At 34.3% G+C, this 144179-nt stretch overlaps 7 protein-coding genes across 10 annotated transcripts; 2 read left to right on the top strand and 5 right to left on the bottom strand.

The window, feature by feature from the left end:
• Nucleotides 1-20114: 20114 nt before the first annotated feature.
• LOC120331621 (uncharacterized) lies at nt 20115-29270 on the top strand. 2 transcript variants are annotated; one of them, XM_039398720.2, is made up of 18 exons: nt 20115-20279; nt 21337-21731; nt 21981-22256; nt 22361-22519; nt 22626-22716; nt 23158-23294; nt 23411-23598; nt 23928-24080; nt 24234-25004; nt 25090-25228; nt 25373-25496; nt 25603-25734; nt 26023-26196; nt 26357-26419; nt 26779-27060; nt 27331-27487; nt 27847-27927; nt 28767-29270. In XM_039398720.2, exons 1-18 carry the CDS (start codon nt 20215-20217, stop codon nt 28908-28910), a joined length of 3531 nt encoding a protein of 1176 aa, XP_039254654.2. In that variant the 5' UTR covers nt 20115-20214; the 3' UTR covers nt 28911-29270. The 2 variants fall into 2 exon arrangements, with proteins under 2 accessions (XP_039254654.2, XP_039254653.2); XM_039398719.2 differs by having other exon boundaries at nt 23053-23294.
• Nucleotides 29271-49245: 19975 nt separating this feature from the next.
• LOC120331624 (protein unc-93 homolog A-like) lies at nt 49246-69702 on the top strand. Its single transcript, XM_078113893.1, has 12 exons — nt 49246-50265; nt 50653-53693; nt 53948-54033; nt 62362-62567; nt 63851-63926; nt 64238-64311; nt 64499-64680; nt 65905-66360; nt 67397-67567; nt 67990-68224; nt 68824-69092; nt 69486-69702. Exons 2-11 carry the CDS (start codon nt 53682-53684, stop codon nt 68892-68894), a joined length of 1569 nt encoding a protein of 522 aa, XP_077970019.1. The 5' UTR covers nt 49246-50265; nt 50653-53681; the 3' UTR covers nt 68895-69092; nt 69486-69702.
• Nucleotides 69703-74509: 4807 nt separating this feature from the next.
• LOC120330815 (uncharacterized) lies at nt 74510-84006 on the bottom strand. 2 transcript variants are annotated; one of them, XR_005567890.2, is made up of 3 exons: nt 83229-84005; nt 76824-76930; nt 74510-76412 (listed from the first exon to the last, which is right to left on the bottom strand). XR_005567890.2 is itself a non-coding variant. In XM_039397758.2 (2 exons), exons 1-2 carry the CDS (start codon nt 83707-83709, stop codon nt 76887-76889), a joined length of 525 nt encoding a protein of 174 aa, XP_039253692.2. In that variant the 5' UTR covers nt 83710-84006; the 3' UTR covers nt 74510-76886. The 2 variants fall into 2 exon arrangements, 1 of the variants encoding a protein (XP_039253692.2); XM_039397758.2 differs by having other exon boundaries at nt 74510-76930; nt 83229-84006.
• Nucleotides 84007-86075: 2069 nt separating this feature from the next.
• On the bottom strand, nt 86076-110696 carry LOC120330952 (pumilio homolog 1-like). Of its 2 annotated transcripts, XM_039397943.2 has the most exons (22): nt 110539-110696; nt 110245-110381; nt 108759-108866; nt 107335-107533; nt 106739-106881; nt 105957-106078; nt 105665-105879; nt 104838-105031; nt 101775-101895; nt 101244-101567; nt 100789-100932; nt 100086-100238; nt 95057-95296; nt 94268-94388; nt 93811-93954; nt 93359-93500; nt 92656-92772; nt 92330-92467; nt 91657-91761; nt 91062-91204; nt 89003-89168; nt 86076-88651 (listed from the first exon to the last, which is right to left on the bottom strand). In XM_039397943.2, the coding sequence occupies exons 2-22, from the start codon at nt 110359-110361 to the stop codon at nt 88442-88444; spliced, it is 3366 nt and encodes a 1121-aa protein (XP_039253877.2). In that variant the 5' UTR covers nt 110362-110381; nt 110539-110696; the 3' UTR covers nt 86076-88441. The 2 variants fall into 2 exon arrangements, with proteins under 2 accessions (XP_039253877.2, XP_039253879.2); XM_039397945.2 differs by lacking the exon at nt 108759-108866.
• Nucleotides 110697-112500: 1804 nt separating this feature from the next.
• LOC120330953 (polypeptide N-acetylgalactosaminyltransferase 11-like) lies at nt 112501-121472 on the bottom strand. The gene is made up of 13 exons (XM_039397947.2): nt 121336-121472; nt 120791-120930; nt 120130-120256; nt 119352-119518; nt 118590-118718; nt 117536-117620; nt 116656-116788; nt 115365-115476; nt 114513-114628; nt 114239-114402; nt 113793-114022; nt 113471-113589; nt 112501-112956 (listed from the first exon to the last, which is right to left on the bottom strand). Exons 1-13 carry the CDS (start codon nt 121467-121469, stop codon nt 112795-112797), a joined length of 1818 nt encoding a protein of 605 aa, XP_039253881.2. The 5' UTR covers nt 121470-121472; the 3' UTR covers nt 112501-112794.
• Nucleotides 121473-121497: 25 nt separating this feature from the next.
• LOC120330954 (vacuolar protein sorting-associated protein 28 homolog) lies at nt 121498-123685 on the bottom strand. The gene has a single exon (XM_039397948.2). It carries the CDS (start codon nt 123535-123537, stop codon nt 122908-122910), a length of 630 nt encoding a protein of 209 aa, XP_039253882.1. The 5' UTR covers nt 123538-123685; the 3' UTR covers nt 121498-122907.
• Nucleotides 123686-131875: 8190 nt separating this feature from the next.
• LOC120330687 (ras-related protein R-Ras2-like) lies at nt 131876-139565 on the bottom strand. The gene is made up of 6 exons (XM_039397574.2): nt 139322-139565; nt 138964-139051; nt 136774-136876; nt 135927-136035; nt 135568-135686; nt 131876-134716 (listed from the first exon to the last, which is right to left on the bottom strand). Exons 1-6 carry the CDS (start codon nt 139415-139417, stop codon nt 134641-134643), a joined length of 591 nt encoding a protein of 196 aa, XP_039253508.1. The 5' UTR covers nt 139418-139565; the 3' UTR covers nt 131876-134640.
• Between the last annotated feature and the right edge of the window lie 4614 nt (nt 139566-144179).

The raw sequence follows: 144179 nt of genomic DNA, 5'->3' as shown, positions 1-144179 counted from the left end.
TTCGAAATTTGCTGGGACTTGACTCGAACGACCTGTGACTCGAGACTCGAGATATGAGGACTTGAACCCAATAACTGCTATTCATCGTTCAAGATTTTTAACTGAGTGTTAGACGTATGTAGCGATAGTACAGCACGAGTTCTATGAGCCCTTGTGCAGCGATTCCTCATGGGATCCGGAACCACAAAATCCGGGAAGTTACACCGAACTGCTGAACCAAAACGGTTATTTGATTCAAAATTTTGCTCTCATTATTTAAAACAAGAAAAAAAAAATTAGAGCTTAAAAACAGTGTTAGAACTACGGATAATTTTTTTGGTTATATAACTCAAGATCATTATTCAAATGATTGCTAAAAGCTAATTTAAACACTCCTTACATTAACAAACATACACACCACCCACCACTGAGATAATTATTCTCCATGTCACGTAAAAGAATATATGAAGACTACGAATTATTGTAAAAAGCATCGGACACATTAGAGCAGATACCAAGATGAACAGTTATTTATACAATAGTACCTACCTTTCTTGAGAGAGCAATTTCACATAGCCTACCAAATTTACTAACATTATGATTAAATGTGCATTCAGGCTGAGATTCTATAATTTTTTAACTTGTAATTATAAGACACGTGCAATCAGAACAATAAACACTGGTCCATTCTTAACGAGAAAAAAAAATTAAAGAGAACAAGAGAGAAATACTCAAACATATAAACATGGCGATAGTACCGGTAACCCTGACACTTTGTCATCGAAATCAATCAAGCTTAACATTCATGTGATCTCCAAAACCCCCGCGTGGTGGTACAAATTTTCAACATAAGCCAAATTTGGTGTAAAATAAAATATCTCACGGAGCTCAGAAAAAAAGTCTAAATCAAACAAAAGTAAAATATTTCTACGAGATACTGCCACCTTTAATACTTTAATTTTTAATGCGTTTGGTCCAGCAGAGTGAATCAATTTTTGGTTACAAAAATAAAAACATCAACAACCACAACTTAGCAACATGCTCCTAAATCTAATTTGTTCTAAAATATGAGAATTTACATCAAATTGTTACTTAATTTCATGATGTTTGTAGCATGTATGGTGGCAGCCTAAAAAAATGATTTTTCTTTATATTTTTGGAACGGAAATTGAATTTTAAGCTCATTCAATCTACTGACTGTAATAATTCTTAGAATCTAATATTTTAATTTCCAGCAATTATATCTAATAAAGTTATGTTTTGTTATCTATGCTCCACTTCAATATTGAAAACACGACAAGTAAATTAAAATAAGTTAAAACACTCCTTACATTAATAAATAGCATTTCGAAGTAAATTAGGAAATGGAAATCCGATCAATGAAGAATCGTTGAAAACTTGCGTTGCAAATTTACTGGGTGAAAACAACTTCGCTAAAATACGATCTTACGCTATCAAAATTTTGGTACTCTCAAAGCATGTGAACCAAGATTGCGGACACCGGAACGTAGTATGTGTACCAAGTTAGGGTTAGGCCATACTTTCATTCCAATCTTTTTTAATTTAGTTCTATTACGATTTCGGGGACTAGCCAGGTGACTCCCATGGTATTTGTACCTGAAATTATGGCCTGGCCCTAACCTGGACACATACTACGTTCCGGTGTCCGACATCTTAGTTCACATACTCCGGAAGTACAGTTTTTTTTAGAGAATCCGGACTCTAGTGAATAGAATTAATATATATATGAGTATTTTTAAGCTTGATGATTGACAAAGAATTTTCTTGGAAAATTTCTTGCCTGCCGAATGTAATTCTAACATTCTAAAAAGTAGAATTAGATTAATTTATCAAGCAATCGGTTAAATAACGGTTTTAAGCATATGTGCTGATTTAAATTGTGATTAAGCAACAATCAATAAGTATATAATGCATGTAAAATGTGCAATTAATATTTTTTCAATTATTTAGCAAGAAAATGAGATATCTGACTGTAATAAAATATTACTTTTTGAATCCTGGAGGTATCTCATTGAAAATAATAATGTTTCTTATTCTATTTTTTTTTGCATATCAGAGTGGCCTCTGTGAACCCTTGATCGAAGTGGTGGCGTTTAATTTTTGTATTATATAAACCATTATTAAGAATGCAAAATTATTTTAAATTAACGTTATTGGTACCAATGCATTATATAACTTGATTATTTTAATAAACATCGATATTCAATCCCGCAGCAGATAAGTTAGAAGACTCCTTGCATTATTAAAAATCATGACCAACGATCATAATTGGGTCACATATTCGAGTCCGAGAGTCTGATATTATTTTTCTGTTAATTCCTATCAGACTTCCGGGATTCAGTGATGAGAACAAATCAATATTCAAAAATTCTTGTTACTGCTGAATGTCTTGAAAATTAAAGATGGTGTTATAGTTAAATCGGCTATGCTGGTTCCAGTTTGGTGGCCTTTGTGGTTTAGTTTAGGATAAAAAAAGTTTTTCCTGAAAACCTACCTACCTTTCTTGAGAGAGCAATTTCACATAGCCTACCAAATTTACTAACATTATGATTAAATGTGCATTCAGGCTGAGATTCTATAATTTTTTAACTTGTAATTATAAGACATGTGCAATCAGAACAATAAACACTGGTCCATTCTTAACGAGAAAAAAAAATCAAAGAGAACAAGAGAGAAATACTCAAACATATAAACATGGCGATAGTACCGGTAACCCTGACACTTTGTCATCGAAATCAATCAAGCTTAACATTCATGTGATCTACAAAACCCCCGCGTGGTGGTACAAATTTTCAACATAAGCCAAATTTGGTGTAAAATAAAATATCTCACGGAGCTCAGAAAAAAAGTCTAAATCAAACAAAAGTAAAATATTTCTACGAGATACTGCCACCTTTAATACTTTAATTTTTAATGCGTTTGGTCCAGCAGAGTGAATCAATTTTTGGTTACAAAAATAAAAACATCAACAACCACAACTTAGCAACATGCTCCTAAATCTAATTTGTTCTAAAATATGAGAATTTACATCAAATTGTTACTTAATTTCATGATGTTTGTAGCATGTATGGTGGCAGCCTAAAAAAATGATTTTTCTTTATATTTTTGGAACGGAAATTGAATTTTAAGCTCATTCAATCTACTGACTGTAATAATTCTTAGAATCTAATATTTTAATTTCCAGCAATTATATCTAATAAAGTTATGTTTTGTTATCTATGCTCCACTTCAATATTGAAAACACGACAAGTAAATTAAAATAAGTTAAAACACTCCTTACATTAATAAATAGCATTTCGAAGTAAATTAGGAAATGGAAATCCGATCAATGAAGAATCGTTGAAAACTTGCGTTGCAAATTTACTGGGTGAAAACAACTTCGCTAAAATACGATCTTACGCTATCAAAATTTTGGTACTCTCAAAGCATGTGAACCAAGATTGCGGACACCGGAACGTAGTATGTGTACCAAGTTAGGGTTAGGCCATAATTTCATTCCAATCTTTTTTAATTTAGTTCTATTACGATTTCGGGGACTAGCCAGGTGACTCCCATGGTATTTGTACCTGAAATTATGGCCTGGCCCTAACCTGGACACATACTACGTTCCGGTGTCCGACATCTTAGTTCACATACTCCGGAAGTACAGTTTTTTTTAGAGAATCCGGACTCTAGTGAATAGAATTAATATATATATGAGTATTTTTAAGCTTGATGATTGACAAAGAATTTTCTTGGAAAATTTCTTGCCTGCCGAATGTAATTCTAACATTCTAAAACGTAGAATTAGATTAATTTATCAAGCAATCGGTTAAATAACGGTTTTAAGCATATGTGCTGATTTAAATTGTGATTAAGCAACAATCAATAAGTATATAATGCATGTAAAATGTGCAATTAATATTTTTTCAATTATTTAGCAAGAAAATGAGATATCTGACTGTAATAAAATATTACTTTTTGAATCCTGGAGGTATCTCATTGAAAATAATAATGTTTCTTATTCTATTTTTTTTTGCATATCAGAGTGGCCTCTGTGAACCCTTGATCGAAGTGGTGGCGTTTAATTTTTGTATTATATAAACCATTATTAAGAATGCAAAATTATTTTAAATTAACGTTATTGGTACCAATGCATTATATAACTTGATTATTTTAATAAACATCGATATTCAATCCCGCAGCAGATAAGTTAGAAGACTCCTTGCATTATTAAAAATCATGACCAACGATCATAATTGGGTCACATATTCGAGTCCGAGAGTCTGATATTATTTTTCTGTTAATTCCTATCAGACTTCCGGGATTCAGTGATGAGAACAAAACAATATTCAAAAATTCTTGTTACTGCTGAATGTCTTGAAAATTAAAGATGGTGTTATAGTTAAATCGGCTATGCTGGTTCCAGTTTGGTGGCCTTTGTGGTTTAGTTTAAGAAAAAAAGTTTTTCCTGAAAAATTATTCATATATATATCAGGATGGCCCAAACTCAGGCCCGCTTCATTATCTGTGGCCCGCGTCGCATTCAGAGAGAAATCGAAAAATCGCATTTAGTGTTGTTTCGTCATAAAATGAACCAGAAAAATCTTTTGACATATTGTTACATCACTAATGTCACTGAATTGACTAATATTATGGGCAGCTGGGGCAACTTGCGTAAAATTGAATGATGTCCTTGGCAGTTCTAATTGTTATCTGGCTTTCTATCTTTTTGGTCGGGAATATATGGTAACAATTTTGGCATCGTAGATAACTGAAAATTGAATACGCATTCTATTTGCCTAGATTGACTATGCTTGATAACTTATTCTTGAATGTTATGGTTTAACAATATAATTTATGTCGGTTGTTTTTTGCAACCAGCCTAAACAGAATTACAAAAAAATGCTGCCTATAATAGTAATTACACTCGTTGTTCAGAAGCACTTACATTTGCGGAAGCACTTTGTACGTTGAAAGATTTTGAAATCTTACACTAAATATAAATATAGAGAGGCTTTTGCATGTTTTAGTAAGTTTTTGATGTGTTTTTCATGTTTTAGTTTAGTAAATGACAAACACTAATCAATGTGTTTCCACAATAAAAGTGTTTGTTTTGTATTGAACTATTTACTTATTCCTAGCACTATTTTGGCCCGCGAAGAATACAAAAATAATATTTTGGCCCCCGGTGCCGACAACCTTGGACCACCTTGATATATATATATTAAAGTGGTGAGGGTTGTTTGTTCTAATTCATAAATACATATTTCATACCCCGTTTCATTTATTCACACATATCTCTGTAATAAATAGAAACATTCGGATTCGAAGTCATTAATTCGGGCCGCGTTGGGTCATAGAGTACGATAAAATATGTAATGTAATATGCATGAACGCTACAGGTATGACACAATTAAAACTTATATACGGACTTTTATTTTCAACCAAAATGCTCGTTAAAAAGCCCTGTATTTTATATTGAAATCCAAGTACAAAATATATACTATTCCAAGTGTAGTTTACTGATGGCCACACTGCATAAGTGCGCTTGTTCTATGGCACACGATCGCATGTTAAGAAATACAATAAATAATGTTCCGAGCAGGCATAATGATTGTTAAATATTATTTGTAATGAAAGTTAAAAAATGGGGCATCAGCACTGGGCAAGATTATTTTTAATAGGTTCAAAATAACAAATATGTTGGGTTACAAAGGTTAAGAAAACTATCGACGTCTTTTTGCAGGCGGGGGCAACAAGGAAAAGTATGTTCCTGTTACCAAGCGTAAATTATTTCTACACGCATAACAGTACATTCCAAAACAATAGGAAGTAATCATCATCCGAAGCATATTGAATGAACTATCCCTTATATCCTCCATGAAAATTATATCAAACCCATGGCGTAAATAGATTAAGAACGGAATAAAAAAAGGTCGCTTCTTGGTCATATTGACAATGCAACAATCCGTTCCATTGTTTTTGTAAATATTGAACCTTGTTCTATATGGCGATATTGAAACTCCAGAATATTTTCGATCGTTGACTCAGAGCAAAACTATATAATTTACCTAATCATAGATTTTGCTGACATTTGAGTGGACTAGTATTTTCTAATTTGTATCTGTACCCGTGTCCTGTCTCTATTTATTTATTATACCGGAGTTGTTAAATTTTGTGGCAAATAAACATGTTTATGAACCGAGCACATTTGAAAGTTTTCGTGATCACACTTTTGTTATTCAGATGTCAAAGGGATCAGAAAACAAGGAAATCTGGAGTTGTATTCGGAATTCTACTTAACCAGGAATCGGATTTACTCTATCTCTGGTACAGTCGGGTTACTCTATCTCAGATTTGGAGAGTCTTGTTCAAATTAAAAATCGGAAAAGTATTTTTTTTTTATAACCAGGTTAGGGTTCGAACGAAGTCACTCGAGTACAAATATTGAAAATGTACAATTTGTTAATAAGTATCCCATTTATATTTCCGCCATACAACATAACAAGACGAACCATGTCGGATGCTGGGTTCTTAATATTAATACCACAGGGAGACAAAATGTAACTTGAGCATCATTATCGGAGGAAGTTGTTAATTAGTTAAAGATGAATAACATGATGATAAAATTATGGTTACGGCAATCGATTACAAAATACTTTATCGTTTGATGAATTTTACAGCACTTTATTTCGAGAAAGCACGTTGGTAAAATAATTAAATTCATATTTAGAAGTGAAAATGGATGGCGGCAACAACGGATGGTTTGTAAAAATGTGTATTGTCTGGTTACAACTATAGCAAGAAAGGTTTTTGAACGCCTCTACCCACTGTCGAAGTACATGAGGTCAAAATATGAGCGAAATATGCTCTGCGACAAATCCAAATGTATTTGAAAATTTGCGCTCGTTTCGACATGGAAAAACTTGCTGTAGTATTGTATATACATTCCCGTCGCTCACTAAAAAATCTTTAAATCAGCTATACTTGGTCGGAATCGCCTTGTGGAAATCAGTTTGAGAATTTTCATACAAACAGGATTCTAAGTTTTCAATTGGTAGAAAACATTACACGGTTTGTCGAAGATGATAGATATCAAATTCAATAACCGAAAGCTTACATTAATTTACAATTTTCCACCAAACTTGATCTTTCGGGTATAGAGTGGCTCAGTAGTCAATCACAGCCAGCTAGATTGCAAAGGGTCTTGGAAAATATTCTGAATCATAGCGGAAAGTTTTGAAATCGCAAATTTTTTTAGTTCTCGCAACCTGCATTATTTTTGTAATATGAGTTGAATCAGTACAATGAAGCAAGCTGAATAATGCCACGCAAATCTTCAGACTTCCGATTTAAAACTGGAGATAACTGGAGCTCTATTCATTCGAATAAATGACAATTTTTCAAAATAAGTTGATTTGAATCAGAGGAAATATGAGCCCACATCTTGCCTCCATATTATACATCTCAGATTTCAATAGAAAAGTTTCGATGCGAAGCTTGCTGATGCAAGCCGTACCGATAAATGGAATAAGATGGCGTTAAATTTCTCAGTACCTTATCTCAATACGAGTAATTAAATGCTTGTATGGTAAAGTAATCGGGCTGTTATACTTACTATGCCATACGTAATAAAATATTGAAATTAAAAATTTCTGTGGTAATATAAATTAAAAATTCTTAATCTAGATAATGTTTGGCTCACACTTTTAGTGGTTAGTGCATTGAACCCAATTATGTTTAATGTGAAGGATAAAAATTTCTCAATAATATTGTGACTTCACTTTGGGTTTAACTCTGGCCGCGAGATGGAAAAGATTTTTATTGTATTTTTTAAAAACGTAACAAGACATTTTCCATAAAGGCGTAATTGCCAAGGCCCACGTACCACGTAAAGCACTTCTTGAATTAATGAAAAAATTTGCGTTTTGACAACGTGGCAGAACAATTCATTAGCGCAGAAATGTGAACCCGCTTACCACTGTAAACCAGTAATACATGAATGCATAACAAGATTAATAAAGTAATCCAACTCTGTAGATTGCTGGTAAAGCTGAGCAGTTGAAACAATTGTTAATTTTCAGCGTTACTACGCTGTATCTTCATTCTATCCTGGCTAAAAAAACATTTTTGAGTGTTGCTTTTGCTTACTAAATTGCCACGTCACAATCACTTTGGTTTTGCCCAAACAAAAAAGTTTTCCAATGACATAGTTTTGCTTCGGCATAATTCTAGAGTCCTAGACCAATAATTGACCGTTCGTCCAGTCAAAACCCTTTTATAGGAAAGTCATAAAATACTAGGTTTAAGTACGACCAAATCAGAAGTATATTTTAACAACAAAGTAACAATTTTTAGTTTGGTTTTATTTAAATTCGGAAAGTCGTAAATTTGAAGTAAGAGACGTCTTGATATTTACAATCGGACACGTTGGCGACGTCGAGAAAATTAAAGTTTGTTTGAGTAGTCTGTGCGTGATATTAACAATATACCAACGTGTGTTTAATGTTTATTGACATAAGAGATTTCATAGACAGAACTTAAAAACTTAAATCAACCTAACTTGCGTAATGTTTACGTAGGTGTAGAGCACACTTCTGTATATAGTAAAAGTGTTCATGTATGAGAATAACGGCTCTATGTGTCTACGCACCTTTATTTCAAAACTTGGTAATTCGCCAGTAACCCTGGCTCCCCCGCGCAGAGGGGAAAACGATATTTGTGAAAATAAATACATATGTAAATTAAAAACGTCAATAAAGAAATAAATTGAACATTTATTGTGCTAAGATGTCTCATAGACTTGATTGTTTTTGTTTCTGTTAACTCGGATTTTAGAATTAGTCATGATTTATATTAGATCAAGTATAAAGCAGAGCGGAAACTCGCAAGTGAAGAGTGTACCATACTTATCCCATTGTGACTTTACACATGCATAACCATAGAGTACGGCAAAATACTAGTACAAATTGCCTAAATGTAGTTTTTCTTATGTTGTATAAAAATTACAATATTCTACTATCTATTTCTCATTTGAGAAAGCTTTGTTCCATGGTTCTGGTACCGCAGTATCGTAATGTGGCCTGCGTAGTATGCTTTCTAAAGATCATATTAATAGGTTGGAGAGAAAAAGTGGGAATTGCCTATCATTTAAGTTATTTTAAAAATATATCTAAAGCCATACATGATTTTATGGATGCCAAATTTTAATATTTTTTTTAAATGTCTTGCAGAAATCTAAATCCAATAACAAAAGCTTTGTCGCTCACTTACCCGTTTGATGACGAAAAATATCTAAACGGACTTTTCGAAACTACTTTATAGTTGCCAAAAAAATAATGGCACCGCCAACAAGTCTCTACTTTCCGAAATGGTTGAATAGTTTTATGGACACGTCCAATCACTCCAACCCCCCTAAACCAAACATGTTCTTAATAGGAAACCAATGACTCCAATAAAGTTTTACTTAAACAAGAATGATATAAAATTATTTTAGAAACGAATCCTGATCGTAAAAAGTATCGTCTGTGTCGAATGTACACACTACCAGACGCCAACTTTTCGTTTCAATCAATTCACTTCATTTAAGTTTCATTTAAAATCTACCTCCGTTAGCCATTTTTGTAACTTAGATTAAAAAAAAATCAGTTAATAAAGTGATGTTGTACAGTAACTAATACAGTGGCTTCAAACTATTCGAATCATTATAATGGTGACAAATTGTAACATTAACTGAGAGTGAAGATTCAATTATCATGAAATAAGAGCCTATTTTGAGCATTTTTTTCTGCAGTTCGATATTTCCCGAATACCGGTGCGCGTCACTCAAGTTAATATACCGCCCGGGACATGTATGAACGGCACATAGGTTAATTGTTGATATTTTGAAATAAAAATAATGAGAAAATGACCAGCATAGACGGACGACGTAGGGTTATATAGCAAATTGGAAACAATGTTGGAATTTGGGTTCGTTGTAAATTTGAGATTTTAAAATGGTCGCTAATTTGGATCTGGAAACAAGCTTTTCCGTACAAGTTCATAATAAATTCATTTTATGTCATTTCAGTCACAATGACCACTCGTTCTGAATATACGATCTTAAAAATAATTTTGTAAATGAAATAAAAATTATAAAAGTGTTAAATTGAATTGTTTCTATGACAAGTGATATTTTCTGTCATCCTCGGCACAATACGTTAAAGCGATGAAAAGCGCTTAGATCGTCAAAAATAGCTTGCAACCTTTCTTTACCCACTTCCAGTTGAGAGATCGGAACTTCTTTGGCAAACTTGTAATTAACAATTTGTTTCTGGAAAAAGGACACAAAAAGTATGAACGACAAAAGCTCTAAAATCTAAATTGAAAATGAGTTGATGTGTGTTCAATAAAAACGGCGTCTGAAGGATTATATCATTCTTGCTGTACGTTCTTAATCCATACCTTTGAAGAATATATCTTCAGTTACCCGGGAGATAAAATGCAATTAATCGACGTATTCATTTATTAATCTATATTAAAATGTTTTAATCGACTCTGGCATTTGTAAATTTTCAAACTGAATTTGGATTTTCTACAACATTACTTCTAATTCGAAGAAGATTTAGAAAATCTTTCAAGAACCGGCGTCATGAAAGAGTAAAAAATCAATGATATATTTCATTTTGTAACTTATTCCATTGGACGAAAAGGATATTAATCGTTTTAAATCTATTTGCTTCTAAATCAATAGTTTTTTCTTTGTGAATCTCCAATAAATGCTTATTTTCAATTTTAAAGTCATATGAGTTTGCACTATTGAAATTAAAAGAGAATAAAAATACGAGGCCTTGTTCGAGGCGTTCAAGTGGTAATGAAAGTAATGGATACAATGCTGTTCAATTTAATTTCATTGGCACAAATGCAATGTATTCTACCCGAATAAATATTGTTGGAATACTGGACACCCAGTGTACCTATGGATCATTTCAATTAATCATTGTTGTTATCCTTGTTTAGTGCAAGAAATCACCGTTCCCGGTAACTGCGGGACCAATCTGTTTCAGTATCTAAATATAAAAAAAGTCGCAAGAAGGCCATTACTTTAATTTCTGTTTTTTGATTTTTTTTCGTGTTGTACGGGAACCGATATTTCATCACAAATGCTGCCGCTGCATTTGTTTTATTTTATCACTTCCACCAAAAAAATAGAAACACAAACGCCAAACCTATATATTTATGAACCTATATTATATATGAATATATTTGAGATTAGTCTGTAAACTTGAAAATATTTGACCATACATTTGACGTTCCCGTGAAATTTTTCATTTCCTTTCCGTTTTTTCCCAGTTGGGTCCTAAGTTACCAAAACATGTTCCAAAAAGCGGCGATCCAAACGAGATAATAATATTACTTAATTCAGATGTACATATTGATTTCATCTAATTTATAATATTCTTCCTATATCGATATTCCTTCCTAAGATATCTTTGATGTTCTATTGATTATGCTGTTTTAAGAGGACTCGCGTAAAACTTACAAGTTACCGAGCCTGATTCATATAGTAATTTTGCCTACAATGCACGCCCCATGCTTGGTAACATACAATTCGGTTAGCGTTCTCACTGGAGAACATATCCGATGTTAAGCGAATAGCATGTTATGTCTTGTGGCTTTCCCCAAAGGAATGGTGTATGACATTGACTATCCGATCACCATAATGTGTCAATAACATTGTATTTTTATTTATTAAAGTAAGTGCAGTTATTGATGTCGTTGCTTAAAAGCAAAGGAAATTGACATATCAATATGCCGAATCCTTGATCTACCGAGTGATTAAAACGAAAAGAACGGAAATTTGAAAAATTAAAATGAAAATACTTAAAAGTATTGACATGCATTATTTTGCATTCCAAACAAGAATAAAATTTGTCAAATTATCATTACCACTTCAAAATCTTCTTATTCAAGAGCCGCTATCTGACCCGGAGAATATATTTACTATTCGTAGCTCTGAAGCTGTCCCGAAGGTTGAAATAAATTCGATGTTGATTGCAATTTTGGGGAACGAGATTGACTATTTGTCATCAAAAAGAGTATCAAAATACTGTTTATACGACTATTTGTTTCGTTGATTTATATGGGACCTTAACTGGAAAGTTTAGATGTGTAAAGTTATAGAAGAATGCAATGTTGTTGATGTTCGTTCATTTGGGCAGAATTATCCTCAATGTAAACTATTTCTTTCCCTTATAGTTATACATATTACCTATAGTTCCCAACTTCAACGAATAGGAATTGATTTGAACCGCTTACGTAATCGCATTGAGCTTTAACTTGAGCGTACAATGGTCAAAAACCTCTTTGATTCCAACGTAACTTCAATTCATCAGTTTTGTCAAACAGATTTCACATTACAGAAAATAGTGATTTGATCGGTGATTCCAACGTAACTTCAATTCATCAGTTTTCTCAAATAAATTCCACATTCTAGAAAATAGTGATTTGATCGGGTGATTCTAATTTACCTGCAAGTCGTATTACACAGGGCGTTAAATTTAATCTTTTTTTTACACTAATTAGACAAGTAGACTATGCGTTAAATTTGAGCTTGGTTTAGAAAACAAACTCACATGCAACTCAGCTTTGGCGTTCTCCGAACTGAATATAACCTTAATTTTCACTATTCTACGTGGGATGGTTCATTAGTACAGAGGGAGAGCAATAGCCGAATACATGTTTATACAACCGTTCGCCAACCCTTTCTATACCTTGTTTTTAACCGACAAAACGGGTCAACAATTTGCAATGTAGTCCTATGAAAATATTTGTACCATAAGTAAAAATTCATAACCGCGTGGAACTAATTATTTTTGTAATCGCCCACACTTTTTATTGTAATAGTTTCCTCAATACGTGCACTCTTCTGTCATTTTTTTTATTTGTTTAAACTTAATAAGAAGAATCTTTCGATTAGCAGATGGCGTTTTGTTGACCTTAGTCAAGTGACGTCAGCATGGACTATCGACCCGAAATTTCATAACAGTTCATTGCTGAGTGAAAGATAGTGAGTTATCATCACTATAGGAAGTAGTGAATGAGCTCACTTGTTGGACATAATCTTGTAGAAACACAAGAAACGGAAAACTTCCTTTTATATATTTAAAGCTTTCAATTGGACTCAAATTTGCATTTTGTAATAAGCTGAATAATTACAGTTGAACACTTGTTGACAATGTCCGACCTAAAATTAGTTTTGATGATAGAATATCTGTAATCTCATCTTATTCACAAATCGAACCCCATTGACTGCCTGACTGTGCAGTGCATAACAAAAGTGAGTTTCGTGTGAAAAATATAGAATCATTATTTCTATGCTATGAATTGGGTTCCTGTGAACCTACTACTCATCCTTATAATCTCATCGCATATAATGCGTATAAAATAAGAATACTATAGCAAAACAGGAAGACAACTATTCTTAGTGATTCAAAAGACTTGCAGCAAGATAACACAAATGACATCTTGTTTATAAGTGGATGCAATCGCCTTTCTTTGCTTATGTTTTGTCTGAGGAAGTCTGACTTTGGCTACAGGAAATGTAGTGTGCAGTAAAACTTTTAAATTACAGATGAATTCTTTTTTTTTCATTTACCTATTTATTATTTTTCAGTATTCAATATTCAAATATCTTCTTTATGCTTGGAACAAACAATAGCAGATGTACATGACATTTCAATTTAATCTGAATTGATTTTGAGTGTTTAAACGACTTTCACAAACGTACTTTGTCATCCTATTTCATCTCAGTTGGTGGTATTGGATAATAATTAAAAGTTACTTAACCCTTATTACTCGCCAGTGCTCTAATTCGAAATACATTAATGCGGTCAAAATAGTGCAAAAAGACGAGGGTTAATAGTATTAACTCGTTTAAAGCAACTGTGACAGATCCCACTGGTAATACTGTCATAATCCAATCCGTCTTGCATTATTCAGTCTTTAAAGAGCCAACGTATGTATGTACATATTTAACCCATAATGACACCTGCAGTAGCTTGTGATGTATTAATAAATTCAGTTCAGTGGCTTCAAAAAGGATAAGTGAAATAACTGTAAATTTCAATGTAATCGACCACGCTTTTATTTTAAAGATTTCTTTCCAGAGTAATTGGCAATTTTTGCCGATTTCAAAATACCTTGTTGTACGTTGTACCAAACTTGAAAATGTTCATACCAGGTCATTTTGTGTTATTTAAAAAGATTTTAGAAGTATATTTTTTCGTTTCCGAAATTTAGGGCTCCATATTTGATGAAACATCAATAATTTGGAATATGACTACAATTATTCATATTATGAGTCGTGAAATTAAACCAAATACAAGTCAGTATTTTTAGATTCGACGAGGACTTTTTTGTTTTCAAAAAAGTGGGCACACCTACTATACAACACTGAGAAAGAAGCTCTATTGAATTCTTAACTAGCAATAATGATGAGTCAACGAGCATATTGTTAGCTAGAACATGCGTTGTTACTAATTGGCGTATGCTCTAATCGGATTAAAGCACATTGCGCCGTGAAATATCTCACTAATGTTTTAAAACACCTGTGGTTAGACTTACTGCATAAATGATTCATTAAAAACGCATGGGAACAAAAATTGGACTTTTAAGGGTATTTAAATAGATGATTTAAATTTTAATGAATTCGACGATTTTCAGTTAAAAAGCCTGAAAAATCAGTATTAATTGCACAATATTCAGGGGTCGAAGTCGATATCCGACGGGAAAATACTCAAAATACACCATAAACAGTATGGAAGTATTTTCTTATAACAACAAAACATTGACATCCAACAAAAATGAGAAAAAATTTAATTTTAATGAAAAAAAGAATAGATATTCTAATTTGCTCGTAAGTCTCGTAACTGTATTTCTAAATTCAAGGAAGTTACCATTCAATTCAGTCATTTCTAGCACGATGATATATATTAAACGTTTCATGAAACATTTATAAAATTACATAAATTGAAGATCTTAATTTTTCACAAACTTGAAAACGTGAACTCATTGTTATTTCAGATAGGAAAGAACAAAGATATTCTTGTTTATTGGGGGATTGTTTATTTTTTCAAGTGACTTCTGACCGGACTGTATAATGTTAAAAAAAACTCGTGAAATTAGTTTCACGGGAACACAAAGCAAGCTTCTTCAATTAAATCAAATCTTATTTTTCGAACGGTTTTTATAAATTAGTCATGATTGCCTAAAAAATTCCTACTTTTTTAAAAATATTGGAAATTTATTTAAGATTTGGGAAATGTATTTACTCCCACATTCCAGATATTTTACCTATATATATAATAGCCTAATAACCGTTCTGTCATCGCAAAGTCGCGCCGATTAAAACACTTAAGTGAAAATGGCTTCTTTTGTCAAACTTTGGTGGCAATTGCGTCCCAATTTCATAAAATATTAATTTTGATCCAAAAACAAATTAAATCGCCTCGTCCGAAATGGTCTGAAAGTACGTCAAAAGTGTGCGACATTAAAGATAACATCAAACTTGTCACTTTGTTCAAACTTGAAATAGAATTTATATTTGTCATTCAATTCGGGCAAAAGGATAAACTCTTTTGGAGGTGTTATAATTAGGAACTGATGCAAGATATTAGGGAAACCGTTTATTGCTTAAATAATCGACTTAGAAAATAGACGCTAAAATTTGTACTCCTTTTCGAACACTGTCATATACTTCGACAAAGTCCACAACGGACATAAAAGTGTTTTGTTATTGTTGATGTTTTAACCATTTGTATTCAAGCCGATTTCCAAAGATAGAACAGACGCATAAACATGCAAAATCGTGCGTGGGTCGGTTGAGAGAAGCCCTACTGTCATACCAATAAGCATATGATGAAAATCCAATTCTCAAGTTACCAGGTGCAACAGACAAACAGTTTCAATCCTCATCGATTTTTCATATTTTAACGAGTTTTCTATATTCTTTTGTCCTCCAATTGAAAGGCGATTAGTAATTTCATCAACCCTTTACACGGCGAGTTGATCTAACATGCATGAAGTGAGAGCGAAAAATAAAATTTGAAGTCAACAGGTTAACGAATTATCATTTTTTTACTCGCATATGAGCAAACCTACTTGTAATTTCAAGATAATCCACTTCAGCACTTAGTTCGTAATGTTTGTTGCAGATGACAAAATATATTGTTACTGTGCATGTGCGAGATCGTGATGCCACCTGCTTGTGTCACATAGTTCCTCATCCTGAAATCGCTCGGTCTTACTTTTATTTTGAACTAATATACCAATATATTACATTGGTACTGAAAAGTTGGATGATTTCAAGGAACATACAGATGAATCAGATCTGTATTAACTGCAATAACTGTATAAAGTCACAATCTTAATAGCGAAAGAGTAAGGCTCAGATAGTTTATGAACACAAAACTAGGATCCAAAAATTAAGACAATGTTAAGGAAAACTCAAACATTTTATAATTCTTCATTCTGTATAATTCTTAGTGTATAATATTCACATTTGAACACAAAATTTAATCCATAATATTATTTATTCAATAATTATTTTATGAAATAAATTTTTCAATTCAAATATGTAGGATTGGAATATTGATTTCTCAGTCCAAAGTTGATCATGCGACTCATTTAAAAGAATGTTAGTTTAAAAACTGTTTTCAAAAAAATATTTATTTTCTGTTACGTTGATGTTATTATAGACAGATAGAAGAATAATTTTGTAATAATAAAAATATCAAATATTTTCTTTTTAAGACTTGTAATAATTTTCAAGAGTTGTCTCAATATAAAATGAGATTTTAGTAATTTCCATTTTAGTGACATAACCATAATTATGATAATAAAAATAAACGTTTTATAGAATCATAGTTTGTCAACTTTTGTTAAACATAAAAGCACTCCTGCTGACGTTGACGCGGATTGATAACAATATGCATATAAGCATATACACATGAATAAATCCATGATACTTTTTCGAGTTACACGATTGAAACTTCAAAATTGGGAGCAATCGTTTGAAAATTGTTTACATTAATATATTGTCTTTTTCTTCATTATTTTGTATATTGTATTTCAAATTTGTTTATTGACTTTCTCATTATGCATACAAATTACGCATCCGTTACGTAACGTAGATTGTTTGAAACAAGTACCTTGTATATTGCGTTAACGAACATCAATATTGGTGGAAATTATTGCAAAAATATTTAAATACTATAAACTAATAATAAATCATGCATGCTGTAAACAGAGCCAGGTGGCAGATAATCCAGAACAAATAGAGAGTATAAATTTCACGCTATGCATCAACAAAAGCGATTACTACACACGGTTAGACGGGTGGCATGACGCTGTTTTGTCAATACATAAGTATAATAAGCAAATAATGAACATCCCGTTGTTCCTTATGAACAAACATATGCGTATAGGTTTTGATTATCATCTTTTATTGTCTTTTGAAATTATTTTTGTATATTCGACACACGTAAAGATTTTCTTCCTAAACACATTTCATGCAATCAACAATACAATAATGTATAATTTATTACGTAATAAAAGATTGAACAAATCTCGAATGTGGTATAGTAAATTGCTCATAATTCTGCTTTCATTTTTTCTATGTATATTGCAATTAAGAAACTACACCGTAATTTAATTTAATATTATTTCTTAAATTTTATTTAAATAAATTATATCCTAAAAAATAAGCTTGAAATCCATGCCCAGATCCATCCGGGCAGAATTCCTTGCCAGAGGGGGAATTTGATATTCTTGGGAAGGGGATATTACTTTGTATTTGGTTTAGTTTCACAAATTTTATTTTGGTTGTTAGTATTATTGAAATACCCATTTATGGATTTATTGTAAACTTTCAAACTGTGCAAAAGCAGTAGTTTTTCGTATAGTGAAGGAGGACAATAAAGATGTCCAAAATAGGCAAAAGGGGAATTTATCGAAAAGGTTGGCAACTACTGCTTAATTTAATGTAAAAGCCCATGTAGATGCTAGATATGATTCGAAATTATCTCCGTACATTCTAAGATCTGCCCTATATTTGTAATATTCATTCCATCACACTTAAATGATGTAATCATCCATTTCCTAATTAGACTTCCGTCATGTATAACGTTACTAACATGTTATAGAGATATTAGGTCACTAATCACCTAATTTGCATCATCAGAAGGTGGTCGTTCCAAGTCGGAAATGTGATACGAGGTTCAGGTGGCTTTGTTCGCCGGAAATGCAACAGAACATCTATGTATTTGTTGGATATAAGTTTAAACGAATACTATCCTATGACAATAAGTGTATTTTACTGTAATTAAGTAGAAGTAATTGGAAATTTTTCTCAAAATATCGTACGGAATGCAAACTCACAAATAAGTTTTCAGTTACTCGGCTTAAATTTTATTTTAACAAAATCATATCTATCTAGCGAAGTAAGCAAAGTACACTAAAACACAAATGGCAGTTTTAGTTTTTAATATTTTTAATCTTCTTAGTTTCATCAAAAATTTCCAGGTGGTGTCCTGAAATTTGGCTGAAATGTAGAAAGGATTTATAAGCTTAAACTACTTGCATCCAACTTCAACAATGAATGTCCTGTCTTAAATCAAAGGATGCAAAGTATTTGCATAGCTGGTAAATTATCTCAGCATCCGTAAAAATAATCTTTAATTATTTAACAATGCGTGTGTCTCAATTAGACTAATTACCTAATTATGGTAGGTGTTGCAACGATTATGTTTTAAAAAGTAAAAGTAACTTGGCAATGGCATGGGGATCGTAAGATCGACTGTGCTTTTTTTAAATTAATAGCATATTGATAAAATTTCAGTAAGAATATATTATCCACGACTAGAAAAGTCCTGAAAATTCAAACTCGAAATATGAAACAACTATTTAAATGTTGTGGCTTTACATTATTCTTCCTTAGTAAACGCGACAACATGCAGCAATTGTACACGTACCCAAAAGTGTTAATACAAATAATATGGACAATTGATCAAAATTCAAAAAACATTTCCGCCATTTTGAAATACTAATATTTATATGACAATATTTTATTGGCCCCAATCGTGGGACATGAATGGACAGCGTCCTTGTGTCTTACTGCAACTATTCGCCATGTTTGGTTGTAAAAAAACGAATCATTGTTTTCTTATTGGGATACTCACTATTTCCTGCCTCCCGTGTGAAATATATACTCATTGCCAATAATATATTCTCCAAAATGGGTCAAAATAATTGTCATATTATATTGTTATTTTCCTCTAGTTGTTATGTGTCTGTGTATTATATTTCACATCAAAGGTATTTCATGTAATGAATAGAATAAACAATAAATTTTACAGTTATTCTACGTACCGCCATAATGATAGATGTGTTAATTGGTGTTTGTATATTTTCATTGAAGTTATTTTAAACAACAAACTCACAAATTTTTATATAGCTCTGTACGAGGGCAAGTATGATCATGGACGGCCGTAAATGATATTGAATTATACCAAGAGCACCAATTATCTCAAATTTTCAATAATAAAATGAATTTTCAGTATTAATCAAATATTCTCAAGATGTATGTTTCGTTTTTTCGTGTGTTTTGGAAACATATATTTTCGTTGATTTGGTCGGTTAATCTAAAAACGAGCGATGAAATATGATTCGCTAATTATTGCTTTCGTTTGAACATCAAGAAAGAGAGGAAAAGCCCGATCGACAATCGTTAATCACGTCAATGTTTGTTCTCTCATTTTGTATTCTTGCAAAGCTTAAAACGAGAGAGAATGTTCTTACTTCACTACTTCTCTCACACTGGCTCTTCATCAAAAAGAAAAAGGGAACTTGAACAGCATAGTTTTATTGTTCTGTGATGGGTCTTCGTTCTTTAAATCTGGCGACTAACCAAAGAAAAGTCAGTCGGCGAGTTTAGTTGGGTTGATAAACAACCTCAGCCTAGCTTGGCTAAGTTATCCCTTTTCAACTTTTCTTTTTCGAAGGGTTGCAAAAAAAGAATTCTGCGAAGCGAGATTCCACAGCAGTGTCCGAGAATATTTTATTTATTATTTTGGCTCTAAATTTTTCTTCTTTCAATAATACATTGCTATTATTTCAGTTTTAGCTTGATACACCTTTTGATTACGAAAATATATAAATATTGTTTGGGCAAGAAGCCTTAAGGGCAGCTTACCAATGTCTGCAATCATGGTCAGTACGACAGTCGACAAAGAGGGAGCTGTGTATAATAGTTTCGGAAGGTTAGTAAAATATTTGTATTGAAATTCTGATATTAGCAAATATCGCTGACGTACAAAGTATAGTAACTGTTTCATTTGTATCCTATTTTAAAACTTGGCCTCGCGGTCGAGGGTAATTTTATGTAATAAAAGCTCGGCAAAGTTTCCATCAGAATGGTATAGATTTAAGCTACGGATGCAGTAAGATATCAAGGTTCAAATTGCATAGAAAAGGAAATACGTCTTCCGAAATATGATATGATTTTCTCGACCCGCCATTGTTTTTCATTTGTGAAGTTTGGCAGCTAGAATTTTTCCATATACTGTAATACAATGAAACACGTTGGGACATTACCTCTTTTGAAGTGCATGCATAATAATAATAATAACTAAAAATGAAAGAGGGAACTTTCTGTGGAATTTTTTTTTCAAACAAACAGCGTTGTCTTAGACCGTGGTTTGATATGCATTTTCATGCAATTTAGCATACATTTATAAGATTCAATATTTCAAAAACAATTCAAAGTACTTTTGTCGTCAACCCATAATATTTTGTCGCCGAACTATAATAAATTCGAAGAATCATCACGATTACTCGGCAGCTGGTTAGCGCTGTGTGCTTCTTCATGTGTGCTTGATATGTATACATCATGAACAATCTATGCCTGATAAAGCATATTTCATTTTTTACATTTACTAAAGTCGACGTCATCAAAACAATCATTAGATCTAAAACCAAAAAATAAAAAGTACCGCGTGATTGCCATATGTAAAGAAGTTAACTTTCGATTTTTTCTTACCAAGCTTTCGACCACTTTCAAATTACATAATGGCGTAACTCCTGCAAAAGATATTATATATTAATTACCGGCACATAACTACTTTCTTATGGGAATACAACGCTATCGATGAAAATTCTATGGGAGCTTTGGGAATATTAAGGAGTGCGATTAACTTAATCGTTAAATGTCCTGATAAATTTGTAGCGACAAACGTTTAGATATAAGTAAGATAGATCAGATTTAATAAATGTTTGATAATTTTAATTAAAATAAATATTCTGTTTTTATTCTTAAAGAAATGACATCGGTGCATACCGAAGAGATGGCCGCCCCATCGACGATTGCCTTTCTGATGACGACTTCCAAGAAGGATTGAAATTCATGCCACGATCCAATGTAGAAGTAAATACAGATGCTAGAAATGATTCGAAATTATCGCCGCACGAGACCAGTTACGACACGGATTCCTCCAATGAATGCAACAGAAAACTTTCACCCACAGAAAATAACTGGGAAGACAATACGTCATCGCAGAAAATCATTGATGAGCGTGATCGATTCGAAGAGGAAAAAACATTTGACAATGCAAATGTTCATAAATTTCAACCGATCAGTAAGCCAAGCGATTCACCGACATATTCTCCTACATATGTTGCCATAAAAGACTCTGAAAGCGGAACGACAGAAAGAGGTAAGCAGTCGTAAATATAATAAATAAAAATTTTAGAGACTTCATTTTTGCTATATGGATGTTAAAAACCAATTTGAATAATATGTCTTCATATAATTCTTTTTCAAAATGAGCTTTAATTGTGTGACCCTAAATGGTGAGTGAATATAGAACCCTAAATTGCAGCGATACTTCACTCAAAGTGAAACGAACATACGAATTTTCCTGTTATGATGAACGTTTGCATTAAACATATTTTTACTCCTATAGGGGAATCGTCAAATTCAGAAAGTCCAGTTTCGCCATTTGTCCGTCGACCAGCTTCTATTGAAGATCCCCAAGAACCTCGTTCCTCGCCGCCACCTTTGTTACCTCGTGAAATGTCAATTCCGTTTGCACTAAATAGCCGATCACATCTGTATCAAGAACGGGAAAGTGCGAGAAGCCCGCCGGAAATTGTACCGTGCTCTTTCGCCAACGCCGATGTTTTGAGCCGGCGCTCAATGGAAGAAGAAGATGCGACTCGTGGTTTAAACCCACTTATGGGTAATACAAATTTAATATTTAAAAAAATGCATATTCTGTATCTAACATAATGGAATATATCAAATATTATTCCTATTTTATCGATTTTTTCTTTTTCTCCTCAGGACCTCCATTTTGTTTTCCGCATGGGGGTTCAAACAATTATAGCAAAGAAAGTAAATGTCCAACTCCCGGATGCGATGGAACAGGTCATACAACAGGCAATTATACACATCACAGAAGTTTATCCGGATGCCCACACAAAGACAAAGTACCCAAACAAAGTATGTGTTCACTCAATTTGAATAAAAATGATAAATCAAATAGAAAAAATGAAAATAGAAAAACTAGCTTTACGCTATTGAAGTAATGAGTATTTTTTTTATATAGTCCAGGCACTCCATGACCGCTCTCCAAAATGTCCAACTGATGGTTGTACCGGCAAAGGACATATTAATGGAAACAGACAAACTCACAGAAGGTAAAATAAATTATTTTGTAATACGAACATCAAGAAAATTGAAAATATATTTAATTTAATCAAATCGTGTTTGTTACATACAGCGATATGCTAAAAATCAATTCTGAATGATATCAAAAAATGCTCAATTTTAAAAAATTTAAATAGTAGTCCATGCCGCGTATAGTACTTCGTTAGAAAGCGATTGGTCAGATACACAAGTTATTTACATCAACAAAGCACAGCCAATTGATTATACATAAATAGATACGTTTGTTTCACATTTTTGTACATTGCTAATAATACATGAAATTGAATCCTGGCAAAAATAAAAACAAACGTATATTCTGTTTTCAGTTTATCAGGATGTCCATTGGCAGCCCCAAGCAAACTGAAATTTCCTTCGTCCGAAGGAAAAACTCCTTCAAGCGAATATCTTTTCAACCCCATTCAACATTTCAGTGAAGTTTTTCCGACGTCTGTTCCGACAACTTTGTTATCAAAATCTCAACTAAGAATGGATAGAAATCATGTTCAACCAAGAAGTATTCGATTGACTCCGCCTATTTATTCCCACTCGGATGAAAGAAATAATTCAGGTTTGTTAATACTTAATACAAACGAGTCGATTGCTATTTAAATTTTAGTTATTTATTTGGTACTTATACTTGATAATACTTATGTTATATTGAACATATTATGTTATCATTTATAGAAAAGATAAGGATCGATTCGAGTGAATCAGACTACCAGAGACAAACGTCTTCCAACAGATCTTCTCCTGATGTTGACCCAAGTATGCGAAAAAAGGAGCAGACATCGCCAGCAAATTCCACGCGCAGAAACATGGGGCTCCCTTTGCCGAAAAGTCACCCAAATGGTGAACATCTTACAAATGAGGAGGTCAGTCGTTATTAAGCTGAGAGACTTTTAAAATATCAGTAATATTAATATAATTTTAAAATGCAACTGTAATTTATTCAAATGAAATTTTCGACTCTGATTTTGAATATAACTTCATATCGGGCAATTTTGAGTCATATGGTATATTTAGACAAACAGAATATAGTATGTCACTAGTAAAATATTCTGTGCTATTCTCCCTTTGATTTTCTTTCCAAACTTATAGCACTTTGTAACTTTGTACAGAAATTTAAAAACATAGCCCATTTACTAATAAACAGTGTAAAACTATTTCTTTATTAAATTGTTTTCTCTATTATTTACATCAGGTTCATAGATTAATGGGAAATCGAATGGCGCCTCCACCATATAATGCGTTTGCAGCAAATTTTGGTCTGCTAAACCCAAGACTTGTATGGGAACAAGAGGCAGCAAAATTAGCAGCTCTTCAACTCATGGCAACCCAACCTGCCCTAAGTCAAGTGAGTTTAAGACAATTGTTATCGTATTTCTATTTTTTATACGCAGTAATCACTGATCGCCCAAATTGAATTTGGAAACAATTAATTACCAAAATTCCAATTTCAATAATCTCCTATATTTAACAGTAATATGCTATAATGATTTTGTTTTAGATGTATCCTGCACTTTTTCTGAACCCCCTTTTTTCCGCTTCGATACCACAAGCGAAGAATCCGCTTAAACGCGCCTTCGACAGCGCTTTTGAATCGATTTCTAAAAGAAGAAACATTGATGAGAAGTTTCTAACAATAGCAAACGAAAAGCAAGAGTTTGCTTCAAAACTCAAATCACTGAATGCTGGACCACCTGAGCTCATAAAGCCCAATATTGGTCCATTTGGATTTTCTACACCTCCCGCGTTTTCCAGACTTCACGATTATCATCGGTCAGTTTTATCAAATACTGCTGTATCACCGGTTTATTCCGACTCCAGTGACAATTCCAGAAGATCATCCGGAGTGGATGGGAACGAAAAAGACTCCGGTATTTTCTTTGGAAACCAAGATCAATCTAAAAGTTGGAGCGAAAATTCGGTCAAAAGCCTATTGTCTGAGAAGAACGGGTCACCGTCAACCCCAGCCGAATCCGATAACTCTGTCGAAGAAGCATTAGATTTGAGAGTAAAGTCCAACACAAAAGAGAAAGTTTCTCAAAACAAATTCAAACTCGGGAATGAAAGTGATTCCAACGACCACCGTCAACCATACATAGCACGTGATAATATAAGAAAATATATGACTGAGCACATAAAAAAAGATTTCAATGCTACACAACCAATCATATCAAATATGCTTAAACTGAATGAGTCGCCAAATTTACCCGTGCCACTGAGAGAGATATTTTTGAAATGCAACAAATCCCACCTGGATGAAACCAATAAAAAGGTAAGATATATATAATACTGTTATTGAAATATTAAAATTTAAAAACTATTTTAAATACACAAATTATTTTATTTTTTATTTTCAGGGTATCCGCAATACTCCCGGAGGCTTGGAATTGTTACCGATGGCAGCCTTGTCAGCTGAACAGAAACCTGATATGTTCTCTGGATCTAGAATAGATCAAATATTAAACCATCAAAGACAAAGTCTAGCCTACGCTTCAAGTAAGTGAATTAATTCAACAGGTTCAACTTATCGTTATTTCTCGTTCGTAATGTCGAAGAAAACCCTAATAATATGATATGTTTATTGAGCGCGAAAATAAAAAAAAATCAGGGTTTTATTAAATACTTATTTTCCTCGTTTAGAACCTTCTTTGATTCACGGATCTCCAGATGCATGGTTTTCAAGATCTCGTCTTCAACCATTTCATCGAATGTCAACACCAGTGAAGCAAAAAGAAAATTCTTATTCCAAAGGATTGAAGTCGAGGTAACTATTGACGACATTGAAAGATAAATGGTCAACTTACGTAAAATGTTTTACCGAATCACGATATAAAAATTAAACTAAATTAAAAAAAAAAAATCATTTTTAGTCCTGAAATGAAAACGCCTTCGATGATGGTGAATCCGGTCGGACACAGAAATCTGCTATCGGTACCTCTGATGACGCCACAACATATGACGTCACCTTTGCAAAATATGGATCTCAAAGCGCTTCTGGCATCGTAAGTACATTGAGCATTTGAATAAATACCTCCCCATATAAAACTCCCCGTAAAGTAACTTTCTAAACCATGTAATTACCAGTACTTATTAATAAAAGAATATTAAGAAGAGCAATCAACGGTTGTTAATGATTTGCCCTAAAAACAAATAGTTACAAATCTTTAGTAGATTTTACAGATTTGAAAATATATTTACATCCGTCAGTCGTTGCCTCCAAAAAAATTATCATCAACATCAAAAAAATACGTAAATTTAAATAAAAATACTATTCCTCTACTTTGTTTTAGAAATCCCAACAGCCAATTAGCACAAGACTGTAATAAAAAAGGACGACAAACCTGCCCAATGCCAGGATGCGATGGATCTGGACATTCTACTGGAAATTACACTTCACACCGAAGTTTATCTGGATGTCCACTAGCACCAAGATCTCTAGTATCGCAGTTTTCGACCGAGAAAAAGTAATTTTTTTTTCATTATATAAGCTTACATATTTACACTAGGAATTCCTGGGAATATTACGGCATTATTTGAAATGCGATTGCCCAATAATACATAAACTAAGTTGACATTCATACTTTCACTGTAATCACAATATTTTCTATTTCGAATAATTTACAGATGTCCGACTGAAAATTGTGATGGCTCAGGACACGTGACAGGAAACTACACTTCACATCGGAGGTAATAATTTTGTTTCAAATATATTTTATTATAAATAACGCGCTCGCTTTAGTTTTTTGGTGTGTTTTAATGTCACAAAGCGTAACTTATCTCACGTCAAAATATCTTGTCAAAATATTCATGTAAAGAAAAGTGACCCTATAATTTATTCATGTTTTTCCTGTCTCTTGCAAATGGCATGATACAAATTGAAGCACATTAAAATATTTTGTCGCAACTTTTATAAAACTAGTAGAACCTAAATACTTATACTTGGATACTAGTAAATGAACAAATATGCATATCGGAAAAAACATTAACTGTTAGAAATGATGAAAATTTTATAATTTATCTTGTATTTGTAATATTTTATTCTACAGCTTGTCAGGTTGTCCAAGGGCGAAAAGATCACGAATTTCTGAACATCGGAGTGAAATATCAGCCACTGTAAACCTTATCAATAAAGAGGCTTCTAATATAAAGCATCAATCCATGCAAAATTACCAAAATAACAAGGTAACTGATACGGAAATATCTCGGGAAACGGAAGAATATGATCTCCACGTAAAGGAAAGACAGCAACAGCCTGAAACTCCGACTCAGAATAATGAAAGTTTAGATAGATCGTTGGATAACGCAGAGGAACGACAGAGAAGAGTGAGGTAATATATATTTCGAAAATTATGCTCCAACTTTTGCACACTCGAGCATGAACCATATCTATACGATTATAGTTTTACCAGAGGTGCAACCTTGGACAATCCGACAAATTTCTTTAGAGTAAAGTATTTTTGAAAGACACTTTAAACTTTTTAATTACCTTAATATGAACCCCTAAATATTACTACGAAATTGTCAAAGAATGTGTCATTTTTTCAACTATATAAAATACGTTACTGAATATTAAAATTATTATTTTTTCTATTTTTCAGTCCATCGCCTATTCACGTTAAAATGGAAGCAACCGATTGCCCCGAACAGCCGTTTTGCGCACGCGAGTCGGAACAACCAACTTCTCAAGAATCAAATATTGGTGAAAGTCGAGAGGAATTAATCAAGATCATTTTCAATACTGTAAACGCTCGAAAAGTAAGAAATAGAAAAAAACTAATAATATTATTTGTGTGTTTATGACAGTTTAAACACAACTGACGGAAGTATTTTTATAAAATGTCTCGCTATTGAGAAAAAAAGCTTAGAAATTCATTTCATTTTATTTTGAATGCATTCTGCGCACTATACAAAAAAATTATTACAACAAATAATCGTTAAAGTAATACTGACCATTTGATAAACAATGATATATTTGTAACATTCATTTCTCGAAACTAGTATCAAGTGTTTTTCAATATAACATTACCAATACATTTGAAAAAATAGTTTTCATGCTTTTATTCTATAAAAGAATTTCTGTGGTTGATTTCCTATTTTTTTTTTCAATTTTGCAGGAATTGAGTTTGTACGAAAATGACGTCAACACACAAAATCTGATCAACAAGCTCGCCGGCATTGCTCTCCCTCATACCAGAGTAAGTTTTCATATAAATACTTTTAATACATCATGAGTGAGTGATCCAATTCAACACTTCCGTAAAATTTTCCTAAAACAATTTATAACCAATGTTTCTTTGCAGGAAAATGTCCACAAAAGTTCTTTGTCTAAGTAGATCCATGCCATATTGCATGATATCCAATTATTTGCTTCAACAATTAGATAATAGTTTATATCTTCCCACAAACGCAATCAGATCGTATGGGTCATTGATTTTCCCAGAAGTAAATGAGTAATAGTCTATACATATAAAGGAGACTGTGGGTGGGTCTTCCCTTGATGCACGTTTCATGTAACGCCATAAACCGTATATTATTACGTTTCACGCTAGTTAGGGAGGTTTTACTTTTTCACTTAAGCAACTTAGTTCAAGGACTAATGGAGGGAATCATCTTATTAGCCATGTTTATTCCATCTCTCACTTTGCTGGAGCATTTCCCCATAAGTTCATTTTTCGCCTCGAAGTACTTGGAATCTAATTAATTACTACCCATGCGCTCGCGCCATATGTTGAGAAGTCGTATGTTTAGCCCAGTGTGACTTGACTTTGATAAAATTTAAGTAATTTTCACCACTAAAAAATTTCATTTGCGTTTTTAAATTAAGCATTTGCAAATTAAGTACAGTTTACATAAAACGTCTTAAAGAATTGGTGCGTTAAAAGTAATAATTATTTTTTGATTCCACAAAAAATTATAACGAGATTACAGGTTTCTAACCAAACTTATTCTATGACTTCGAGTGAGAAATCGCTCCGCTTTGTGACGTAAACGTCAAGCGTCAGTATATTTATACAGTTATATTTATCTACTATAGGAATTTCCAACGGACGAAAATTTTACTTCGTATCTTTTTCAACTACGGCAACATTTGATGGATCAAACAAATGACGAAAACCGTGCGCTGCTGGCAGTCGTAAAAGAAGCTTTCTCTGGCGTTGAACGCCATTTTCATTCATAAACTAGAATTGTAATAATATAATCTGAATTTGCAATAAAATATGACTTCAAAATTTCAATCATATACGCATATTTATGCTTTCGCTGCCCAATGTCATTAGATATTATTTTATAAGTTTTTTTATGGATGAGTTATACCTGCAAGCTGAATTTTGATGTTATATGTTATACAACTTATAAATAAGCGCTCAACTAAAGCAGAAAGGGCTTCGTTTATGAGAATTACTGACGTACTGTGAAATATTCTTCATTTTATAGAAATGCACACTTGGCCAGTTTACTGATCATATTATATTTCTTTTGTAGTTCCGTATTTTTTTTCTTCTTTTTTTTTCAATCGTTTGCTTAATAAATATACAGATATCACACAATTTTGCTTGAACTTAAAAAGAGACAAGTTCCTGTCTCTCAGCTTTCAGCTAATATGAAACACGTATTCATAGATTATCACAAACGTGGTTAAGCAAGGCATAACTAGGCTAATTCTGCCAATTGACCAATTGAGAAAGGGATAGATATGAGGGCATAGTCCAAAAACAGTCTTTTGGTATAAAAATTCTCGGAAAGTCGGAATTGGCTTGTATCTAGCAGACGAGAATACCTCGAATTAACGTTTACATTTAGTCATTAAAATGGCTGAAAAACAAACAATTAAAAAATCAGCATCCATCTGTTGTTTGGTTGAAGAAAGCAAACAAAACGAAATTTAGTTTTTGAACGTTTATACTTGAGACTTTTTTGATTTCGTCAGATGATAATATTTGGAAGCTATTGTATGGGCTGTGTTGTAAATGTGTAATACACGGCCAGAAATAAGCCAGATATAAATTATAACTTTAGTTGGACACGCATGCTTGGATCAAACACGATCTGATATAGAATGTGAAAATTTATAAGGCGCGATAGCTATCGCTTTTTCAACATATCGCGACTAGTCGAGACGTAACTGTGTTACAAAAGATAAAAGTCGGAGGCTACCGTTCAATTAAGTCGTTTATTGGTAAGGTAGTATAATTTGCAGAGAAACACATATTGTCTGCGTGAACCGTCCGTATGGAAGCCATTAACTTCTGCCACTAATTTGCTAAATAAATTTCTTTCTAAACGCGTACTTCATATCTATTTAAAACGATACATAGTCAACTATGCTGAGTATGTATCATCGTCAAAACGCGATATCAACGCATACTTTATTCACCACCCATACGTGATAAAACTTGACTTCATTCGATCAACTTCATTAGACTGCGGTGTCGCGTGAATCCACCATGTTGACGCGAAACATATGTTTCTTAAAGCCTGCTGTGCGGTGACAAATTGATTCGTTTTAGCTGGTTCAAGTTCGTTCCCCAGACGGGTTATAATCTCAAAGTATAGAGTTCTTGACTTCGTGCTATCAGACATTATTTAAAATTATATGCAGGTGAACTCACTCATCATGGCATATAGTAGGAAAAATGAAAATAAAAAAGATATCCGCGACATCATCCATGCTAGAAAGAAATCAGTCAGAACTACTGAAAGTACGTTATTGCTGAGTGAACCATATACATCAAATTGCACGTAAAAATGAATTTCAAACTTTAAAAGTATTATTCATATTGATGTATATTAGTAAAACCGGGCAAAACTATTAGTTTTGAGTTTTCTTATGAATAGTATGCATTTTATTTATCTGTTATTTAAACATCAATACATTGACTGGAACGCTAAATACTTTAAATGAGGCCACAAATTTAACATTGTGGGAAAATGCGCCGTTAGGGAATTTTAAAATTGGTTTAAATCAAAATAAAAGTAAATGAAAGTTCAAAAGGTATACTAATTGAACTCCACGCCGAATTTTTGTACAAAAAACCTCAAAAAGTTGTGGTTTTTTATGTGGCCGTATGATTCGCCGCACGACAGATGGTCGGTACGTAGACTTTTAATAAGCGTGATCTACTATTTCAATCCACATTAAAACTTGGTATTGAAAACGACCTTTTTGTGAAAATTTAACTACCAAGCGTCCCGAGGAAGAAAAATGTAATATCGACAAGATGTGTGATAAATAAGATGAGCATGAGAATAGAATATATTTCAATCGATTTCGGGTACACTATACGTTGTTGGGTTCCAATATGTTAATATGTAAATAAAAACCTCATTGTAGGTGTACTTCTATGTAACGTTCTGGGTAAGATTATCCCTTAGATCGAACATAACATGCATACGTTTAAAAAAGAAATATTGCTCATTACAAAATCGTCAAAAGGCATCCATTGCATGGTACTTCTTCAAATCGGAATGACATAAGAAAAAAGTCTACGTTTGACATAGACTATCCAATTTCTTAAATCTCTGGGTGAGGTGCTGAGCCCGTGTTTACCCCTCAATAGGTAGAAGTCTAATCCGCAGTTTTGTATTCCTAGGTTCCACTTCACATTAACAATTTTTAAAAATTGTTATGCTATGCCGAAACCAAGATGTAGATTGCTATGTCAGTGGCGTGAATCACGTTACCAGTCATTTAATGACGTCAATTACAAAATGGCGTAACAAACTTTAGGTACGTTAAACGAGAATTAAATTCCAAATTCATTTTCAAGAAGCCAGATGCCCTGTTACGCAAAATACATTTTACCACAGGTAGACTGCGGCATTACGGGCCAAAGTTACTACTATTGTCAAAGTTGAAAATTATGTTTATTTGACAATGAATCTTTTTAAAGTCCGACAAAGTTAAAATTTCGTCGCTACAATATCCACTTTCCACTTTTTATCTGACACATCTATACGCTTGTTTGCGCCAAGTCTTTTCTCAGTAATTCTTTTGTGACATATGTCTTGCATAATTTAGCATGCAAAAGGATTGGTATATTCAACTATAGGACTGTCTGTCCAGGCCAACTTTTTAACCCCGATTGTAGAAGATAACTTATTCTTAAGGTGAATCTTTGTTTAGTATTATATAAGTATGGGACGGTGATACACCACTCTATAAGGTCGGGATTAAACTGTATCCCATATATGATTCGATAATAAATTTGAATAAGATGTCAACTTTCATAACTGACATTAAACAATAATTCTTCGACCCTTCAAACTTCCGAATGAGTTTAAAGCACTTTCCGGGATGATAACATCGCTTTCAAAACTTAAATTCGCTGAATTTTACATAAAATAAGCGAAGGTTGTGATTTCATTCGTAATTATACATTATTGAAAATAGCCTGCAAATGTTGAAAGATGATATATTTTACATTGAAAAATGACATTTTATTTTCTGTATGGAATGATATCAATATTGATTTGTAAGCACATGATACTTTTTGAACGTTATAGGTATTCCTTAGAAGTGAGATACACGGTTTCAATTCGTAGGGGCCCATGCAGCCACGCCGAAACCAGAATTTATTAAATGGTATACGCTATGATAAACGAAATAGCTAGCGTTTTGTATTGTATATTTTTCATAAATGTCGGAATATTGTGTTGAGTAAATTGTGTAGATTTAACCTCTAAAATTAGTGACATTGTGACATTAGGGACTTATCGAAGTAAAAGCATATGCCCTGGGTGCACGAAATATTATGATAATCGAAACGGGGAAATCTTCCTATAATGTTAACGCGGTAATAACATGAAATAAGAAATGTTTTTACGCGTCATCCTATTGACAATACAATTGATTTGATGAAGAGTTTTTATTTTCAACACAAATTTTTCTGTATTTCTCACCTTTCTTTTTGTTGATATTTCCGATAATTAAATATTAAAATCTAAAATTTTACGGTAGCTTCTGATAAGATAAACAAAAGTGACCCATGGTCATTAGCAGGATTGAAAAGAGTTTCGGACAATCATTTATCTTAGGCTGTGCACAAGCATGGGTTAAGTATGAAACAAGATAACTTGAACCTGTCTAATTATGGCTCACGATCGATTGTGTATAATGTATAAGAATTGTATTATTTGAGAATGAAATTTATATGAGACATAAAAAATGTAGCAATGTTGTTCTCTTGTACGGATCCTTATCTTTGCCAGTGTCACACATTCAAAATGACGATGATCCAATTAAGCAGGCTTTGGAGGGAAAGGTTTGAGGCCAAATCATGCTGACAAAGTCATCTTATTCAAGCGGTAACATGTATATAAAGCTAAGTTTGAGAATTCTTTCATATAGGTAAAATCGGTCACTTTTTACTCTTTTTCTCCTGCCTATAAAGATTGGTATATTCTTAGTTATACACACCCAAACAATGGAATGGAATTTCACTACAATTAATTTTAACGTAAACGCTGTCATTTCTTTACCGAATTTATCTGAGTTAAAAATGCGTAAGCTCAAACTTATGAAAGTGAGACTCAACGAAATATTTTCTTCGAAAACCTGCAAAACAATCCACCATAAATGATGCTTTTATGCAATGTAAAAATTGAATTACCACAATTTTAGCATGGACTCAATCACAGAGTCACAAAACTGTGAATGTATTCTGGGATTGTCACCTGCAACAGGCCATCGCAGGTTTTAAACCTTTTTACTAACTCGTTTGTCGCTATAATGTCGAAGTGTACAAAATATGATGAAATCGATACTTCAGCCTTCACAAAATAGTGTTTGAATCAAGTCTACTTTTCTGCAGTGGCATTTCGACTCCACCACTAACACTAAAATTCATTCAAACTCCGCCTATCGAATGAACCTCATCCTAATTGGTGTGTGCCGGCACTGATATTTTTGCCAAATTAGGTTGACGACAAATTATACTACAATGAAACTCCAAATTCCCAGTTAACTTAATAGCATTGTAACAGTTTTACTACAAAATTTAAAAACTAAAATGTCAGTTACTTGTACATTTTAAATAAAAAAGAAACATTCTAACCAAATAAAAGTAGGCCGACGATAAAGTTCACGGACACAACAGTCCGCCAATTTCTCATTTCTACCGGTAGTAAACCTTGCTAGATTAATGCATGTGAAATGGAACAAAAAAAAGTTCAGAAATTAAATAAAAAAATGTTTTAATAAATCGAATTTTTAAACTATACTAGATACTATACTAATGTGTGTTTAACTGCGAATTTGATAATTTTGGTCGGGACAAACAGATCTGAACTTGGTCATAAAATGGTATCCTCGTAAGTGATATCAATGACAGGGTCACCACGAGCATATTTCTTTCATATTTATTCAATGCTCCCTCCAATACTTCTTCGCCAAATTGAGTCCTTTTGTGTTAAGTAGAAATCTGGTAAGTGTTTTTAGGGGCATCTGGTTTGTGGGAAGCTACATTAAGTTTTATGATATTTTCAAATCTTGTTTTCCTAGGACAGCAGGTGCAGATATATTAGTGTTTTTAGTTGATCTTCTGGGTGTACTTGAAATTTTGATTCAAACAAAATCTGACGAACGAAAAAATCGAAATGAGCAAATAGCGTAAAGTCAACGAGTCGTACATTCATTTTAGCAGATAGTTATTCCATAATGTCTTCACATTTTTCATATATTGAACTTCAATAATCCTGTTTTTTAAATCCAAAATTTGTTTCAAAATATCGTTTTTCTAAAATAATATGAGCAGGAAATATGATGTCAAACCTATAAAAAATATTTTTATAACAAATTTACCCTAAAAACTCTAGAAATAAGATGGATTTTTGTTGAATATTCTACAAAAATTGCGAGCTAAATCACCAAATGAAGTAAAAACGACATCTTGTTGCATGCTAGGTTATTTATATTGATCGACGACGCCATGGTCTAATAATGTAAACAAAACGCCATCTGCAGAATGGTAAAACCTCCACTAATAAGTTTAAACAAACATACAACACAATCAGAGCCACGTTGGTAGACCAAGAATCATTTCGTATCTCACTTGACAAATGTGTTTAGAGTGGCCATTGATAAATTTTAAATCAGGCTTTAAATAGAAAGGAGCGAACGAACAGATAGACGATTTCAATTTAATAACAAATGCGGTTTAAGTATGGTACATATTCCAAAAAATATCATTTTGAATTGATCATTTATAAAACTTTATAGCGAATATAATAAAAATAAACCTCATTAGATCTTTTCATTTGTGCATGTTTTTCATGTTGCTCAGTATATATCTAACATGGTCAAAACGCACATCGAAATACCTCTCACAAATATTCTTTTCAAATTAGCTGCTCATGCATTTTGTCAAATGGCAAAAAAATATTTTGATAAATATGAAAAGTTCATGATATAAACAAAATTTAAAAAATAGCAAAAAGCGTATGATTTTCAGCGTATTTAACGCGAAGAATGGCATTTTCAGGATTCTGCCCTTTCCTACTAACAACTCTACTTGCAATAAGACATATAATTGTTTATTTCTGTTAATTGTCTTATACACAAAATACACAAAATTTTTAAAGACCTTCAAAACTTTTTGTCGACTGAAGAAAGATATTGTGTTGCGAATATTGTGTCAAATTAATTTGACGAGAAAAAAATACAGTACATTGGCAAAGTTACGAATCAAGATAAATATGCCGTTTTATCTGCTGGGGTAAACATTGAGTTATGTGTGTATTGCATAGATGACTACAATGCGAAGTGTAATAGTTGCGTGTGAGAGACACCATGTGATAAAAGTTATGTTTTGATATAAAGATAACAACGCAATTTGTCTCGTACAACACATGGCGTTTTACCCATCGGAACCTTGAAAGCTGATGCTGTTTTATTAAACAAAGATTGGAGAATCTGAATGAGTTTTTATAAAGAACAAAAGAGTGACGTCGTGACCCTTTTAAAATACAGTATGACAAGATTTATTTTGATGACCTGCCCTCAATTTTGATTTACGTCTATATTTAGTCTCATTTTTTCTTTCAATTAGACAAACACAAAATAAATGGTAATGTTAAAAAAGGGGGGAAGGGGCAATGGATATAGAATTGAATTGTGCCATATCCATTGGAGTTTCAATGGCGCTTCCGTGAAATCGATAAAATCTAATGCAGTTAGGGCAAAAACCGTGTTCGTGTCGAAGACACTCGCCACACTGTGAACACTCTTTAGAAATGTGCTATAGCAACCCTCCCAATATACAACACTTTTGAAATTTCCTAACAAGTGACATAAAATATATGATAACCGCATACCAACTGAAAACAAGATATAATTCAATTTCCAAAATTGAATTGAATGACACATAAACGAGGGAAAACGATTCTAAGGAATGGTGTACATACTTGTTTCAAATGTCAATTTAGTGCGGTTTTATATATTCTTTAGCATTCGCATAGAAATTGAGCCAAACTACAAAACAGTCCTCAAAGCAAAACATATAACTCGGAAATGTACTGTTACAAATTCCTTGTTATCAAACAAAAATTTGTTTATGACCTAGAATTGACGCAATTTTATTCCAAAAATGGAATCTGTCATTGCGACTTGAGCACATTTCTTTTGTTAAGTTCTTGATATGGTTTACAGTAAAATGCATATGTAATTTTGAAATACTGTGTTGTCAGTCAACACCAATATAGAATAATATGAGTAAAGTTGATTTTTTGACTAAATATTATGTGCATATTCTAAAATTTGGTTGAAGAAAAAAAAGAATTATAAAGAGCCGTCATAACGATACAAAAATCCCAAACCACACAGACGTAACACAACATATATATTGAATTGATTTTTATATTGCTATGAATATTGTGTGAAGATGCCCCAAACCGCAAACGGCGGACGAGGTTTTGAAATTTGAATTGAATAGAAAAATTTTCACCACAAAATCAATGTTGTTGCAAATAGACCAGCCTATCAAAAATGATGGTAAATTAAATACGATCTTCAGTTTGCTTACTTCAGAAGTGAGTAAAATATTGGAACAATTCAGTTTTCGTCTGTATCGTACGAGAAGAGATCCTTTTTTTTGAGGAGATAACTTTGTAATCACGAGTATGTTTCGTTTCTCAGCTAAATCTGAGCGGCATAAAACATATCGAAATGATCTTTGTGCACCGGGATTAATTTATCAATCAAAACTGATATCTTAATCTTGTAGAAGTCGATTCGAGGCAGTTCCTGGGGGGTTGATTTTGATGTCAAAATATTTTTGTGAACATTTATGTTAGTATGATATTGTTGAGAACATCCCCCAAAATTTCGTATTTTCTTTTTGTCTTGTATCAAATAGATTTCGAATTTCAAGAGATATACAGGAATGAAAGACCGTTGCGGGTTGTAGTGGATTGTAAAGAAATGTGATCCGATGCTGACTTGCAAATACATTTTTGGTATAACTAGAACGATTAGTTTTATAAATATATGTATTATATCGCCGTTATATTCCCACAGACTTTAACCGATTTGTTCTGGGTCTGTTCGGAGTTGATGTTTCTTCGTAAATTCATGTTTTCTCACGATGTTATTACGTGTTTGTTAGTACTTTGGCGGAAATTGGTAAGATTACTGGGCCGTGAGATCGATCGCTTTAATAGAATAATGCTACCGATAGCAAATTATGATCTGGTTAAGTACACTCAAGCATGTTCTATATATGCCAGACGATAACACGACATGGTCCATGTATATACCTCTGCTTGGCAAAAAAAATTATGAAGTTGAACCAAATTCGCTTTCAAATATATATTAGCAATCTACCCGAATTATTGTCGGAGTTTCTTGTGTATTACAAAAGCATTGTATATTGATAGTGATGATCAAAATTCCTGAATTCACACAGTCGTTGACATTTTTCGTATCTAGCGACAACAAAAAATGAAATAACCATATTTCCATTGTTTGTTTCGATCGTGTATAGTGTATACTATACATTAAAAGTATCATATCAACTATGAATATGTCTCGTTCTAGAAATATTTTTGGTGGCTTCCCTAATTTACACAAACAAGTTACCTCTGTCAGCTAATTGGGTTTTGGTATTCACACGATTCTCAAGCAATAAAATAGTGAGGACAGAATTGATATATAAATAAGCTTGGGGCACAAACTCATGAAATTTACTACAACCTGATAAAATGCGTTCATTTAACTGCGAGTGCTTTTTAAGTGGTGGTACATGTTGGTGTTCAATGCTGGAAATAACAGCTCAGTTGTGTATGGTGGACAAAATTGTCTATCACTTTTCATTTTGATTTCATGAAAAATGAACGATCAATCAAATTAACATTAATCTAGGATAAGTAAACTCTCCAAATTATTAATCATCAACCAATCAATAACCGTGACATTTTTCAATATTACGATTGGAATATGCCTCGTTTAGATGTCGCTATTACTAAACAATAAATACGTAACCCACTAAGGTCTGAAATTATTTTGAATCTCACAAATAACACATTTTAGTTTATATCAATGGCGCACTGCTCACAGTGACGTAATGGAAAACGTGTTCACATAAAGCTGGTCACGTTGTGAGGTCCGGCGAGTACGATATCGAGAAGGTAAAATACGGTGAGCGTTCATAACATTGTGTATATACGAATGATGGATGTATTACATTTGTCACAAATTGCTTGAAGTAAAATTAAAACGCCTGACAAAGTGCAATTTGAATTATACATAAATGTCTTCAAATGTTGTTCAAATTTGCCACACCCATATAACTACCTTAAAGTTGTTTACTTTATTTAATCCATTGCCATATATAATTTTTCCTTTCCTGAGTCGATGGTTCGCGACCCTCAATTGTAACTTTCTGATTGTATTATTGTTATGTGGTTTTGATATGATATAAAGATCCCCGACAATCCAAAGAACTATGATAGCTGTTTAATTTACGGGACTCGTGATCGTGACAAGATGTCGTAACTGTATTAATATGTCAAAAAAAAAATATGGCCACTGACAAAGAAGATCAAATTCAAATGATAAACTTCAGAGTTCAATTAAGATAATGAGGATTAAAAAGAGAAATGCTTGGCAATCATTGTAGTGTTGTGTTTTGCATTTAAATTTAAAAAATACCTATTGAATTTTATTCACCTAATATTTTAGAATAGAAATTTCAACCATCAAATTTTTATACATACACTTTCAGCGGGATCTTATTTTAAGTGAAAGGAAAACAAAAATCATTTGAAAGGAGCAATAAAACCGGACACCCGTGTTATATGTCAATAAAACAGACGCCAACTTTCTGCATATCAATCACGTATCGCCTTTTTGTTATTACCATTAAACCCACGCAAAACATATTTGCGAGTTAGACAAACTAGAAATGATACATAGCTAAATTTCCCATTCATAGGGAAATCGCACCATGGTCGTAAATCTATAAATTTATCAAGCGATATGGCCTGGCCCACGATCAGGTTTATATATTTGAACACGTAAGAACGGGAAACCAAGGTTCTAATGACGTCGTTTTTCATTTAACCACTCTTATGTTAGGTTTTCGATAAAGCAGCATGTGGAATGGATTAATTGGGGACCCCTATCCCAATTTGTAAACAAAGTAATACTTTCGTCCCCATGAAGTATTTAAAAGAAAGTAGAATTTTTATAAAGCCGGTCTTATTCACACAAAAAATAGTATAATTTTGTTGACTTTCCTTATATATCTGTGACCACACGCTGCGATAACCTAACAAGTCATAAAATTCGCACGAACGCCCAACGGTACAAGTTTTGGTCGAAGTCGTGAGTGGATAACTTCGTACAGTGATCAAATTTCCATACGAGTGGATTTATGGCTCCAATTAAGAGGAAATTTTATTTTAAAATGGTGAATCAAAGACCTAAAAACTCGAATAAAATACGACGTTTTTTTGTTATTTTTAAATTTCTCTCAATTAAGATACTCCGGGGTGTTTATACCACACAATTATAAAAAAAAGACAAATATATATATATGCTTAATATATATATTAGTATAAGTTTGTTTTTTAATCTGAAATAAATACGTTAAAAAAATCACCTGAAACGGCTTTTATATCATATTGGTATGCTGGTGTCATTGCGTCGCTGTGAATAGATGTTCAACAACTGTGGATTATTCTCTCAAAAAATGTGGATTATTCCTTCAAAAACGTGACGGCATTCTGAAATTTCAATTTTCGCTAATAAGTCATAGTTAAACTATCCCGATTTGATTTGTCGGCTGAACGTAGGTAGGTATCGAAAAACAACATTTGAATTACACAAATTGTGCAATATTTGAGTATATAGCAAACGCGAAACAATCTTTGTTTCCGCATCAACTCACCGAAAAGAGAAAATAGGTTGCATAAGCGGATTTGAGTTTCTATAGCAAGGGAAATCGGAATTAAGTTGGGTATGTACCAGATTCGAAGTTGACTATACCTGTACAATCGTTTTCTTCCATTAATCTTGAAAATATGTTTATATATAAAGTACATTTTTTATACGTTGTTACTTCTGAAAACAGTTTTCCCGTGATAATAGTGAAACTATTTTACCAAGCGCTATACTTCTGTCACTTTGTTTGAGCCATAGATATTTATCATGTATCTTCAAGTTTTTAGACGGGCCATATTACTTAACAAATATTAGAAAGGTGTTCTCATTGAAAACAGAAACGGTAAAACGCGTCATTAATATTTGCATGTGTCTTTGATAATTTTAAATGCATTATGAGTGTAACTAGACCCCCCCTATTTGTGAAATAAACTCTGTATAAAAATCCGCTATCACAAAGACGTGGTGACGAATTTTTCACTATCAGCAACAACAAAAATATATCCAAAAACAAGTCCCGAAATGCAAATTCCAAAACATAGTGTGCATATACGTATCAATAATTCGAAAATTAAACCAGAAAACATAAATATCGCATAATATCTCTGCACATTGCTGACGAGTCAATGTTAATGAACCCATCAATGCCCCTTTTTTTCGTATTTATACGTTTTGTGCACTTGTATTTTTATTAAGAATAACAAATTAAAGTTCCAAAATACAAAAGAGGATAGAATTAACGATTTTGACCCCGATGTAAACCCGGATCTTAATTTTACGATATCTATTGAAAACTTTAATAATCGTGATTCGCGCGGTTAATCAACTATCAGGCTTTGTCAGAAATTTGCAATTATATTTTGTCAATTATTATATAGAGACGTTGCTTTAGCTTCCTAATACCTGACAAATTTTGTGACGTGCACATGAATATAATGCGCGTTTCAAGCAAGTGTAATTTTCCGTTGTTAATTCCAAGTTCGAATGTATTTATTTACCTTTTATGGCCGCCGAGAGACACCTAACGGTCAGGGCTTTTCCGTAGTTACCTTTGTGATTTAGAGCAGTGCTCCGCAACCTTTTTTACCTTGCGGCACACTCAGTGGCGTAGCAAGACTCTCGTGGGCCCCCCCGCAAAAATATTTTGTCAAAAAGCATAACATGTCGCTATAAAAAGGCTATGGTGACCTAAATATTGCGCTTTCGTGCTAGCAAACTCCTCCACCATCTTCGTCATATCAATTTTTTCAATTTGCTTCAAAAATCAGTAGCTTAACTGTGATAATTGTCGTGTAAGTTTTGGAGGAAAATTCATTTACGACGGCGCCATCACTTTTTGAGATTGAACACGCATCTGGTTTTCTTCCGATACCACCGGTGCTAGGCTTAATTCCTCCTCAGTTACGTTCGGTATTCCCAAGTCTAATTGTTTCGATTTTGGTTTAAATATTTCGTTTATCTTGGTTACTTAAATAATTTTTTTCATACGTTCTTCCCCTTCTGCCCTTTTTCTTCGTTGCTGTGAGCCACTGAGAGTTTTTGCTTTCGACATCATTCTGACAGCCTTTGTAATATTCCGGTGCGATCAAACCATAACTATGATCAAACCACACGACGCTGAAAATCGACGACTCCGGCATTGTTACGTAACAAAACGATTTGAGCAGAACTAACATCAAATAAGACGTGCATTAATACTTTTGCAATGCAGCTTTTGGTTTTGCGGCCTAAATTTCTAAATTTTAACCGCTTGGGGCCCCTTTTTGCTGTGGGCCCCCTCCACGACCGCGGGGGTTGCGGGGGTGGATGCTACGCCACTGGGCACACTTATAATAAAACTTGCCAAATTCGACGGCACACCACAACAAACGAGAAAAACGAAGTGTAACTTTGTTTTATGTTCATATTTCAATGAGAGATTTGTGGTTGTATATAGAGCACAATCGCTCTATATTAGGATCAATACGTAAAAGAGCAACTCGAAGTTCGCCGTCAACATCTATTATGTAGGATCGTTCATCGTTTTTGATCAGTAATAAAGAGGAAAAGCTTTGTTCGCACACATAAATAGTGCAAAAATAGAGCAATACTTCAATAGCTGCATGGGAAATGTGCGTTTATATTCTTCTTTTATTGAAATCCAAAACACATCAAGTGGAATTTCACTGTATTTCGTATTTAAGTGGCGCATCAGTTTACTCGGAGCCATTGCTCCATTTGAAAGTTGCTCCCCACAAATAACGCAGACTGAATTTGGAGCATCTCCGTTACCACAGCAAGAAAATCCATATTTTATGTAATCTTTCCTGTATTTCCTTTTAATAAGTTTTTTTTATAACGTTGCTTGTGCTAGGTACAATATGTTGCTCAGTATCAGATGTTTTGGATGTTCTTTTTAAAAATTTATCCATTTTGCTAAACTTTAACGTTCTTTGACATTCTTAATCAAATACCACAATGCAATATATCTGCTTGACATATGGGCCTATTCCTTGTTACGTCACAAATGCACAGTGGGGGGAGTCAGGAATTTGAATTGGTGTCGCTCAAGCTAACGTAAAAACAGGTTCTCTTCAGTAGAGTAGTAGACTAACGTAAAATTAACAAAAGATAAAAAAAAAATTTGAAAAAGAAAAGAAAAGTTGCTGTGCGGCACACCTGGCATCGTCTCGCGGCACACCGGTGCGCCGCGGCACACCGGTTGCGGAGCACTGATTTAGAGAGGAATTCGTGACAAGGTTAAATACAAATATGTTGCAATATTACTTCAATCTTTTCTATAGTGTGGCATGAAATTTAGAAACTATCAAGCAATCCATCCCCGGCCTACACAAAATCAAAATACTTGATACCAGAGATTCGGATAGTTCAATTTTACACTGTAGAAATATAGATAACGACTTATGCATGTCTACTCATTACTGTTTAACATAAATTATCATATATATATATTATCATCGAGCAACTCGAAATCAATCGTTGAAAACAACAAAAATGAGATTGAAACATTAAAAGTTTGGTTGGGATTCTGGAACACCGAATTCAAGCAAAAAATGTCAGTAAGATGGATAAGAGTATATTAAAACAGAGCACATTTTCAATATTATAAAAATCCTTTTAATATGGCGATGCTCTATAAATGGTCGATGAATTTAGTTTGAAAATCGTTATTAGGCGTTTTTATCAGTCGAAGAACAAATATATAACTGTGATATATTTTTAAGATACATTCTCCCGAGACTGTCATAGTTGGCAACTCTTCATTAATAAACCATGCTTTTTCAAATAATTTTGCTTATTGCTTCATTATGAATCTTGTGCAATCAGTTGTCAATAAATATCATGGACGATGCGTTGGATATACCCAGTGTAATGTCCATGAAATACTGCTATATTCTATGTCTTATATTTGGTCTATGACGTAATAATATGAGGACATCTAGTGATCTAGTTTAGGCCACATGATAGAACATTCTAGAACTACTCTATGTGAGCGACGGACGTATGTTGTATTTCTATTTACTTTCATGCAATATTATATATTCTGTGAGCAATTGAAGCCTGTGTTACTTGGATTCAAGCGCTTGAATATTACACCCAGTGGTGGGATTCAGCCGGTTCGCACCGGTTCTATAAAACCGTCTCACGGAATTTTATGAGATAAGCGAATCGGTTAGCATTACTGGTTACTGTCTATGTTTTGTTTGTAACAGAACCGGCTAAAAAATATGATTTTTTTGATAGAACCGGTTGAAAAAAAAATTAAATCCCACCACTGGATATACCTTTCAGATATCACGGAGATACGAGTCATTCCTAGCGCCAATTGAAAGAGATAATATCGTAAAGACGAATAAAAGTCTGTTGGTGTTAATTGCAATATATTAAATAATAGCACTAATAAAATTGCCAAACGGGGTTACGACCCCCGTATATCATATGCATATACATGCAGCCAAATTAATATACATATACCGCCAATCGAGTAATGTGCATACACAGCCAATGCAATATGCTCATATATATGGATTACGCATTATACTTATACAGCCACTCAAGTAATGTACACAACCAGCCATTCTCATATGCATATATATGCTACAAATTTAATATACATATGAAGCCATTCATGTAATGTACATATACAACGAATGTCATATGTACTTATAATCAACTCGATATACATAATTATACAGGTATTCATACAGGGATGTACATACACCGCCAATTTATTTCATATCCAAGCACCTACTGTATATTATGTATCAATGCGGTTTCATCTACAAGTAGCGGCTTGCAAATCATATTGATATAATGAGTGTGTTAAAAATGACTCTCAAACTCTCCAAAACGGATTTTGATGGTAGCATCATTTAGGGACAAGTTTCTACATGTTATTTGTGCGTAACGATGCGTACGATCTCAGTCGCATACATAACATAGGTCACAATCTATGATGTCATAAGATAAAGCCCCACAACAGCTTATTGTGATAACATGAGAATTGTGTTGCTGCCAAAGACGACATTGAAAATCTTTTTTCAGTGAACTATTCTTTGGCTATTGGCAATAAACTGTCGACAAACCAATCAGGTTGAAGTTTGGTGCAAACTTTCATTACTCACGTTACATATTGATTAATCAAGAAAGCATTGCCAGATTATTTTTATAGGATGAGGCCATGTTCGTTGACGAATTGGGATAGTGTGATTACGCTTACAAAACGCCAAAACAGCTATTGATATAAATATGAAAAACGACTTGCAACTATCGTAAAGTAGATGTAACAAAATGTCATGATATCAGCATCATTCAGTGGTGCCGGTGCACGTGGTTAAGAAAGAAATGAAATTAAGAAATTAATGTTAATCTATCGGTAAACGATTCAACTGAAAATGTCATTTTCTATGCAATGGCCATTGTAACAGAAAAACGTGGAAATGCAAATGTACGGTGCCCGTACATTTGAACCCACGTACATTCGAACCCACGACAATTGCACCTGCATACTATTGCACCTATGGAAATTTTTTTGTTTTGCGGATATTTGAACCCATACTAACCCTAAACCATGGGTTTCAGCACCATCATATAGATTCAACCCGCGGATATACACATGGGTTAAATGTATGTGGGTTCAAATGTACGGTCACCGCCATTTACTTGAGAATAACACAATAGTAATGCTGAAATAGGTTTATATACACCAATCCTTGCAACTAAAAACATGAAAATTTGGATGTCGTAAATCAATGATTCTCAAATTTTTGTGTTAAGACGCCTTTGCTCTATGGGCATGCCTCTCTCTGGGCATGCCACACGCCGGGGAAAATATTATGAAAACAAAATGATCGAGACACTGAAAACCAAGTTTGGTAAGCTTTATGGCAGTGGTTGTCCAAACAGCGCCAACATTGATCAATAAAACTTTCATGTGGTACTTAACCTTTCTGGTCGGCATGTATCAGTATTAGTCAATGTAATTCAGTGGCAGTGTTACGAGCGCCAATAATATTTTCCTTTTTACAGTTTTTTTTTTATCATGTTACATCCAAGTAGTTGAACCGCTGGTACGCGAATCGGATTTTTGGCCAAGATGCGAGAAATTATGTTGGTTTGTTATTTTGTGCTGGTGTAACCGGTTTGTTATCGAATATACAAAGCAAAGTTGCTTTATTCTGCGATTGGCCTTCAACTTGGTGTTTGACAAGTATGGTATTGATTGCCTGTTGGTGTCTTGGCCGAGTAATTCGATTCGATCAGTTGTGAAAGCGTATTGTTAATTCGCGCACGTGTCTAAAATCTGCGAGTAGGCTACTTGTTTTGTCCACATCGCCCCCACATAAAAGTGAACATTTTCGTATTGCAATGTTATCGTATTTAGATGTTTTTATATAATTTCGAAGCGTCCCGAGCAGTCAAACACAAAACCACAACAAGATCAAGCATAGTAAATATTTTCCTATTTTACTTTCATGCTCTGTTTTACTTCTGGACAGTTCTGGGATATACCGAATAAAATTTTAAATTTATATATATTTAGAAGCAATCCTAATATTTCCGAAGTACCTTAAACTTCCTTGCAATCTACTAAATTTTATCAAGGGCGTCTTTGTTTCGCCAATGAACCGTTATAATTTTGGTCTAAAATATTTTTATACCATGGTTTTCATACGATGTCATGTGTTTTTAAATATTCTCAGGTTTCCCCGTTTTCCGGCGTATTGCCGGACTTGTTTGTATATTTTTTTGCGGCAATGTTCACCGTCAACGTCCACTTGCAGTCGATATACAAACATTGGTACAGGTAAATTGTGACTGATATACTGATTTTTTGAGATTACTGAGCGTTTCTAGTCGCGGGGTCGCGAGTATTCGTAGGCTTTGAATTTATGAAAATTGGGGTCGTGAAAAAAACGTTTGGGAACCACTGCTTTATGGGACGTGAGGGCTTAGCACAGTGGTTCTCAAACGGGGGCCGAGGACCCCCAAAGAGGGCCACGTAGCAGTTCAAGGGGGGCCACGACACAAGGTTGATAATTGATAATAAAGCGACCTCATTTGCATACTTTCCCTTTAAAATAAAATTTTCCGTTTAGCGTTCACCGCTGTTTCATTTCACCGCTGCCTGAATAGGTTATTTGAAATCGCACAGTGTATTCACTTTCTTGTGCATGAATTGTTTGATCATAATGCAATTTGAAATCTACCAATTAAATAGTTCGCCGGTAGGCCGTCTAACCTGTAGTTTCACTAGACTGAGAGATAACCTTCGCTATCGTATTATAGACGCAAAAATCCATTTGTAAATTCCTGGTGCCCAAAATACGAAAATAAAACGACAATCACGTTGGTTTTGGCCTTACCAAAGTAAATCGATATGACAAAGAATTTGCTCAATGCCTGCATTGCTTGTATGTAAACCACCGTGCTAGTTCAATTTTCGCAACTTATCTGTGTGAATCTTGTTCTTCTGATCTTGTTACCATCCAGTCCGACAGTCCCACCAAAGATTCTCCTTGATTGTATACTAAAAAGCTTTCACTTTCTTGTCCGGGGTTGGCTTTTGCATTCCATTAAAACATAATACAATCCAACACGTTTAGTTTTTTGGGGTGGAGGCCAAGAAATTCGTTGTGTTTGGTGTTGTATTAGGTTTTCTTTCGGCACAATTCAAAATATATTCTGGAATTTTTTTTTTATTCTAGAAAAAGGTTCACAGGGTATTCAAAAGAGTAAATTATTTGCTTTCGGTCTAAATTGGACATTTTACTTGTTAAATATATAAATGTGGATTTTGTTGAACATTAATTTCAAAATTAATGAATTAATAAGTTCCACAGTTCGTTAGATGGTGATGCTGACTCGTTGCCAATTTTAAAGGCATATTTTGTTGAATTTATTCGAAGTCCCCATTGTGTACTAGGCTGTGTTCGAGTGCACCCCACCAACGCGGTGGAACTGAAGAGAGATTTTTAGCCAGCACTTTTTTCCTGTTATCCAAGATGAGCTGTTGTGGGGTATTATAACATCATAGATTAGTGTCTATTGTACATTTATCAAGAACTGCGCGCTGCGGCAGTTTTATATTTTTCACCAAGCGTTAATTTGATTATTTTGTGGACAGTTTATTGCCAATAGCCAAAGAATAGTTCTCCCAAAAGAGATTTTCAGCCAGCACATTTTTCGTGTTATCAACGATCGGCTGTTGTGGGGTATTATGACATCATAGATTGGGACCTATTATATAGCAATCGTGTACTACGAAAACTGGTAGTTTTATGTCTTTTTGTGCGCAATCAACATGTAAGTAAAGCTTAATCCTGTATGCTAATACCTTATCGATCACTAGCCGCTTTGGAGTTTCATACGTTTTCTTAATGCGCTAATTATATGAACGACCCGTTATGTGCATGTAATTCGTAGATGCAACCGCATATACATAAGTTGTATATTCTTATGAAATGATCTGGCAGTATTTGTACATCAACTCAATGGTTGTATTTGTATATTGAGTTGGCAATATATGCATATGACTTGGCAGTATTTGTACATCACCTTAATGGCTGTATTTGTATATTGAGTTGTCTATATATGCATATGACTTGACAGTATATGTATATTTGGTTGGCTGAATATGAGTTGGCGGTATATGCATATTCTTAGCAGTATATGTGTGGCACGTTACCAACCCTATCGTATTACGCTCGAGTATTGTAAAATAAGTCCTCGAAATTTAAACTGGTTTATTTCACCATAAAAGGCGTTACCTTCAATACACTGCAAAAACTAAATCCACACCCAACCAAAAAGCAACAAAATCAGCAATATGTGGATCGCATTTCCTCCAAGGTCTGATGGTACATAGCCTACGTGACGCCAATCGTGCAGTATTGGCGTTGTGTCCAGTCCCGAACCAAATCACACCTGCATTTCAAATCCGAATCCCAAAGGCAAAAACAGCTACAGCAAAAAATAGTCATCATTAAAATCGTCATCTAACAGACTGCCCCATCCTCACCCTTCAAAACTTTTCAACTGAATTTGTTTACAGCATTGATATAATATATATATATACTTCAATATATATATATATATATATCCCTACTAACATTATAGAGCAAATGCAATCTTCTATTACATTATAATCACATTTGTTTTGCGTATTTTGTGATGTGACAGTGAAATCCATTCCAGTATTTTACGGATGGCTAAGAAGTGTGAATGAAAAGTGGAATTATGTGCTCTGAGGGATGTCAGCCGCCACTTAACAAAAAATATCAAAATCAATAATGAGAATATGCATTATTCATGTTACTTAACCGTCAATAATATTCGGACATCAGATAGCAAAATATCTCTCGATTAAACAAATATCCGGAAACAGTTATAAATTTCCGGCACGGTGACGAGTCAGACATTTCAACCTGTGATGATGAAGATATACTCACGGTATGGTGAGTTACAACCATGTAACGGCGTCCTATTTTTATTATTTTCTTTGTTACTGCTGCAGAAGCTTATAATATTCATTTTATCGTAATAAACAGACTTCAAGTGAGGAAGGTGAGTACATGTTTAACATGGCAATTACAAAAAATGAAAAATAAAGGGGTCTATAATAAGATGCGGTACCATGTGCTTAAATTTGGGATTTCATTAAGATGTAGTTTCTAAAATTAGCTTTGCAGTCATTAACCACTAAAACTAAAGTTACTTATTGTTAGATGGGGATATCCAAACTAGGCATACAATTACCAAGTGGAATGACGACAGTTTCTATTAGTTCATCACAGTGGACAGTACAGGATTGTTGTATAAGCTCCAGCCTACCTTGCCTAATGGTAAATCTGAAACTGATTGGCATATATATACTGTATTTTCATGTGACGAACTTCTTTCGGTTAATTAAAGTTTCACCCAGCAAGCAACAGGAGTTCCCTCGTATTCAGTTAGGCCAATGCTTAACCTAGAAGTCACGAATAAATAACAAAATCACCAGCCTTTTAATTGTTGTATTGTAAACGAGTAGACGACACACAGGAAAATTGAATATTACGAAAAACGAAGTTAATTATATGATCGACAAAGTTGATTATAACACACAATATCTCACGAAGTTTCGCGTTACATAAATGATAATTTTGCTAGAGCTAGACCTATTAGTACGAATGTGTGATTACCTTATTTACGATGACCTGTTACATAACTGATTTTTGGAATTAAAAGAAGTTTTTGACTACTCTGGTATTTCACAATCATTACCTTTATTTAATTGTTCCAAAAATGTTGTCCAAATAACCAACAGTTTCTACATCGTAACAATTAGTAGATACGAAATGTATATATGGATCGTTTGAAAAAATCGTTATTGTTGCTGTGGAGAGTCTTTTCCATCAATTTCAAATTTTCAGTACTTCAGTACAAGAAGAAGCCATTACTTTTATTTTTTATTTACTTTTTCAGAAATCTTATAAAATTCTAGAATTCAGAGTCAGTTTTTGCCACTTTATTTTGTTTCTCAACCGTGTAATATATTATTCAGTCAAGGTACGTTGCTATCGAGTCTCACTGTGAACTGATATAAGTTAGGCATTTCATGCTTTCATCAACCACAGAATTGGGTTCCGTTTAGTATTTGAGAACTGTGTGTAAGGTAAGAATGAGTAGCTGTGAATATTAAATTAGTAACGACGAAGGCGAGATGCTATTGATTAAATAATGATTGAATTTGAATATAATGCTGAAGATCTAACAACACTGGAGATCAGAAAAACATTCATTATAAAAATTGCAACTCGAACGGCTGGGCAGTACAAATTGGTTAGTTTACCAAGTGAATGATAATACCAGGTAAACGTGGAATTCCTGTAATGGTTCGGTGTATTGACGAAGTAGCCTTACAAAATTGTATTCATTTACCATTTTTATGCAACAAGACGGTATGGGATGCTGATCATTACTTATGTCTGTCGATATCATCCTGAACTCGCGTATGCCAATTTTCTCAATTCAATTTGTATATATACTATATCTTTTCCAGCTCACATTTCTATTAGGCGGGGGCGTAGCCATGTTGGGGGCGGAGCAATTTCTCGTAGCTTGAAACGCTTTCTGATACCTCAAGACTCTTGAAAACCCACGTTTTTCGTCGTCAGTCCAGCAGCTGTCATCAACTGTTACACCTCGAACTGGTCATTTGTGGAATGATGCTGGAGTATGAATAAAAAGTAGATAAAAATCCCAATGTGTAATTTTCCGGACAAGAGAGGCGTTTGGATGCTATCTCGCCGGGATTCGAAACTCCACCACTGCATCCGAAACTTTTCAGTTCATACGAAAAATAAAGTTGGTTCTTGTATATTGGTGGATACTCATACAGAGCCCTGTTTGAAAATGAAATGCCTGGAATGACAAAATATTTATAATACAAGGCATCCAACAATGGAGATTCACGAGGAACGTAGTTACAGAATCAAAAAGGCAGACAAAACCCACATAAAGTATATAAAAAGTTCTATATGATTTCAGACAAAAGAAATAGCTAACTTACAAATATGTCGAAACCTCAGTTTGCTACGTTACAGTCATTTATAATATTTCAACGATATTTTTGAAGATATTAGTCCCTTCGCAAACGTACCACAGCGTTTGCCTAATATAACGCCCAGTAGAACTAGCATATTATATTGAAAAAGTGATGAACACAGAACGCTAAAAATGCCTTCGGCCTCATGCTAAATCACGGCGATGAGTCTCAGTTTTACGTCATCAAAGCGACCATACTAATTATAATTATCGGACGATTTCTGCAGTGTTGACTTCTAAAAATTCGAGTTTCGCTAACGAAGTCCACTGAATGTAAGCGGTAAAAGCCAAAATTCCTAAAAAATTATATATTATTAAAATGCGGTTGTGTCGTAATCTTCGACGATTTCGTGGTAAAGTGGATGAAAGCGCCCGTGTCTCTTCGACAAAAGAGAGGAATGCACATTGATTCATAACATGTTTGATTGAAGCGTTATGAATCGTAGTTTGCAAGTTATTATTGTCTTGAAATAACGAAGACGAAATGAGAGCTGCATGAAACTGGCGCAAGAGCGAGCCGCGGGTTGGCCACCCATGCATTATTAAAGCGTACAATGCACATTGTTAAACAATATATGTATTATGTTCTAGGCAAGTTTTATTTCCATTTTATACATTCATTTTAGGATATAATAGGTTACCATGGCGTCAACCAGTGATACCTGCGTTCGTACTAAGAAGCATATCTTTGCGGATCATTTTCACGCCAGTCAAAAAATGCAAATTTATATATCAACGTGTTTCCGCATAAAATAAAAACAATTCCCACTTTACACGAATACTTTAAAGATAGATTGGATATTTTATCTAACATTTTCAAATATTTAGAAACAGACCAAAATATACTAATTACAAAATTCTTCAAATCGGGATTTAGATCGACGTTTTGCCCGTTTTTGAAACAAGCTTGAATTAGAATCAATCGCTCAACTCATATACAATTCATTATAACTCTCAATATAAAATAATGGTCTCTGAGGACAAATTTATGGCAGCACAAACGTATATAAGCGTTGATTTCTTGTATTTCGTGGGAGAGTATCGTCCGAATCAATGTCGTGATCGCCTTGCGTGTAACTAGTAGCTATACTATACCAACAATGAATATATATAATATTAGCTATAAATTTGTGATACGGCAGCTGATAGCACCTTCTGATTGGAGTCAAGATTTTCAACGGTTTAGACTTCAACAACGATAACTGAACAGCATCAACAAGAAAGATGATAAATCAATGAAGAATATCAAAAGAAGATAGAACAAGGGTACGAATACCAGACAATCAACGACATGAACTTTTTTGAAATTTAAGATATAAGATGAAAAATCTATTTTAAATCAGTCAAATTGATGATATAAGAATATCGAACTGTTTATAAATGAAACGAAAGAAGCGCGCGCTTTTACCAACGAAGCATAAATGTATGACCCAGAAAGTCGATAAATGTAAAATTATTATTCATCTGTTTGTTTTATTTAGTTACGCACAGATTTTTATATTTTCTGCTGGGTATTCTTCGTACTACCTCTGTTACTAAGGTATAGTTCTTCTTTCCTTCTTTGTCGATATTAATTCGACTCTTAGTTTTTAAGAATTGCTTATAATAAGACTTTGAATGTTTACTCGAATCGCAAATTGCAACTAATCTTTATGGTAAATTAATTATGCGACAAAGGTGAATATTAAGTTTCAAATTTTGTTCGGTTCATAATAATTGAAAATGGAAGGAGACAAACTATTTCGTTTAGATAGATTTTATTAATTAACATTGAAATACCTTAAAAAAAGATTCAAATGAGACACTCGTTCAAACATTTATATTTTATAGTATGTATCGTCATCAGCCAGCGCGATTCATGAATGAGCTCATCAATATAGTCGTTGAACACGAGTTCGCGATAAATATTTTGTACTAAACAAATGCTATTTTTTACTTTTTGAATCCCAAAGATGGCATTCTCAACCCATCGCAACAAGCGAACTTATAAAGCGCTTTTTTATACTTATACCCGACGAGGGAGATTCAAAATAGGCCAACACACATTCTCAACAACATAGGTAACATGACCGATGAGTAAGGTTCAGTGTGACGAAGTATATTGCATTGAAAGATCAGTTTTAGCCGTCGAAATCAAATTTCAAAATAACAAAACGCCGATTTTTTACTAAATATACTCTTATCCTAATGCTTCCCATTCTTTATATCATTTCGTCCCATATTTTCGAATTTCATTATATCTTGACATGTATATTTTTCATTTGTGGTTTGTGTCAGTTCACAATTTTCAACGTCTTTTTCCCGATCTCCGATCGTAATCGGCGTAGATATTTCAAGGATAGATTGGTTATTTACCTAATATTTTTAAATATTTAGAAAAGGACTAAGACTTTCTAATACTAAAATTCCTCAAATGGGAATTTAGATCGATGAAAAGCCTGTTTTTTATTTGGAAGAATATGTCAACCAAAAATATTTACATCGATGAAGCAAAACGTATGTTATTTAGCAAACAAGTCCATGATAATGAAATATCTAACTCACCAAATGAGAATGGTTTTTGCGAATTTTTGAGGTTCGAAAATTGTCATTTTGTAGAACTTGAAATGTTTGGTTGGATAATCGTATTATTACAAACTTTTTCGTTCATGAGAGTCAAAATTTGAATTAACCTATAAAAAAACGATTATCATAAGATTATTGCAATTAAAAATTGTGGTGACATATCTGCATGCTTTCTTCATTTACAGACAAGGAAGATAGATACCTACAGAATCTCGGATGGAGAGAGTGCATTCGTAATCAAGCGTAGCAAGCCAACCATGACAAAACTGAGGTTAAGTACACTCGATCAATGGTTTAACTTTACTAACGGCTTATTCTCGGATGGGAAATGATACAAGCCGAAGTTGATTAACTTGCGAAATAACGTGGAAGGCCAGCTATTGTGAAAAAGTGATTTGCGGGGACAGCTGGGTACTAACATCAGACTTATATGGTGACAGCACATTTGAACCTACGTACATTTGAACCCGTACATCTGAACCCGTAATTTGAACCCAGGACAATTGCACCTGTATACTATTGCACCTATGGACATTTGCACCTACGGACATTTGAACCCATACATTTCCACCCATGGATTTTAGCACCCGCATATAGATTGAACCCGCGGACATTTGAACCCGTGTACGTTTGCACCCGCGTACATTTGAACCCATGTACATTTGCACCCGCGGACATTTGAACCCGTGGACGTTTGCACCCGCGTACATTTGAACCCATGTACATTTGCACCCGCGGACATTTGAACCCATGTACATTTGAACCCACGAACATTTGCACCCGCGGACATTTGAACCCATATACAATTGCACCCACGGACATTTGAACCCACGTACATTTGAACCCGCGTACATTTGAACCTACATACATTTACACCCGCGTACAATTGTACCCACAGACATTTGCACCCATGAACATCTACACCCATGGGCATTTGCATTTACGGATATATGCGTCTTTACATATACACCCTTATCCTTCCATGCTATATACTATAGTATATAGGATTGGAAGGTACACTTAGGATTTTTTGTCCAAATGCATACGTTGCGAAAACACCATGGAATTCTCGGTTATATACTCGAAGGCTTTATTACAACTATTTTCTATATATTTAAATTATATTATATATTTATATTATACTCCGTCTGTCATTGACATCGCAATTGTCGATATCATAAGACTCAATGGACAAAATGTTCCGCTGTAGAATGCGAGCCAAAATTGGGGAGTATGATTTGTGCTTTGAACGGTCGACGACTCTTGAAGAGCGCGAGCAAGGATTTTAATTGATGTGTTAGTTCGATCCCGCGCAAAGTTTTTCCTCGCATCAATGCCCTTTTCCCCTCGCAGACAATTCCAAACTGTTTCTTTAGGACGTTGCAGCTGCGAAGATGACAAGTCCCTTTGCGAAAATAAGTTGGAAACATGGCGCCTACATTTTCCAAGACCACAAGAGGAAACGACTTACTGATTTACAAAGGCCACGAATATTGTAAGCGAAATGATCGGGTTTCAGATGCTACTCATTGGCGCTGCCGTCAGTTTAGGAAATTTCGATGTAAATCGACTGTTGTTACAATCGGTGAAAATGTAATAAAAGAACTAGGATATCACAGTCATTCTGGCGACAGCATTAAGACTGAAGTTGGGATCATCCGTGCAACATTAAAAGAAGCAGCATCAACACCATCAAATACATCGACAAGATATATTTTAGGTGAAGTATTGAATAATAGATCAACAGATGTAGTAATGCGCTTGCCAGGCAAGTCGACTCTGGAGGCCAATATACGCAGAGTAAGGCGACAGAAAAATTGTTCACGTACGAATCCTACAAGTGCAAGCTTTGATATTCCGAGCGAATATTTAGATATCATTTTGCATGACACTGGCTCGGAGGATCGTCATCGGATAATGGCCATTGGAGATCGATCACTACTTGCACATCTAGATAGTGACCCATATCTTGGCGACGGTACATTTGATGTGGTGCCCGATATTTTCTTCCAGTTGTATACAATTCACTGTAAAGTGGGCGCATCCTATCCACCATGCGTATATTTCCTATTACGAGACAAGCGACAAGAAACATACGTTCAGAAGTTGGAAGCGTTGAAAATCATTTTCCCAAATGCTAACCCCACCAAAATCATTGTTGATTTTGAAATAGCAGCTATCAATGCATTCCATGCACATTTTCCTCTGGCCGATTTTAAAGAATGTTATTTTCACCTGTCACAAGCTATTTCGAAAAGTTGGTTCTATCGGATTAAAAGAGAAGTTTGAATGTTTACCTTCTTTCAATCTGAAAATTAGAAGTTTGGCAGCTCTGGCTTTTGTTCCCATTAACGAGGTTGCCGAAGTCTTCCCCTTGCTTTGCGACACCTTTGAAGATTTGCCCGAATGCAATCAACTTTTGCAATATTTTGAATCTACCTACATTCGTGGACCTCAAGTGGGTTCACGTCCAAGAGAAACAAGATTTCCCCCTCGATTGTGGAACTATGCCAAAGAGATTGAAATGGTGCCTTCGGCCCCAAGAACAACAAACGCTGTAGAAGGATTTCACAACGCCTTACAAGGAATGTTCCGATGCAAACATCCGAGTATATATATGGGGTTTGCTGAATGGCCTACGAAAAGACATTGCGGTCCACAAACTGACTGCGGCAAATGCTCATGTAGGAGTTACGGCCCACCAAAGATCAAAGTATGTACAACTTGCCGTTAGGTTGACAGTTAAGTTTTTTCATATGGAACTGAAACCGACAAGCTGAGGTATCTCCACTCAATAGCTCAAATGCAGTCTATTTGATTTTGATCGTGATATCGTAAAATTTCGTTTATCGTCATTACTTTGATTTGTTGTTTAACTATTGTATCATAATTGATAAATTCCTATTTTGTAAAACGTCCATAGCTACTCTATCTCAAAATTGATCGCCCATTCGACACAAATTTGTGAGTGATAACTTTATTGAGATATTAAAATAAATGTAATCCGTAACCTATGACGTCGTTTGTAAATTGCAATATCATATTTAACAGACCCTATATGCTGAATATGTTCGATTCACTCTAAATAGTGTAAACAGCAAAAAACATTTTTGGCCACGATAATGATTTTAAAACTTCTTCACTTTCGAATATTCAACATATTTACATGACTTACGATTTCTATGTATAGTTTTGTTCTGACATTCTAATGAAACAATACTTCAATAAAACTGGCATTTGGCTATGAACATGTTGTTACAAAAATGGCATAGTTTCATTATCTTAATTTCATATTTTCTTAGAAACGAAGAATCTGTGAGTTTATTTATTTATATACAGACAATAGTATTCAATTTATAGATTGATTTTAGGGAAAATGTCAAAACCTGATTTGAGACAACACTCATTTTCAACAGTAAAGCGTGGTCGTGTATGCATACATATAACAATTTTGTAAACATGCTAGCAAGAAAACATGAAGTGGCCACAGAGCTCCCAAATCTCATGCTGGGCGGGATATCATAGTAGGCGTTTTCGGTGCAATAATTTCAGAACAAATTTATAGGAGTTGACCACTAAAAATATTACTGTAAAGCTAGTTTTAGTAAGACCCTCATTTAAGACTTCATTGGTCTGTGAGATATTTGTTCCGTATTAGCCCTGGTTTCAGGTATTTCAACGAAATACCGCTTTCTAGGTCATCGTCTGTTTTGGAGATCGCGGCTAACGAATGAAATAAGGTTTTACAAATGTCAATGTAAAAAAACAGCAAAAGAAAAAAGACTTTGGCAGAACAATGTTGTTTAAATCGTTAAGAGACGTTTATCCCTCGGACTACAATGACACTCAAAAATGCTTGCTTCGTAGAAGCGGATAAATGCATATACACCAAAACTAACTACAAGTGAAACAGTGTTGAAATTTAGAATATTGCGCCTGTAACATGAAAATTATTTGCGACTGGAAATTGCCGTTGGGGCAAACATTTTTTGTGAAAATGTACGTGGGTTCAAATGTACGCGGGTTCAAATTAAGCGAGTTCAAATATAATATACGTTGGTTCAAATATACGCGGGTTCAAATGTCCGTGGGTTCAAATGTACGCGGGTTCAAATATACGTGGGTTCAAATGTCTGTGGGTGGAAATATACATGGGTTCAAATGTCCGCGGGTGCAAATGTTCGTGGGTTCAAATGTCCGCGGGTGCAAATGTACATGGGTTCAAATGTACGCGGGTGCAAACGTACACGGGTTCAAATGTCCGCGGGTGCAAATGTACATGGGTTCAAATGTACGCGGGTGCAAACGTACACGGGTTCAAATGTCCGCGGGTTCAATCTATATGCGGGTGCTAAAATCCATGGGTGGAAATGTATGGGTTCAAATGTCCGTAGGTGCAAATGTCCATAGGTGCAATAGTATACAGGTGCAATTGTCCTGGGTTCAAATTACGGGTTCAGATGTACGGGTTCAAATGTACGCGGGTTCAAAGATAATGGAACCGACTTATATATATAACGTAGTTTGATGTGTTAATTTTATTAGTTTTTATGCTGCTTGTGCTGACAGTCAGTCAGATCCCTATTTTAGTTTAAATTAAAAATGTCGGGTTGACAGTGGCAAAAATAAAACAAGCAAAATTAGGTATTTGTATAGAAGGATGGGAAAAGTGCGAAGAGGTATTGAAGATAAGCCATGGATCACGAACCAAGTTTGAAAACCACTGGTATACAATTTTTTTTATTAATGTTTCAGTCTATTTAGGTTCTTTAATAAAACTGTCATATCAATGCCAATTAATTGACTACACACAGCGCTTTCTGATACCGCCTCCATTCTCGTGATCGATTCATTATTGCTGTGAAAATGATCTCTCACACGAACAGTAAAGTTACTATTGTCGAAATACTATTTTTCTTCCGGCAAAACGGTATTTACAAAACATACCTTGACGAAACATCGTGTTCTTACCTGCGCGTGTTTTATAAATAACAACTAACATAATACCATTGAACTCAATAAAGCACAGTCTTTATAAGTTATGGCTGGAATTAATCTATTTTTCAGCTTCCTAACGAAAGGTGAAAGTCTGAGAAATAAAAGCTTAAATACGCTCGAATACGAAGTGATTATGAAGGTTGTTCAACTTGTTTCAGCATACCGTTTGATGTTGATAGACTCTCGTATAATAGATCAGTCAAGTGATTAGGAGTCCTGTCAAGTGGATCAGGCGTCTGATTTGTAACAATATTTCATTGGTGAAGTTTACTTTGAGTGTCCTCTTAGCGGTTTTTTGTCTTTGCACCCACGTACATTTGCACCAATAAATCACACCCAGGACATTTGCCATGTATACTTTTGTACGCTCGGACATTTGCACCCACGGACATTTGCACACACGTGTATTTGCACCCGCGGACAATTGCACCCGCGTACATTTGCATTCAAATACATTTGAATCCACGTACATTGCACCTACGCGTGTTTGCACCCGCGGACATTTGCACCCACGGATTATGTCGTGTAATAAGCGAAATATTAATTAAATGTATATATATATATATATATATTATGTTTTTGGTTTTTTTGTTGCGGAAGATCGATAAGTCGACGGTCTCCGATCGCTATCTCGTTTATCTATTATTACTACTCGACGCGCGGCTTTCTTGTCTTGTGTTATTGATTAAACGCTGATGGATGAATTCATTGACACCATATATATAATATATACCTATACTTAGTGAATTGAAGTTTGTCAGAAACACAGGTATTCGCGAGCTAACATGTCTGTGCCCCCCTTCATTCAGGTTCAAATATCCACGGGAAAAGATGTTCATGGGGCAAATGCATATGCATGAAAATGTCATGGGTACAAATGTACCTAGGTGCAAATGTGTTGTCATTACTTTGTCAACTACTAACAACCTATCTCTAACAAGTAAGTTTAAAATTTTCAGCAAGAAAGTTTAGTAAACAAACTATAATTGGTATTTTAGAATTTAGCCTTTATAGGTTAATTGCCACATTGAACAAAGTGCAAATCGTACACAAAGTATACGAGCATGAATATTTATACGAATACTCCCTGATACATTCTATTACAGCCAGCGTTCCTCGAATTCCACTTAGAACGACCAATGTAATTAGTGTAATTTTCTCAAGGATTCAGATTTATGAATACCAGAGCCAGATTAAACCTTTTCAATATAATCTTTAGTAGAGAGTTAGACCTGCATTTCGTTTAGGTCAGGGTGGTCCAAACTTAGGCCCGCGGGCCACAAGTGGTCCGCCGACTCATTATCTGTGGCCCGCGTCGCAATATTCGGGGAAACAAAAAATCAAATTTGGTGTTGTTTCGTCATAAAAAGAACCAGAAAAATATTTTTCCATATTGCTACATTACTAATGTTACTAAATTGACTTGTGTTATGGCTAGATGAGACTACTAGCGCAGTTGTATAGTTTGCTTGGCCAGTCTAAATTGTAGACTGGCTTCCTTTTCTTGTCGGGAATATATGCTAACAAAATAGGCTTCATAAAACACTAAATATCGAATGAGGAACCTATTAGCCTAGTTTGGTTATGTCTGATAACTAAATATTAATGTAATGGCCGATCAATATAATTTCTGCCGGGTGTTTTTTTGCAACCTGTCTAAACAGTATTACAAAAAATGCTGCCTATATGTCAAAAAATTTAGTAATTACCCTTCTGTACCTCACATTTGGTAATCAATCAATCTGCAGTTATTTGTAGGTTATTTTGTAAACATGAGTTTAAAAAGAAAGCTGACTAATTCAAACAAATTTTTGACTAGATATGGGCGGGGAAATACCACAATGCTTGCTTTAATATGTCTGCAAGTTGTGTCGGTGGCAATCTAAACATTTTCGCTTTATTACCCTTTCTCCCTTATGAAGAGTTTGAAGTCCTACGCTAGATATAGTATAGTAAGATTTTTGCACGTTTCAGAGAGTTTTTTGGTGTGGTTTGCGTTTCTTAGTTTGATGAATATTGATCAATGTGTTTAAACAATAAAAGTGTTCGTTTTCTATTACACTGTTTACATATTCTTGGCAATACAAAAATAATAGTGTGGCCCGCGATGCCGACAACCTTGGACCACCCTGGTTTAGGTCATTGACTTATTTATTTATCCCGGTAGCCGATTAACGACGTGAATTATATATTTTAACGTATTATGCGATCTTCAGAAAGCACCTGTAGCAGTACTAGATTTACCCACTTCGGATTATTTTAAAGTAAATTACTGAAAGTTTGTCGTTACCGCGTGTAAATTCTCCATGCCTGACAATTGTTTTAAATCAAGTTTTTCTACCTATTTTGCCTTCCTATGTTTCTTTGGTAATAAATAGACTTAAAGCAAGAAAATGGATGTAAAAACTTGCCCAATCGTACTTGTTGAAAATACCCTTCAAAGCGTCACAGGTATCGATGACTTTGCCCGTAGACGCCCTCTAGAGCTGTAGCACAACGTGCAACAAACGTGGTTGATAAACGCAGTCGACTGCGTGCTGCGGAAACGCACTGTTTGGCCTTAGTTTCGGCGATGCAGGGGCTTTTTCGAAAGAAAATACGAAAGATAGAGAAAAAATTGATTTAGAACAAGCCCTCGGGATGCTTTTTACAATTGATAAAAACAAAACCAAAACCAATGGGAGGTTTAGCAAGACGCAAAAGACAGATTTATTTTATATAAGAATTTGAAATATAAATTGCAAAATGAACAAACATATTTCGCAATGTTTAAATTAATAACTGAAATTATTGTTTAATTAAAAGCGATGTCGTAGGAGATTTTTCAGCGTGGTAATACGCACACAGAGGCTAAAAGCTTGCGTTGTGATTGGGACTATCGCCGACACAACAGACATTGTATTTAGAAATAGTCATTGTGAATGAGAATGTATGATTAAATTGAAAAACGAGTGTAAAAATATATCAAAACGATTGGCTTCGGCAATGGAATGAAATTATATATATAGTTTTGGAGTATCAACTTACATGCATCCTGCTGGAACTGTCAGAAATGACTGTTGTTGCAAGGACGACACAAACCTCCATCGATAATTCAGTTGGCCAATGCAAGAGCTACACTTCCGCAAATAAAAGCAGTAGAGTTTGATTGCAGAGAAGCCAATTGCGTTTTATTTATTCATTCGGCCTACATCATGAGTTCATGTGATTAAAAGTTAGGACAGCTTATCTGATAAAGTGGAATCTATCATGCTCAGCAGTTAGTTTATTTTAAATGAAAAGGCTTTAGTTCTAAAATATTGGAACATATTATGGAAAACATAAATTTTGTGCGAAACGTCCTAGATTACTTAAACCTTTGGGTACAATCACGCACAAACATAAGTTAAAGTGTAGAATTTTCTTCATTTTTGTAGAAATACTTCAGAAATCTATGGTTTCTGTTTTTTGTCACCCCATATATATACATAATTTATGAAATAGTGAACGTTTGCTCATAGAGTTTAGACGAATTAGTCCCGTAATGATTGTAATTTCTCCTGTTGTTGATAAGCTCCGATGTTATTGACAGTATTATTATTTGCTCTTATATCTACGACAGGGCTGTAAACTCAATCTACAAGCGAACGAACGAATGTGTTTTAATCAGTTGGGTAGCAGAGGTCATGAAGATGTCAGAAAAGCACGTGAATATACGGAAAAATTCTGTTGCATTTTATATATATGCATTGGGATATTTCCTTCGAATTGGACCATTTGTGTCAGTTGTCGGGTTGCAAAGTAGTATTAACATTGAAAAAAGCATCGGTAAGTAGACACTGAATGAATATCTTTAGTCGTTTTGTTATGATTTCAAATTTTTTTTAATAACTTCCACCAATCGGAAAATATATATACACTTGAAATAGTAACAAGAAAATTTCGTGTTTAATATAAATCAGAATTTTCAGTTTCAAATTCTTTTGATTTCTTCAGTTGAATACATTCAACACCGGTATAAACCAATCTAGAAGTATATTTTAATTATTATATATACATGTCCTGTTTAAGAGAGCAAAATGATTAGTCAAAGTGAAATTTATTGCTTTATTCTTGTTATGGGAAGAGTTTTTGTGATAACGATTTCATTATGAGTCACATTTCATTATGAGTTACAGACCTTGTCCTCCACAAGGTCTGTAACTAAATATCGCTATATCCTATCGCTTTCCTCGTTTCTTCATGTACAGGCTGTGTGTACAGTTATTGTTTAACATGATATTAGGTACATTATATCATTATACTATGAATTAAGTATGTTCATATAGTTGCATTCCTTCGCAACCTAAACAAAGACGCAATAAATCACGTAGCATAGCAGTACTGTTAACAGAATAGTCCCCTTTTCTCAGTAGAACCCATCATTGGTAACTCAGAATATTAGGAGTCAGGTTGGGCGAAACCTTGTGAAAACTTTATGAAATGTGAATTGTAATTTCAATCCAAGACGTTGCTTGCATAAGTACCACAAGTACAGATCTCGCTGTGAAAGTGATTTAAAACTCTTTTATTTTGGTATCTCCCCTACGTTTCAAATCCAATATATATATATGGTATCAATGATTCTCGAAAGTCATGAAATAACAGAGGTAGCAAAACTTTGCAGCGCAGTAAAAAATATGAAAATTATGAAAAAGCAATCGATCTCATGCTGGCCGCCTGACTATGGATGTATCATATTCGGGGAGCTATAATATATATACCGAGCCGAACGGTTCTTGCTCTAAAATAGTACATATCATTGCTTTTCACGTTTAATAGGCTCCTTTTATGGGACATTGTTCCAAGCGAAGGTATGAAAACAAATGAAAAAGGTAAGCTGCGTCAGCTGCGCTAGCTTCTAAAAGGTTCCTACAGATTTATCTATTATATATTTAAAAGCAGTTATTTGAAAATAAGCAATTGTCGTCCCAACAATAACAACGTTAACACCTCAAACAGAAAATATGTAACAAAAACGACCAATGGGTTCACAACGCAGTCAAAGTATTTTATACAAAACATTCGTAACGTATGAATCATACAAGTTTAGAAATATGTAAATTTTTCAGGTACTATCACCCTTGGCGTAGGCTACGTTGTATCGGTATTAACAGCTTTGTTCGTGACACCTGTCGTTATACGAAGGTACGTGTTTTCTATATAACTATACAAAATTTGACAGCAATCAGATAATTCAGAAATACCACCATAAGTAACTAATATAAACATTTACCATTTACCCATAAATGTTTGCAAGTTTTAAAGGGTATGGGAACGAGGGAATGTTTTTGAATAGTAATGGTTGGCTCATCGGGTTGGGCTATGTGAGTAGGATGTTAGGCATCTGGATTCAAAAATCAATTTCAGATTTTGAAACTTATGAATTATATATAATTGGGCATTGTGTTACCTAGATTGCTTATTTTTTGAAAATATATATCAATCATTCATTCCAGATTTGGATGTAAATGGGCGATCGTGGCCGGTGAAGTCGCTAATCTGTTGTACATTGCCGCGAATTTTTATCCCGGTAGGTAATTTTAAAATTTGACATATTACGTTATGATCGAAATGCTGTTAACTTTGTCGAGTTATGGAGGCATTTTTGGATGCCTATACAATCCGAAAAAGTTCGTTAATCAAAAACCAATAAAGTTGAATTAGTACATATATATTCGAGGTTCTTGTAACATTTTACGTTATTTTGTTTTATCTAGTCAAATTTATCATGATACTTGCCGGCGCTGTCGTTGGATTGGGCGAAGGATTAATATGGACTACATTACCTATATTCAGCACATACTTCGGAATAGAGCATGGTCATCATGGAGGGAAACACCGTGCTGAATATATTAAAAAATACACTGGAATATTTTTTGGATTCCATTACGCTGGACTAGTGAGTGAATTTTTATTTTAAATGCAATTCAAGCCAGAATTTCGAACACATATTTCAACTTTCATAAAACTATTGAAAAACAAAACAACAATGCTATAATATATGAACACCGGTAGCTGAGCACCAAGTTTACAAAAAAGGGGGTTTGATTTAGTTGCATGGACGGTAAGAAGTATTCTGGGGAGGGTGACCGTACAGTTGAACCCATGTGTATATCCGCGGGTTCAATCTATATGCGGGTGCTAAAACCTGTGGGTTAGGGTCAGTATGAGTTCAAATATCCGTAAAACAAAAAAAATTCCATAGCTGCAATAGTATGCAGATGTATAACTTTCATAAAACTATTGAAAAACAAAACAACAATGCTGTAATATATGAACACCGGTAGCTGAGCACCTAGTTTGCAAAAAAGACCCGCGGAAGAGGAATGAAGTTTTTCCATCTTTCATAAAACGCCACCCCACGAATTAAAATTAAACACCAAAATTTGGGCTGCAATATCGAACCGCACGACGATCAAACAAAATTAAAAAAAGTAATAGCATTTATTAGTGAAAATTTGAAATCGATCGGTACATTAGAAGAAAAGCGCTTATTACACAACAATAACAACCCCAATCACTCCAAGTAGACAAACAACAACAACGAGAATATCGGTTGGAAACCGAAGACTTATCGATCGATAGTTAGGGGATCCCCCAAAACAGAAACTGCAGTTTCGATTCATCCGCTCTTGTAACTTGCGCACTGCGCATCGCACACACACACTCGGCGGGTTTCTTGCGCATCGCACACACACACTCGGCGGGTTTCAAAATTCTCTCGCTTTACAAAAATCTAGATCACTATATCAATAATTGATTGATAACTCGCTAATTATACGACATAATTCGCCCAAAATCAATAGGCTTCTGGTCCGAGATAAGATGAATGCACATGCAAAATCTGGAGCAGATTCAATCTCGCTTTCGTGAGATATCGCGTGCATCTAACAGACAGACACACAGACAGACATACATACAGACAAATACCTATCAATATACTTACCGATCTTAAGATCGATAAGTAACAATTACGATTTAGCAAAACGATCCATAGGACTTCGTATCCAATGTCTGTTTTAATGGTATATATACCTTAAATAAGATGGGGATTCAATATTCTAAATTTAATAAAGTAATTCAATTTATGATAGATATCTAGTTGAAACTTGTATTTTTACAGGTATTCGGTACAGCTGTTAGTTATGGCTTTCTCTATGGTGGAAAACATGGCATGGTAATCACAAGTGATGCAATCAATGTAACCTCACAAGACAATATTTCTCAAGCTGCAATATATGACACGTCGTTTTTAAACAATTACACGCAAATTAATTCAACTGCTTCATTCACAAATATGAATATTACGTTCTCAGCTACAAGAAATATTACTGACAATAGCGTATACCAAAACTGTGGATCAGACTGCCAGCAACCCGAAGTTACAGAGATGTTTATTAATAATTACGTGCCTGCAGATAAAACATACCTGCACATATTATTGTCGTTATTTTGTGCTCTTACAATATTTGGAATATTTTTGCATATTAAATTCCTCCCTGCTGCTAGACCGCAAGTGAAGTATGAAAATTCTACTCACGAGATGGATGTTATTGTCGGAGATGGGGACGGTCATCAGGTGAATAAAAATTCGATGTTTATTTAAATCCTGATCGTCAATGATTCATTGTTAATTTACATATCGCCACGCTAATAACCGAATTGCGTAAGTCATTTTTAGCAGTTTTGAGAAAACCGTAAAAAACTTCCTAATGATATTGCTATGCCATTGAGAGTCAATAATTTGCCATAGTTCAATTTTTTGATCGAAGTCGGATTTAAGTTAATTTGTATGACGCAGTCATATGACGTCATAATGGCGCACTGTGACTTAGGCAGAAATGTGTCTATGACTTGGGGACATACGAATTTTTGCAACTTGACTATATGTACCAGTCCTGAAAACCAAACAATCTAAAAACGAATGTAATTCTTAGTATCTACGATGTCTAATCCCCAAAATTGCTAATCTGATTTAATCACATTATTTTTTTATGTTTAAAAATATATATTTCATTACTATAACACGCTCTGCACACCCATCGAAATAAGATTAAGATTAAATATAAAGAATAAAACAGCAATGTACCCTTATATAGTAGCCAACCAAGGTGAATTGGACGCAGACAGTGAATATCAGCCTTCCTATACTGTAGTATAAATTCAAATTTATAAGCGCTAAACTAGAATCTGAGATGCAAAAACTCGAAAATCCTTCGCCGAGATTATTTTGCACTTGTGACGTAACAATAGTTCGGCGTTAACAATGATAATTCATTATGACGAAACAATTGAACAAATTTGCATGTCATACGTAATCTCAATTTTTATGGCTTTTGGAATTCTTAAAATAAAATCTGAGTTAACAGACAGGTGCGCAGCATTACATAAATACCTATTTTATAAAAAACTCAAAACCGCCAAAAATGAGTTTTTTTTTATCTTCTGAGTAAGCGTTTGCGTCCATGCCTTGAGCAAATGCTTACAGAATGGGCACTATTTAAATCATAAATACGTACCAAATAGTATTTTAAAACAGAGAATAAAATTTTATGTCGAATATGTTCGAAAAATATTGTACTCCCACTGATATTTATATCGTTTTTATTTTGTAGAATTTAAATCAACCAACGTTAAAGTCAAGTCTTATAGCAATTTATCGCCACAACTTCAACAAATTGCAGTTGTTGATCGTCCCAATTGTCGTTTACAACGGATTGGTAATGGGATTTTACTTGAGTGAATTGGGTCGAGCATCCACTTCCTGTGTTCTGGGCGTTGAACAGGTAAAGCGCTATGTCCACCAGACGTCAGCTGGTTGGGTTGAAACCCGGTTCAGTGGCGTATCTAGAGTGTGGCAGCCATGGCTCGTGCCATGGGCGCCGTTTGGACAGGGGCGCAAAAACGGCGAAATATTTCAATTGTACAATGTTTCAATAAATAATTTCAAATTGGAAATAATTGAAACTCGTATTTTTACGTAAATAGTAACGTACACGTATCTCAATTCAATAACAGTCGTTAAAAATTGTTAGTTAATGATCAAGGGGGCGCATCTTCAAACTTTGCCATGGGCGCCATTTTACCTAGATACGCCACAGACCCGGTCCCATATTTTAATAAATGTGATGTCTATATATATTATATGAAATCGAAATATTTGTAATTCAGGATTAAATAATATATGAGATTTTATTGTCTTTTTCAGACAGGTTTGTCGTTGATGGCGCTGTCCATGACGAGCGCGTTTTCATCAGTTATTTCAGGGAAGTTAAATGGAATTTTTGGAAGAAACATTATAATGATTATATTGTTCGTCATTGATATCTCAAATTACATGTTCTGTTTGTGGTGGAAACCACAGGAAAACACAACAGGGTTAGTGTACCTAATCTTCGTGGTTTTTGGACTGACTGATGCTTGCTGGAAGAACAACATCATTGGTAAGTAATCTGTAGTTTTTTTTAACAATCCAAAATTACACAATGTACATACCTCGATCATGTAGTGGCACAATTATTTTTCTTGTGGCAAGCTTTATGAAGGCCAGGAAACCTTAAGATCTTAAAATCAATAGCTTTTTACGTTTTTTATTTAATTACTGATAATCTGAAAACGATTGGTCCAGAGCAACGGTGCACAACCTGCGGCCGTCGTGGAAAAATAATGCGGCCGTCCACATACAAAATCCTATAAACCAACGAAAAAAAGTTCAAAATATAGAATTTGGCGGCTACGCTTTGCAAACTTTTATAGAATAAATTCATCAAAGTATTTGACATTTTATCATACTTTTGGAGACAAGAAAATGGGAGCGACCGAACCCCCCCTGACTTTCGATTTTTTTCAAACAACATATTATGTTGATCGACAAATCCGCTTCATGTGCAATAAGTCTATACCGGATAGGATTTACATATTTATTTGAGGAGAGAGGAAATTCGATAGGATGGCTTAAGTATATGGCGAACCACGACTTGTCGTCCGTTCACCAGTCCATGTCGGGTATGAGATTAGTTAGTCAGCAGTTATTTGTTTTCAGATGCATTTCATGATGCATATATATACAAATTTGCTGGCTTGTTTCACGAGAATGAGACTATGAACACTTGATATATTGGCGGGAATTTATCAAGCAATTCAATCATCTTGTGAATAAAGACGGATAGCGACAGTCTATACGCCGAAAATTCAAGCTTCAGGCGCTTTTAGGGGTTCTGTTACCACTCGAGAAACATGAGAGTCGAGGACTAAGCAATATTTACTTTCTTGTAAAACACCAGAAAATAACTTCACTTGTCTTCACAACAGGTACGAGTATGTACACCGATTATTTCCCGGATAATCAAGAAATTTCTTTCAGTGTCTGGAATTTGTGGATGACTTTGGGAATTGCAATAAGTTTTTGTTGGAGTCCTTTACTATGCGTCAGTACCAAGATATACGCTCACTGCATTTTATTAGCATTGTCGGTGTTGCTTTGTGGTAATTATACTATTTAATGCTTAGAAAATATCAAATTGTTTGTTTCTCATAATATACTAGATAGGTATACAATAACAAGAAATTTATTTGAGTCGATTTTCAAGCGTCTCTGATTTGAATGGAACTTTACACGAGTCCACAGCAATCAACAAAGAGTGAATGGAAGCAGCATTTTAATGCGTATTGCAACTAAAAAAATGTTTTTCGTTTGGTGTACAGGATTCGCCGAATGTTTACACAGAAGAGGGAGGTAGAGAAATTGGACATATATAGCCTATCTAGAAATATTACTCCGCATAATTATCTGAAGTAAAAAGTGTATTCCGACGTGGTGGAGTTCTTGTAAAAATTGAGCATAAATACAAAACTTTTTGTCTGAACTATAAACTTCTAATTTGCCAGCTTCAAATTATGAAAACGTCCACCCACGATGGGGCATCTAAGAAATATATTTTAATCAAATGTAGAGCCCATTGGATAGATGGACTCAGAAGAACTATTCTAAAATAGATGGAATCTATGCAACTTTGAGCTGTATTATTTCAAAATGCATAAAAAGCACACTCACGTAACTTAATATACCATAGGCATTGCGCACCAATCAAAGCAGCATAATATTCCATTTCATTTGAAAAAATGAAATATATATCAAATACGGAAATATCAAATATATCTGCATCAGAAACAGTCTTTGCCATCCTGCAATAAATGTTGTATGGCAGGCCTACAATCATTATTTTACGATTCTGGCTGTTCATTTGTTATGAAAAGCATTTTTTGCTTTGCTACCCATTTAATTTACATAGTCTTTTTATAGCCAGTTACATGACCATTGGGGAATATTTCCAAGTAGCTTGTTCCTTCTTAGATGTTACAATGTTTTTATATAAATCTATCGATCATAATTGTGTAATTTTGAATGTAAGTGTACATAGTAGGGCTGGGAATTTCTCGGGAAAACACTTAAAAGTGTAATCGGCTGAAATTAACCGGTTACCCGAAGAGTGACGTTTGACGTGACAAGACATAATTTAGCTTGTTACGTCACAATAGTTATTAAGCTTGATCTTATTCTGGCATGGCTCAAAGTTATTCACAGATCCTGATATTTTCATTATCGACTGCAAGATATATGCAGCCTACTCCGGACATATGGAAGTATTTTAGTAAAACCCGATTCTGTTGTTAAATGTCTTTTAGTATTTGATGTGCGTCTTCTACTTTGAGATATCATAAAAATAAACAGAATCAACTGCAAAGAATCGGAATCGAAAATTCCCGTGCAACGGCTTCTGAAACAGGCGCGCGATTATGCCACCCGTTGAGATAGCCGACTTTTTCAGCGGATAATGATTTTTCTGTTCAATCTGTTGCGTGAAATATTTAATCCATGGCGGATGCGAGCATTTTAATTGTCTTGCAATTTTAATTTGACGTATCTAGTAACTCGCCTTTGCGTCGACTTACGGCTAAACTGCACGATTATAAAATGGATTGGATTCGGATTTTTGCGACCTTGGGATTTGGCAACTTCTTTCACCACTGGCTGCCACTTGGATTACTTTCAAGATTTCGACTTCGAAAAATTCCAAGGTCTGCGTTGAAATTCCGAAAGTACAATTCGAAATTGCGCTAGGTATTCAATCAATGACGAACACGGGCATATTCAAAACGTTTTGCTTTATAACCTAATTGTTTTCAATGTGACCTGTTGTTGCATCGACTTAAAATATATAAGCAACACTACTACAAAATGCCACAGCCATAAAAATGTGTCCGTTTATATTTTTTCTCGATTCGTATTATCCGATAAGCGATGTTTCAATTTCACGATGTTCGAAATAGCATTTTTAATCTGTAGCGGTCTCCTAAAGACAAAACTTACGTTATTTCCCTCCCGTTTTATTTTTAGTATTTTACAATGTTGCTTTTCAATAAAAAAGAGCTGTGGATTAACTCCTTTATTATCTTTAGCATCTCACCGCAGATGATTATAATATATATAATAACTCCTAGGGTTCCGACCCTCGACCCCCCATGGGTACGAGCATACCATCAGAGAGTGTTTTTACCACGACCGGAAGTATTATTAATTCAAAGCGTTCCGAATAGGTCAATATATATACTATTATATTCCTGTGACAGAATGCGTGCGCACTTGTTGAATGATATTAAATAGACGCTCTTGTAATAAAATCGTGAACAATATCTTCTGACTGGAAACTGATTCTGAACTTATCATTGCCAAATTTTCATGATCAGCACTACTACCGTGTTTCCCTGAAAATACGACCTAGCCTGAATTTTAAAAATGATATTAACATAAGCCCTCCCTATAAAATAAGACCTAGTCAATAGCGCAATTTATTGTTTTTTGACTTAGTCGATAGCAAGAAATTTCTCCTACACGTTTTAATTTAAATGATTAATCTAAAACGTGTGAGAGAGGAAAACGTGTTATTTATAAGTGGATGGGTATCAACTTTCATAGTTGTATATTTGAAAATCTCGTGATTCTCTACTTTGTAATTTTGTTTTTGATGAATGAAAATGGAAGATTTCCCCCTTAAATAAGCCCTAGTGCAGTGGTTCTCAACCGCCGGTCCGCGGCAACTTTGCTGCCGGTCCGCCAAATATTTTTCCAATATTAATTTATTATAAGCAAATTGAAAAATACAATGTATTGACGTAATGTCCGTTAGTTTTATGATTATTTTTTTTTTAACTATTATTGATTCGTAGACCGGTATTCGTCTAACAACCAAACTTGGTGAGAGGTCCTCTGCCCATTTCAAACCCTGAACGGTTGGATGTTCGTTAAGTCTATGGTCTCATAACGGCGGCTAACGTCCTAACGGAGGAGTTTGATAGCACACAGCTAGGGTTTTGTTTTTTGCAATTCTAAAAAATACACCCTGTTGTAAAACAAGGTTTTATTGAAATACCCTTTGCATCGCCGTGAAACTACGCAGCCGCATAAGCTGCCGGAATTATATTTTCGAAAATGTAAGTCAAAATTCTTGCTTTGACTTTCACTTCTATTGCGTACACCTACCGCCAAGTTTGTATCTATCCCAAAGTCATACGATTTTAACAGGAATATTAATCCGAGATGCCAGAGAGAAACTATTTAATTAATGGCAGCCTTCGGCAAAACAAGTGCGGTACGATAAAGAAGAATATACTTAAATCGGCGGCAACCTGATTTAAACGATGAGTCAGGCTATGCTTATTGTAAGACACGTTTGGTGCAATGATGTCAAATCTGTTATGACCCCATGATAAGGATTTTGAGTTTCTGTATTGACATTTTTCTCCTAAAATAAAGGCATTATTACGGGTAAAACTGTTCGGTTGATTCATTCCTAGCATACTTTGTTCTTAAGGTAAAGTGATAGAGTTTTTCAAAGTTATACAAACTCATTTATTCGGTCGTATTTCAATTTTTGCAAGGTCGTTCTCGACGCAGGGTCGTTCACCTAATATCGGTATCACGTAATATCGTCTTATCGCTTGCGTCTTCCTGCGCCAACCACGTTTGCGGACGCATTGAACTAAAGCTTGCATGGGCCTTCGTCGATATTTGTGGCGTTTCGAAGGATTTATTGCAAATAAGAAGCGCTTGGCATGTTTTTACATTCATTTTATTTTTATTAAACACATTTAATACAAAAAAAATCGGAACTCCCGGAGTATGTGAACCAAGATAGCGGACACCAGAACGTAGTATGTGTACTAGGTTGGGGTTAGGCCATAATTTTATAATAATATAGGTACAAATCTTACGGAAGTCACTTTGCTAGAAAAAATGGAATAAAATTATTCTCTAACCCTAATCTGGTACACATACTACATTCCGGTGTCCGCCATCTTGGTCCACATACTACGAGAGCGCCTGCAAATAGTACAGCCATTTTAAACAAAACAGGCAAAAAATGGATTTAAAACAATTGTTTATAAAAAAAAATTCTTTTTGAACAAATCCCTACACACATTACGGTACCTGATTGAGAACTTCGCAGTTCGCACGATCCGTAATTTGACAGTAGGCCTATATTTAGCGAGGTTTGATAGTAAAATGAAGACAAATAAACAACAAAGTATCATCCAGTTCTTCCAAACCCAGCGGTGAAAGCCAAGTTGGTGGTGTTGACAGAACAGATGAAGAGACTGCTACATCAACTTTACAGCATGCCCCGAAACGACCTTTCAGGAAAGTTGATATGGATCTGGTATGATAAGAAGTATTTGGAGCTAGATTTTACCATGGCTCCCAGCAGCAAAAAAGTACCGCTTCCCATGTGCAAAGTCTGCGTCAAATTTCTTTCAAACGATGCAATAAAACACGCAAAGTCAACGAAAAAAAAAAATATCAAAAAGACAGCCGCAAATTTCTCATTAGATTGAATTGTATTCTTTTGCACCTTCTACTTTTGTCGTAATTGCATTATTTCGATTATGTTTTGTGTTCATGACATTTTTTTTGTGCTTACCAATACAGTTAGTGATATTCTTTAGAATTAAACATCCCGGGAGGTGAATTTGTGTTGCACTAATCATTTTCGAAGAAATTGTACAGTTTAAAGCTGATTTGTACCTGAGATATCAGTAACGTTCAAAATAAATCGTAACCGTTAACCATTCCCAGTACTTCGAATGTATTGCTCCGGAAACGAACTTAAATTGTAATACAAATGCACACATGACAGTTCACATCTAATACCGCCCCTACGACTTTTATTAACAATTCTAAATTCTTTCAGTACCTTGATTTTTCTCAGCGTACAAATTTTATCACTTTGAGTGCGGTGTGTGATTCGAAAGAAGTATTCGATTCTGATACCCCTTGACCGGGTGTTCTAGTTTCGCTAATGCTGCCCCGATTCGTGAGACTCGAAGCATAAATACAGATGGCTGAAACTCGACAAATGGTTGCCTTCCTGAAGACGGCGGCGAAGAAATGTGGCGACTATTTTGCCAGACATTTTTTCCATTATTTCGGCATCGTTTCTATTCGAAGGCCCGGTCGTGTTTGCGATTGCACTAATTAAAGCCTCGTAACATTCATGTACCACTCATTGCTTTTAAGCAGATATGAAACCAGTCACTCGAGTGATAGTCATTCAAGTGTAACAAACCCTACTAATACACAAGATTGGTAACATTATTCAATTAACTCAATTCATTGTCGATAACTGTTATCCACACTATATATCCAACCAAGTGAATCGAACACCACATGATACATCTGAAATGATTTTATTTTGAAAAATGTTCAGGACACCAGTTCAGACTACAAAATGTAAGGTACTTTACGAAACGATCTGGGGATCCAAGATAAACGATATAACTTTGCCTACTTGTTCATCATCCGAGAATAATATCTATTCTTGCCACATACAAACAACAAAAAAGGCCATATAGATTGCAATAAAATAGAACTATCCAATTTATTCATATCTGCAAAACTAATGGAAAAGTTTGTTCAAAATTGCGTTGGGGGTGTACGCCAAGAAACCAGATGCAAAATCGTATTACTTTAAGTATAGCCATGAAAAATGATGTACACGGATGCATAATTATCTTTGCCGGTTATGCTAACTGTTATATTTCGATAAAAATTTTGGTAATAATTGAATGATCTTACACGGAACATTAATATATTCAATATTCAAATATGAAATTGCGCTTGTTCACGCTTGTATGAACGTGGTGATCATAAAACCGTAAAATCACATGATACGAGAAGAACGAAGATCGCAACAAAAGAAAAATATCGACGGAACAGACTGAAAGAACACAAATCGTTATGATGTGATTAATATCAACAATAGAAAAGAAGAAATCAGATATATAATTAATATTTCAATAGAAATTTAAAATAAAATAAAATTTCATTCGTTGATATAGATAGAACATTTTGAAAAATAAACGGAACAAAATTGCAATAACATAAAAAAGGATCTAATCTTAAGCCATATGTATACTTAAATGCCTATTTCCATGTCAATTTATCATCAATTCCCCGTGTCAGATCTGACGACTATCACATACCCAAACCGTTCGCAACTTATTATTATTATTCAACAGCAAACGAAAAGTAGCATACCCTCATAAAGTAGTCATAATTTCCAATGAGCACGACAGTTGACGCCAAAATTGGCGGGAAAGAGCTCTGTTTTTTTGTTTACATGATAGCGGTATAATGTAAACACCAAGTGAGTGATTCAAGTTTTATTTTTGTGATCGTGACGAAGCTGGTAGAATTTTTTTATTTTCGAATATGTTTCAAACTAGTGCAAAAATTTTTCTTGTGTGCTTCTCTAGACACGGATTTGTAAATTATTGCAAGAAGTAGGCCGTATTATATCAGACGGAGAACATTTTTTGTCTTATGCACTTCTCAAAATAAAATGTGATCAATTCAATTGTGTGTCCCATTTGTGAATAAAATTTCAGCTTTTGAATGTTTTACCAATTGCATTTTCGGAATTGATTTTACTGGACTTGTGAAACGATACGTATTTTTGTATGGTTAAAGTTGATGCTAACAATTCAACAATACCAAATCTAGAACATTCCATACTGTGGCAAAAAATAAGGGCCAGATTCAAATCGATTTCATTTATTCTAATCGCATATCAATTTGAACATTTTTATTATCTTTCATAGGGGGGGTTACGAGATTCCCACAACAAAATTTAAGATAACCAAATTATTCTAAAAGTAATCTAGCTGTGGGGAGGGTATCATGAGTACGCATAGACGCGGGAAACCTTCACTATATATAAATGTGATGAATCGAATACTGATTGATTCACAGGGCATATACCAATAATAAAAATTGTTACAGAAGACTAAAACTAATAACCACTAAAATGTCCATACCGCCTGTCAGATGGCAAAATAATTTCGCAAAAAAGTACAAGCAGCAACGTCTTGGTACCGTCAATATTCAGCGACAGGTACCGCTGTCACATTCAGTCAACAATTAGGGTGTATCTGTAAGCTGATGTGCCGTTGCCATTAGATTAGGTGGTGCATGATGTATAAATATTGGTAGATTTGTAGAAATTTGATATCTTATTTGTTGTGGCGGAAGACTTTCACAGTAATAAACCCGTGGAATCTTTTACTGCAGTTGCACTAAAAAGATGTCAACAAAATACTAGTACAAAGCAAAAACACACATAAATTATGGAAAAAAGGTGCATTCAAAAATATTTATTTAGCTCAATCAACTTATTATTCACTTCACTTTAGCCCTAGAAATATATATTATTGATATGATTACATGTGCTTTTGTCAGTAGAGTGAATAAAAAGGATTTTCCGTTTTAATATTATTTGAGACTATGATTTATTTATCTATGAGATTCAGGAGTCTTGCCGCACACTAACACAAATTCATATCTGTACTCTTCGGTCGGACGATCACCTAGAATTTCTTTATCCTTGCCACAACACCCTTGCACTACAGGCATTTTGATCCACCAATGCGGGCATATCAGGATAGGTAGTTTCGTCTTCAAAAACCTAAACCTATAGGATTATTTACCTTTCATAATATCGGAGTGTCTATGCAGTCACAGCATTTGACCTAACTACAAGGATAATACTTCTATGGCGGTTTTGTTAGCCTGGCTTCTTTCTTCAGAGATTCATCTGAAATAAAATAAAAATGACAAAATCATACAAACTGCTACAAGTACACTAGCACAATTGGGGAATAAATTTGAATTTACTTACTAATGCACTATATTTTAAACGTGAAATATGAATATTACAAAAAATATGGACATTTCTAGTATGAATTTGGTACAAGCAAATGACTGGGTTAATCCCCACATATTAGGATTTCTATACGATTCATCATTTAACGGAATAAAATTTCATTTTTTCGTTCGATATGGTTTTCATTCGATGACTTTAATACAGGAATATTTCATTTCATTGCGTATGACGTGTAAAGGGTGGTCATTAGTATCATGAAAGGTTTTTCAAAAACAACAAAAATGTGCAACGTGTCGGATAGCAATACACGATGGCGTGGTTTGAAAACGAAAAGATAACGCGGTTTAATTAAAGGTCTCCAACGAGAGATCAGAGGCTGGTCTATCGCGGTACCGTGGGAATCGTAGTCATGGCTACGACGTAATACAAGCCTATATTACACGGCGTGGCCTTCAAGTTACTGACGACGCGCACGAGTATACACATAAATCCGCGTCGTTCTGAGGTATGCTGACCCTCTACCCACCAGTAAATAAGGTTTAAATAAGTTACATTCAAAAAAAGTATGCCACATCCATCTGCCGACCTGACAAAGGTCATTTTTGACGGCCCATGCGACTTACGAAACGATATGTGAGTAAATACCGAAGCGCCAACGCCCCTTGAAGTAAATAGAGGTAATGAGTTAATATGCATAGTAAAGCGAATCAAAAAGTACTATACTATACAGGCGACATGGGAACCGAATCACTCAAGTAACAGCTGATCGCACCAAATGACAATGGTGGAAAAGACGAAGGAATGAATTGTGGTGGACGAATAAAAGTCTACGGTTCTCACGGCGATGCCTTTGTTCGGGATACTACAAAACAATTTCCAGAAAATAGTACATGTTCTTTGGAAATTGTTATTTACGTGCCATGCCAACACTTACATCCGCGATCAACAAAACAGAGAACTTTTAATTCAAATATTTATATCATAATATATATAAGCATCCTTGGACTACTTTAACTTGAATTGTCAAAATTGTATGTAATATACAGGTAAATGAATTTATAAGACTGGAACACAAGAGCAATGAAGTGGTGATATTTTTTTCGTCATGTCACATTTGTAGTCATATCTTATCACACGACAATTTTACACTGGAATTGCCGATAGGAATTAAGAACGATTTAAAATTGGGTGAAAATACATTTTCAAGTAATGAACATCACCATTTTGGTGTTTTTCGATCAAACGAATGTCTGATTTTTAGTCTTATCTAATTTAATCTACTTAGAGATAGCCGTTACTAAACCTGGGATAGCGAAACAAAATATTGAAATTCAAATATTTTCATATCTTTTTTCAGTCGGACACAGCGTTGTAAAATTAGTATTAATCGCCATAAATAATATTCAACGCAGAAAACAATCGAAGTTGGTAAATTTTCCATATCCTTAGCTACAAACAAATGCGTATCCATGTGATTACAGCGTCGCATAACAGCTGCGAAGTGAATGTAGGGAACCACCCATTAAAAAAGCCGGCCGCGTCAATGGGACGCTACATCTTAAAAATAAACAAGCAACGCGGCGTGCTCGGCGTGGCGTAACCTGGCGATAAGACAATACACAAACATTACGCTTGTGTTGTGGATTATTTAAATGCCCAGCTTCGCTGTTCCCATTCCAACCTTGGATTTCTTGTGAAAATTCGTATGACATTATGGTAAAGTAGCATAAAATGAATCATATAAGTCGGACAGTAATCTAGAATCCCAAGTTATGAATGACCACCAAATGGTGCCGACTAAACATATGCCATTCCAAACTCTCGGTGTCATCGGGTAAAAATGCATTACACAAAATATCCAACCGGGAAAGTGAAAAGATAAACATTGTCCAATTATCACAACCGGACGTATTCCTTTAAGTTCAAGTTTAGTTATGACTTCGGTACACTCGCTACTGCATAAAAGTCTTATACTTACCGAAAAGAAGGACATAGTGTATCTATTAATAGAGGGGAGTTTTGAAAGCCCCAAATTTTCAACAAATAACTCAGTAAAATCAAGGCACAACATATTCTGCATATTTAAAAACTACAAACTCATATTCTGTATATATTCATTCCGTTAGGTGGTGATATGAAAATATATTGTTTCAAACGTTTTTTTCCAAGTATGTTAATCTAAAACGGTTAAAGCGCAATATTCAACAAGAAGTTATTGAATCAGCTATGTCGACGTGGGGCGATAAGCCACAGATAACTCGTGACATAAGACCTGAAACGCATTTCTAGTATAAAGGCCGTGGGAAAGCACATCTTATTAGTAGATTATAGTGGTGGTAATAAAATAGATAACCGTTACCAATATATAGCATGATGACTCGTTTACCCAATGAATAGAATATATATAAAAAACCATAATTGGTTATTGTAGCTATGCAGCATTGTTATATAGCACTGATCAGTTTAAAAAAAGCAATAATTATTTTCTGAATAGGTCAAAATTGACTCTAATTGTATTTTAACGCATCCGGTATTTGGAGTCTTATCAAGTCCAATCATACTATTTTTGAATTCATAAAATCGACCTACTTAAAACATAAACATACGACCTTATTATTTGATTGAGATATTCAAAGTATTTTGACATAACATAATCAAGTAATTGTGTACAGATATATAAACCAACTATTACATATTTCAAATTGGTCGCAATTGGGCAGACATATCTTTCGCCAGCGTGAGCTTTTAAAATATAATATCACCTTTTTTGGTAATTTCACTGATCTCGTTTTATATTATCGAATTGAATATTCAATAGCTGTTAAGGAAAATTTCCAAATTGTTTTTATTTCGTCCACCTGAGGAATTTCGATAATGTAATTCTAAATAAATGAATTTTAAATGTGATTTGGAAGAGTACATTGTATTTGTAACGTCAGTAAAATCAGAAAAAGATTTATTACTGTACTGGTAAATAGCGACCATAATCACTTATATCAGAAAAACAATGACAAAAATATATAAAAAAAATGATAAAAATATACTTCGCTCTGAAAATCAATATATGCATAGTAAAAGGAGATATAATGAATTACACGAAACAGGGTACAGTATCTCAGTTATAACGTCCATTATTAGCCAAATCGTTGCATATCAGATAAAATACTGGTAGTCACAATAAGCTTTACAGTTGACGCATTACTGTAACGGATAAAATATTGATTGCCATCATAAGAGCTCAGGAAATACTGAAAAAGGTTTGTCTGTTGTCGCAAACGGATGTAAAGGTGTCGCAATTTTAAACGTATGCTTCGGGAGGAAATTAACCCGTAGTTGACTTCATCCAAAGAAAAATATCGCTTCTGATGTAACGTTTTTTATATCTACAATTTTTACCCCGCCAACTTTGTATAAATATGCATTAGCTGGCTATGTGACATAAGGCACCACCTAATTAAGTAAGGGATGGGAGGTCTCAAAAGGACGATATTGATTCGAGAATAGACTTTTATATAAAAAAAATGAAAAAGAATTTGCAATGTTATATTCTTTATAAACCGAAAGGGGGGCATATAGCAATCACGTCCATTCTTGACATGATTGGCACAGTCAATCACAAACACAACGTCGACGCGATCGCACGCGACAACATGTAATTTGTGGTGGCTTAACGTCGCTTGGTTGACATTTTGAAAATCAGTTCAATCTATCGAAGAATGCCAGACACAAAACCACATTATCAGCCTTGTGTATTTTTATAAAGGTATGTCTCAACTATAGCATGATTGATAATTTTAACCTGGTTTAGATTTTACTTTTGCATCTAACGTAGTTCGCAAATACCCCTGCTTTAAAACTAGAATTGGCTAATGGGAAATGCGCTTCGGACATATATTTGTCATTTCTTATTCTCGTAGATCACACTACTTTTACCGAGTATTCGCAAACTGAAATTAGCGCATCAACGCTGGAATAGATCATTCAACATTTACATCGGCAAGAAATTCCAATGTAACTAATTGTAAATTGTTCAAATCCGTTGTTACCAATATTTCAGATGCTACCATCACATATAATATAAGAGAGTGTATGTTTCACATCGTGAATCGTGATGATAGAGGAACGTACAATAGTAAAATTGTACGACTGTGAACACATCATTGATCCACTTGAATTATAGAGAATAATTCACTTAACAGCTTACAATAGTTTCGATCGAATTGATGTTGTGTATCTGAATCCCTGAACCATAAAATATTGTATAATGTAATATGTAATCCAAGAGAATATTAGACGAGTTCTTGTTGGGGAATTGGTAATAAATAAACTCCTAATAATAATCAATCATGAATTAAAAATCGAATGTAATTTCAAATTTAACAAAGATTTTGAGCCGAGTTTTTTAAGATTTGTAAAGCACGCTACCATATAAAATGGCGCTACAGGTTTCAAAATGGCGTGGCGGGCGGTGTTTCCTCCTTCAGAATCTCATACCAATGATGCGAATACAATTCCAGGAAATAGGTCAATAACATCACTGACAGCAAACGGCCCTTCCATGATAATCGAGCAATAGATGTAAATTGAGCATTGTTTAGCTGAATATAGTATAATATAATGCAGACGGATGCCGTATATTCCGGACCATATATAATAATAGCTGGCTGTTGATGAGAATGCATATTTCACATCGCCAAATTCATTCAGCTTTATTAAACTTGATGACTTGAATATAACAAGTTATATGAAATGAGATCTCTCAATACATTCACAAAACCGAACAATCAATATACTGTCTAAAATATTGTATTCAAGACTTAATGAACACACGAACACGAGATTTTGAAGGTGGGTTTAAAATAAAAAGACAAAATGTGATGAAAAGATGAAATTAGTGAATCCATTCTATCGAGACATCATGATGCCTTGTCAGCGTTTCAGAGGCGCCAAATATTTAATGAAACATATGGGTGTGAAGCACAAATAAAAGAAAAAGAATTATGTGCCGCAGAATACTCGTTTACCGCAACAAAAAGTTACCAAAATGACGGCAAGATTGTTATCTCCAATGACTAGTAAACGAATGAAATGCATTGGCAACAAATTTTGCTGCTATGTCACAACACCGAAATTACAAAATTGGCGTGTCTGGGCAAGTCTGGTCTTGTCTCTGCGATAATTGAGCGCAGTTTGTAGCCGCAACAACACCGCTTACTGCACTTTGGCGGTCTTGGGGGCATAACGATAGTGAAACATGTGACGTTAGCGTAATGGGTTATTACATCGGGTATAACTTGTTACTGTCCGGATAAAAAAGGAAATATATTTTTTAATGGTCAGGGACGCAAAGGGAATGATGTTTTCAGAAGAAACCGAAATGCGATTCGCGTTTTCAATGATACCACATTGTATAAATGATTTAATTTTTATGCTATTTTGTGACAAAATAGTCATTAAGCAGTAAAAAAGGAGGTTTTCACAGACAACAATTAGTCCTAATTCGCGTTTCCCATTTATATTTGTTTGCAGATAAAACAATGAAGTACGGTAAGTTAAAAATTGTTCCCGTCGTCAATTTCAATATGCAAAAAGTCTATATCTAATTAATAAAAAGAATGAATAGCTAGAACTGAATTCACTTAATTTTGTTGCGGAAAATGCAGTTTACCACATCATATGATAGAGTTAACATGAGGAATAATATTAATTGCGCCTGTTATAAATTTTCCTTCTTGCTTGAGCCATTTGGACAGGTAAGCCTTATCGTAACTCTATATGCCTGGAGTCAAATTTTGTGACACAAGTTATTAATTTTGGGATACTACTTTGCATAAACATATGGACCAGAATTAAAAAAATATATTTGAAATTACAGAATTTGGTGTCAAGTGGATGCAGGGACACTCACAATTTAAGATTAATTAGATATAACTGTTTGGGGCTTACAATGAATTATGGTCAGATCTACAAAATCATATAATAACCTATAACATACTGGGAGAGTAACACATAAGTAAATGATCAACCGAACATCAGCTCTTGGCTGAGCATAACATAGCAATAGTAAAAATACATATTATCAAATTTGTAATTTATCAACTGATATGGAATCAATATGAGTACCATATGTTGCCAGACGCAGAATGTAATGAACTGTATCCAGAAATAGTGCCTGTTAGGTTAATCAAGAGGTTAATTTATGATGAAAGTCAGCATAGAGTACACTTACCACTGTATAATACACCAGGTGCTTTTCTTTTCGCTGATTCTTTAACAACATTTTGATTTGCATCCTTCTCATCTGAAGAATTGGGTCTTTCATTCACATCACTGTCATTCGAAGGAGATGACAAAAAGCTTATTTCGTCCAATGAGGACTTTTCTGTATCAGAAGCTGGAGCTGTTGGTTCTGAAGGTGAACTTCTAACCAAACTTGTCACATTTTCTTCGGTTGATGCAGATGAACTAGGTAGATGAGATACGCTTCGACTTGTTGTGGGTTCCGTATCAGTCTTTTTAATTTTCACCCACTGGTAACGACCAGTTAAAGGAGTCTCATTTTCTATTTTAAAATTCCATCGCTTTTCAAAAGCTTCAGCAGATTTTCTTTCTTCTTCTTTTACTTGCGCTGTTAAATCTTGATTTAGAGTTTCATGATCTTCACGGCCAAACAAGCAACGTCTTGGCCCTCTTCCCCCGTTTTCAGTCATGGTTTTGCTTCTTTTTTTTTACATGTCAACCCTTTTTATGACCAGGATTCTTGTAGTTGTTGGAAATTTTTGTATTGTGCAATCAAAACTTGGTCAGGAAAATATCAGTAAAACAAAATGGTCCTGATTTGATCACAGTGAACAAATTCTTTGGTAATTTTTTAGACTTCCTGCTGTCAATTCAGGATATTTCCTAGTATTGAAGTGTACTGATAGTCCATTTTTATTTCGGTTCACAATAGGTGAAATGGAAATGAATTTAACTATATTTTAGAACAAATAAATAAAAAGTAAGATCAATTCAGCATAAAATGGATTTTTTATAGGTAATTTGTCCAAATTTTGACTGAATCACTTTAAGACACAAGCCATACTGTGAGAAAAGAGTTCTTTTAATTAATTAAGAGCCATATACCTATTTAGTGCAATGTATAAAAATTATTTGAGGATGTTGTATATTAAATACCTTCAAAATACTTAAGCAATTATGAGCATTGAGAACCATAGACTTCAAGAATCAGTGATATATAATATCCCCAAAACTAATACGTGCATTTTCAAATTTGGAACTTGGAATAATATATATATATTTGATACAATATTCCATGTGCATTTCACTCTGAACAAGGGTCTGTGTAAGCAGTACCTTGCAATCACTGTTTGGTAGCTATGCAAAATTATAATTTATAGAGAATATTTTACAAGGAGTTTTTTACTTGCAGTAAAAACAAGTTTTGCTAAATTATATAATATGAATTTTAGATTTTTCATGAAGTAAAGTTTCGTAGGAACTCCCCCTTTCTTCCAAGTTTCATTGCTTGATAAGGTTATTTCACAGATGTTTTCACTTGGTTGAGTATGAATTGTCTGAACATAGTAGGATTTGAAATCTACTAATCAAAATACCATCGGAATGATAAATGGGGGGGTCTTGCGTGCTAAACGCCACTGGAAGGGGGCCGGGCTGAGTCATCACAACTTGTTGAATCTAGTTATAGTAATAATGATGATTGCAAATAGGTACAATAATATGCAACGAGTATGCTGCTGTGCAAGGCATAAACCTGCATATTGTTAATATCATTACCCAGGTCTGCAGGTATCGGTATATCTTAATAGTCTATATTGAAATAGGTTAGTTCAGTAGTTACTGAGATACCATGGTGTTTCACTGTTTCCCAATTTACCATTGTTAAATGTATGAATATTCTATACTAGTATACCGGTAATGGTACAGTATCACTTCAATCAGTCAATATAAGTTTTATAAGCAAACTCATACAGCTGTAAACTGGAAAGAATAGCAGAAAGGGCAGTTAACCATGTACCGGTACGGTACAGATGTAAGCACGATTACCGGTAGCCTCAGTTACGGCTTCCTCCACCCAGCCACCATCAAGTCCATGGATCTGAAACAAATACAGAAATAAATGGCTAACCAAATCCATACTCGACATGGACTGTTAACCGGGCGAGAAACTGTGGTTCAACATATGATTAAGCTGTCTTGTCTTATCGCCTCTCCTCTCGTCCGAGATAAATCCTATCCTATAAAATTAACGCAAACAGCAGCTGCGCCTCCCTCCAGCTATTGCTGTACCGGTACTGAGCTAAGCCTCTCACTGTCTCATATCAGCATCTGCAAGATACAATACAGTGGAGGGCGATCGCCAGGCGACGTTTTTCGTGCGACGTCCGTCTCTAAGTACATTACTCAAATCCTACCTAATCGATGAGAGGGACAGCCTCACGTCATCCTTTTGTTCAATAGTACCGAGCAAACAAACAAAGCAGCACTAAACCAAGTGTCGGGTTTCACAGGGACGCATTGAAGAGGCATCGTAGCGATTTGATTGGCTAAGCGCCCTTTACAAAAGCAGCGCTCTGAGTATTGTGCCGCGCCCTGCGACGTCTAGTGGATAAACCACAACACAACCATCATTCATTCGATTTCTACCGATAGAGCCAGGATTTTCACTTGTTCCGGGGGAGAGGGAAGCTGATAAGACGGCTAAATCATATGACGAACCACGGTTTCACGTTCAGTTAACAGTCCATATCGAAAAGAGACTGGTTAACCAATTATTCGTTTCAGTCGCATAGGTTTGGCGATGGAGAAAACCTGCGGTTTAGAACTGCCAGCGCCCGAGAGTTCTCTTGTATGGCAATGAATAGGGGGAAAAGACTTGCATGTGGGTATCGTTAAAATACTCATTTACACAAAGCACAGCGAGAGCCAGACCTGAAGGCAGAGTTCTATATGTGGGGATCGTTAAAACATCTAAAATTCCAAATCCAAATAGCGTTTAACACTAACAGACACAAAACTCCACCCGCCAATATTATGTACATTGTACACAAATAGATTTATTGCCAATCAACAACATACCAATTTATTCAACTCGAACCTGTACAATATTAAGCAGTAATATAGAGAAGCATAAGTTAAAAAGTATAGACTTGCTTCGTCAAAGGACTAATTTACTGTACAACAAAACGACACACTTTGTCTGAAAATCGCCAATAAACTTATTTTCACTCAATAATTTTCAAGATATATAAATCAACTAAAAAGTGATAGATTCGATCATGAAAAAAACAGGGACATGTTCTGAGATTCAAAACTCTTCCAATATTATACTATTTTTCAAATTTGAACATTAGAAAATCAGCCTGCACCCAACTCGTTTAAAAGAAGAGAGCTATAATATTTTCTTTACAACCATTACCTACCACTGCAAATTTCAGACCAAATTGTAATCGTAATGCAAAGTGAAGAAAAATGGAAAAAGATATGTACACTGGATGAACTTTACCGATACATATTTAACAAGGTAGAGAGAAAATACTTTTTAAAAGATTGGATGAAAAGAACTTTCCTGGAAGTTTGTAAAATAAGAGCAGATGACGAAAGTAAACAACCGACCAAGTGAGGACCGGGACAATAGTGGGTAAAGGATATCCAAGTGAGACATGATAGTATACTTAAAATATTCATTAGTATTTACAATGACTTGGAAACAAAAATAGGGTAAATAAAAGTATTTACAGGCATACAGCCATTTGGCCCCGTATCAGAGAGAAAAAGCCCTGTTTGCAACGTCTTTACAAGTGGATACGAAGTTCAAAAGCAGGTCCCATGACCTAATAAACTTTACCCCCATTTGGACATGTTGGTTCCTAATAGGTGAAACAAGCTAGTTAATAAAACACATTGCAGCTAATACTATATAAGAGCAATGTCACAAATCTGCACTTCAATAAAAAGCTAGATGGGAATAAATGTACAACGGCGATCGCATTCAAAAAATAGATACTGTACACTCTTTTACATTCTTTATACACTATTCACATCGCACGTTTGTACTATTTACTTACCTATGGACAATATTAACAAATTTACACTGCCGCAAGACATCCTGAACCTCAGTACAGGATACTCTTGCAATTGAGGCAGGATGGTTAAGCGTCACTGAGTTGTAGTACTATAAACATACCGCATAAATCATGTAAATTTACATCTTACAAAATGAAAAAATCTGAGCGTGAATATGACTAAGGCACTTTAATATGTTAAAAAATCAACGTTCAGAGCGTAAACACAACAAAGATTCGCATACTATTTACAATCAAAATTCATTCAAAGTGATCGCTCGTTTTATCATAATTCAGCAATGCTTTTATGCTTCTTATATACAGGGCCCCTTTGCCATGGCACGGAAAAATTTTCAGGCATTTGAGAGAAATCGCTATTTTACAACAGGAAAGAAGAATACATTTTGTACTTAGTAAAAGGGAGAGAGCTAACATACACTGTCATAGATGAACAAAAATTAGTTTTTAAAGCAAATCAAAGTACTAAGAAGACCTGGCGTCATCTTTGCCAGGAATTAATATAACACAATCAAAATTCAACCATATACATTATAAACAATTAAGAGCATAAATCAAACTTCTTTATCAGGACATATTTTGTAGTCCATGATATAAATAGCCTACCTTTGGCTATAGCTTAAAGTTATCATCAAATTCACGAGGTGCATTAGCACGCCTCGCAAAGATTTCAGTGATAAATTTGAATGAAGAGTAATTCACACCGCTTCATTGCTGTTTTTCATAACATTTCATAAATTTTTAAACAATGAGATTATAATATTAACAAATCATAAGGTGGACACATTGAAAAAATTAATGAGTATTTTCATCCATATGTTATTTAGATTCCGTTCCACACTTCCACGAAACAAGTTTTAGACCTTGTTCAAGATTTATATCGAAAAATATTCAAATTTAGTTGGACACTTCGTTAACAAACTGTATTGTTGTTTTGTTATAAGTGACTGAGTAGCTGGAAGTATATTACAAAAACGAGGTGTTTTTATATGTAAAAAACTGAAACACACGTTAAACTTATTCAGCATTCTAATAATATTTCAGAATGCATATAGACAAGAAGGGAAGTGATAATTTACACAAACAATATCGTCATCTGAAAGGTCGTTAATACTTTGTACAGAACACATATAGAATGGGTTGATTAGACGCTCAATTTACCATTTTACACCTAAAAGCCATGTTTGTCATTATATACAAGATAAAAATTGTTCGATATATCATCATCTGTAGAGTTTCATCAACATGATATTTACACAGCACTCTATAGACATTATAGTAAATTACGATGAAAACAAAAACATGATTCCGCTTGAAAGCGAGCAATAATACAACATTATTATTGGTTTGAAGGCATAACATTGCCACTAATGTCCCGAGGCAAAACAACTGTTGGTGCCCCCAGACTCGGAGAAAGCGTTGTTGAAACAGATCCAGGCGGAGAGGATGTGCTCTTCATGAGAAATTTCTCAAGTTTCGCAATTATGTGTTTGCCGTAAGTAAATTTTCTCAGTTGGGCCATGTGTGGACGAATCTTGTTTATCAGCAACTAAAAAAATATTTTCAAGATAAGTTATAGTTAACATATTTGAGTAACCTTTCCGTAGACTTTTTTATTACATGAACAAATCTAAAATCAATACCAAAAACAACTGCTTGCAGAACAATAAACAAAAAATGCAACCCTGCAACGTGATGTGCAGCCGGTGTCAGAAGTTTTAATGTTTTCATTGACACTGGAGTCGCAAATACAAATTCCCCAAAAGTCAAAATGGCCTAGATAGAGCTTGGGAGTCTAGATAAAACTTGGAGTCGTGTGTAAAATTTACTTCACTTCATTGCCCCGAGAGGTGAGAATAAGCGCAATATAAAAAAACAAATAAATTCAACAAGAACTCACATTTCGTTGTGGAATTTCAGCAACATCTAGCATTTTCTGAACGACATAATTCGCAAATTGATCCTTCATCATGATCACCAAAGCATCATGTTCCTGACAAGCTTCCTCAATCAACATTGCTCGTTCTAGCCGTGATGAATGACTCACACATTTCTCGACTACATTACTGAAAGGAAATAAAATGCAATATTTCAGTTGGCCATTGTACACTCTAGGGCTGAAATGGGCAAACTACGTCCTGTAGGCCAAATCCGGCCCATTTGTTAATTCAATCTGGCCGCCTGATGCTGCCACAATCGAACTAAAACCAAATTTTCATGTTTCAGCCTAAAAATTGGTTGATATTGCGATTAAATTAAATTTGGCAAGAGAATCATCGTTTCCAAATTTTGCTTTTGTAACACTGTAAGTATTGTTCATGAAATGTAAATTTTTACGTCACACTTACATGGCCCGCCAGTCTGGGTGGACAAAATTTGGGACCCCTGGTCCAAAAAACTTACCGACCTCTGCTCTAGAGCAAACCATTTTTATTAACATCTAACTGACAGGCGTTTTCAATCTGAACTACATGCCTGCTGTATATATAGAGAGGGTTTCTTTATCAATTAATTAAGGGCTGAATTAAGAACTGTTTCTTGGGGTGGAAAAATGCTCATCTTTAAGTTTGGTTAAATAACATGTCGTCGTCGAATACCTAGCATAGTCGAAACAGAAAAAAAATCCTTCAGCTCTTGGCTTTATTAACCGAGACACACTAAATACATATTTGTTACACGTGATTCGATTTTAGTATTACATTTTTCGACTGTTTCATTTTGCTGTTTACTGTGAGAACAGCATTATTTTCTGCAATGGGAAAGCAAAAATAGATTGAATATATTAAAAGAATGCGAAAAGAAAAGGGGTTGAAAACCACTGATAAAGAGCTAATAGAGGTGTCGATGTCTAACTTAAATATCAAAATATCAATCGACAATTTCAGGCAAGATAGTACATAAAAAAGCGAAACAACTGACCTACAAGACAAGAAAAAAAGATTAGTTCTTTAAGTATGGCCTGTCCTTAGCCCAAAATAACTCAAGCTGCTATGGAAAATGAAATCCTAATATCAGCTTACGGAAGATGATGAAAATGCAATAGATTGTTAGAAGCACAGCAACGTAAACCGGAATTAATTTCAGCAGGTTTACACTGTTGCACTTTCAACAAAATGAGCTAAGTTGTCGAAAAGCTGGTTATACACTAACTAAATAACTGAACAAACAAAAAAGAAAAGTAACTTAGTGCATTATTTTTAGAGGGAAAGATATAAAACATGAATATTTAGCCTGACCTCTGATTGAACAGTCAATACAAAGTACACAATAATAATCCTCGAAAATAAAAAATTCAGAAAAAAATTTGAATGCATTCATTCTCAGACCAAAGTCACACAGAACGTATCAAAAAAACCCTCAAATTTCAATAATGTATTATAGAATGCCTGAGACTCCACAGCTATTGGAGTCTTGTGACTTAATTCGACATATCCTACTTAATTTATTACACCCTAGGGGAAATGGGAACCATGGGGTTTGAGCCCTAGATGCGAAGTCTGCGATGCCATCACAGTCACGTCTAACGCTTTAACAGCTATGCCGTTTCGCCACTGTCAACTAGTCTCAGTAAGAGAGAGTTGTGTGCATCATTTGATCAGACAAACAAGTGATCATCACAGACTAGTCAGCAATGTGATTAAATAGCAATTAGCCCTCAGTTATTTGAGTTGTTAGATATTTGGGCGAGTAACTATTCTGCACTAGTACAAATTATCTTCAGATTATCTGCAAACCAAATTCAAAAAAGTTTGAATGCATTCATTCTCGGACCAAAGTCAGATCCAAACGTATATAAAAGAGCGTATATAAAGAATTTTAATAACGTATAATAGAATACTCAGGTAGAATTTTAATAATGTATAATAGAATACTCAGGTAATCAACAGATCAACACTGTTTTCACAATTAGAGATGAAAATACAATAATACGGTATAAACCTTAATAAAACCGAACTTACCTTGCAAACTTGTGTTGACTCAACTTCAGAACTTTGCCAGTGAGTCCTAACACTATTTTGCTTTTATTTTCCGGTCGTCCATGTTCAAGTATATGTTGAATAACGTAATTCCCATACTGATCAATGACTAATGTCTCAGCATGCTGCAAAAAATACAAAGTGAAATCATTTGAACAAAATTCAGTGTTGCTGCTATTCGATCTAATTTCAGTGAAAGTTATCGTTCTTGGAGTGAAAGTCAGGAATAATATCAAACTTGCTGAACGTTTAGTTTTTTTGGTACTACCGTAGCGTGTGTAACAGATAGGGTTAGACCGGCCATAATTTTATTCCAATTTTCCTTATTTTATTTAGTTCTATTACGAGTTCGGGGACTGTCTGTGTTAACAAAGTGAATAAACCCCCTGCCCATAGGTTTCAGTTCCTTTACACAATTTGATGTAAAGTAGACGAACAAAATTAATTACCTCCCTATTGGTACACACACTTCTGGAACGCATTTTTTTTAAACTTTATTACTATACACTTTATAAAAAGGTTGTCTAGTGTTAATGAGTTTCCCCGCCTTAAATCTCCGGCAATGAAGTAAACTTACTTGATGTAGTTCTTCTAAAATTGGAACAGTTTGTTCTACAGCACAATGTTCCAGGATTCTCTGCATCACACGACATCCATAAGGATGCATAGATAACAAGATTACCTAAAATAAGGTACAAAATGGTGTCAGTCAAGTATGTTTTAAAAAAACCGATAAAACTAATTAAAGCATAGCCACAGCTGTAAGTAACAAAGAGCATAGTTGAAATATGAATGTAATGCAGATTTTGGCAATTAGGAGGTATCCCATACTTTTGCTGAGAAATTAGTCACTTTTATTACTAAGTGTGATCTTCACCCGACCAAATTTTCTTCTTCAAAAATATCATACTATCGGGAATAATTATTATAAATCATATATTGAGTGATTTAAGAGTCTTGCTGCACACTAACACAAATATATTTCTGTAATTTTTCGTCTGACCAATGTCAGACTTCCTCAGACATACATAGTTCACATAGGTCAAACAAAACGTTACAAAAATATTTTTATGTTAGTGTGCAGCAAGACTCTTAAATCACTTAGAATAGCTATCACTCTATTCACTCTTGCTACAGCATCCTTGCATACAAATCCACCAGCGCAAAAACATAGAAGACAGAGAAGTAGTTAGGTATTGCGGAAACCCAATCAAAATCATATATTAATTTGAAAATAGATAAGAATATACCTGCCCTTTGAATGCATCGATTATGAACTGTAGGTGGGCGGGTTGCACGCATTCTATACACTTTTGAACGACATGATTTCCATTCTGATCTTTCACACATTTTACTAAATGACCATCAAGCTCCTTGACAATTTCAACCTATGGAAATAATAATAAAATTAAGAATCTATGCAAACATAACTAAGCTAAGATCTAAATAGAGTACAAATTTAGCATATTTATACCTCAGAATTGCTATTTTCAAATCAGCGTTTCATAAAGGACGCAGCAATATCATCACTGGTACGAATGTGAAATAATCCTACATAAAAAAAAGATTATCGAACCTGCTCTTCTTGTGGAATACATTCCAATGCTTTCTGGATAACTCGGCAGCCGTACATTTGTAGAGCAAGAGGTAGTACATGACCCCTGATACATTTTGCAAGTGCAAGCTTCTGTTCCTAAAGGTACATGAAAATTTTTGTGACAATTGTCATGAAAAATAGCAGTGTCTTTTGTTTCGTTTTTGACTCTGTATTGCCAAAATTTTTTTCAACTGATTTTTCTACAATACACCTATTAACTTCTTTCACTCAAAACATGGCCCGATTAAAGCAACGACTGATATCTAATAATATGCTAAAAAACTCAAATTTTTTTTAGCTGAAATTCGAAGAATTTTTTGACCTGGAGGATGAGTTGATTGTAAACCTGACCCCACAGCTTTTGAGTCTTGTGAGTTAATTCAGCATAACCTACTCAATTTACTACACCATAGGTGAGATGGGGAGACGTGGGATTCGAATCCCAAATGTGAAGTCTGCCATCTGCCATGCCAACACATTTAAGTCTGACAGCGAGGCCATTACGCCACTGTAAACTAGTCTCAGTAAGAGAGAGTTGTGTGCATCATTTAATCAGACACAAGTGATCATCACAGACTAGTCAGCAATGTGAATAAATATCAATTAAGCCTCAATTATATGACTTTTACATATTTGGGCAGTTAACTATTATGCACTAAGTAATAATTGTATTTCAGATTACCTGTGAACCAAATTCAAAAAACTTCTGAATGACATAATTGCCAAATACGTCAGTCATCAACTGGTAAGCGGCTCTTGCGATTTCATTGAAAACCATTTGTTTTTCTTGAGGTGTTGCGCGTTCCAATTTCTGTTGAATGAATCTGCAAAAATATTATTACATATTATTCATGTTTTGAAAAGTCACAAAAAACTAATCTACTACGAAGCCGAGAAAATAATATTTAGACAAATATGACAGTCAATTGTGCATCAGATACAAATAGACATCAATAAATTTCAGCAGTATCCATTGGTAATAGTAACATCATATGCACAAAAGATCATATTATTCAGTATGAACAAACCATGGCAGCGGGGACTAAGTCCGAGTTTATACAGATATTGTAGACATATCTCCAAACTTCCCGGGATCGGATTCAGAACTCGCATAAAAATAATAATAAAAAAAACCTTGAACCGTGCTGATCCCTTGAAAATTCGACAATGTGGTTAGCGAGATCTCTCAGTTGAGGATTAGGAAAACGATTATTTCTGAAATCATCCAGCAGTCGACTACGACCTTGTGCCATAAACATATCTTTAGCCGAAACTGGTCTGAAAATGAAAACAAGATTTTATCTCAAACTAATTCAGCAGACCACACAAATTTACTTTCCAGTTCGATTTGTAAATTTTGAATAAATCAAAATGAAACGAATGCTCAATGTGCTACATTTAAACTCTATTATTAAGATTTCACCACTCTCCAATTCAATAATTTTTTTTTATAAATTGATCACTTGAATACTACAGAGGATATTGGTTAAGGCTCAAAGAAATTTGGGCCAGCATTTGCCTAAACCAATTTCAGCCTAGCACTAATTGGGACTAGAAATCTAGAATGAGAAAAAAAACTCAAAATCGGTACCTTATTCTTGTAGGTGGAAACAAGGAGCTGCCAGAACTTCCAAAAATATTAGAAGACATCATGGATCCATTCCGAAACTTCGCTTCTGCACCTGGTGCAGCAGAAAACATCCTATTGCTCCCTGTAACACATATGAAGATGTTGGAACTAGGAAAATTTTTTAGGTGATATTTAATTAAAAAAATAATTTTTTTGTGGAATTATGAAAATCTGAACATTGAAAAACTAATGTTGGAATAGCCTCAGATGTATTAGCAATATTTTTCTTAAACACAAGATATTCATAAAGGTCGAAGAATATTTTCATCATCACTGGCTTATCGAGTATAACTAAAAATTTCAGGAAAATAGTATTTCAATGTGAATTATAAATTCTATATCATAATCAAATCTGCTATATCCGTCAAAATGTAACTACTAAGTACTTACTGATGAATATTGAAATTTAAATTTGAAATTTTTCTAACACCTCAACAGATTTTGATTAGAATAAATTATATTAATTTAATAAAAATGTAGAATGCATATTACAAATTGCAATTTTCGATCCTAGTAAGCTATGACAGCTAAATCAATTTATTTTTAACCTGTGATGGATGTTAATAACTAAATTTTTGTATGTAAGGTCTTCTGAATGTACTCCAAGTAAGGCTTTGCGCAAGCGCCACTGCTACATAAATCAGCTTCTATTTTTTGGAGAATCTAAATATTTCAGTCTCGACATTACCTACCCCATTTTAATTACACCCTAAATGTTTCGTTGAAATCCCAATCAAACGAGCAACCCACCTAGAAAACCACTTGGCGATGACAATGGTGGTGGACTCATACTATGATGACTATGGGCAGTGCCCACCATTCCTCCCAGAGGTCCAGGAGATGGAGAGATGGCCCCGATTCCCATGCCGGTGCTGCCAGGTGACATTCCAAATGAGTTATAGAATTGCGACATTGGGCCGCTGTACGGATGCTTAGCGTATTCCGAAAATGAGTCTCTTCGTTGAGGAGTGGAACTCTGACTTCCCATAGCTGAATGAAAAATATGTGATAACAAGAAACCATAGTAAAACAAGCACATTTGGCAAGAATCCAGATATGCATTTTAATTAACCAAGAAAATGTTAAGCAGTCCTGTTGATACATTTCAAAAATAAGGTGATAGGTTAAAAATTGGGGAATTGTGGACTCTGTCAAATTTTCTAACTCCCTGGAGTCAGGAGTCTGAGCCTAAATTCTGATTTGCCTGGAGTCTGGTGTTGGGACTTTCGATGGTGGTAAGCAAAGTTAATATTTTCCACATATTCAAACAGCATTAGTTTTACAACTGTAAGCGCTCCTAACATTCTCTCAGGGGCGGACACTTTCCATAATTTTGGGGGGGCGAACTTGGATCACCTTCCGAAAAACACCGCGCCGTGTATCGTCACGTAACAATAACCTGTCGATGTCATTCTCTAAGTATTAGAATATCATTTTGCTACTCATATATCGATTACCTAGGCTGCTTTGCTCGGACACGGAACTTGCGCGTCACTACAACAAGGTAACAAGCTATTATGGGAATTTTTTTTCTAAATTTCACCAAGGAATTATCATTTGACTAGTAGAATTGCCATTATTGCCGATTTATTAAATCATCATTTGAACTCGAAATAACATTCAGGATTCACGCAATGACTTTGTAGGGTTTTTATTTATAATTTAATACGAAAATAAACAGGCACAAGTATAGTCGCGCAGCCGGGATTTAAAACAAAAGGCGGGGTCAAACTGCCCATACTAGTAAATCAAAAATAGAAATTCACCGCCTCGCCGCGATTATGCCACTTGTTAAAAGAGCCGACTTCATCAACGAAAAACGATTTTTCACTTGTGCAAAGTAATCAATCAAAGACCAATACGGGCATATTCAAAATGTCTTGATTTATTAATTTAATTGTCTTCAATTTAAACTGCGGTCGAGTCGACAAAATAAGAGCCACTCCAAAACACGACGGCAATCCGCGAACATAAAAATGTGTGGTAAACTGCCCGTTTATATATTGTTTTGATCCGTATTTTTGCTATTTTGCGCATTCGATAAATTTGAGATGTACTTGTCACCAGTGGCGCAACCAGGCCGTTTTCAACGGGGGGGGGTCCGACCGGAATTTACACAGTGCAACCACGACGTAAGTCGCAACGCCACTAGGTGTCGCCCCGCTGAAACACGATAAATTGCTCGTGGTTAGAAGGGAAACGCCATCGATTAAATCCCAGCCTTTCGCTTACCTTGCCCTTGTTCATTAACGGTGCTTCGCTATGTCTTGCACCTCGTGGGTAGCAAAACGCCGTTCATTACATTCCAGCGAATTGCTAACGAAAAGCTGTTAATTATTTTCAATGTTTCCCTCGCTTTGCGCCTCGTGGATAGTGAAACACGGCTTGAATAAATTCAAGCAAGACTAAAAACAAAATGCACTTCTTGCGAATGAACCTTTTCACGACCCTAACCCCAGAAAAATTCTAAACTAGTAAACTGAAGCTCACCGGAAGACATAATGACAATTAAAATATTTGATTTACAACTAATTTTTGGAAAAAAAACTAAACTAACTAAAAACTGACTAATTTAATGCAGGGATGTCCAAATCGAATTTAAATTCAAATATCGCAAACTTCAAATACTGTTTTTTCGTGTTTATAATAATCCCGAATATGGCGCACATATCCTAGCGTCTTCGTCCATGTGTGGTTCGGCAATATATTACAGCTGACATGGAAGAATTTCGATAAACTTCGACTTGAATAACTTATAAGACTTAGTCGAGATGGTTTAGGCGTCCTCGGCAAATTGTGTCTTAATTAGTTGTTTTCATCCTCAGTTTCGATAGTGACCGAACATAACAGGAAATTTCTTCATTTCTTGTAATTTAGCGCGTATAAAATAGCTCTTAAATAGTATTTAATATCTATCGCGGATTTCGTCGGCATCCGGCGTTGATGACAACATCGTTCAGTTTAAGTTAGCGGTATTCATTTACAAACAAAAATACACAACAGCCGACATGAAATATTCAAATCAGCGCAGAGTTCAAAAATGAAACACGTTTTATGGTCTTGATATGCACATAGAAAGAAGAAAGGACAGAGAAATAACGACTAAAAACTAAGAATGGTATGCTATGTTTGTGTACTTTTGTTTACCATCGTCATCATAATCAAATCAGTTAATTAAACCCGATTCCCAAATTTCCGTCCGCCAATAATGGAGAATAAAGATGGAAAAACGTGTTTGACTTTTCGAGTCGGCGTTGATTTAAATTTTTCATGTTATGTGTTATAATTTTTTAATTATAAACCAATGCCTCCAACCTAAAATGATCGATATTGTTATCAACGACGTCGGGATAACGATAAAATCTCCGATAGAAACAATAATATTTAGAAGCTATTTTATAGATTGCAAGAAATTAAAAAATTTCCCATTAAGTTCGATAACTATCGAAACTGAGGATGAAAACAGTTAATTAGGGCAGGATTTGCTTTTAAGTTTATTGCCGAGGCGCACAACATATCTTGACTGAATTGAAATATACGATAGCAAATGTAAAAAATTTTCAACCAAAAACGTCCTCGACGTCTTATAAGCACTTCAAGTCGGAGTTTATTGAAAACCTTTCACGACGACTGTTAGTTATTGCCGTGCCACACATGGCTGCTTTCGATTGCGATAAAAAATGAAATAATTGTGAAATGTTTTTAAATCAGAACGTGGACGGGGGCGGTAGGATGTGTACGGCGTTTTCGCTTTTCGGCCTTTCATATGTAGAAAAGCTTAGGTTAAGCGAAGCAATATTTTTCCGAAAATAATTTCCGTATTCAGATTTTCAGAGTTTCTACTGCATTATTATAACATGAAGACGGGCGTCGTTACATTGCGTAAAGACGATGAAGCACGAGAGTATTCGTCACAAGAGAGAGAGTGATAGCATTATGCTATTGTGTCGCTTTCAATTCGCATCGACAGCGCGCGATTTCTACTTTTTTGAGGTAACATATCTCATTTTCGAATACAAACATATACGCGGGGATAGCGATTATTACGTAACTAACAGCAAAAAGGTATGATTGAAGCCGGGCGGTGTTAAATTACGTCGAGGTGATAAAGCACTGGAAAAATGTAGTTTTCCCCGGATTGTTATGACCGTAGAATGACGTTGTTTGAACGTAGAACAATAATAAAAAAAAACGACTTTCAAACGGGGGGGACACGACCCCCGTAACCCCCCCGCTGGTTGCGCCACTGCTTGTCACACTGGCTCCGCTCAATCGCAATGTTGTCACTCCGATTATTTTTAAAGATAAAATCTTTCGAAAAATCCGTAAAGTTTCTGTCAATTCTCACGTAGTAAAAGTTATTTCAGTACAATAAAAATACATAAATAAGTACAAAAAGTGATCGAATATACTTTAATTATCTTATATATCATCACTCAGCTTTGTTTAATTTAATGTTAACACGAAAATTTTCGACTTCAATTTAACAGTAATGGATAAAAAGGCAAATCCCGCTCACAATTGACCGTGTTTCGATTTTAGTGACGAAATGTTTTTAATTGAAGGTCAAGCAAACATAATTTGTGCAGTAGGCACCCGAAATTTTGCGATTTTCGATGCCTAGAAAAGCGTTTTTAGACTGTCACGGGCCTCAAAAACTTATATTATTTAGTTTTATTTTTAGTATTTTATATTGCCGCTTTTCAACTTTTCGACATAGTAAATGCTTTGATCTTTGCCCGCAAATTTATGCTGGGCCTTGCACGAAATCCATAACGTGAGAAGATACGTCCAGCGGTGAAAATTGTTTATAACAACTTTAGATCTAGTTAATTTTTTAGCGATAATAATTAATTGTTGTAATGAAACACAGTTTGCCTCTTTCACTTCTCTCGCAAGTGCCAACAATAACACTATTGAAAGATTTTGACAATGAGAAAATCATATTAAATTGTACAAAAATGAATTAGTTGTGCAAAACCGTGGCCGTGATCGGCGGTGCGTTTGAAGACGAAGTATTACCCGTGCGGGCGCGCATGTTTCACGAAAATGTGAGGTGCTCCGAAGGCGCTCTGGTCCACATTATTGTAAGAAAACAGGTATAATATCGGTAACTATTAACCGTTTAATTGCGCTTGACTATCGCACTTTTCGGAAATGATAATTTTGTAGGGCGTAAACAACATGTATTAATTTTTTTTGCGAAATTATTGGGGGGGCGACCGCCCCCCCGGGTGTCCGCCCCTGCATTCTCTTAATGAAGACTTGCCTATGCCAAAGTTATTATCAAAACTTGAATTTTTGGGGTTTAAAGCTGGAATCAAAATTTTTCACAAACTGGAATCGAGAGTCAATGGTATATTTCTCCAGACTCCACAGCCTTGGGGGAAAACAGTATTCACTAGAAAAATATACTATCAGTATTTCGCATTTTCAAGTTCAACCTATGGAAATAAGAGTGAAATTAAGAATTTATGCAAGACTTAACTGAGCTAAGAGCTAAATAGAGTACAAATTTACTATATTAATACCTCAGAATTGCTATTTTCAAATCAGTGTTTCATAAAGGACGCAGCAATATCATCACAGGTACCAATGTGGAATAATCTTACAGAAAATAAAAAAATTGTCGAATCTGCTCTTGTGGAATACATTCCAATGCTTTCAGGATAACTCAACAGACAGCCGTACATTTATAAAGCCAGAGTTAGTACATGACCCCTGATCCAGAATAAGAATATTCACAAGACAAAATAGATACTAAAGAAACAACACTCACTTGATCCTAATGATCCCAAGCCACCCAGTCCACCAAAGGTACCTAATCCACCATGTGGTCCAACCGGTGTGTAAGCTCCATGACCAGGGGCAGGCACAGGAGTACTCCCACCACTTATTGTTGGACTTGTGTACAATGCACCAGGCGTCTGACCTGAATTTAATAGATTGATCAAAATAGTAGTTACCATTCAAACATATATTCACTAGATGAATTTATTGAATATCAAGTCTTTCAACCAAAGGAATCTATTTAATTCATCCCAGGATTTTCTCAAGGAGGGTCTTTCAATATAGGAACTTCCCATGCAACGGCTTTCGAAACAGCTGCCGAAATTATGCCACTTGATGAAGCGATTAATACACACATTATGAGATAATTTCAAAATAATCATTTCGTTTCAAAATGGAAAAGCGCCCACTGAAAGGTGCAAAAAGCTGATTACAGAACCAGAGTAACAGGTCAAATTTCAACTGTTACGTATCTTCAACTTACTGCTCATCGGCCATTGTTACAATTGAAAAAAGAGAATTTGACATTGTGTGAAAACCTCCATTACAAAAACAAAACAAGTAACATTCATTGGTTGACAATTGCACTGAAGATCTCAACTAATGTCTTTCTATATTTGTCCTCACAACCCATGAAAGAAACTCCTCAATTCCCAGACAAAGTTTAAATTTCCAAAATCAAAATATCTTACTGTGTTGAGATCCATTCATAAACATTGGGCCAGCAACTCCAGGAGCAAACAAACGAACAGGACCGCTGTTATATCTTCCATTGTTGACAATAAGTGCTCCAGTTTGATCATAATACGCAGTTGGGATCATCTGATATCCAGAACCTTATATAAAGGTAAACAAATTATTTTCACAATATATATATACCAATATAGTGTGGGATTTCGGAGACGACTTTAGTTTTTTAGGAGTTACATATAAAAAGTTGGGAGATGATAAATATGGTTACATCTAAATAGAGAAAATATACTATACGGATACACAAAATTGCGATTTGGATAGAATTTGTTATTCTACACTTTGACACTCAATAATAGCTTAAAAAAGTATGGTAATTTGAAATGGCTCGCTTCATATTTCTTTTTTAAAAGTTACAGACATAACTGCAATATAAATGCCGAAATGTCACACTCACCAGACATAGCCATGGCAGGATTTATTCCTTGTCCTGCCAAAGCCGCACTGGTCAACATATCTTGATAAATAGGAGGTTGAGCCCCAGACTGTATATCTCCACTTTCTGCTTGAGGCGGGGTGCCCGATCTTTGGGTCATTGCCTCAGCTTGTGTGGCTCTAGTTGAATTGGTGGGATTTGGACTCGAGCTTAGTTGGGAAGCAGCTGCGGTGGCAGCAATTTGTGGGGTTATCATTGGAGGATATGCAACATTGGGCCATGCAGCGTACGCCGGATATTGTGGCATCATTGGAAATTGTCCTGCCGTAGCTGGATCCGGAAAAGCTATAAATACAATGTTATGGAAGATGTTTTGTTTTCAGATATATTCAGCTACATATTCAATTGAGCCCCAAGCAATGTTTCACCAAAGCAGTCACTCAGGGGTAACTGTTTCAGAAAAAGGAGGGATCTTTAAAGTTTTCCACAAGCATATCCAATTAATTACACACATCTAATCCCTGAGTCCAAAAAAAAAATGCTGAAACTTACCCCCTGCATTAGGTGCAGCAATGACATAAGGATTTGGCAAAAACACTCCTGGCATTGCAGCAAGTTGTTGCTGCTGAGCGAGAAAGTATTGCTGCTGCATCGCAAGTTGAACAGCCAGTGACTGTAAAAGAATTTTAGATTGTTTAGAAAATTAGATTTCAAGCTGAATATGTGGAAAATATGAGCTGTACCTACTATACTATACAACTACACAAATAACATAGTACATTATGGAAAACAGTTCTACACAGTTTACAAATTTACTTACAGTTATAGCAAGAAAGTAGAAATGCTTTATAAATGTAGAAATTGTAAATACCTCGAGAATGTACACCGGTTGAATTTGCAAATTATTTCAACATATCAATATAAAACATTCAACCATTGAAGCATGCTATTTTATGTCTAATTACTAGGGATGCGACAAGATTCGGACTCGTGCTCGGATTCGTGGCCGAATCTCTCCTAATTTGATACTCGGATTCGGCCCGAGCCTTTGATGATTTTACCCGAGTCCGTGACGTCATATGTCACACGATAGTCAATCGCAGACTGAAGACGCATTCGACGAGAAATTCAATATTTTCGTTCTGTTTTGCCACGAGACTGTCCGGCCGATTTTCTCTCACTATTTCTCTCTTTTATCCAACTATCTAACAGGGGGCTTGCCTAAGTGAAATTGAAAGATTGCGTCAAAAATGAAATTCACGACAAAGTATGGCTTTTAACGAACTAAAAAGTATGCCTCGTTAACATCGAAATTCCGCCTGACGGTGTTTGGTGAATATTTTGCTAAGTCCTATTTCGAACATCTACTAATCATCGACCATTAATCCGTAGTCAGCGAGTACTCACATTTATAAACAAAAATAAAAATCGTGAAAATTGATTTTTGACAGAAGTGCAACTCCGTGGGGATGTCCACGGGAATGTCCGTGGCGTTATAATCGTTTACACGCTCGCATTCAGCGCCGATCAAATGCATGAAATATGAAACTATTTCTTAATGTTAATCTGAGTCGATTTTTTTATCGTTACTTAATCAGTATTTACATATGCCATCATGATTGGTGGGCAAATCGAATTATTCGATTAACGAATACCGGAATGTAAAAAAAGGCTTTTTTCGAAATTTTCTAGAAGACTGTAAACTCGGTAACAACATGGCGTTTATATTTCCTAATTTTGTCATAATCGCTGATTATTTTTTTTTCACCGCAATCGTTTCGGCGGCCAACATTCCAGTTAATGCTGGTAAACTAAATTTAAGGCACTTCGTTATTAACAAGTAAATATTCATTCTCACGCCACGGCATACATCGTTGTTTGGTTTTTATATTTCGGACATAATTGTGAGTTCACATCGGCGAAGATATTAAAGAACTATTTAGGAGTGAATACGAATTTTCTATCTCCTGTGTAGGATTTGATCCTCCATATCACAATTTGTAAATTAAGATCCCAATTTTAAGCGAACAATATTGCGATATTTGTGGAGCTGATAGTTGACTTTTTTATGCTTTTAATTTTATATCGTGTCCGTATTATTTTCGTATAATAATAATAATTGAAAACTGAGAATTCACGCAACTCGGCTTCGGGTTAAAACAGTTATACTGAATACTTAAATAAATCGGCAATAATGGCATTCCTTAGTGATCAAAATAATATTTTTCCCTAAAATCTCGAAAAATTTCCATAACATATTTGCTATTCTGTTACGCCGTTTCTTAATTAAAAAAGCGGTGTTTACCGGCTTTATGAAAAATTAGAAATTGAAGATTGAAGATTTGTCACATTTGTCGTTTCCGTCTGTTAGCGAGAGCGGTAGGTATATTCTTACTCCTAATTCGTTGTAAATTAAATGTTAATAAATTTTATTTTGCTTTTCAATGCGCCGTGATTTGTATTATTAAAAGTGGTTGCGTCGGAAAAAGAGAGTTCTTCTCTCCTTTTGGGCGCCCATAACGACGTTGAATTCGTTTCGTATCTGTTTCATGGAGAGAAAGAAAAATACGCCTTTCTTAATTGCAATCAACAATTGCTCATTCTCATTTATCATTATCGGCGCCAACTAAGAAAAAGATGATTGTCTCGAAATCAATAGTGTTTATGTGCAACGTTATGAATTACCGATACATAGTCTCATTTTACACAATGTTTAATTTACGACCAATATACGTGAACAACAGCTTCACTTTAGGTGTTTATTTCGGAGCTAATGAAAAAGTATTGGACTCGGGACTCGGATACGAGTCCAGCTCAAATACTCGGATTCGGCCGAGCCGAACCTTTTTGGATTCGTCGCATCCCTACTAATTACTATGATATGAAAATATAGCTGCTCATTAAAATCACTAATTCCCGTGACACGCAGGGTTGTCCAAAACATATCGAATACTTTTTCAGCTAATATTGAACAATTCCGGATAATGGCCACTTTTCGCCGTTAGCAAGGTGAATATTGAATATGAAACTTTCGACTGTATTCGATATAGTGAATTATTCAGTATTGGCCATCCCTGGTTACACATTTTATCATTAAATTTTGAAAAAGTGCATATTATACATCCTAATCACCTCAACACATCAGTCCATATGTTATATATCGGTGTTATGGTGTCATAGATTTTTGCATCAATGAAGTTTAATAATAATTGAAAAGCAGAAACTATAGTGAGTAATAGCTAATTTGAATAAAAATGTTTAAACGCTTAATACATAAGAGATTCAGTCAGTATATACCAACGAAGCTGATAATTCAGTAGTTCGGTTGTCTGCAAAACTTTTTTATTCGTTACGATAATCCTTGATAATCTTAATTAACAGCTGAAGAAATTGTTATCTGATAGTCTTAAAATACTTGATAGACTTTCACGACAATGTTCATAGCAGTCAACAGTCTTTGTTTTTTGAATGAATACATTTTTGCTGAGCGAGTTTCTTTAAATTTGAACGATTTTTCGTTTTCAAGCGAATATTCATAAAATCATACATGATTTTACAAAAAATTGAAGTTATTTTCAAAAATCCTACATCAGATTAAAATTATGAAAACCGTACTTGTTGTTGAGCGTTATAATCCAAATTGAGTTGACTCATCTGTTGTTGCAAAACTCCATCAATAGATGTGTTCGTAGATTGACCTTCTGACTGACCAAACTCAACATCACCAGCAACAGGAAATGTGCTCATTTGTGGCTGTTCTGTGGTTCCGGTATTGTCAGATGAACTAGTGACTGTTGCTATACTTCCACCTAATAATAAAAAATTATGAAAATTTTCCAATTTGATCTCGCTAGAAATAAATCGCACATTAACTGTCCATGCTTCTGTAAACTGAAAATCAAATTGAATTAATCTACCAGAAAGGACCAACTATTAATAGGATATTTAGGTACTGGGACAAGATATATTGAAAGTAGAAGAGAAAGTAGTATCTAAAAAGTCCCTCTACCAGCCATCAGCCGAACAGAAGTGATCAGGTCTGTGGTGTCGGAGGTTTAAGATGTTTTTATTGATATCGGAGCAGGAGTCGGGAATCAAAATTTTGAATTCTTTGAAGCCAGAATTAGACTTCCAATAGTGATTATCAATAATAAAATTTCCGACCATAACTTAAGTATGATAAGTATTAAGAAGTTAACAAAGCATCTTTATTAGGCTTGCATATACCAGAATGTTTATGGAGTGGAGTCAAAATTTTTGTCAGTTTAGTGTTTTGTAAATAGTTTAGCCGAAAAGAGCCCCAGCTCCATAGCACCCACAGCGACTCTGATTGTCTCAAGGCTACATAAGTCCTCTCAGGTATTCCATAATCGTTGTGAACATAGCAACCATAACAAATATTAAAATAATGGTGAAAATACCATCAAAAAAATTAGTCTCACCAGCAGATGCATTTTCAGGTGAATCTGAATTCTGACTCTGAGGAGTCTGATCAGTAAGCTGAGAACTGCTTGCAGTTACTTGTACTGTTGCACTACTGGAAACAGCCGAAGGAACTGTTTGAGCCAAGATTGATTGTAATTGCTGTTGATTTGCAGACAGCCTGTGTGCTTTAAGTTCATCCTCTGTTGGAGAATTGTCACGGCTACTTCCAGTTCTACCAAAAGAAAACAATTTTTTCATTTCTCCACAGGATGTTCAAGCCAACAATCATGTATGAACAAAATCCTATACCTTGTGCTCTCTGAACTGGATGTTTTCTGCTCGGAACTAACTCCTTGTAACTTTCCCATTTGGCCAGAAACTGGGTTTGAAGCACCATTGTTGTTGCCACCACTAGTTACCAGAGCAGACGCCTGAAAGAAATGCTTGTTAGACAGAGATATACCAAATTATGGCGGTTTTTTCTTTACTTTCGAACTGAGCCCATAGAATAGTAGTCTGCTGGCTATAAACAGAAGCCTACATTAGGTACCATTCCCCATGGCTATATTGATTAAAGTAAAACTGCCATAGTTTTTTATTTATTTGTGACTGAAAGTAATGCATTCATTCCTTTGCTTTTGTTGGTTTGCTTTTATTATCAACTGTGCATAAAATATTTAATGAAAAGTTCAATTCAGAATTGGGTACTTTTCAAATAAAGCCATGGGTCATAAGTGCTGCGAGTCTATAGAAGGGGGTCGTAGATCATAGAAGTTTGAGAACCACCGATTTGAACAAACATCAGTTTTGAAAGGGTTTTGAAATTAGCATACAGATTTTGGGATTAATCACAAGCTTATTATTTTTTTCTATTTAATCACTAAAACCGACATAAATCAAAATATTCCGCAGGCTACAAGTTGTTAAACAGGGTGTAATCTCCCCTCTCGACAAGGACTTTTTCATTCAAACCCTTTTTATGAATTCCAACAAAAAATAAGAATAACATATGCGCTAATCAGGTGTCCGTTCGACATAGGCCAGGATATTAAATGGCTAAATAACAATGAGAAGTAGAAACAGCATCTTACAAAAGCAGACTGGTTCATCAAGCTGGATGTATCACCTACAGAACCACCAAGTACATAATCAGCAATGTTGAATCCCAATGCAGCAGACGAGTGTGTTGCCAAGCCGATAGGATTACTTCCAGAGTCTGATGTACTGAAGCTGCCTGAAATTGAGCATTACAAATTTCAATAAATTATATATAGTTCAATATTCTTCAGGTGAAACTATTGATTTTTGAGAAAATTTGACATAATAGATGGTTTTATTACAAAACAGACTGTTCCTAAAATGAAAATGATTGCATATAAGAATTCTAGAATATGAATGGGCGGTAAAACCAAATTGTTCATTTTCATTACAAAATTTGCTCCAAGCAAGGTCACGGGGGTGTAGTTAGGAATTTTTAAGGGAGGGAGGGGTTCTGAAATTCCTAATAGCCAAATTGGACTGTAACATCTAATGGGTCCGACCGGAAAACCTGGGTTTTCAAGAGGGTCTAAAAAGCATTTCAAGATACAAAATAGTAGGAATTACATCATACTTGATATTCTTTTATTGCTTGTGTTGGAGCAATCGAGATGTACCACTGATTAAAAAACCCTCAATTTACAATCACCTGTAAGTAAATTTGCTGAAGAGGTCATTGGTAAAGATGGATTATTTGATGGAGTTTTTTCTGTTGGACTTGGTTGGCCCCATGGAGCGCCACCTGATTCTCTGCCCCATTGCTTTGTACCTAGTAATGAAGCTCGATCAGAAGTTCCACCTGTTGAATTTCCATTGTCAATGTTCCACAATTTTGTACCAGCAGAATTCTGCAAATATGAGATCCAACAATAAATTAAAATATCATATAAATGGCAATAACTAGTGATATAAAATACACAGAGCAAATCCTTTTTAGTTGACACATTTATATGGATTATGGCGTTTAAATCGGAGTTTCGACCCTGCGATATCATCATAGCTAACTCTGATGATTGGTGCACTATGCCAGCGCACTTTTTGAATGTCGAAACAGTATAAAAGCTGATTATTTGTAAAGCCGACAGAAATTAAATAACACATGCCAGTAAGATTGGGAAGTCATTTTATGATATTAAATTGATAAGTTTTTCCATATGGAGCCAAGGACAAAAAGCCGAGCATTATTTTTTCTTATAGACAAAAACGCTTTGCACAATATTAGTTAATGGACCAGGCATGCATGATTGCAGTACAAAAAAAAGTAAAATAAACATAAAAATAGTAAAATTAATCAAGATATAAAGTATATGCAAGATTGAAATTATCATAGATTAGTTATGACTGTTCACTTAACCAATATAGCCAAGAACACAAAATTGCAGGAACTTGTGCAAAGATTGATGTAGGGTTATGAAATGACAACATTTGCAGCTTAGGGGCCTACAGATCAATATTTTCCTGGAATAACTTCCAATTTTGTCAAATGGAATCTATGGCAGACTGGCTTATAACTCTTTTTCCACCATTTTAGGTCCAACGAGAATTTTTTTTAATTAAAGATTGAATGGAAATGAATTAAGGCAATCTATTCGCATCTTGTATAACACATGCATTAGTTCTATATACAGTGATACCTCGATACTCGAACGATTCGGTAGTCTATCAAAATATTCTCGTCAAAAATACTTCGGTGCTCGAACACCTCGCAGAGTGAGATGAAGTTATTGCACACAAAAAACTAATCCCATAAAGCCCCTTCCCCTGCCAGAAATTAGCTCAAATGTACAGCAACTAATCGCTTTTTTATAGTTCTATCTTCATTATGTTCAATCCTCATTATGTACACATTTAAATATTTATTGTTCTACAGGTACACGTTTTGTTAATATTTTAGATATTTTGGAATGCGTAAGAACGAATTAAAATAATTATCATTGTTTCTTATAGCAAAAGAAGTTTTGGTAGTCTAACAAATCTGTAGCCTAACACAAATCCAAAAAAAAATATGTTCGACTACCGATGTATCGCTATATAACAATGCACACACATAAATGCACAATCGATAAAACGTACAGAATAGTTAGAGACACCACTCCAAGATGTTTGTGAGTGGTTATTTATTGTTGTCGAAGCAGGATTGGTGAGGGAATACATGGATGTGGGATCGTCTTGGGAAATAATCTGAAATAAGAATTTACATTGCTAACATCATGATACACCTTCGTTTTAAAAATTTGTATTCAATGTAAGGTGCAATTTTTTTAATTTGGAAATCCTTTTTAGCATAAAACAAAGGGCTTGATAATACATCTAACAAATGATATCAAAAATTATTTATTGTTCCATAACTATGACATTGGATCCAATTATTCTTGCACAAATTATGTAAGTTAATCGTGTGCATCATGTGTTCTTCTCACGCATCGAGCTTCCTGCTTCAAAGATGCACATTAATTTCTTGATGTTGCATAATATAGCTGCTAATCAGGAATGGAAGAACTGTGGCATACTGCTTGTCAACAATCTAAAAGGAAAACTCGCGAATGCTATGGTACAAATCAAAGAGTAATTCAGTGGCGACGTTTTTAGATTGCGTTTTCTTATTGCATGGTGCCGGTTTGAGCCCATATAGAGGCCCAGACTGTCTCGTAAAGGAGGAATTTCCACTCACTGTCATAACTGTATAAATTCTAACTTTATATCTGTATATTGCACTACCGTAAAACCAGGCAACTTCGGATTAAATATTCAATTGTTTATATCTCGACTGAATTGCGTCATATTGTGCTTCTGGCAGTTTCTATAGTGAGTCCATATATACCTAAATCTGTTATCACATTCGATCGCGCATTTTTATTTATTTTTTAATTGAAAAAGCACATTTTAGCAAAAAATTGACACTCCATTATCGAGCGGCTTAAATCGCTGGCTTAAAGCAATTGAACCAATCAAACAAATGATCGTTGTTATTTCAAATCTACGACAACTCGTCGGCGCCTGAATGTCTGGCGTAAAATCCGTAACGACGACGCAGCATGACTTCGTCTTCAAAGTGAGCGATGTCAGTGTGACGTCAAGTTAACGTGTGCGTCAGATGCTATTATTGTGATAAAAAAATTATTCGAATTTCAATTTTTTTATGTCTCCTGCGACATCTCGCGATCAGTCTAATTTTCTATATACATTGATAACGCCCTCTATCGAATGTCGACATTTTGCATAGTTAGATTCAGCCAGTCAGTAGGCGTCACGATTTGAACTGTTTGAAAACGGAGTGTCAATTTTATAGTGAAACCTGATTTTTTTAATCAAAAAATAAATTAAACTGCGCGATCGAATATGATAACAGATTTACATATATAAGGACTTACTATAGAAACTGACAGAAGCAAAATATGACCCAATTTAGTCGAGATATAAACGATTGAAAATTTCATCCGAAGCTACCTGCTGTTACGGTATTACTGTTAATAGCGAGCATGCAAACTCTAACTACATCAGAAAAATATTAATTAAAAATGAATCTGAAATTTAGCAGAAAGTATGATCTGAAGCTTACCCCAGCAGTTTGTGCAAGTCTGTTCAAATGCAATTGTCCTGGGGGTAAATTAAAGTTTGGCACACCTTCTGGCCACATTCCTCCCCCTGGTCCACCAACATTGCCAGGTCTTTGCATGGTACACTATTTACAATGGCCTAAACAAAGTTTGAGACTGCGTTTACATTGCATAAAGGCTGATCTGAAACAGCAATCCAAGTATAAAAAAAGTAAGCCATAATCGCATTTGAACCGATAGAATAAACAAATATTCACAACATAACCATGTTGGATAAAAAATAGATAGCTACATACCTGAAATAATATGGCAAACGCTGGATCAAAAATGATATTAAAACTAAGACATCGTCCAGGTACCCGTCATTGTTGTTCCTTCGCCGAAATGAATTGTGGGTAATTCCGTCGCACGTGACGAATGAGAACAACAAACACGTGTGCCGCGAATGGGCTCAACGCTCACCTGGCAGTAACGCGAATTCTCGCCAAAGAGTTACATGCTTTTTGAAGGATAACAAATTAGTTTTACGTTCTATAATGCCAATAATTACTTTCTAATAACGTAATCCAGCTGGAATTAAGATTTCAAAGAAATGCGGACCAACGGTACCGGTACACGTGCAACAAGTAGCGTTTTTCAAATCGTGGGTGGGCAGACTGGAAATTCCGCAGTCCTCCCTATTAGACAAAACTTGCGGCGTAGTGGGAATCGTTGTAACTGCAATATCTTAACCTTCTAATTTATTATTTTCCAAACGTCTTACATCCTAGTCTTGCCTCAAGTTCATTACCAGCCCACTGGTGTCCGGAGTCTCTTTTTTGTAACGGGTTTTGTTTTTAGACATTAATCTTCTTAATTACATATATTTGTTGGACTTCTTTCTATTCTACCTGTATCAAAATTGGACTTTTATCACGGGTGTCGCCGCTTGATAACCAACATTGTTTTTTTCGTGGCACCCTTCACCCTGGAATGCCATTTCCATTCCTAGTTTTTGTTTGCATCAAAAGTATGTTCATTTTGGTGAAAAATAAACTACCGACAGACTGACCAACACCTCCAAAACTGGAGAGCTCTCATAAAAAAACTTAAATGTGAAGACGAAGCAAACTCAATTTAGCAATATTTCCTAAATATATGTGAAGCTTGCATCACCTGGAGAAACGACTGATGTGCATACAGAATTCTACTCTGGTTGCCAAATGCTGACACAATCGATCACAGAAACATTGCAGGATTACTTAGCTCTCTATAATCATAAATACCACAAAAAAAAAATGAAATCATAACATCCGGCCATGTCGTGTAAGATATACCAATTTATCTCATGAGTATAGGAGAAAAGCATGCTAAGGCAAGACATCCCAGTGACTGTCACAATCTTGATGAAACTTATATAAAAAAATCATCAAATGCTACAAAAAGATCATTTCACAGTGCTGAATCAAGATAATGATAAAATTTTAGCTTACGGTATGGATTAATATCAATCAATAGCGATAGGATCATGAGTGGGCACTTCATAAGACTGTTCCAACATACAAAAACAATTATACTGGGAAAATATATGTTGTAAAAGAGGAAGGTATGACAAAATACCCACATATTCAACAAATACATAAAAAAGGTGGCAGTAATGCCGGCCAACAAGACATATCAAACAAAGTTACTGTTTTAGCAGAAGCAATTTCAAATAAAGCCAAGAAAAAAATTGAAGTTTTATAACAAAATTATACTGAAAAATTTAAATTACAGAAACAAATGCCTCTGAACAAGGATTGCATGAAATCACTCCATGACAACTATTAAATTTCTGTGAAATTTCAATATTTTATTGGTTCACACACTGTATCACATTGAATTACCTATCTGTTCATAGACGTAATTCAACATTGAAATCATTGACTTCTATTTTATCATTGTGTCATCAAAACTAAACACTACATTTTGAAAAATTCATACTTCTAATAGTTTTGCATAAAAACCTTTCGTGTAACCAACCTCTTATTAGTTTCAGGCATATTGTTTATAGATAAATTGAATTTGTTATGTTACGCAATGAAGTAGATATTTGATTATAGGTAAATGGTTTAATTAGCTATGTTTTGCTTCGGGTATAATTTAAAATTTATGCACAGGGTTTTCTACCAAAAGATTCCAAATCTATATAAAAATGCATAACAATCTTTCAATACAATTAAAAACCAGTTTTGAAAAGAAAGTCAACAAACGAAAGAATCCCGTATGTTATAAATGTAATATAACACGACGAACAAAATAATTAGAAACTTTTGATAGATATCCAAATATTTCAAAATCATCAGAGTTGAATATACAAGAATGAAAGAGAGTAACCAATATGTATGTTGAATGATATAAAGTACACATCACCTCGATGAATCACAAACAAAGACTATTTCCAAGATAGTGGGGATCAATGACATGGAAATCAGGTAAGTGCAGGGTGGAAAATGCTTTGCTTGTTTGTATGTTAAAATCACGATATAATATATATTTTGTATCTTTCCAAAGTACTTTTGTATCATGTTAGATTATGTTTGCATTGTAAAGGTTTGTACCGACGGACTGCTGCATATTTGCATAATAAGTTCATATTCTTCTTCTTTCAAATCTCCTCCACTTAATTGTAGGCAGAGACCTTCTGAAGCGCTGTACAATCTACCGGTTATCTCGCCATGTTTTGAGAAGTTATCCTGGAAATAATAAACAAAATCTTCTAATTTGACAAAAATATCATGGAAGGCCCAAGTTGATGTAAGATGTGAAGAATAAAAGATGAATGTTGCAAATAAATAAGGTTTCATTGCAGGTGTCACTAAAGTATAAACCATGATTCGAAAAAAATTGCACCTAAATCAATCCAAAGAGTAGATAGAATAATATATAATACAACCAGATGTATCGATAATGTAAAAGGATCGGTGCAAATCCAAATCTAATAAGCAATAATAGAAGTATGGTAAGAACAATGCCGTCACAAAACAACACATAGTTCCAAATTATGAAGGTGGCACGAAAATGTGATCGAGTTTAAATTACACAAGAATCAAAGCGCATGCTGCCTAAAAATGAAGCATAAATTGCGATGTCCTACTTGACAATAATCACCAATGTGCCCTAATTATGAGGCCATATATATCAATGAATAAACGCTATGAATAACACATGTTGATGATTAATATTCTATGAAATAAAAAACTGACGAACTCTAGGAAAGAAACTCCAACTTTGCGTTCCTTCCTCTCCGTTGCATTTCATTAACCTCGGGTTTTCAGAACTTCCAGCATCCATACATAATCTTGATTCACTTCCAAATTTTATTTCACCTGAATAGATTACATCAATAACTATCAAGGCAGAAATCATAAGGGCTGCCTATGATATCTATGCATAGTTTGTTAATGACACAAGACAAGATTGAACTTTATTATATTACTGAATAACTTTTTTCCAATGATTTGGTACCAGTCAATCCAGGTTGGCCAATCGCCTTTTCAAAGTAAGTTCAAATTCTTTCAACACTACATACCCATTCCTGACATTCTCCATAACTGAGATGAAGAAGTTGGATCACATTTTGTCGCAACTATTAGCGATCCTTTCTCCTCATCGCTTTGGAGACATAAATCAAGATCAGTGACTTTAATGTGGCCTCGCTTGATATTTTTCCATTCGTCCATTGATGTAGGCCGATAGTATTTGATTTTGCTCTTTCTTTTACCGGGTATTTCTATCTCAGGGTATATATTATTGAGATACCTAAACAAACGTGAAAAAAATGCAGTTTGAGAAGAATAATTCAAATTCTTATTATGATGATGATAATTTCCATTTTTGCTTGACTTACAGAAAAAGTGAAGTTTTTAGTGAACCTTTGCCTGTATCGAACCTACCTGGGTGGTATATGGAGTTTTTCTTTTAGTTTACCATGCTTGGTTGTAATTTAATGTGGAGATCAACAAAATTAGAAATTACCAGTCAAAGTCGTGGCATTTTAAATCCTTCCTCAATTTCACTCGTGAAGAAATATCACCATAATCCAATTTTTTTGCTGTTGTTCTCTTCTCAAGAAAATTTGTTTTGTGATTATCGAGCCAAACTGCTGCGACACGAGCAGCGTTTCTTGTCGGATTATCAACCTGCCAACGAAGAAGACAACAAGTTAGCATCAACGACTATTCTTTATTTCCTCACAAATGCATCAGAAAATCAAGATCACTGGAATCAGGCTAGTTTTTAAATGTCTTACTTCTTGTATAGAGTTTGGACGTCGTCTTCGAAATATATGTCCAACTCTAGAACAGGGAGCTATTAATAATCTTCCACCACACATCCATAACCGAAACGACAATTCCAGATTTTCTCCTATTAAAAATGAAAATTCATGAAGAAAAAAATTGACATTTATGCAAATATTAATAACATAATCGGTTGTCATAAAATAGCAATTATATTAGTGAGCTTATGTTAAGTCATCATAGTCTAACTTCAGACCAATCAAGATTAAGATATGAATTACAACTTTTTCTAACTATCTCGTGGAAAAATACTAGGTATGTTACTCTCATTTTTTAATACTATCTTGTTAAATCATCCTTGTTACAACAGACACAAGTCATGTGGATCCAAAATAGAAGTAAGCAAAGTGACCTGCAGTTCAATACACAATATTCTAGTGCCATATTCATGATCATTAATATGATCAAGTTTCAATCAATCTTTTTAGAAAAGAGCGTCATTGTGAATATATGAATCTAATTGAGATGCTGTAACCACTGTTTCTATTCAAGATCATTCCAAAACAAGATTCAAACCGGAGACAACATTTAACAACCAGTGCAATAGCCAAGGCAGTTGTTTTACTTAGCCAAGTATTTACAAAACAATAAAATAAGAGAAATTTTCGATGACCATATTGATAACAAACAACTATATTGTTTTATTATACTAAAATAATACTTTGCGTATCTTACAAATGGCACTTTGTGGCATATAGGGCACTTAAGAATACACTTCACATAAAACTCAATCTATTTGCTCAGGAAGAATATGAAGATTTCATTCCTCATGACAGCAATTCACCACATTATACAAAGCTTACCTCCCCATTCTTTCATATCTTCATCATAATAACCAATCTCTTTAAAATACATTCTATTAATTGCAAACAATCCTCCAGCCATGGTAGGGGAAGCAAAGGGCTCTGATGGATCCTGTGTATGAAATCAAAATACATGGCATTAGCAGTTATTATTGTACAAGAAACAGATGTGCATTAAAATCTGGCTATTCAGGTGAAAAACTTCGGGTCATGCATAATGTGGACAAGCAATTTTTGTTTTGATCAGTCTGAAATTTTGATCAGTCTGAAATTTTGACATCTCTAATAAAAGACTTATTTCTCGTCGTTCAAACGCAATAGCAACACCATTAAGGTATCATCACAAGTTTTTTTTAGTCTTTTTGCAGGTGTCGATGATACAGAGAGATATCGAAATTTGTTTTTTCAAAGGCAGTCTTCGAATGAAAATTTTCGAGTGATCGATTTCAATTTTGTCGTCTGTAGTAAACAAAGTAGTGATACTGACGATTTGTCTATTTCAGTGTGTTGTACCAAAACCCATTTTAAACGGGCTGTGAATGCCAATTTTGATATAAACCAGACGCGAGTTATCAATCCAAATTAGCTTCCAAACAGCTTGATATTCGCTCTGATATAAGACGCCTTATACAGTCTGCCGTTTACGCAAAAAATACTATTTAGGTGTCATTTGGAAGAATTTTGTAGTCTCTCTGTGTTGGGTTTTTTGTTAGATTGATAGCTAGCTTTCTCACATTGGGGCTCAGTCAATAAAAATGTGAAAAAATTTTTTAGTTAATGTTTTATTTAAACGATTTGCCTATTTGGATCAAATATTAACATGTTCTAGCAGATATTGAATATAAACATAATGCTCTCACAACCATTCTTTTTAAAATTTTGAGGTAAAAACATGAACACCCAAATGAAATGAAAACATTTAAATTTGTTACCATCTATATAGAGTGATTGCTTTGATTTAGAAATATTTAGTATATTTTCAATCTGAAAATGCATTATCTTGAGCTATTGACGATTGGAAAACATAATTTTATTAAACTTTCAATAACTGTAGAAAATAGGAAGATCAGAACAATTCTAACGTTCAATTCATTGCACCATAATGTCCAATCCCTGCTAATTGACAAATTAAAAATTGTACACATCCTGTGTTGAACACAGTTCAATTTAGAACCTATTCAATAATCCATATCAAAAACGTTATTTCAGAATGTATTCAAAATAGTAAATTATTAAATTTTGTCAATTCTTGGGTAGAAATATGGTAACATTAAATAAACATAATACTCACTTCAACCATATAGGGTAAATCTTCCCAAGAAAAATGTAGACCCCAATTGAAACCACCACGTAAAACAGGTGATGCGATATATGACATCGTCATGGAATTAATAATATCTACTACAGGACAGACAACAGTGGATCTAAAAATAAGGACAGGCTGCGGGTTTGGGATTATGAGACAAACATCATTGAAATATAGATTACGCGTAATCATAAATATCAATAGATTTTCACATCATTGTGAGATATTTTAAAAATACCTAGTTTTGGTCATGCTTAGTCATAAATTTACATGAAATGTTGAAATTTGAACAAGTTACTGAAGAAAACTTGTTAGGGGCAGTCGAATATTTTTTTTTCGGTTTGTATTATTCAAATGAATGACATATATTCCAAGCCAAGCGCTAACTCCTAAATAATAAATTCCCTTATTACAGTATACTTCAATACCTTTTTGTGAAATCGCGACAAGATGATGGTGTCGCAAAAAATATTATGAATTGAAGTAGGTAAGTACGTCAACGACATCACATGTACAAAAAATATTCTAGGTAATGACGCCTTGTGCTTATTTCACAGATAAAAAACACATCATCACGGCCGCACATTTAGTCTATGACGGCCGCTGGTTGTGCACCCCTGCCATAGAACTATTAGGGTGGCAAACATCCAGTTTTAGAAAAAAGATCAGTAATGACTTGTAGATATCTGGTTAGTACTTTCACCTTAAATATAACATACCTTGGATGAAGTGATAACATTGACTGATATAGTGTATCGGAAACTAAAAAAATATTTGATACACAGTATTTGGGATAATATAGATTCCTATGCATATACATGAATGATATTTACCGTACACTGAATTAATATTTTCCTACACATACCTGTTCATTTGCACAATGTCCAATAATGGCTCAATCCAACCAACATTGGGTTCACAGTGAGAATCCAGGAACACCAGCACATCACCTAGAAATAAGACAATATTTTAGGTACTATTTTTTTTTTTTCAAATTGTTTTGATTACAAAAATAATGTAGAAAAAGATGTAACCACAATTTACATGGCAATGTATCACTTTTGGACTGGTCATGATGGAATTTCCTTTAACTTTTTCAATTGTTGGTATAGACCAGGGGTGAGCAAGGTTTTTGGACCAGGGGCCAAAAAGTTTGCCCCCTAGACTGGCGAGCCATGCAAGTGTGCCGTAGTAAAAGTTACATTTTATGAACAGAATTTTATTTACAGTGTTACAAAGGCAAAAGTGGAAAACAATAAGCCAAAACTAAATTTAATCGCAATGTCAACAAATTCTTTGAGCTATTTTTAGCTAAAACATCAAAATTTGGTTTTAGTTTGGTTGTGGCATCGGGCGGGCCAGATTGAACTACCTAACGGGCCAAATTTGGCCCACGGGCCGTAGTTTGCCCAAGTTTGGTATAAGACAGTCATTTATTCATATAACATAGATACAAGAATGTCAAAGCAAGGATCTTAGAGCGAAAGCAATTTACTTCCTATTATGTGTGCAACTCGTGGTGATAATAATGACAGTCACGCTCCAGGAAAACTGAATAGAATGTTGGCCTCACGCTGATCATAATATTGAATCTCTCTACAGTTCGTCAGTTATCAGACAGTCGCATGAAGCAAAACTATCAAAACCATTTTTATATGGAAATAAGTAATAAGTGTTTCTCAAAGGAACAACGAATCAAAACTCATTTTCAAATACTAATGATAAAAATCTATTGGTCAAAATAGGTGAACATTAAAAAAAAATTCTTGGGACTTAGGAGAAATACAGTTTAATCAAATTTGAATTAATAATTCAATATCCAATTGTCTCCCAAATCTCCTAAAATAAAATATAAGAAAACAAGGCCATAATAAGATGCGGTAATGCATTCTATATATATATTCCATATTCATCCTTACCACTGGCCTCTTTTGCTCCCATCAGCCTTGCTCCAATCAGTCCCAACCTTGCTTCTGCATGAATAACTCTTACTTTACCATATGGGTAGTGTTGTTCCAAATATGAAACAAGCTTTTCATTTTCTTCTTCTGCAAAGAAAATACAATTGTGATTGAAGCGCATATGAACGAAAAATCGCTTTATCCACTTCAGAGTTGTCATTGGATCAAATTTGAAGAAACATTTGACACTGGTTTTTATGTATCTCATGTATGGGGAGCACATCGTATATTATCCTTTGAAATCAAGTACTCAGTTTCAGTACTCATGTATTGTGTGTAACAGGACATATCGGGCCATAATTTTATTCCGATTTTCCTTATTTTAGTTCTATTACAAGTTCAGGGACTGTGTGTGTTAGCCAAGTGAATATACCCCCAGCCCATAGGTTTTAGTCGCTTCACACAACTCGATGTTAACTAGGCGAACAAAATTAGTCACCTCCATATTCGTACACACACTTCTAGAGCACCGTAGTTTCAGTATGAAGCTTTGATAAATAAAAAACATTGTTTCTAGTAGAGATGACGCGTACATAACAGTATTGACTAGTTTTATTAAAGGATCTACAACTACAAACCATCAGTATTCACCATTACACCGAAAAAAATTGTGCTGAACCAACACATTCAAAGTTTCCAAACAAAAGTTCGGCTTTTTGAAATAAGAAAGAAAAGCATATAAAAAAAAATTGTCTGTGATAAATTATTAAGTAATCAAACCGTTATCACTAAAGTCATCAACCAATATTAACTCTTGCAGAAGTTGTGGTGGAGTTCTTTCAATCACAGATGCAACAGTACGAACTAATGCTGAGAATGCTTCTTTATGAAAACAAACAATAACTGATGCTGAGACACTGATATTGGAGTATGATTTCTTATGACATCTAGAATAGAAACAAAAACAGATATATATAAAAAGTAAAATTTGTTTGATCAGGATTACATTTCCAAAGAATATAATTATAGGTTATCTATATCCTGATTCATTTCAAATTTGAGTAAACATGGTGATTCATCTTGATTCCAACTATGTTTATGCCTCTGGACATTATAATAAAAGCAGTATTTAGACAGACATAATTGAATACCAATACGAAAAGATCGAATAGCCCATCTGCCCATGGATTTCGTTTTGAAGTTTTGTCAAATAAAATATGAATTTAGTGAATGATATCATCACAAGATTAAGTCACATTAAGTCGCGTGTATTGCTTCAACACATTTACCATAACGAATATCCACATTTTATTAAACAAATAGCTATTTAGCAAAAAAGTGGATTTTCAGATTTTCCAGGAACATTATTATCACATTTCATATAAAATGTCTGAACTCCAAAACTAGCAGTTTTGTGGACATTATAAAAACAATAGTACAAATAGAAATCTGCACAACAATTTTTGTAATAAAATGAATTTTCAAGTGCACTGTAAACTTTTGCCGAATACAATTTCACGTTAGAAACACATAAATTCAAACTCATTGTAATACTAACATTTCATGTCTTGTATCAGGAACAGGTCTTGCAACAGGACCAATCCGATCACTTATCAACACATTGAATGCATGTTTGATTTGTTGTTGCTTGTGATACTGACGTTGACTGTCTGACAATACCTCTCCTTGAATTAAAAGTAAGCATTTTAAAGATATTTTCCATGCCTTTTACTCTGAACAAGGCTGTGTACAAGCAGCCACTAATATGTGAGGGCTGAAACAATTCACTCGAGTAAGTATCTACATTCCAGATTATATCAATTTTAACCTATCAACTAGTTGGATTTTCTATACAAATTTTAGAAAACAAAATCCTGAGGCCTGAAATCAAAACGGAAAGAGTACCAATAGAAGAGTTGCATGCAAATGACCACTGATGCATCAGCATATATATATTTTTCTCTGTGATGATGATGCCTGTAGAAGATAGTTGATAATAGGAGGCTCAAAACATTGTCAACTAAAAATCAAGGTGTAATTCCACAATGCAGAAATTCTTAAGCGTGAAAATTGCATCTACAAGTGGAAACTTTTCATTCATTGAAATGAGTGAAGTAGGTATTTTCAATCGTCAAGTTCAGACATATGCACTTACCGATAATTAAAAATGTATTCAATATTTATTATTAATCATTACGAAATTATTACATTAGAAATACCTGCATTTACAGGTAAACCTCCATCAGATGCATATTTCACAGTTTGATTGATCGAAAACTCATTTTGTGGAATGGAAGTTACAAGACGTCGTGTTGGAAAATCATTCAACTCTTCTTCTGGTCTAAACGCTTCGGACAATCTGAAAAAATGAAATTTTCAATTACAGTTCATTGAATAATAAAAAAGTTAGCACTTTTGAATAATTGATGGATTTTATTTGTAATGATCTATCCAATTTTATTTATATATATATACCACCAAAAAACAACATATTCTAGTTAGAACACGACTTTTGTGCGAAGCATTCTAGATTACTAAACCTTTATGGTACAACCATACACAAACAGAAGTCAAAGTATTCCAGTTTTCAAATAAATTTTCCTAATTTCCATAGAATTAAGACATTTATGGATTCTGACTTTTTTGCGTCACTCTGCAATTTATTAGCAAATGTAATTTTCAATAAAAGTATATGTAGAAAAGAATATATCCAGACATATTCATTTAGAAAAAAATATTCTATATATTGAATACAAAAAATTACTTTGCTTTAAGTTGAATCTTGATGGCTGCACTTGATCCATGTAGAGAAAAGACAGTAAGATAAATTGTCACAGTTACAACAAATATCAGCAGAGTAAAGCAGAGTGCGACTTCACGTCGCGTGCCATGCAACATGACATTAAGTAACTTGTACCATAGTAAACTAAGAATAAAAAATAATACATTGCAAGCAGGAAAACTAGATTACTATTGAATAAAGAGTGAACACACATAGTTAATAAACAATAAAACAAATTATTACACAGACAAAATAAAGTGAGAGAAAAATATACTACTGCAAAACCATCAGCACATAAATGGGAGTGAATTGTTATCATAGCGATATGCGTAAATAAAACTGATTGAAATAAGGTGCAAAACAATCTTTATTATCAACTACCAGTGAGTGAACTTACAATGATTATTAAGCCTTAAAAAATTTCATATTTCTCCATAACAACAGTATGAAGGAAGTTATTATAGACCACATGATTCCACTGAACATATTGTTGCAGTAAAAACAGATTTTGAGGTTTTGAGAAAATCTCATTTCATTTTACTAATAGTTTGGTACTAACAACCACACGCCAAAATAGACATAATGCAATAGCCTACCTAAAATCAAAACTAAATCAGGTACAGCTTTGAAACCCAAACCAAACAATGGTCCCTCGTCCACAATGACAGAAAAGGAAAATGCGACAAACGCTACTTTGGTTTTACTGCAACAATATAGCAGTGTTTCCCAACCATCTTATGCTCTGGAGAGAAAGACATTTCCATGCCATCACAGTCAAAATCACCAAACCTGATCTGTAGGTGACCAATAGATATAGGTACTTTCCAACTATAGATTAGAGCAGACTATGGGGGTTCGGTGTAGTTTCGTACCACAATAACTTCTAGTGGGCGTGGCGCAACAATTTTTCCATACGTCATTCCTAACCCCCACTTGACTACGTCATCCAAAAATTGTGTCACTATGACGTCACAGTGACGTAATAAAGCCCGCCAAAATATACAAATAGTCCTCCCAAAACATGCAGCTGCTTAAACGGAGTTGAGCAAGCTCTTTCTCTCGTTGCAACGATCCCAATATGGGAGAGATCGCTGACGGTAGTGAGTTCGTTATCGTCTGCATAGATGCCGTTTCGGGTAATCGTAGCTATGCTTTGGCAAGCTATATGATGTGACTGTGATGTCGTGGTGACATGATTTTTGGAAGGCGTAGTCATGTGGGGGTTTGGAATAACATATGCAAAAATGATTATGCCAAGCCCGCGAGAAATATGTGTGTTACTAAACTACACTAGACCCACTATGGGTAGGATTATTAAAAATAAACAGAACATTGATTAAATGCGTTAAAATTAGGTTGTTACAAATAGGTAATCAATCAGTGCTTTAGTAGACACATTTTACTCTGCAGACTCTGGTTGGGAAAAATGTGGTAGGCCTACAGTAATAGATGTTTCTTTACTAGATTGTAGATATTGTTAGTTGGGAACATCGTTATGAACAAATATCAAATTGAAGTGCTTATCAGAAAATTTTTGAAATATGATTTGAGTTTTCAAGAATCATGTAGGAACTTATTGAAAGCATTATATGCTGACTCCATATCAAAGACCATTTGTCTGACTTGGCTCTCTTCTAATTCATCAGATGCCGCCATAGAATTGAATGTTGTCAACCATTTTTCAACTTTAGCCTTCCCTTCAAAATTAGATGGTAGCGTGCTCATTCTATGCATACTGTCTGCAAGATCTTTCAAATCAGGATGTATTTCATCCATCGCTTTTATTTCAAGTCGTAGTTTATCCATAACCGTGATGAATAGTGATACAATATCAGCGATACATTTACTCGTGTTGCCTTTATCGTCTTTCATAGTGATGGGTCGATCCTCTTTGATTCTTTCCAAAGCTGCGGGACAATCCTCTAGCTTGTACTGTTTTACAAATTCATCCAAAGTAGGAAACTCCGATTGAACTTGTTTGAAGGCAGCTTTGTATTGTACCAGTAATCTTGAACATGCTCCAGTATATTCTTTCGCAGTGATTGAGTCTTTAATATAAGCCTTCTCAAGTGCTTGTAGGGTCTTTACAATAGAATAAAGCTCTGATAAATTATCAAAGTATTCGCGTTCCCTTGCAGTGCTATATAATTTGACTTCTTGATACAGTTCAGGTCTGCCTGCCATTTTCTTGTATCCAAAATTTGGTGTATATTTTGTATATTATGATTCTGGATAATATCAATAAATAAACATACCGATACCACTACATTTAATCATATTTGCATATGACAGCACCTTGGAAGTTTTTGCAAAATTACCTCCCCGAATTTAATCGTACCCGAGTGCTTTCCTGATTTCTGTAGATAGGTGCATTTTAATTATACTCCAATTTATGATTGTGTTCCGGTTAGCTTCATTTGTTTTACTGTTTTCTCTTTTTTGTTATTTTGATTCAAGTCAGGGCAGTAAGGAGACTATTATATAATGATTCATTTCTATCTCTCAATGAGAAAATAGGATCGATCCATACCAGGATTCGAATGTCGGGTGAGAAATGAACTAAACCAGTGGTTCCCAAACTGTGGTGAAGATTTACCGGGGTCCCCGAGGTTATCGAATATACAAAGCAAAGTTGCTTTATTTGGCGATTAGCCGTTATTAATTAGGTGTCTGACAAGTATGGTATTGGTTGCCAGGCGGCGTCTTGGCCGAGTATATCACACTTTAGTTTTCGATCAGTCGTAAAAGCGCCTTGTTGATTCGCTCACGTGTCTGAAATCTACGAGAAGACTATGTGTTTTTGTCCACATCGCCTCCACATAAAAGTGAACATTTTTGTATAGCAATATTACGTATTTATTTGTCGTTTCATACATACAGACATAATTTTAAAGCTTTCCGAGCAGTCTAATTCAAAACCACAAGTTTTAGCATAATGTTAAAAGGTGTAGCAATTTGATGATGTGATTCCGTACCCGTTTTTTTCTATCTCACTTTCATGATCGGTTTTACTTTCGAAATTATATATTTGAGCAATCTGTAATGCGTTAACACTGAAGTGAAAATATTTAAGACACTGTTGAAATATACTAAATATGATTTTGAATTTATGTATATTTAGAAGCAATCTTATTATTTCCTAGGTATCATCGAACGCTTACTTACAATCTACCACATTTTATCAAGTCTGTCTGTTTCGCCAAACAACCCCTTTAATTCGGATCTAAAAGATTTTTACACCGTGATTTTCATATGGTGGCGTGTGTTATCAAATCTTTAGAGGTTTTTCCGGCGCTTTGCCGGACTTGTCCATATAATTTTTGGGCTAATGTCCATCGTCAACGTCCACTTGCAGTCGAGATAGGTACATTGTTCCCATTGAGGTAATTAACCCTGCTAAAACGCTTAAACTGATACACTGATTTTTGAAGTTGCTGAACGTTTCTAGTTGTGGGGTCGCAAGTATCTGTAGGCTTTGATTTTATTGAAAATTGGGGTGGCGAAAAAAAAGTGGGAACCACTGAACTAAACTATGTGTAAACTCAATATAAATATTTGAAATATTAGTAAAACATCTAGTCTAGAGTAATTCAGTAATTGGGCAAAATTCGGACCTCCAGAAGTATGTGCACCAAAATGGCGCACAACCTGAACATAATATGTGTACCAGGTTGGGTTCATCTTGGTGCACATACTTCGGGAGCGCCCAAAATTCAATATTATTTAGTAAAAATCTACTCAATTAATTACAAGTCATAAAGTGAATAGGTTTATCTAATCTCAAACATTTTGAACAATTCATTATGATCAATTACTGAATTCGGAAATTACAGAATTATTTATCACTTGTTATCGGGCTTACCGTAATACTGTAACATGTTTAATCTCTATTTTTTTAGTTTGACAAATTTTCCCTCGCCTTATCACTGTATTAAAGTATTACCACCTATTGTTGTACTGACTGACCTACAGGCAGACAGGCTACAGCCTGTACAGTATTAACTCTAGCCACTGTCATCTCACGGCAAGAGCATCCATCACCTGTCCTAAAACATGAGTTAGCCGTTATAACTGTATGAAGAGTTAGCCGCCAGTCCGATACTTCGGGGCGAAGTATGCGATTTTCAGTGGTGTTTAGCTGTTTACGGCGAGTTTGTAGCATACTTTCTCGATTATTTTTTTCTAGGGCAGGATTCTAGTGTTGAAATGCAAAATATATCAAAATTTAAAGAAAATCCAATTGGGAGAACATATGATAACAAAATAGCGACCCTCAAATATGTGGACACGAAGAGCAAAACAAAATATTTTATCATCAAACCTCCGAAAATCATGCGGTACCATACGGTAACTTGCCTTAACGTACCGGGGCTGTAAGACTGATATTCGATCGCGGAACTGCTTGAAATAAGTTAATAGAGTTCCCATGAGTAAAAAAATACAGCGAAATTTTGTATGAAATATCAGATCTCGTGGGATTTATAGAAAATTCAGGAATGAATAAAAGTAATATCGAGAGGCCGTGGTTCGCCATATGGATAAGCCGTCTTATCGGCTTTCCTCTCCCTCGGGATAAATATGTAAATCCTGTAAATCCTATTCTTCTAGCGAAAAATCAGTTTTTAGCCACTGAAAATTTTAAAGCAATTTGTTCAGTAACAAAGAGAAAAGCGATTTTGTATAACGATAAATTCTATGTCAAAGAACAACAACAACATAATAACAAAACGATCCATAGGTCCATTACGTGTCCAACACAAACAACATAATAATAACAAAACGATTCATAGGTCCACTACGCATCCAACAAGAACAACAACAACAACATAATAACAAAACGATCCATAGGTCCACTACATGTCCAAAAACATTTTGGGGTGGTATTAAGCCAACCAGTAAGTTAGTAACTGTGGTATAGGTGTCGCTGCTTGAAGGGTCAAGAAGTCCCTCGAGACTCCTGTCGCACAATTAACGTTAATACCTAATACGGGAGTATATTTTTCTGCATTACATTAGTGACAGGATTTGATCTTTTGTTGTTATTAAACACGGAATGGACCTATTTATCGTTTTGTTATTATGTTGTTGTTGTTCTTCTTGGTATTTTTTTTTCTTATCGTTATGACAAAATTGCTTTTCTCTTTAACTACTGGACCAATAGTTTAGAAATTTTCAGTAGTTGAATATTGTATATTTATATATTTTCGCTAGAAGGCTATTACTTTTCTCTATTTCAAATATTTCTGTGAGCTCTATGGGATTCGCTTTGTGTGTTATGACGCCATCAAAATTTCGTACCTTTTGGCGATTCCACGAAAGCATATCAGAGTTGCTCGTGTTCAGCGAAAGGCAGTGAATTTCGTGCTTAGCAAAAGTGGGAAGTATTTTATTGGGAACGGTAGACTGCGGTACCTGATCTGCTAATACAAAAGTGACTCGGATCAGTTGGTATTTCGATTCACGTTGAAACTGAATCATGAAGAATGGATCATCGTATCAGGACCATTGTCCGCCTCCCGATGCGGATGCTGCATATGATTTTCAGGAAATTGATGATAAAATATTTACCCAGTTACTGGTACGGTAAGTTACGGTACCGCATATAATTTTCGGGATATTGCTGATAAAATATTCAGTTTTGCCCTCCGTGTCCACATATTTAAGCATAGCTCTCTCGTAATCAAAATATACAACCACGTGCGCTTACAAATACTGATAGCTAATTTTAGCATAGTCTATCGCAGGTTTTCCAGGGCTATATAAGTATAAGTATAAGTTTATTTCGACTCCATAATCAGCATAACAATAAAATGAATGCTAAAAATAAATAAATAAAAACTGATTATGAAATCAGGAGAGCGAACAAAACCTTAGATAAGGTTTAAAACGTACAGAATGTATATAAGATGGAAGGTTTTGCCAAGAAGATGTGGTACGTGTTCACTCACCTAAAATAATTGAAATATTTCACACACGCTCACACGCACCCACACACACAACCATATAGAAGTTATTAAGTAAAGGGAACATGAAAAATTACATACTGGTAGTTAATAAAAAATAAATAAATAAAAATTACTTGCCACACCATACTAATAAATTTATCATGATTGCCACTGCCAAATTGATCAATTTTATAAATGGGAGTGAACAGTAAAGATAAACTTTTATAAAAAAATATAATGTCAAGCTGATCATAGATGGAGTCAAATGCCAAAATGCCCAACCAAAGTTGCCAGAATTGGGTGCATGAAGAGGTGGGCTAGACCACTTCATTGCCCAAACTAGAGCCTATTATTGCCAAATTATAGTCCAGATTGCAATAAGTATTTAAATCTATCAGTAACTTTATAAGTATGAGTAATTATAATTAATTAAGGTAGAAAGACAGGGTATAGGAATATGTTGGTTGCTAAGGTTATAAGGTTTTTTTTTCATTCTCAGATATTGACTTCTGCAAGGATAAAGGAAATTAGGAATAAAGGAATTAGTATTGTTATTTCACAGGATCATTTCTTCATTTAATTATTGTGGCGTAATAGATGTCAATTCAAGTTTATCGTGGATGAGACATCAGCCTGCGAATTTTGTTGTTGTAGACACCATTTATATTCAATAAACTAGCCATTGTATTGATCATCACAGAACGACCTAAAAAACAGAAAATAAATCTGCGAGTAGGATATTCAAGGGTTACATATTTGGAAACAGCACTACCCTACACTTTTGTTTAGAATTAAATATGATTTCGAGTAGATATTGATTATTAGTTATCTATCTATAAAACGCTAGTTCAAAGACCAGAGTTGAAATATGGTTGGGACACGGGGTGAATTCCTCGCAAACCATGCAGAAACTCTCAAACCACACTGACCATTCGTATGTTGGCCTTCACATCATCTTCACAGCAGAACCTCAACCTAGGATAAAATTTTGTATACACACAAAACAAATCATAGAATACCACAACAAATTAAAATGAAGGGGAGAATCCAATATATCTCCACTGGTCGCCTAATTACAATAATAGGTACAGGAGCTAAACTATACGGTCTACAACCCTCATAAGGTATCACACCACCCATATAGAAACAAAGATCATGCATGTGTAATGTCAAAAATCCAACGTTAAGCAAAAAGGGAACATGCGCATGCAGATGTCAGAGTGTAAACAGCCATTTGAAAAATAAATAAATAAAATAATTTGCTGTGCATGCTACAGAACCCGACACACCAACATTAGATGTAGAACAGGTGGAGAGAGCCGGCTGCCGGCTCAACAACAATCAGCAGCTGCAGGAGCAATAGCAATATTGTAGCTGTTTAATATTTTCATGAAAATAAGTATGTGCAAGTGAAGAGTGTCCCAACTTTCTATCATGGTCATTCATGAAGGTTCAATATTTTTTGTGTCCGAGCTATCAAAACTTTGTAGCTAATTACATACGAAAGAGTATATATATCAGTGTGGTTATGGGAAAATAACTTTTAATATTTGGATACCAAGTACGACTTAACTTGTTTCTGAAATGATTTTTTGGATTTTAATGACTTCAAATTCAAGGGGAGAGAGTTCCATAGCTTAGGTCCATTATAGCATAGGGCATGCTGGCTCACAGATTTACTCATAAACGGTATAAATAAATTGGAATTACTTCTTCGATTGGAGGTGGTTTTGGTTAGTATGTCGTCAAAGCAGTTTGACAATGAGTTGTCATGAAAATCATGGCAGCAACTGCCAAGTTCTTTTTTGTTTTACCAATAACATGCGACATTTGTGATTTCCATGATAGATTTTCATCAAAGATAACTCCTAGAAATTTTATTTCTTTCACTCTTTCAATTTCATTGTCATTGAGCAGTAGTGGTTTTGAACAACTCACACTTTTATGCTTGCTTGGGTGGAATAATACAAATTTAGTTTTGTTAGCATTAAGAGATAATTTGTTAACCAACATCCAGCTATGAATGTTGGTCAGTTCTAATTTTTATTTATTGCAGCTAAACTAAAGCTTAACGTAAGATATAATGACAATCAATGTTTCCCCGAGCATCGATTTCCTTGTTTATTTCGGTAACAATGACTTATCAGCAGAAAGTCAGCGATGATGTACGGCACTGGTTCGGCAGCAATGTACGGCAGCGGCAAGGGGTAACTGGGCTTTTGGTAATTCGATTGAGGGGTAACGATATCAAAAAGTTTGAAAACCACTGCTGAATCGTACGGTAACAATTTGTACAATCGCTCAGAGAGATATCCAAGCACGGTTGTAAATATTGGCTCGTTTTCGCGATTTTCCATATTAATTGGCCTATTTTTAGTAGTGTTTCCAAAACTTAGTTGTAATTTAATTGTCATTATGTCCTCCGGAAGAGCTTTTCTTTAGCTGCAATAATAAAAAAAATGGTCCCGAGGGAAGCTTTGATACACTAGACTAAAATTAGCTATCAGCACCTGTAAGCGGAGCGTGGTTAAATATTTCAATAAAAATGCTGGCTTTTACCATGTACACCACTTAGTAAACGTCCACTCTCCAAAACGCTATCAGAATAAGCATAAAAAAATTCTTAAGTAAAGTATAGGGAGAATTTTTCCAGGGTCAAAGTTTGGGGAAACGTTCATCAAATAACATCATTTACAACTGATTTTTTGAAACACAACAGAAAACTATTGGTTTTTATTCTTTTAGCCTTTCGAGAAAAATGAACGAGAAAAAAAGTTCCGTGAACATAGGTGCCGAATGGGAGAACCACAATAAAATATCTTGGTGTTTTCCTTATTTTCTGTCAAAGTTTTTATTCATTATGTCTTGTATTTTCCATGCCAGAAAAAAACAAGAATTGGAAATTTATTAATTTGTACTTCGAACTATGTTCAAATGTATTATTTTTTCATAGTTATATTTAAATCTATTCATTGTAGATTGTACTGTATTAAAATATTATTTACAAAATAAGATTATGGTCGTTGCCTTTTTGCCCTTTTGTTTTCATTTTCTCAAAATATGTGATATGTTAATATATAACCGCTATGAATAAATTGGGTCTCTTTATCATGCTGATGATATTGTTACGGTGGAATTCAAATCAATTACATCACGGTTAGGGATTTGTTCAAAACGAATTGCTAACAATTGTTTTAAATCAATTTTTTTTTGCCTGTTTTGTTCAAAATGACTGTAGGCCTACTATTTGATTTTTTTGTATTAAATAGGTTGAAGAAAAATGGATGTAAAAACTTGCCAAACGCTTCTTATTTGCAATAAATTCTTCAAAACGCCACAAATAACGATAGAGGCTCATGCACGCCTTTTCAGGCTGTAGCTCAGTGGTTGGCGCAGTAACGTAACGCCATTTCGAAAACGACCCTGCGACGAAACCACCTTGCGAAAATTGAAATGCGATCGAATAAACGAGTTTGTATAACTTTGAAAAACTCTATCGCTCCAACCTTAAAAACAAAGCTTGCTAAGCATAAATTAACCGAACAGTATTAACCGTAATAATGCCTTCATTTTATGAGAAAAATGTCAATACATGAACTCGAAATCCACATCATGGCGTCATAACAGATTAGTTGAAGCCCAATATCAAGACGTAAAAAAATTGTTCAATGACCCAAGATGAATAATCCCAAATAATAAAAAAACTGTCTGAAAAAAGGTTGCGCCCAAAAAGGCCCCTTATCTGCCGGACTAATATAACGCAATTTTTCATCGGCACGCATGCGCGTATTTTGACATTGAAATTTACAAATTGACACACTGGAAGCAAACGTTACCCACCCCCGATGTAGATTGAGAATTTGAGATAGTTTATGAATTACTGTACGTATTATATTCACAGGTAAATGTATATGTATACACTGGCCATCGACGACGTTGATTTTTGCGATTATAGAGAGATATAGTTGGAATTTATTTAAAAAAATATTGCTCAGTTTGTCAAGTTTTTTTTTTTGATAATCTGCCGCCAGGGAAGATTCTCTTTCCTTTTACATTAATATTTGAATATTATTTTTATAAAAAAGGTATTGGATGCTAATTCTGGGTTGAATATACGAATTTTGGTCGACTGTCCGTGTTGGTTACTTGTCTTTCATATTTATCGTTCGACATCAACTCGCTGACTCAACTTAGTGATTGGCTTAACTGCAGGGTTACTAATGGTAGCAGCCAGCGAAAACATCTTTTCCAAGAAACAACTCGAATAAATGCATAAAAAAATGAATCATAATTTGCAGCAGGCGTACCAATACTCTGTACAACCATGGCTGCGAAGTACAGCAAAAAACATTAATTTTACTATTATTGCGTCAAATGCGGCAATACAGAGTATTCATGATTAGAATATACAACAGACTACAACTTAGCTAATTTAGAATAGGCCTCCACTATAATGACGGAATTATTCCACTTCGCACATTATCAAACCAACGTGCCTTTCGTTTTATTGAATTGAAATATTAGTTCACATTGCTACGTCCAGCATACCTAGAAAACTCAAGTTGAGAATATAACGGTTACCAGTATATCTTTCTATTCAAACACTGTATCGAAATTGAAACTAGTATGGATTAAATCTGTAGAGAAAAAAAACTTTCTGACATGAAAAAACGCAGTTGTAGACCCGCGAAAAGTGCGCAACAGGTTTCAGATTACCAATGAAAAGGAATAGGAATGCGTCAGAAAACGTGCACCGTTCTAGTGATCAATAGAAAATGAGGACATTTTTTAAAACCTAAATAATGATCCATTAGAACCGATACAACAGAGTCATGAAATTAACCATCATAATATTCTCTTTTACTGATGCTTATCATAAATATAAAACGTCAAAAATACATTAAGAATAACCGCATAATAACCTAAAATTTGCAATTGGTATCGATGACTATTATATTCATATTAATAAAACAAAATCGTCAATAAAAACTGGTAAATTCCAAGCAAAAGAATGCTACGGATTGTTTTGGTGATGGAATATTGACCATTAATTTAATTGTCCCTCAAAATTAGTCAGTAATATTAAAGTTTCTCATAATAGCCAAACCAATACTCATAATAACGATATAAAATAAAACTGATTATTAAAGTCACACACCCTGTCAAGCAGACAAAGTAAATGAAAAAAAGTATGGTTACATAAAAATAGTCTGAATATAAATCGCAAACCTGCAGATAAACAAAAAATAAAGGAATGGCATCAAACGATCGAACTGAACAACTCTGATAAAAATCTTACACTATGAAAGAATTCCAAGAAGGACATTTAAAAATAAAGTTGAAAAAAACAAAACACTGCCGATGCAGCAAACCTTCTTAAAATTTTTCGGGAAATGCATTGTAACATTATAAAATTGAAATTAAAAGCAGCATGTAAAAATAATTGGACCGCTACTGTTGATATTTCATGTAAGACCAAACAAAGAAATTTGTGCCCTTGTGCTCTGGAGGTTTGGAAGTCTAGAGAGCAAACCAAGATTTTTGAATTTGATATGAGCTCGGTTAGAAATGTACTCCTTTTATTTTAAAATTTTCTGATTGTAGCAGCCAATGAAAATAATCATTACATTTTCATCATCATTACAATAACAATTATAAATTGCTTAGAACATCTCACTGATAAAAACCAAACCAAAAAACACATGATATAATTGACCGATCATCCATTTTTTTTCTGTTCAAATTCACTGCTTCATCTAATACATCAGCAAACACTTCAAAAAAAGATCAGCTATTTCATTCAAAAAGAACAAGAAAATTGGATTCATAAAGTCAAATACAAACATGGCGGTACCATCATCATAAGGCACAACTTTCCTTAACAAATAAAACATAACGATGGAACAGCCTGGAGAAAAAGATATTTCATATTGATGAAAGAATTTTATACAATAATATAACCGCAGCAAATAATTGATATTTTCAGTTTACAACAAGAAAAACATGAAATGAGGGTGATAAATCCTGCTTTCATTTGTGTAATCGAAATTTCCTCAATTTTATTTTCAATATTAAAATGTCACAACAAATAAATTAAATCTGGAAAATGAAAATTTATTGTAATGACTATGCTTGCTTTTGGGTTTTGGAAAAAACTTTAGATTAACATCCAATTTTCTTCAGAGGTTTATATTATATTTTTAAAGTGTAAAAATCTAATATTGTTTCAATCAGGTTACTGACAGTATATTATAACTGATAAAGGAATCTCATTACACAAATGTTTTTGCTCACAACAACTCAAATACGTAATTCCACAGTGAAAGTACGCAACATGAACAGACGTAGAACAAATAAATGGATACCAGCATTTATTTTACAAGGATTACGAAGGTCTTATATTTACTGAAAGCTGAGACTAAAATTCTAAAGATAACTTGTTTTGATAGAGTATTTTGGTTAGACTTCACATCTGATCAGATCATAGAGAAAAACTTAGGATTAACTGAGAAGCTTAATTTAATAAATTTAAATTTTAATACTGGTTAAGGACTATCATCAACTTTGGCATAACAAAAAAGTTTGGACGAATTCTATAGACTCCACTTGATACAATGAGTCTATATCAAGTAGTAAACCAAACATATACTATAGAAGTTTCACTTCAAACCAAAATTATTCCTCATCAACATGGAGTGGGAGAGGAAGATAGATAAACAGTTTAAAACATGATTAAAACGAACGAAGATAATGATAAAAAAAAACAGAAATACCAAACAGAAATAGACTGTAGATCTCTTATATATAAAATGCAGGCAAACACCACACAATATCATTCTTTATATTAGCAACTGGATACAGATGCCAAACTTTTGCATTTACTACTAAGCTGCGGAAAATAATTTTATATATACTGCATAAAATTGCTGCAGTCTCGTTAAATGCATGATTGACTAATTAACTGATATAATTATGGACTAGCTCAGCTGACAGATCCATACTCAGTAGGATCCTTGTGCAGTTAATAGATGTATGTCCCATCATCCATCATTAAAAGAGCGCATTACATAAAATTATTATCATATTGAAATCTGCCTTTCATATGGTTCAGTTACCAAGAGAGATGTTTTTGTAATTCCAGAGTGAACATATATCTATGAAAAGGTTAAAAATATTTAAAAATACAATTTTTCTTCTTGTAATTTAACGAGTGAAACAAATATGTCATGATATACTCAGTTGTGGTTACTTCATGCACTTATTGTATATTTGTCCGCCAGTAAGCAGTAGAAAATAAGGCGACAATAATAACCATTTGTTCGAGTTATTGTCAAATTTGGTGTTACAATATTGTACAACAATCTTTTTTCTCTCCTTGAGTTTCCTCTTGTGGTTCCGAGTCCCAAGTTTGGAATTCCCTGCCGAATAATAGGATTAAAATTCAGATAAAAATATTTAATGTGGACTCTGCACACATTTTCAGTAATATATATATAAATACTATATCGGCGGTGTGGCTCATCGTGGTAAGCGTTAGGAGTACGCTCGCCACCGCACCTCTGATTACTCAGCGTGGGTTCGCAGGTTCGAATTCCCTGCATGGAAAGTTATGTGAGAGCGGATCGCTGGACTCCTCGCCGCTGCAGGGTGGTTCACGTAAATGCGGGTCGGTTACAGCTTCCTTCACCATCAAGTTCATGCTTCCGAGAACAAATAACTGGCTAACAAATCGCATACCCGACATGGACTGGTAACCGGACGAGAGGCCGTGGTTCGCCACATGGTTGAGCCGTCTTATCGGCTTCCTCTCCCACGGGATAAATATGTAAATCCTATCCTATCCTAAATAGCCATTTCTACATAGCTAGTTTATAACAACCTTTGTGATTTATCACATGCTAGGTGAGATTAGGATATTGATATTTTTTTCGAAGGGTATTGACGTATTGTAGTAGGCTTTTTAATCTGTTGAAGTCCCTATGTAGCCCCTATGTATGAGACACTTATGAGTAAGAAATAGCTGCTACTTTTACTTGCTTACTCAAATTTTTAAACCTTGAGTAAAAAATTGGGAATAGGCTCAATGTTGCATTAACCAGAGCTTGATATGAGTAACTGTGTCCACAAAATAACTTTACTCGGAAACAATAACTACGGTTGTACTATAGATTACTACTGGCATTACTAATGTATGTAACTATGAAATATACAACATTATAATCATGAATTAATAAACAAATATTTGTGTCAACAAAAAAAGAATTCATACCTAATTCTCCGAACTAGATCATAATATGCTTGCTCGACATTGAGCTTGGATTTTGCACTAGTTTCAATGTATGGTATACCAAGTTCTTTCGCTCTCGCTTTCGCTTGTTCTTGTGTTACCTAATGAAAGAGGTCAGATAAACATTAAGTCCTTCACATACAAAATTATGGTAAAAAATCCAGAAAAATACAATAAACCTAGACAATCTTGCTTCATAAACAACAATTCCAAATATGATGTAAATAAAGAATGAAACCATATTTTATCAGAAAATGACTTTATTAACCAACTCAGATAATATTTTTTCATCATTTACATTTGTCAGAAAATGAACTAATAAGTACTCAATACAATCTCACCCTTCTCTGTGTATCCAAGTCGCATTTATTTCCGACTAAAATCATAGGAAATTCATCTCTATCTTTTACTCGTAGAATTTGCTTATGGAAATTATGAATTTCATTGAAACTACAAAAAAGAAAATGGAATCATGGAGCATTCAAAACTCAGTTGTGATGGGCTCTGTAGGTTGGTTATAAATATTTCGAGCCATCATAATAGGACCTAAATAACAAGTACAGGGTGTTCATAAAGTCCTTAGTCCGTGTTAGAATTTCAAATTTTGTTTTTAGTTCTCAATAATCTTAGCCGGGTTGTTTTTTTAGAAAAAGTGTTTTAAGTTTTTTTTACTTAAGTTAATATACCTTTATATATTAAGTTTTATGAAAAACTTAATGTTCATCAGAGCGTAATAATGATTAATTTTAAAATTAAGACAGCATATTTAAAGTATGGAATTCTATCAAAACTGACCTTTTTTTATTAAACTATTTCGACTAACAAATCATATTATGCCCAATAATTCATTTATAGTGATAGGCTATTCACTGAACTGATATTGACCATTTGAAAGTGACATAGCTAAGTGAAGATAATGAAATGTGTGATTGCATGCCATAGCACCTTAGAAGGAAGTCAGAAGCGATTGATGACTTGTAAGTGAATTTCGTAAATTCAACGACAGGCATGATGTCATATCCATTTTTAAAAGGATTCAACCCACATGAATTGTGACTACGTAATTAAACGTGATGATCACGCATAAAATCGATTACCGGTTAAACAAATAAAGTGAAAATCGCACTGTGGATATTGTGTGAATATGGACACAATTTTTCCATTTGTCTAAATGAGATTATAAATTACCTGCTTTCGTCTGTGACTGAAAAAACAAGTAGAAAACCCTCTCCAGACCTCATATATTGCTCACGCATAGCACTGAATTCTTCTTGTCCGGCTGTGTCCAGAACTACAAAAATAAATGGAATTAAAAATTTCAGTAATGTAGGGTGGTAACAACAAGCAGAACATAATAATATAAATGAAGAATGTATGTAAAATTTCTGAAGATAAAAAACATAAGCTCCAGATTAAAAACACAAAATTTATAAACGGTATAAAACTTTTGTTTAATACAAGATTTATCCAGTTTTGAGACAAAATACAGAGTTGATAATAATGATAATATTGTTCTCTCAAAATTGGGAATGAGTGTGAGAAAGATCAAAGCCGACGTCAAGAATTAAAATCAGAATAATATTAATTGAGGTTGTGAATTTACCCTGTAATAGTTATCTGATGACGATGTGAATGCTTAGTTATGCGTGAAATATAAAACCAAACTTCGTGTGTCCGCTTTGTATACCCACTTATACTTGTAAATGAATTTGATATGTAATTGAATGTCCAAAATTGACTTGATTAACATTGAATTACGACAGGTAATAGTTTGCAGTGATTAAGTAAAGTACGTTATGATTCCTAGCGGAATAAATGCTATGAAAATGATTCATTTTTTGTATTAGTAATTTAATTTTGCGACCATAATAGCACTAGATGTCATTTAGTATTTGCATATATCCTTAAGTCGAGGTATTTCACCAAATGCACGTTCGAGAAACAAATTTTTAATGCACCAATTTGTTATATCCCCAATTCTGTATTATTATGAAAGTTTCACATTGCAATATATATGACATAAAAAACAAGCATGATAAAATATTGAAATTTAAAGATTCCCTATGCACCCACACATCCTGTCTAAGTCTAATCATCTTACTGCTTAGCACCCACATGATAACTGCCAATTTCCACTTTCACCTTTTGTTTTTCCTAACTTGTGCCAAAGTTATGAATCATAATTAACAAGCATTAGCACAACACTGTTATCATTACTAATATATTTTATGGATTACAGGTCATTTTGTTCCTAAACATCAACAACCTTCACATTTGCACCTTATCAACATTATGTAACCCTCAATGTATGTATATATATATATATAAATAATATTCACTCATTGATTTATTAACTCAAGTGGAGACTATATTATATGGTAATAACTGAAAATTCAACAAAAAATCAATATATGAATATTACATCACAAATTTGTAAAACCAATTGTGTTCAAATCCCATCCCATCACCTCGTCAAGTATATAATGAAGAATCAGGTAGTCGAAACCAAACCGAAAAGATTCTTGTCTTTCCAAAAATACCAGCTCATTATTAACTAACAAGCAGCGATAGCTTGTACAGGTTATCGTCCGAAGCAATGAAGCAAATAAGCATTGTATAATAAGAATTTAAACCAAATCAGAAATTAGCAATGTCCAAAATATAAGCTGCTTTCTAACAAGAATTCGCTGTGTTATTCAAAATCAGAATAAATTACATTGTGACAATCTCGGATGCAATAAATATATTGACAGAAATCCGATTTTCACCTACTCAGAAAAGGATAAAAGTCCTACATTTCAATAATTTCCCAAAGTAGTGGTCAGAGATATTCAGAATGAATCGGACACATTCAAAAGTTGGTATATTCGACACTGTAAATTCTTGTTATAGGAATAATTTAAAATAGTTTCATTTGAGAATCTGTCATTTGGGGCATTCAATGTCTGATGCTTTATACAAAAAATCAATTGGAACAACTCAAATTCAGCTTATATCCAATATTTCATATATATCGATTCAGACTATATTCACTAGAGTAAATATTAGGTTTCGTCCATTCCTAGTAGGCATATATATTTATAGTAGGCTACTACATGTGTTGCAAGAAACCTATGGACCTTTCATATGCAATAGTGTATTCAAACCATTTTTGAACAAATGCATATATAAGAAAGCATTGTTGAAAACACTAGGCTTTAGGCTTTGCTATTTCATCAGATGTCAAAAAAAACCTAGTCAGAACATTTACCAAACAAGATTTGAAATTCAGAAAAGCAAATTTTTGCCGATATAATATTTACAGACCCACGATATTTTGAAATCTATACTGTCCAGTGTCTGTCTGCAAAGTGATATATAAAATAATAGTGTACTCACTATCAAGTTTAGCAACTTTATTATCAATAACACATTGTTTTGTATAAGAGTCTTCTATCGTTGGATCATAATCTTGAACAAAATACGACTGAAACAAAAAAATAAAAACTGTTAGTTCACAGTATGAAAATAGCAACATATGGAGATGTACATGCCACAAAATTTGTGTAAAAAATGGAAAATCCTACAGATTTGACATAGTTAAACAGAAAGAGCGTCAAACGAACAAAAAAGTATAATAAGTTAAATCACATCAGAGCTTTAATACTGAACATGTATAGATTATAGATAACTAGATATATTATTGGTAATTATATATTGACACAAAATAGATTATCAAAAATGTTTAATAACTCACCTGTATAAATTGAATAGTTAATGCACTTTTTCCGACTCCACCACCTCCAACTACAACTAGTTTATAGGAGGTTTGTTCAGCATTAGCTGCCGCCATGACAGTTCAAATCTGTCACATAAAGTTCCCCTGTTTCCTAATAAATTAATGTGTTGACCTCGTTTTATGACGAAATACTGATATGTCTACTTTACTAGTACAAAGCTCTTATAATCAATAGTGACTAGGTGTTCCCATTGTTATATAAAACCTGTAAAATACATATACATACATGTATATTAAATCAAAATTTTTGAATTTTATGAAGTAGTGCACACCCGTGGCTTAGCAACAGATGGTCACCTATACTCAATCTAAATTTTGCTTCATACACCAACTGTTGCAGTATCATTGTCTATAATGGAAATCTGAAGTCATGGCTTGCCACCAAAGGTTATCAATCATTACCATATTAAACAGTGAAATGAACCAGACCACTAAGCATTACGACTTCATTAGGTAAAGGCTGTAAATACAGTACACAACAACAGTGTACCAATATTACGACAATGTGTTACCTGCCTCTGAATTATTATATGTCATAAAAGTAGGCAAACTATAACACAACTACCATAAATTGAATAGCAAACAAATCAGTTTTCTCTTTATAGAAATCGTGAACATTAATTTAGTTTATTAGTCTGCTCAATTAAAATTAAATCATCAATAAACAATAAAAAAGGTAAGTCAGCTGCAAAGTATTGCTCACTCCCTGATGGTTGATAACTATAGGGAAATTCAGATTGCTGTTTTTTCATTAATATTTTCTTTCATAGAAATAAAAATGGTAGCAGATTCTAATAATTTTCTTAAAGAAATAGTCCTTTAGCAATTAGATTGCAAAGTTCAATAACTCCAATAACATAGCAGTTAGAACACAAAAGAGTATTTTGTTTAATAAAGGGTTGAATATTTATTCTCATATGATGTTGTCATTTTGAAATCTACTCGAAAGTCCTAATACAAGCAATTGGCTCCATAAATACACAGAAGAAATTGATATTAAATTATGATAAACCACAAAAATGTTATTTCATTTAAGATAATCCTAATATGCAATAGCTTAGTCTGCAATATCAGGTAACAACAAGTGATATTCTTGGTAGTGGTAACAGTCACATGCAGGCGTCAGGCACGCATTAGCCAGGAACTACATGATTCATTGAATGAGTGTATGAATTACGAGAAGCAGAGCATGTAGTACTGACTTCCTGAACACATAAATCATAAAATAATGTCACAAGGGGTATGTATGCTATCATCTGAGCTAAATTTAAATTAATTCAATTTTCAATGAAAAAAGGTTAATTTGAATATTAGACCTTTATTGCTTGACAATGGCAGTACAATTTATAATCAAATGATGTGAATATAATAGATATCAAAGATCACAATATTTGAAAGAGGCAATTGGCAAATTCTTATTCATAAACGAAAGGAAACAATGATCAGAAAGAGACATAATCCATCGCAATATATCGAGCTTTCTCACTTTGATAGAATTGATAGTTGATATACATAATTTCAATTATAGTCAACATTTCTCAATGTTCTATATATATGTAATACAAATCGAATTTTATATCATACTGCATACAGTAGAATTTTACCAATTTTGATAATAAGATGATGGCATTGTTTTAGTCATTTTATTTACACCATTAAATAAATCAAGGAAGTCAAATCATTGATTAATATATACCAGTATTCGATATGGAAAGTTATTGATTCAAAAACTATTTTTAAGAGTTTAATCGATAGATTGATATTGTCTTTGAACTTACAAAGTCCCTTTAATTCAGTCCCTGGCAAAATTTACTAATAAAGAATTCCATTTAATTAATGCCACATACTACAGATTTATTTTTCATAAGTAATTTATAGTCACTTATTGGTGTTTCTTGGCCCTCAATAGAAGTGCGAATATCCCTTGATATAACAGTTACAAGCACCAATGATAACTATAAATAAAGCAGTTTATATTATATATAATTTAAATGTATAGCATGAATGTACATTGCTTGTCCTATAAGTTCAGTTATAAGTTCATAGCCTTAAGTAAGTGCAAAAATTATTCATTTTGTGTGAACTGAAATGAACAAAGGATCTTCGACTCTTTAGAATATTCCTATCATATACCCCACATATATGCTGAAAATAGTAATTAAGAGAACAATGCATCTGACGTAAGATATAAACTAGACCTTTATATATACACAGTAAGATAAAATCCCTGGAGAATTATGCAAATATGGGAAATTGACCAGTTCACTCAACTCTAGTACAAGGAATTTGATGCATATGCTAAATTACACATGCTTTTCAGCTACACAAGATCAATACAGTTCATGTAGGCAAGCAATACCTATATCCTTGAAGGATGACAGAACATGAGAGCCATTTAAAATTTACGCAATCCGAATGGTGTATTTTTTAAACTATTGTAAACTTCTTACCATTCTGCCTAATACTCAAAATGTGTCAATAACACAGACAAATTTGAAGATTGCCTGAATCTGAGAGAAGATTAATAATGTGATGCCGATTTTACATTGAAGACAACAAAGAACAAACAAAGAGCGATTATGAACCTTGCATACTGAACACAAAGTCGTGGGTACAACCCATGGGGTGAAATTGCATGTCTTCTGATATATTCAGCTGTACACTTTCTTTCATAATACTCTGGTACTATTTTCCAGCTCTGCTTCGCAAATACAAGAGCACTACAAAATACAATAATGCACATCTTGCCATTAATTGGTGATTATTACAGCGCGCTCAGTCACAAACCCAGACTCAAAACTATTTGAGTGAGGAAACTAGTGACAGTTAATAAACAACCATGACATTACAAATATGTCCAAATGCCAGGTTGACAAATTTCTTTTGTTACAAAGTCTATCAAAATCTTATATTAGTGTTTGGAGATGATCTGCATTGCACAATGTTACAAACTGATATAGATAGTTGCAGATGTGAAGCATCAGCAAGTATTCTATTGCTTTATTAAAAGTGCAATATTTATAATACCGGTACTTAAAATATTGTATCAAATATATTTTGGTACGATAGAATAGAGGTGTTGATATACAAAAATGGGCTGGATTGGAACCCACTTGTCAAATAAAAGTACATACACTTGAATGCGCCACGATATAGCATCTAAATATTAAAAAGAAGATACAAAATTGTATTGATATTCACATAAGAACAACATGCATTGAGAAACATATAACCATGCCACCTGTATATTTGCAATAGAACAATATTAAATGTCACACACCCTATAAAAAGGCATGATAGAAATATGACTACAAAACTAAATTTAAGTAATATGAATACAATTTCTTTGTTTTTTATTTTTTTACTGCATCGTCACTCTAAAAATGACTCTTTACAGTGAACAAATTAGTACATAGGATGCTGAACTTGGCAGGGCTAGCATAGGTGAATTATTATACCATGATTAGGTGTTAGACTCGGGGCTAGGGCTGGACAATAGACAATGCAAGTACACTTAGAAATCGGCAAGAACAACCTGTTATTTATTGCGACAAACAAAACATATTTTACTATAATCAAGATAAATTAGAAATGACACAACCTTAATACTTCATTATGTAAATAAATGTAGCTAATACACACAAAAACTGCTTTGTTACAGAAGCTCAAAGATAGGAATTTAGACTCATATAAATGGTGATTTTTTGTTGTTTGAAAATATTGAAAAATCTCATTATACCAGATAAGACAAGCCCTAGTATAATGAGAGCATTGATAATATCAAAAGGTTCAATAGGAACATATAAATATAATAAAGAGATGTCGATGTTTGAAAAAATTCAGATTTTTCAGTAGTTGGGTACAGTAGCCTATTTAAACTTCTAAATCCAAACTTCACTGAATTATTTTAGTTGCAGTACGACACAGTTCTGTTACTCCAAGAATGGCCCCCACATTAAAAGACAGCAATTATAACAGTGAGTGAACATCCCTTCTTAACGAGACAGTCTGGGCCTCCATATCGACACAAATCAGCAATCCGCACTCTGCGATGAACTAAAAGGCAGCACAATCTTAAAACATCACCATTCCTCAGAAGAAAAAAAAAAATTTCTTCAATGGAATAAATTTTACCAGAGGCCAGAGCATTCGAAAGTTTTTACCAAACAAATTCGATTTTGGTCATGTGATGGCCGAGACACCTTGCGATTTATTTAAATTATTATAGAGACAAGTAGGCCGCGATCTGACACATCTGCCATCGTGCCAGACGTCCTCGTCTCAGAGACAAATAGAGTGTTTGTTTTATTGAACCAAATGTCGGGACATCTTGAAATTGATAAACTGTGCCCTGTCACAGGATACTTACATGGTTATTATTATTTTTAATATTGAACAAGATAACATGATCCTGGTACTGGGCAGAATTAGCTTTTCTCCTTTTCAGAAAATATGGAAGTCCTTCAATATTAGTATTCGTGTCATATTTAGACTAGTCTATTATTATTTGAATTTGATGCTGACATAAACCATTATTTCTAGTAGCCTATGAATTTCAGCTTTATTGTGGAATAGAAAAGTCTTAGATTCGAATCATAATAACACAACTCAGTACTGCAGTTCGATTGAACTGTCTTAAGTTATGGCTTTCCTCTCCCCAAGCCGCCAAGGATAAATGCCGTAAGTTGGATTTTTTGCCAAAAAGACGTGGTACCGCACCGGCACATACACATTACTGCATTAACACAAACAACCACACACATGCAGATATATAATAAGGCAAAAAAACACAAGAAACTACAGATACCGGTACCGT

The sequence above is a fragment of the Styela clava genome, chromosome 6 (genome assembly GCF_964204865.1).
Source record: "Styela clava chromosome 6, kaStyClav1.hap1.2, whole genome shotgun sequence".
Lineage (NCBI taxonomy): Eukaryota > Metazoa > Chordata > Ascidiacea > Stolidobranchia > Styelidae > Styela > Styela clava.
Note: the sequence above shows the minus strand (reverse complement) of the source record. Positions and strands in the feature narration are given on the sequence as shown.

Bases quoted from the DNA above. Each gene is read 5' to 3' on its own strand.
- LOC120330687 (XM_039397574.2), bottom strand. From the start codon at position 139,417: ATGGCGGCAGCTAATGCTGAACAAACCTCCTATAAACTAGTTGTAGTT. The intron at 136,877-138,963 runs GTGAGTACACTA...TTATTTTTGTAG, and splicing joins TAAAGTTGCTAAACTTGATA to TTCTGGACACAGCCGGACAA. The intron at 135,687-135,926 runs GTGAGATTGTAT...CTCTTTCATTAG, and splicing joins ACTTGGATACACAGAGAAGG to GTAACACAAGAACAAGCGAA.
- LOC120330954 (XM_039397948.2), bottom strand. From the start codon at position 123,537: ATGGCAGGCAGACCTGAACTGTATCAAGAAGTCAAATTATATAGCACT.
- LOC120330952 (XM_039397943.2), bottom strand. From the start codon at position 110,361: ATGCAAAGACCTGGCAATGTTGGTGGACCAGGGGGAGGAATGTGGCCA. The intron at 106,079-106,738 runs GTAAGATGCTGT...CATTTCTTTCAG, and splicing joins TGATGAACCAGTCTGCTTTT to GCGTCTGCTCTGGTAACTAG. The intron at 95,297-100,085 runs GTGAGTGTTGTT...TTTTTCATTCAG, and splicing joins CTTGGGATCATTAGGATCAA to CTATGGGAAGTCAGAGTTCC.
- LOC120331621 (XM_039398719.2), top strand. From the start codon at position 20,215: ATGTCTGCAATCATGGTCAGTACGACAGTCGACAAAGAGGGAGCTGTG. The intron at 25,229-25,372 runs GTAAGTGAATTA...TTCCTCGTTTAG, and splicing joins AAGTCTAGCCTACGCTTCAA to AACCTTCTTTGATTCACGGA. The intron at 25,497-25,602 runs GTAACTATTGAC...AATCATTTTTAG, and splicing joins TCCAAAGGATTGAAGTCGAG to TCCTGAAATGAAAACGCCTT.
- LOC120330953 (XM_039397947.2), bottom strand. From the start codon at position 121,469: ATGTTGCATGGCACGCGACGTGAAGTCGCACTCTGCTTTACTCTGCTG. The intron at 118,719-119,351 runs GTTTGATTACTT...TTTTCTTTGCAG, and splicing joins TGATGACTTTAGTGATAACG to AAGAAGAAAATGAAAAGCTT. The intron at 116,789-117,535 runs GTATGTGTAGGA...CCTTATTTTTAG, and splicing joins GACATTGTGCAAATGAACAG to ATCCACTGTTGTCTGTCCTG.
- LOC120331624 (XM_078113893.1), top strand. The intron at 54,034-62,361 runs GTTAAGTACACT...TATCTACGACAG, and splicing joins CCAACCATGACAAAACTGAG to GGCTGTAAACTCAATCTACA. The intron at 66,361-67,396 runs GTGAATAAAAAT...TTTATTTTGTAG, and splicing joins GAGATGGGGACGGTCATCAG to AATTTAAATCAACCAACGTT.
- LOC120330815 (XM_039397758.2), bottom strand. From the start codon at position 83,709: ATGACTGAAAACGGGGGAAGAGGGCCAAGACGTTGCTTGTTTGGCCGT. The intron at 76,931-83,228 runs GTAAGTGTACTC...ATTTTATTTCAG, and splicing joins ACCTGGTGTATTATACAGTG to ATGAATCTCTGAAGAAAGAA.